The sequence below is a fragment of the Chelonia mydas genome, chromosome 4 (assembly GCF_015237465.2).
Source record: "Chelonia mydas isolate rCheMyd1 chromosome 4, rCheMyd1.pri.v2, whole genome shotgun sequence".
Classification (NCBI taxonomy): domain Eukaryota; kingdom Metazoa; phylum Chordata; order Testudines; family Cheloniidae; genus Chelonia; species Chelonia mydas.
Window position 1 is genome coordinate 106,243,752 of NC_057852.1, and position 105,191 is coordinate 106,348,942.

Genomic DNA, 105,191 nt, shown 5'->3' on the forward strand with positions numbered 1-105,191 from the left:
CCTGGAACCCCGACCTGGGGTATTCTATTTGCTACCCAAGATCCATAAACCTGGAAATCCTGGATGCCCCATCATCTCAGGCATTGGCACCCTGACAGCAGGATTGTCTGGCTCTGTAGATTCCCTCCTCAGGCCCTACGCTATCAGCACTCCCAGCTATCTTAGAGACACCACTGACTTCCTGAGGAAACTACAATCCATCAGTGATCTTCCTGAAAACACCATCCTCGCCACTATGGATGTAGAAGCCCTCTACACCAACATTCCACACAAAGATGGACTACAAGCCGTCAGGAACAGTATCCCCGATAATGTCATGGCAAACCTGGTGGCTGAACTTTGTGACTTTGTCCTCACCAGTAACTATTTCACATTTGGGGACAATGTATACCTTCAAATCAGCGCCACTGCTATGGGTACCCACATGGCCCCACAGTATGCCAACATTTTTATGGCTGACTTAGAACAATACTTCCTCAGCTCTCGTCCCCTAATGCCCCTACTCTACTTGCACTACATTGATGACATCTTCATCATCTGCACCCATGGAAAAGAAGCCCTTGAGGAATTCCACCATGATTTCAACAATTTCCATCCCACCATCAACCTCAGCCTGGACCAGTCCACACAAGAGATCCACTTCCTGGACACTACGGTGCTAATAAGCGATGGTCACATAAACACCACCCTATACCGCAAACCTACTGACCGCCATTACTACCTACATGCCTCCAAGCTTTCATCCAGACCACACCACACGATCCATTGTCTACAGCCAAACTCTACGATACAACGCATTTGCTCCAGCCCCTCAGACAGAGGCAAACACCTACAAGATCTCTATCAAGCATTCTTACAACTACAATACCCACCTGCTGAAGTGAAGAAACAGATTGACAGAGCCAGAAGAGTACCCAGAAGTCACCTACTACAGGACAGGCCCAACAAAGGAAATAACAGAACGCCACTAGCCATCACCTTCAGCCCCCAACTAAAACCTCTCCAACACATCATCAAGGATCTACAACCTATCCTGAAGGATGACCCAACACTCTCACAGATCATGGGAGACAGGCCAATCCTTGCGTACAGACAGAGCTTTGTAAATGTAAAGTGATTGGTATGCTTGGTCTGCCAGTAAAAAGTCCACAAACTCTCTTTAGAAGTTAAAAAATTATACATCCAATAAGGGTCCATTTAAAAAAAAAATCAAATACATATTGATAAGGTAGGAATGATAATTTCTAGAATCACTCATTGGCATTAGACATACCAACACAATCAAAGAAAAGCAATTTATAGAGAATAGTTGTACAAGTTTTATGGTATTTTTTTAATTTAAAAAAAAGTGTAGAACCAGAACACATGCATAAGAACTAACTTCCCCAATTCAAGTTACACAAATTCACTCACACAGTTTTATAGAATTATGTATTTAGCAGCACTGTTAATTCAAAGAGTTGAGCTGCAGTTACAGAACACAAAGGAGACCAACTAGTCAGCAACAGACAAACATTTTCAGATTTTAAACAGGTTTCTAGCTTTCACATTGAGCACCAAAACATTCCAATAAACATAAATTAGAAAAGGAGATAAATATGGCAAAATTGAAAGCATATATGGGACATACAAACACATCAGAATAGAAAAATATATTCTCTGTAATAATATAAATTTTCCATCATAAAATACACAGGGGAAAATGTTCAAGAATTGTCTCATGCACCACACCACAGGTTGCAATATATTTCTGTTGCAAAAAAGTAACACAGACATAGCTGGGGTCTAACAACCTTAATGGGTTGGTCAAGGGGTTTGTTTTAACAATTTTTGGGTTCCCAGTAACACAAGCAAGAATTACAAAAGCACAAGTCAAACTTCTGAAATGTGCACCAGCTAAACTTGGTAGCCAAATACCCAATGCATGTCTGCAAACCTGTGTGTTAGTCAAATACGTATGTAAACCTTGGCTTCAAGGGCACAGAGTGTTCGCACCCCTCAACTGGACATAAACATTAAGCACACATCTGAAAATCTGACCCCTATAACACGTTCTCCTCAGGCAGGTAAATTTATGGGCTACACAGATTGGTTATGTCCCTTTAAAACTCCAGCAGCCCTCTCCACCACCCCTTCCCCATACATATTCAATACTCCAGGAAAAAACTGTTGTGCTTGTTACAAACTAATTGTAACAGAACGAACATTCAGTAAACACACTCTGGAGCAAAGAAATGGTTTTGTCTGAAGCATTGTGTAGTATTCTACAACATCCACAACATTAATATAATATTTGGTACAGTACAAAGAAAAGTATCAATGATTTGAAGCTAGCTTTTAGTCTCTTTTTTTTTTTGTTGTTGTTATAGTGAAGGCACAAATATCAAGGATTAGGTCAAGAATCCAGGCTTGATTCATGTTCTTCTGTTTCATCTGCCAGCTCAGCAGAACCACCACACACACTACTGTGGTTAACTGCAGACAGATTCAGCTCTTCATGTTCACCACCCACAATCTGAGTTGTTTCTTCCTCCTCCTCCTCTTCCTCTGCCTCTCCATCATCTTCTACATCCATCTCAAACACTCTGACATGACGGAGATTCGAACTTAGCTATGGAAATATTTAGAAGTTTTCATTAATTTTTTTCTGTTTATTTTATTATTTGAAAATGTTGGCCAATGCCTTTAAAAACAGCACTTACCAAAACCCTGATTTTCTTTTAAATGGAGTGAAGTAAAGTAACTAGTTAGTGACAAACCTATTTCATTGCTACGGCTGATTTAGAATAAGGTAAATATGACTAAACTAACCTGTTCCAATCTATCTACACAGAAGGCAAGCAAATATTTAAGTTCTATTATTATAATTTTTTCGACTCTGGAGCGGAGATGCAAGTTGTCTCCTCCTTTCTTTCTAAGGATCTTGTAGAACACAGGATATAGAAAACATTTTTTTACAAAACAAATTAAGTGCCCTAAGAGTAACTGATGCAGAGTATCAATCTCTTCAGTCACTGCACCAGCAAACTAGTTCCCTTAATGATTTATATGCTAGACTGTAAACATGATAGTTACCACACAAGAAACTTTCCGAATGCCATTCACAGCAACATACTGAGCTTTCATATTCTCCAGTACTCTCCACTGACTTTCCAAAAAGATAGTACGTGTAGGAATATCATCAGATTGCTCATCCAGCCTACATTTGGTAAAAAAAAAAAATTCATTGTGTGTGTGTTTCTGTAAGCAGCAACTCTACCCCAGTAACCTCAGCCAAAAATGACAGAATTAAAATTTTACTGTACCACAGGCAACAGGCTTATAAACACTGTGATTCTCCTACTGCATATATTCTGTTACTGGACATATTTTTCTTTACAGTGTACTGAAAATCTCTCTTCTCACCCTGAAACCATTATGGCAATATAAATAAGCATAGGAAGGCATTGATCCTGCTCTTTCGTTCCAAAGATAAGTTAGTTCTGTTTTTTCAACAGACAGTGATAATACTCATAGGTACAACCACTGGGAGAATGAGGAAGAAATATTCCCTCAACTTCTTATTACCCTATCCCTCTCAGTGCAACTGCAGATCTTGTGCATTCACTCCTGTTCCTGAGTCTCTAGTACTCCTTTGAGTGGTGAGGCACAAATCCTCTTACACAGAAGCAAAGTTTCTACTTCCTCAGTACATTCTCAAAATTGGCTCTCCCATTTATTAAAAAAAGAGATGCAAAGTTTTATTATAAGAAATAGCATGCAATCTCAAATATGCACAAACATTAGATTTGGAAGTTGTAATCAATTGTAATCATCTCCCCTCAGAGGAAGAGAAAAAGTTATTTTTTTCCTCTTTAAAATACGTGTGTGTTAAGTGTATAACTGTACACAAATCAGATACTTGTATAATCCGCTTTTCGGCTCTTAATTTTCAGGGGGTCATGTTTTCATACCTTTTACTAGAATTCAAGCTGAATTCCCTTTCTTGGTCCTCGTCAACGTACACTGAAGATAAAGGCAACTGAGCCAAGATTCTCTCTTTGCCTTCTTGTTCCGCATTCTCCTTAAGAACCACGGTTATAGTTTCATCATCATAAAAATGTGCATCTATACAACTGTAGAAGCTATAGCAAAACAGATATGTTTATTTGTATTCCATCAAGTTTTACAAACAGTAAATGAAAAAGCTGAATGAATAAATACTGAAAGATCTTTAAGTAAGTTATCAGTATTTATGTTTCACATTTTAGATCCAAATTTCGCCTCAGCCCACAAATGAAGTGTTCTTAACCTGGTAATGGGCTAATGATCATAAAGGTCATAAAAATACACAGTCATGAACCTAAGCTTATAGAAAGCTTGGCAGTCCATAGTTTTTATGGCAATGCCATGTGCAGGTGATAGATGTTCAGGGCCAAAGTTTGTCTGATCCTTCACACAAAAAGGCAGGGAATGGGAATACTAAAAAACAGCAAGCAAGCCCCCAGGAAATATTTGGTATTGCTAAAACAGGTGTTGGCTGGTTAGCTCTGAAGACAGTCGTATCTAGCCCTCCTTTGCTAGAAGGAGAAGTTGGCCTGACATGGCTTTTCTGAGATGTGGAGAGCAGAGAAAAGGGAAATCCTGGAAGGAGAATTCCCCAAAGACACTGCATTGAGAAAATTATGGCCAACCATTACACACTTCATGCATATTATTATTTGTTAAGTTCTTATTTTGTGTCACTGTTTTTAAAGTGTCAGTATTCCATGTTTAGGCAAGAGCAGTTTCAGAACTAAACTAATTTTGTTTCCATCTAGCAAATTCTGACAGTTTCCTTGAACTTGAGTTCAAGTACAAAGTAAGCCACCTGCCCAAAATCCTGTAAGTTACTTCATGAAGATCTATGAGGGTGCAAGCAGGTGCCCAGGTCTGCCCACAAAGACCCTGATCCTGCAAGTTGCTCTAAGTGTAAACAGCTGAAAAAAATATTAAGTAGGATAAGCAAACCCTTGAAGGAATATAATCTGATAAATTATTAAAGACCCTGTTTCCCAGATATACTAACCTTGTATCTGAGCTTTCATTTATACTGTTGTTCAAGAAGTTTCCAAAATCAACAGCAAGTAGTCCATTAGCAGCAGACCTAAAAGGAGGGAGAAAACTAGCTGTGTTACTCGTCCTTGAAGTTCCACGCCAAAATACCAGAATCCAAAGATTTACACCAACTACTGGAACAGACTGCAGAGCCTATTTGGATGAGAACAGACAGGCAAGCTATATGTTGCTTCCACTCTGAAGGATGGGCTGTGGAAGAAGAAAAGCAAAAGACAATATGGATGAAAGGATTGAAGTTACAGAATTGTGTTGTAGACCTTGGCATCAGGCACTACTAACCACTGGCACAAAGAAATTAAGAGTATAACTGTCCGTATCACTGAGATCATCTTCCCATTTTTACAGACTGTGATAAGCTTTGTAATAAGTATACAAAGTCTATCACAAGGTTTGAGGTGTTGACCAAGGTGAATATTTATAAAGTAAGATGAAGAGCCCACTTAACATTACCATTACTGCTCACTGAAAGGAAGGGGCAGAGAATACTTGACACATTTCCTTTTCAATAAAGCATACAATCACAGAAGAGTAAAATAACTCAATCTAGCAATGAAGAGCAAGGTCCTAAGCCTGGAACTGGATCTAGATACATCTGGCTGCAAAATCAGGCCCCAAGAGCATACTTTTCCATTTCCAATCAATTTCTTACCTGGAAACATCCGTGTGCCGCCTCAAAATGTAAATTTTAGAAAGAGAACTTTCTAACATCGTGAAGAGAACATAATGTAAGTTGGAGGATTTGTCATTCCACCTAAAATAGAAAAAACAAAACAAAAAAGTTAGACCAAAACATAAAACATGGTAAATGAAATACAGTATGAAAAGCAGTATACTTACATAAAAGGTAATTTAAATAATCGAGGAGTAGAGTCCTCACTAAAACAGAAAACCAAAAAAAGTCAGAAGGTAACAATTACAATAATTCTATGCTCATGAACACTAAACATAATGTAGAAAAAAAAAATGTACCTTTTAGATCCTTTGTATAGAGGCATGCGAACTGCTTGATGTACTGATTTTCCAATCACATCCTGAAACACACCATGAAAACATTCCAAAATGCAGAAAAAATTATTCAGTTACACACACACCTCCCGACCTTTTTAAAAGTAATCACAACCTACCTGAAACAGACTGACTCAGCCCAGTTCCTTTTGAATAAATGTCCTTATCACAAAATCTCGTATCACTTGACACACTTTTAAAAAATTATTTATTTAAACCACGGTACTGTTTCTTGGAAAATAAAATGAATTAAATTTAAAAATGGATACTAGTTGTGTGTGTGTGAGAAGCAAAGAACTGAACAGGCAGGGAGATTTAACCACCTTCTCAGCCCCATGACAGGCTCAAGACACACTGGAAGGGGAAGCTGCATTACAGCCATCCATGTGGTACACTTTGTATATTAGTGGACTTCAGCCCTTAGGGCATGCAATGTGGCACCTTCAATGAGTACTAAATTCACTTTAAACAATTTAGAGTAATTAATGACAAGATCAAAAAACAGCAGCAACTGATGGCCCATAATGCACACAGTTTGTAACAAACAGGACTTACAGCTGGTTTTTGTAGACACTGATCAATAATACCCTCCATTCGTCTTTTGACAAAATGCAGTGATTTCTGAGGGTAATAGGGAAACAGCAGTGGACTTTCTGCAAACAAATAATTAGGGTTTTTACTGAAAAATACAGTTTCTGTAAAGATACAGTTAAATGAGTTTGCATTCTAGCAGAAGTGTGGGTCTGGATATAGAAATCAGAACTAGAGTCTTGTTTGCCCTTTGTAGCTCTCTTCCCCACCAACTAATTCCAATAGTATAAACAGGGGACTTGCATCCAGCCAACAGCTAGCAGTACATGTGTCATGAAGCATCCTGTTATACCAAAAATGTTTTTTTCCTCTTAGAGAATCTACTGTCTGGGCAAAATGGAAATATTTTCAGCTTGAATTTCCTTGCTTTGAGACATGATACATTTGATGCACAAACATTTAAGATTATTTGTTACTAATTATCTTCTGAAGTATATCTAATTCATTTCGCTACAAAGATTTTACTGGAAAAATAATAAATATATGCTAAGTTAGAAGGTAATATAAACTACCAAAAACTGGAAATATAGCATCAATCACAAAACCACTTATTATGTTCCTAGCTCCTTCAAGTTTACAGTTCTATGCAGATAACAAGGCAAGTGAATGCCTTAATACTTGCTGACTTGTGATACTAACAAGAAGCTGGTGTATACAATCATTCTCAAACTGTGCAGCGTTCTCTGCTGGTGGCAGAAAACTGGCTGGTTATACTGTGTTGGCTATTTCCAGCCACTAAATCAAATGGAAAGATACCTAAATTATATTACATAACTTTCCAGATATCTTTTGTCATATAAACAATTGCTGTAGTTGCCATAAGGATGCTACATGACTGTGAATAGGCAGAAAGGGTCTACAAGATAGTCTCTCTGTTATAATTTGGTCCATGCTATGGAAGAGTTTTAGACCACCAAGACAATCAAAAACAATTACTATGAGCATCAACTACTTGATGTCTAATTTACATGAGTGAGAGAAGAATATAAAAGGGAGAGGGATTCCATAATGCCTGAGGAAAAACAGTTTGCAAAACTGTGATCTTATTCTAGATTGAGCAGGGGCCTGTATGGAAACATCTTTATAGGGCAATGAGATCTGCAGGTTTGTTTCTACACCACTGATATTCTTCGCAACTGACACAGTATAATCTACTTGCACTCATGCCTACCCAGGTATGATTATCATCATCAAATCGGCACATGTATCTTTGATTGCACAGCATGCAATACCTTTAAGATGTGTGCTGTTTTGAAGGAAGTTAAACCACTGGTTTCCCTCTGTGTTAGGTGGGGATACAAGGTCGTCATCTTCATCTTTCAAGTACTGGAAGAAATGACAGATCCATGCAGTAAACATTTAAGAACAAGATACTTCTGACACATTCACTGAAGGACTGTGTGGGAGGAATGTGTGTCATAATATCTTCATTTAATTGGCCTTTTTAAAAAATAAATAACCCAGTTTTTGGGCCTTCTTCCCACATCTTTAGAAAATGTTTTATTGTCCATTCTAAATCAGATTATAACAGGTTACTCAAAATGCTGTGGAACTTCTTATCAGAGATAGTTATAAACCATTTCTCTTTGAAACTGCAATTTTAGATTCCAATACTAGTGCCCCACGATTTGAAGGACATCAAGCAAACAGATTTCAATTTCATTCCATCAACATTAGTTTCAACCATGTTCCACTTTTTTTTTTTTAAATACACCACACAAATGAAGGAAATAATTTATAACATATTAATCCAATTAATTTTCTTTTTAATTAATCTTTCCCTAATAATCAGGGAGATAAAATAGTATCCTCCACTCTTAACACCTGTGTGTGTGTTGAGCAGCAGGAAGGGAGTTAGAAGGACTGCTCTTTAGTAACTACATCATCTTAATACTCTAGCCCTTGCTCCCCTGTCCCTCTTTCCCCAGCTGGTGCTTGTCTCTCTTATCTCAATATACAGCCTGTTACTTTACCTGACCAACTCTCTCGACATTGAAGTATTTCCCTTTACGATTGTAGAGCTCTGGTGCCTGAACCAAATATAAAACAAATTTTAAACACAAAATACTGACTCGACAGTACTTAAGACAAGGGAAATTAGATGATTTTTCATAGTGAGACACTTTAAAAAAAAAACAAAAAACAATTTAGTTTAACCAGCCTTTCCAGTTCAGTTGTCTGAAGACAGAATTAGGGTGCATGCATAAAAGCACTCAGTAAACTGAAATACCTTACCTCATTGAAGTGTTCAGTAAGAAAATCAGCAACAAATGTGATATCTTTTTGAGTCATCTAATGGAAATAAAAAGGGGAAGACTATAAAATAACCATAATTCAAACAAATATAGAATGTAATAGGTTCCAAGGAGGCAGGTGACAAAAGCCTACAGGTAGATATAAAAAAAAAGGTGACCTTAACAGAGAGCTAAATGTTGGGAGAGAGAAATGGAAAATTACAAGAAGGTCATAAGAGCAACAAGAGGGCAAAGTGAAGGACTTTGCTTACCATTTCAGATGTCTACACACAAATGCGAAGAGTATTGGGAATAAACAGGAAGAACTGAAAGTCCTTTATTAAATTACTTAACTGGCATCACAGAGACTTGGTGGGATAAATCTCTTAACTACTGCATTGGCATAGAGGGGCATAGCTTGCTCAGGAAGGGCCCACAGAGGAACAAGGGAGATGTTGCACTGTACATCAAGAACACACACTTGTTATGAAGGTCCAGAGGACGAGAGAGGCAGACCAACTGAAAGCCTCTGAGTGAAGATAAAAAGGGAGGAAAAGAACAGAGACAATGTCATTACAGTGATCTATTACACACCAACAAATAAGGAAGTGGTGGTGGGTGAGGAATTTCTAAAAAAAACAAAAAAAACCCCACACAGAAATATCCAAACATAAGACATCATAGTAATAGGGGATTTCAACTACCCAGACATCTGCTGGACAAGTAATAAGACAAATCAAAGTGTCCAGTAAGTTCTTGGAATGTACTAGGGAAAACTTTTTCTTTCAGTAAGTGGAGGAAGTAACCAGCCCTTTTATACTTGATTCTGACTAACAAGGAGGAATTGGTTGCGAACCTGAAGGCACTTTGCGTGAAAGTGATCATGAAATGATAGATTTCATGATTCTAAGAAAAGGACGGAGCGAGCAGCAGAATAAGAAAAAAATTGACTTTAAAAACACAGATATTAACAAACTTGGAGATCTAGCAGATAAGGTCCTATAAGAAGAAAAATCAGAGGGAAAAAGAAGTTCAGGAGAGCTGGAAGTTGTCTCAAAGGGACAATATTAAAAGGTGCAACAGCAAACTATCCTGATGTGAAGTAAGAAGATACAAAGAATAGTAAGAAGCCAATATGGCTCCCTTGAGAGCTCTTTAATAACCTGTAAATCAAAAAGGAATCCTACAAAAAGTGGAAACATGGAAAAATTGCGAAGGATAAGTAAAAAAACCCAGCACAAATATGTAAGGACAAAATGAGTTGTACCTTGCGAGGGACATAAAAGGCAATCCAGAGACGTTCTATATGTACATTAGGAAGAAGAGGAAGGAAAGTTTATGTCCTCTACTTAGTGGGGAAGGATAGTTAATAATGGACATCATCAAGAAGACTGAGGTGTTTAATGCAAATTTTGCTTCAGTCTTCACTAAAAAGGTAAACTATGACCAGATACCTAAAACAAACAATATTAAACCAGGAGAAAAGAACACAAGCCAAAATAAGGAAAGAACAAGAATATTTAGATAAGTTAGATGTATTCAAGTCAGCAGGACCTGATGAAATGCACCTTAGGGTACTTAAGAAACTAGTTGAAAAAAAAAAAATATCACAGAACCATTCTCAATTATATTTGAGAACTCATGGAAGATGGGTGATGTCCCAGAGAACTGACGAAGGGCAAACATATCATTGTCTAAAGGGGAACAAAGAGAACCTGGGGAATTACAGACCAGTCAGCCTAACTTCAATATCTGGAAATATACTGGAACAAAATTATTAAAACAGTCAATTTGTAAGCACCTAGAGGATAATACGGTAATAAGTTATAGCATTCATGTATTTGTCAGGAACAAATCAAGCCAAACCAACCTAATTTCCTTCTTCGATTTTAGTAAGGCTTTGGACACAGTCCCACATGACATTCTCATAAACAAACCAGAAAAATGTGGTCCAGATGAAATTACTATAAGGTGGGTGTATAACTGTTTGAAAGACTAATCAAAGAGCAGTTATTAATGGTCAGCTATCTAATGGGGAGACATATTTAGTGGGGTACCATAATGATCTGTCCTGGGTCTGATACTTAAATAATGGCGTATGCTTATAGAATTTGCAAATGACACTAAGCTTGGAGGGATTGCAAGCACTTCAGAGGACAGGATTAGAATTCAAAACACTGATTAATTAAGAGAATTTATCTGAAATCAACAAGATGAAATTTAATAAAGACAAATGCAAAGTATTAGACTTAGGAAGGAAAAATCAAATGCCCAACCAGTTATTCCCCATTTTGTAGTTGTGCAACAGCACTGCTGAAAAGGATCTGCGTATTATACTGGATCACAGATTGAATGCGTCAACAATGTGATGTCCTTGCTAAAAAGGCAAATATTATATGGTATATTAACAGAATGTAATGCCGTATGTAATACACAGGAGGTAATTATCCTACTCTTCTCAGCACTGGTGAGGTCTCAGTTGGCGTACAGTGCCCAGTTCCGGGCGCCACTCTTTAAGAAAGATGTGAAGAAACTGAAGAAAGTTCAGATGACAGCTAAAAAATGATAAAAAGGTTTAGAAACAATGAGGAAAGGTTAAAAAAATTGGACGTGTTTAGTTTTGAGAAAAGAAGACTGAGGGGTGAAGCTTGTAACAGTCTTCAAATATGTTAAGGCTATCACAAAGAGGATGGTGTTCAATTGTTCTCCTGTGTACTGAAGGTAGGAAAAGAAATAATGGGCTTAATCTGCAGCAAGGGGGACTTAGGTTAGATATATTAGGAAAAAATTTAAATTATAAGTATAGTTAAACACTTGAACAGGCTTCCAAGGGAGGTTGTGGAATACTCATAAGTGGAGATTTTTAAAAACAGATTAGACAAACACCTGTCAGGGATGACCTGGATATACACCTCTCCTGCCTCAGTGAAGGAGGCTAAACTAGATGATCTCTCAAGGTCCCTTCCAGCCCTATTTCTATGATTTTATACAATACACCTTAATAGCAGCAAAGTAGCAATTTTGCTAGTTAAGAATACTGGGAAGCAACAATTTTCTTCAGAACAAATCAAACACAAAGCTTCACATTAGTAAAAGTTTAGATGGGCAGCAACTGCTTTCATATAGTGTCTAAAGGACTGCTGCAGAGAAGATCATGCAACAGCAGTGATATTAACTTAGACCCAAAGAAACAGAAGCAATGCTGACGGGGGGGGTGGAAGTAGACACCCCAGTCAGGGCCAAGGTGCCCACTGGAGAGGGGAGCAGAGAGTAAGGCTCCTTCAAGGAGGTGAAAAGATCCACTATACAGCCTACTCACTAAAATGGTCAACATATAGTTTACTCAATTTCAAAGAGAAAAGTGAGAATTTTTTCAGAAGAGTAATAGACATAAGGCTGACCACATTACAGCCGATAATGTGCAACTGAGGGCATTTCATGCCCTAACTATCCCAAAGGGCTAGCAGGACAGCATTATTCTTTAAATGCAATTTACTTCAAAGAAACAACCTTAAAAGGTTGGTTTTTGTTTCTAACTGCACCAAACCACTGGCTACCTTCAGAATTAGATTTAACATTGCAATATTATAAAAAGCATCTACTCGGAAGAAGTTACTACTACCTTGTTCAGCTCTGGAAGAACATGATCTTCTGACATCCTCAGCATGGCTGGGGGAAAATAAGAACAGCGAAAATGCTATTTTTCCAATACACTTAAAATTTTCCTAAGGTAAAATATTAAGATACAGATGACAGAGCAGGAAAGTTTACTCTTTAGATGCAATATTGACTAGCGCAGGGGACAAGGAATCAAGATTCTTAGGTTTTATTTATTAGTATGATTCAGTATTAATATAGGTTTTGAAATGAGGGGAGGGAATGATTCCTCAATTAAGTGACTGCTCTTCATTTAGATTGGCCAAGAGCTGCCACTGTTAATATATCAGAGCTAAACCATAGCCAAAGATTCCCCCCGCTCCCCCAATCACCTATATAAAGGAAAAAAAGTCACTTTAACTTGTATGAATTTCCAGGATGGCAATAAATAGAAAGTCATAACACCAGCTCCACAACTGGATTTAGTCAGTCAATCTATTTTTTGCCAACATTTCAGTATTTAAGTACAATACTGGCTCTTTTCATCATTTAATTTCTTTTTTAAAAAGCTATCAAGGAGCTTATCAAACTACATTTGTTAGAAGTCAATTCCACAGATTAACCTATAGGCAAATATTATTACACTAATTCTGATATTCTATGACAATTCCAAAGCAAATAATTAAAATATAAAGGAGATATGAAATACTTAGGATATAATTAAGCTTACCCACATACAACCATCGGAAAAATGCTTTGAAGTTTTTCATACTACTGTCTATAACTCTGTATAAAAAAAAAATGAAAATTGCTAAAAGACTTGATGTAAACAAAGGTCACAAGCTGCAAGTTTATGCAGAAGTTCTAACTGTATTATAGGTGGGGATGGCAGCAACGCCGTTTTGTTAAGTTGGCCTTTCGCTTCCCATTACAAGACTACTTTCGGTTGTTTATAACTTTGCCAAACTTTAACTCTTTGAGCTGAACTTTCCCATGCTAAATGTCTGCCTCAGGCTGAATTGTTTTGGAAAATTTCAGTCAAACTGGTTCAGTCATTTTGGAGAACGAGGCTAGTGAAAACTATGTTTCCCAGTTAAAAGATTCTGGTGACCTTTTCTTTGATACATTGTAGCACCCTCATGTTTTGGAGTAGGGACTTGAAATTTGGAAGGAGGGCAGAAACTTCTTTTGCTATCTGCATGAGAATTCACCCAGTATTTTGCCAAATTATAAGCCGGGGGGGGGCGGGGGGGAATCATGGCTCACAAATGCTCAGTACAGACTTGCTAGACCCTAACAGCTAAAATCTCTGTAGATTCCATCCTCACTGAGCATGCTCCATCCCCAAAAAACTCCTATAGGTGACAGGACGGTGCATGTACCATCCCCACAGAGCAGTGGAGCATGCTCCCTCCAGTCCAGGGCTATAGCGGTGAAGTTGGAGTTTTCTTGTAATTGCTGCTCCCCGCTGCTCTCTGAGCCAGGCACTGGAACTGAGAGCAGGGAAATCTCTCTCCTGTGCTCTCAAAAATCCCACTACTAACATCTACTGGAGGAGGAAGCCATTTGATTCAAATACTACTCCTGGGGGAATTCTGCACCCTGGTGTGTGTGAGCACAGAATTTACATCCACCACAAAGTCCTTTGCTTCCCTACAGAAAAATTATTTTCTGACAGGGAAGAGAAGGGAAGCTGCAAGAATGGTCACTCACCCCTCCTTAGCAGTGCAGGTATATTGTTTCAGGCACTCAGAGCAGCTGGTGAGGAGGTAAATCACCACAGGGCTGGGGACACCCCAGCTGGTGGCTCCTACCCTGAGCTGGGATCAGCTGCTAGTCCTGGCTGAGCTGGAGGCAGGGGGAGGACGGGACTTCCTCTTCCCCTGCAAGGAACGGCTGGGGCTGGGTCAGACCCACCCCCAGAAACCTCTCCCAGCTGCAGGAAGCTCAGCATCCTCCCTTGATTCCTACCCCCAACACTCTTCAGCCGCGGGGGGAGGGGTCACTGTATGAGAAGCTGCTCCCCCATCCACCCAACCCCCTGCATCTGGACCTCCCCATACTCAGACCCCCCCATCAACCCTCACCCAGTACACCCAGAACCCTCCCCCTGAGCCCCATCCACCTTCACCTGGAACCCCCTGCAGAGTCCTACTTCTCCTGCTCCTGGAACCCACCCCACAACGAGCCTCTGTGCATCCAGATCCCCCTACACCTGGACCCCAACAATAAGCTGTCTGCATCCAGATTGTCCCACACAGAACTCTCTCACCCCACACCTGGATCCCCCCACACTAAGCCTCTCCAAACTTGGATTCTGCCTGGTTGAGCCTGCCTGCCCCCTACCTTAGTGTGCCTGGCATGGAGGAGCAGAGCCCTGGGGTGTTTCTGGGGGCAGACCCAGCCCTTGCATTGTGTCAGGGTTGGGTGCAGCCTCACTGCCGAATCAGTGTCCCAGGAGGGGGCAGAGGAGGCTGCAAGGTGATCTCCCACCTCTGTGCAGCCAGTGGACTGTGCTTCCCACTGCCATGCTGGAGCCTCCACATTTATTTATTGTGCAAAATTCTGCAAGTTTTATTTGTCAATTTAAAAATATTGTGTACAGAATTTTAAAGTTTTTGGCGCAGAATGCCTGCAGGAGTAAGATGCAGAGGGGATAAAAGCCAGACAGGAGAGAGGGAAAGGAGTAGATTGGGACAAGGAGTTTGGTGAGACTACGTCTAGAGGGGAGAGAAACTGGGACTTGGAGGTGGGGAAAAACTGAGACTGGTTGGGTGGGGAGGCTGGGAGCCAAATTGCAGGGAAGGAACAAGACACAAATCAGATGAGGTGTTGCAGGGACTGGCTGGGCAAAAAGCCTGGGACAGTGAACCAGGGACAGAATGGGGGGCAGGAGACTGAGGAGGCAGACTGGGACCCAGTTGGAGGGCAGAAAGGGGGAGAGAGATTGAACAAGGGGCTAGGGTGAGGTAGAGAGGTACTGGCTGGGAAAGGAGACTGGCACTAGATGTGGGGAAGTGGAGAAACTGGTAGTCAGTGGAAGAATGGGATTCCAAAAGCAAGCCCAGAGGGGGAGCTTAGAATTGGTTGGGCAAGGAGATGGACTAGGATGAAAAGTCTGAGGAGTGGTGATTGGGAAGTAAAGAGAAAGGTAGTGGGACAAGGAGACAGGGTAGGGGACAGAAAGGACTGAGACAGGTTGGAGGGGATAGGGCAGAAGGGATCACAGCTGGGAGAACAGACAGAAGTGTCTAACCATTAGACAACACTCCCCTCCAGAGCTTGGAATGGAGCTCAGAATTCCTAAGTTTCACCATTCCTCTCATCAGTAAATATCTATGAAGCCCACTGGCAAAATGTGTGTCTCATCTTCTTGTAGTGCTGGTCCATACAGAGGGTAACAGCTTACTACTGCTGTTACTCCATTACCTCAAATGGCAGAGGATCTAAAGGTTCCAACTCTGCTGATGACCTATGTGAGTATCAAGATGATGCCACCTAATGGAATTTCTATTTTTTTTCAGTTTACTTTTCTAATAACCTAGGAAATTGCACATACATAAACTATGTGAAAGGAAAATTAAGATAGTTACTATATACTTAAGTTTAAAACTGCTCTGGTCATTGGAAATTACTCATTAAGAGAACTAATTTTGTTGAAATATGAACTGTGGACTAAACAATATCAAAAATTTTATATTACCCACAAATTTAGCTCGGTTAAAAGATTAATGTTAACCATTATTCAGGTTGCAAAGTCAAATGCATGTGCATTATGTGCATGTGCCTGTGCATTATGATACAGTCTCCAATTACATGATCACATGCTATTTTTCCCAAAGGACCCCAGTGTCTACAAAATTGGCACTCACAATGTAGAATAAAATGCCTTTATTTGTACCAGTTATATTTCTTCTTTTCCTAAGATCCATTTTGGTTGCCCTAGTCATCACTCCAATATCTCACTTGATCATTTCAGTTATGTTTTAAATAAAGGAGGTCATAGAACAGTTACTCCAGGGGATTATTCTAATATATAAAATGACATAGAAAAATCTTCAAACATTCATTTCAGCTATACGTTACATTTTTATATTTGAAAATTAGGGCTGTCGCGCAATTAAAACAATGAATCGCGCTGTTGAACAATAATAGAATACCATTTATTTAAATATTTTTGGATGTTTTCTACATTTTCAAATATATTTATTTCAATTACAACACAGAATACAAAGTGTATGGTGCTCACTTTATATTATGATTTTTTATTACCAATATTTGTATTGTAAAAATGATAAACAAAAGAAATAGTATTTTTCAATTCACCTCATACAAATACTGTAGTGCAATGCTTCTCAAGCTATCTGATGTGGGGGGACCAGCAATTTTTTTCCCAATGTGCGCGCAGGCTGGCAGCCGATGGCTCACGGACTGGCACCGGTCTGCGGACCACCACTTTGAGTAGCACTGCTGTAGTGCAATCTCTTTATCATTAAAGTTGAACTTACAAATGTAGAATTAAGTACAAAGTGACATTTCAAATAAGAAGCAGACAGCAGTATCTCCCATAAAATGTAAACAAACTTGTTTGTCTTAGAGATTGGCTGAACAAGAAGTAGGACTGAGTGGACTTGTAGGCTCTAAAGTTTTACATTGGTTTGTTTTTGAATGCAGTTTTTTTTGTACTTAATTCTACATTTGTAAGTTCAACTTTCATGATAAAGAGATTGCACTACAGTACTTGTATGAGGTGAATTGAAAAATACTATTTCTTTTGTTTATCATTTTTACAGTGCAAATATTTGTAAGAAAAAATAATAATATAAAGAGAGCACTGTACACTTTGTATTCTGTGCTGTAATAGAAATCAATATATTTGAAAATGTAGATAAACATCCAAAATATGTAATGAATTTCAATTGTTTAACAGTGCGATTAATCGCAATTAATTTTTTAAATCACGATTAATTTTTTTTGAGTTAATCACATGAGTTAACTGAGATTAAATCGACAGCCCTATTGAAAATAAAATTGTGTTGCAACTCTCCAAATAAATACTTACTGAAGAAGTTCATTTGCTTTCAAGATGAAGGAGCCCACAGCAGTAATAGCATCTGCAAAGAGAGCAACTATTTTTAGTTTTCACAATGAACATCAGCGTGATGAGTAGTAAGCCAATTACTGTACCTTCAATTCCTGCTGCGTCTAGTCCAAGAGACTCATATTTTTGTTTCCATGATGCCATTCCTTTCAGTTCACTCAAATGGTACAACAATGCCTCAGAGCCACTATTACAGAAAAGCATAATTTCTTAATCAAGTGGAGACTCGTTTAACTGACAAATATTTTATACATAATATCTTACTCTTATACAGCACTTTCTCATCCCTACTTCGTAAAGTTCTTTCAAATATATCATTATCCTCATTTTACAGAGAGCAAGCGTTCTGTCCAAAAGCATTACCTACTTTTTTTGAATCACAGTCCCAAGCCCCTAAACATTAGCTACAGCACATTTCCTGTACAGTGTTAGACTTTTCTAGCTCTAATCAGTTAAATAAATCAAGTATTTCTTCCCTTACAGTATTTTAGGGAGAAGAGAGTTAATATTCAAATTACATTTTATAGTCTTCTGATGTCACAAAATAATAACAGACTAAACTCTGCACGATCATGACAAGAAGTGGTTATGTTTTTGGTTGGGCTCAGTTTCTTTTAAACGAATGTTTACTAATAAATTTATCTCTGTAATTCATTAGGTGTTATATGACTTACCTCTGCAAGTGACTTATGACTAATTTTTGTATACTGGAGTACGAAGACTCTATGGACTGACCAAGCTTTTTTAAGCCCTGATAGAAAAGAGACATGCTTCATTACAGTATATTAATACGACACTTATGAAAGATACTGAAATAGACCATTTAAAGATAGTAAACATTACCATACCTTTACTGTTAGTTGGTTCATTAAAAGTGCTTGAAGTTCAAGGCTAAGTGACAAAAATTAAAATAAGTGTTCTTTCTTTAATCTGAATATGCATTTACAAGTTGAAACAGAAATATAAAAACCCAAGCAGCAACTACCTTGCTTTGCCCCACAACAGCAGCTGCATAAACTCATCCTGTACAGAAGTAGTTGTGTTCTTTTCCTGTTAACCAAAAATTACTGAAATAAACTGATGATTTTTATTTAATTACCAATTTACAACATTAGAATTGCAAACACCTCATTTAAAATACAGAGAAACAAAATACATCATTGAACACTGAAAATGCATTCTTGATCACTGGAAACTCAATGATTAAAATAGGAAAAAATATTCACTACTTTCACATTTATTCCATTAGTGATAAGAGTTTTGAACATTATTTTTATTAATTCAGAATGTATGTTACCAAACAATTTTTTAAATTTGTTTGTTAAATACTAGCAAGGATTACAAAATTTATGCCACTCCAACAGCACCTCATTGGTAGCTCCCTTGTACATATTCTACTATACTTTTTCCTACTTGACATAGAGCCAGTGAGATGAACCAAGCTGCAGGTGCTCCAGTTCAATAGTTATGATAATTGGAATCTGGGCTAGGAAATTATTTGCTTATAAAAAAGAAATTCAACTTTAGCCACTCACAAATTAAGAGTGTAAACGTACTGCTCAAGTTGTACACTTTCATGGACAGGCTGGTCAATCACTAACAGAAGTATACTCAGTGGGTTAGAAAACACAAATCTAATAAGAAGGCAATCAGCCAATAATTACATTAGTGGACAACCATCACTACTGTATGAACATGAATCCATTAAAATAATGAGATTGATGATGGTATACCAATTGACTGTTGTCAATGGACTAGAAAGTCACAGGATAAAACTACTGAACCCTCAAACAATGCTTTTTCAACTTCAAAGCACCTGACAAACATTAATTACTAATGGACTCCAGCTTGCCTCTGAATTTACAGAGACCATTATCCTGTGATAGCTGTTCATTACACAGGATATAGACAAACTGGAAAAAGAACAGGAGTATTTGTGGCACCTTTTGCGGATACAGACGAACACGGCTGCTACTCTGAGACAAATTGGAGAAAGTCCAGAGAAGAGCAACAAAAATGATTAAGGGTCTAGAAAACATGACGTTTGAGGGAAGACTGAAAACAATTGGGTTTGTTTAGTCTGGAAAAGAGAAGACTGAGAGGAGACATGATAACAGTTTTCAAGTACATAAAAAGTTGTTACAAGGAGGAGGGAGAAAAATTGTTCTTCTTAACACCTTGGAGGATAGGACAAGAAGCAATGGGCTTAAATTGCAGCAAGGGAGGTTTAGGTTAGACATTAGGAAAAAAATTCCTAACTGTCAGGATGGTTAAGCACTGGAATAAATTGCCTAGGGAGGTTGTGGAATCTCCATCATTGGAGATTTTTAAGAGCAGGTTAGACAAACACCTGTCAGAGATGGTCTAATACTAGGTCCTGCCAGGAGTCCAGGGGACTGGACTAGATGACTTCTCAAGGTCCCTTCCAGACCTATGATTCTATGAAAGAAACAGAACTGAGATATGAAATAATTTAATATAAATAAGAAAGCTATTCATTCTCTGCCTTCCCCAAATAAATTGCTTATACCACAATACCTGTACGAATTTGGTTAGACGTGAGTCCATCTGCATCAATATTTCTTCCCATGCTTCACACATACATGTCAATGATAACTTTATATACTGCAATGCAAACAGAAGTTAGTGCAGTGACTTTTTTAAAATTCAGACTAAACATACATATGTTCTCAGAGGACTCTTATCTTTACATTTCTAAAGCGGTGCTCTATATTAACTTAAAATCAACCTAAATCCCTAAGTGAGCAAGTGTTTTATACTAATAGGGTTACAAAATCCAATGCCTGTAATAACTGTGGAATTAAAAAAAAGTCATAACAAAAATGTACCTGTAGGAGAGTTGAAATATGAGTAAATTTCCTGGCCATTCGAGTTACCTCAGGTAAATAAACTGATAGCAGACTGGTGTCCAGCTGTAATATGCAAGATAAGCAACAGTTATAATCAGATGGATGGTCTTTTTATTTTTTGTAACAATAGCCTGGATCATGTTCATTAAGGCAAAAACCACAGTCACTAAAATAGGGAATATTAAAATATATTCCCTACTATAATAGGGAATAATGAAATTATTTAGTTGTTAGTTTGGCAGAAAGGAGACAGTACATAAAAAGCCTTTAGAATACAGCTACTGTTCAGAAAAATGCAAACACTTCAGAGCTTCATCACTGTCAATCACGTATTACAACAATTTGAGTCAAAATGGAGAAGCCAAAAAAACTAAATAATATTACATGAACTTTAGAGAAGGTGGGAATAAAAATATTTTTATCGTTATGTAAATAGAAATGAGGACAATATATTAGAATTGTTTCATATGAGTAGTAAAAATAAATTGTTAAAATATTTTAACAGAACGTTTAGAAAACACCACTATTTGTGTGTTTGCAGTCTGCATTTTACTCACCTGGAAATAGGTAATCTCCGGTACACTGTCTGGGGAAACTTGCACCTCTGTAATGACGGATAGTGATTTCAAATCACTAGAAAAGCATAATCCAAGGCAAGAACCTGCCACCTGAAAGAGTCCAATGTAAAGGGGTTAAAGTATCTCATTTTCTCAATAGCCCAATAGGTACAAGTACACTGATCTATTAACTGATGAACTAAACACATGCCCTTATTTCAAACAGAAACTGCATTCTATTTCTGTGTAAGTATCAACTGAAAAGAGAAACAAATGTCTCAGCTATTGAGGGCAAACAAAAATGTGTGCATACTGTTTTGTTTTGGATAATCAGTATTAGATTACAGAGTGGTAGCCATGTTAGACTGTATTAGCAAAAAGAACGAGGAGTACTTGTGGCACCTTAGAGACTAACGAATTTATTTGGGCATAAGCTTTCGTGGGCTAAAACCACAAAACCATTCATCAGATGCATGCAGCGGAAAATACAGAAAGAAGATATATAGATAGACACACACACACACACAAACCCACCATGAAAAAATGGGGGTTACCATACCAACACTAAGGAGACTAATCAATTAAGGTTTTAGAGTAGCAGCCATGTTAGTCTGTATCCACAAAAAGAACAGGAGTACTTGTGACACCTTCGAGACTAACAAATTTATTAGAGCATAAGCTTTCGTGGGCTACAACTGATGAAGTGGGCTATAGCCCACGAAAGCTTATGATCTAATAAATTTGTTAGTCTCGAAGGTACCACAAGTACTCCTGTTCTTTAATCAATTAAGGTGCACTTTGTTTCAAATGATACAGGATTTGAAGTTTTCCAGACAGAATACTAATTAAAAAACAAAATAAAAACCACACAACTATTCCTCTCTCTGGGTTTTAACCATAGTAATACTGAAGTGTTGAAGTTGCAATACTTTACACTCCCAAAGATGAACTAAAAACTGTGTTTAACTAACAAGGTGTATTTTAAGAGGAGAAATAACAAGGGAAGTTAAAAATAAAAACAAAACAAAAACACTTACCCCTGTTACTGTAGCAATCTTGTACATTCCATAAGCATAAACCTCAATGAATCCAGAACTGCCTCCAAGAACAAGGGCATTTAGCCTGATAATAAATAAGACTCAGAAATTACTCAGTGAGTTGTCCAAATGGGGGTGATGGGGAGAATCAATTTTTACTGGATTATGACAAACCTAGTCAGTAAATCACTAGTTGGCTATTTCTATTCCACATGAATACCTATTCTTAGGATTTAATATTTAAAAGTAATCAAAGACTGTAGTGTGAAGATTATCACCAATATATAGTCAACATTAAAACAAGACAAAAGTTTAACATACATTAAAATATTGTTTGAAGAGAGAAATTAACAGCTCTACAAAAAAGTTACTAGCACCAATGCTATTAGTATAGATATATTAGATATATGATGAAAGAAAATTTGATTTATACATACACCCTAACTAGCAATCTTCTTTCTAAAGAGTAGACAACAGCATATTTACTCTTTTAAATCTTCTCTTATATTCAGCTAATTTTACTCTAATATAACTCTGAATATATCACCAGCAGTCACACAGTGGCATTGCCCCACTCAATTTCAAATGCAATGAAAATTGAAAACAAATGTAGCACCTGAGAACAAGCATCAATGACAACAGCAACAGAAGAGGGAATCCCATCCAGTGAACAGGGCACTGGACTGGTCCTGAGAGAGTGGCATTTTGTTGCTGGCTGTAATGCTAACTTGCTGTGTAACCTTGGACAACTCACTTGATCTTTCTGTGCCTATGTTTCCTCTCCCATCCTTTGTCTGTCCATTTGTATTGTAAACTCTTTGGGGTAGGTGATCTATGATAGGGCTGAATCTGACCCTGTAATTTTAAATTGAATAAGCATTTACCATGTTTCCAAGTGGTTTCAGGCCCTGCTGAAGTAACAAACAAACCATTCCCTGCAAAATAGGTCAATACAGATCTTTTTTTCCAATTATATTAGAGGACGAGGAGGAAGCTGCAGTTAGCTATTTTTTAAGCTTTTATGGTGTGTTTGATAGCACATTTCTCTAATCTAAGAAGAGGACCTATCCAAGCTGCAAATGGGGGAGACAAAGGAAGGGAAAATGATTTTAAAGAATACCCATCACTTCCATTTGTTTTAAATAGGCTAGTTTTAAAGTGACTCTAATTATACTGCCAATGAGACAAAGGGTGGTTTTACAAAGAATTTGTATGCTTAATGCTTATAAACTACGTCAGGGGCTTTGGGGTTTTTTTGCTAGTGGATTCTTTGGAGGAATGGAGAATTAGCTGAACTATGACATCACAAAAAACTTAAACACAATCAGCTGAGAGATGAAGGGATTCTTTATCCGACTACAGAACGATTTAGTTTTGCTTAACATGTATTTAACTCAAGATTAAGACAATTTAAAAGAAAGCTCTCTGAAATATTCAACCAACTCTCCCTCTCTTTCAATTAAAGGGTAATAAAGTTCCCACTTCAGTTCTATATTCCTTCAAGAAGTCCTCCAGCAAAAAGAGAGAGACCTGAGTCCATTAAATCCTTCTTTACACTTTATAAAAGCCAAGAGATTTTCCTGCCACCCCTTTTGTAGGTCACCATTAAGAAAAAAAGTTACAATTTATTTTAAATCCAAACTTGCCGTTATTTTACGGATTTCAAAGAACAATACTTACCTTACATCACCCAAGAGCTTCATAATCTCATCTGATTTTTCTTCACTAAAAATATAAAAATGGTATGATTATGGTAACCCATAGGCAATCATAAGCATCATTATAAGAAGACATGAAGTCATCAATTCTTACCTGAAAATTTTTGCAGAGGTACTGTAGCTAAATTGAAGTCAAAATAAAGTTTGAGAAATAAGTGCCTTTAGTAAAGATGTCTTCTTATTTACTTCAGAACAGTTGTGTACTTTTAAACATAAAGAACCCATAAAATGACACCAAATGACAAATTAAAGATATTTAAGCTTTTTAATTTAACACCTACTTTTTGGGCAATGCAGGTAATTTAGGCAGGAGAAGATTTGACTCATCCTCAGCATTATAAAATGAAGTGAGAACACTGAAAAAAAAGGAATCATTAAGAATTTCTTTGCCTTTGCTGCCAGACTTTAAAAATCGTAAAAGATTTTTTTTAAAATTAAATGCTAGGTAGTAATTTAGACTTAACATATCATGTATGTTCAAAGAGTTACAAATCTCACAAGCATATCATTTGTTTTCTAAGTAAAGTCTTTTAAAAACACAATCACATCAATACAAGATGGCTAGTGAGCTCTCTTTTTGTTTTTATATCCTCTTCTTTTGGCTTAGTGTTTCCCACATAGAAAGGCGAAGAACAAGTTTATATTTGCTGGTTCAGTGGTTTGCTTCCCAAATCTTCCATTATTATTATTTGCATTACAACAGTGCGGGGTGGCCCTGATCGTGGAGCACAGGACCCCACTGTGCTAGACAATGTACAAACACCAAAAAAAAAAAAAAAAAAGATTTCCCCTGCCCTAAACAGCTTTAAATAATTCCTAGCATAAGTCTATGGGCCTGATCCAAAGCCCATTGAAGTCAACAGAAAGACTCGTCAGTCTAAAGCAAAGCCTTATTTACAACCTCATTTCAGGTTAACATATATCCACAAGTTCCAGTTAAGTGTCCAGCATATTACATGTTTATGCTGGAAGCATGAGGTTGCAATTAAAATTATGTAGAGATTACTGTAAGAGAGATTAAGGAAGCCCACAACATATTCTGCAGGAAATTACTTATGAAGATGCTGAGTGTGGAAACTGGCCACGAGGGCATTAGTCTACGGTTAAAAGATATCCCCTAGCTTAATATTTCCTTGCTGGTTCAGGGTTTGTGTTTATGGGGAGGGGGAAGAATGTCACACTTACCTAGCCTTAATCCCTTTTAAACAAAATTTTTGTTTATGGAATTTCTTGTTTTTTTAATACAGCCAATGTAGAGTGGTTTGTGAGGACACAGAAATGGGGGCGGGGATGCCCCCAACTTCCCCTATGGCATGTGGAACTATGGAGGGCACATATCAGATCTGTGCGAATGTCAGAGTGAACAGAAGCACAATTTATGATTAATGGCACACAACTTGCAAGACAATGGGGGTACTCTTATGTCCTGAGATACAAACATAATGAAGACAACACTTCCAATAGCTCTGGGTTTTCCATCAATGCATTAAAAATAAACAAAATCACTAAAATTCTTGAAAATGTGGATAAAAATAATATTTTAAATTTATCACCTTCCATTGTCCAGGTACAATGAAGCAGATTACAGCAATACATTTGATATTGGTAGAACACCGTTACGTAAACTGAGCAGCAATTATACAAGTCAATACTAGCTCATATATCTAAATAAATAAGCTATAATAAACTATAAATTAATAAATGGACGCACAAGATACTATTAAAAGTGTTCTTGTTCTTATAACTAGAAAACAAAAATATCAAACTTTTAGCACTAGAACTGCATTGTTATCAATAAATGTATGAAAAACCTACACTAGAAACAAAAAAAGGGGATTTTTTTTAAATGAAGTGGTGGGAAAAGTGACTGAGCTGTGTGACAGTTACTTTTTTTTTTTTTTTTGCTTAACTACTATATTCCACTATTTAACTGTAAAGTTTTTAGAGCTACCTGCTTTCTTCAGTTACTTCCATCCAATGCATGTAAGTAATAGGAGCATCCACTGAGAAAGAGTGTAAACTTTCAGGTTTTTCTACATCACACAGGATAACACGCTTGGTATCAGCTAGGCCAAAAGCCAAAACTAGAGAAGTAACAGAATAATGTTAAATAATAAACACACAAAACATTGCAGCTACTCAAACATATTACAAGTTAGGAAATGTAATGATTCTTCAGTCATTAAATCCAAATACTATATACAATTTGATCTTTTTCTATATATAGTACATTAATGTCACTTCTAATTTTAAACCATCTTACTAAAAAGCACACTTGAAGTCAACCTTTTTATTTTAAAATGGCATATTGGGTCACACCTGACAAAATGACCTGATCCTGCAAAGACTTACATATATGTTTAACCTAGGTCCATGCTTAGCTTTCTGTTACTCATGCGAGAAAACATAAGCTAAGCATGGACTAAAGTCTTAGCAAATTTGGTGCCAAAAATACATTTGAGACACACTGTTCAATTAGCAAGGATATTTTATTGCAATGTAACATAATGCTAAGATTCTCACAAGAACTTATCCCTACTTGATTAGAACACTGACACGATTATTCATTGGGCAACATTTGCATAAGAACTTACATGAGTATATTCATCTTTTTGAACTAATTCATTCCCAAAGAATGCCAGGTTACAATATAATTGGAGATTCTGCTCATTCATATGCAGATGGATGATTGACATGGAACATCTCTGCACTATTAACAGTTGAAAGTTGTGCCATGCAATTTGAAGAATAATATTCCCATAATTGCAATCAGATTTTAGATTTCACCTGTTACTTCAGTGCCACTATAATTTGGTCATTCTTTATACATCACATCACACATCAAAGGGGTACCTTTCACTATTATTTTAATAGCATTGCTACATAAAATTAAGCTACCCTTTTCTTAATATTTTGTACTGAGAATTTTCTTTTCGAGACAGGTGGTGCTGTGTTCACTAAAGGTATCTGCTGATTTCCAACACCATTTTTATTGCAGCACAAAACATCATATATTTAACATTACTTTTGCCATCTGGTCTCCAAGCAAGGGCTGTAACTTCTTTCCCTGTATTTTCATTTGGTGGCAAACTCCAAACTCGCTGAAAGTTTGCAAGTCGATGAAGTAAAACCTGAAAAGCAGATAGATTAAATGTAGGAAACTTGAACATCTTCTCCTTTAACAATATTTTGTAAGTCAGCCACTAAAGTATCACTCCTTTTTATTAGATTTAAGAAAATCCCACATCCTGAAAGTCAGATCTAGAACTATTTGTATCAAGAAAGCAGTCATTCTACATACACACACAGAGTTCTGGGGCATACTGTCTACTATGAAGCAATGAAAAGAGGTTTTAGGTTAAGACCTGAAGTTTACAATCAACCTGGCTAATCGGAATAATATGGTAGATAGCAACTGTATTGTGGAAGCACTGCAGTTGATCTTCCCATGCATAGCCAGATGCATCATGAGGAGACCAAAGTGCAGAGCAGTGGTTTTTAATCTTTTTTCATTTGCGGACACCCTAAAATATTACAAATGAAGGTGCAGACCTTTTGGAAATCTTAGGCATAGTATGCGGACCCCTATGGGTCTGTGGACCACAGGTTGAAAACCATTGGTGTAGACAGCAAAAAGAATGTGCTGTAGAGGGAGAGAGGGAAACAAGGAAAACAGGAACTGAGAGAGAGACCAGAAAAAGACATTAAAAAACCAATGCTCTCTAACAGAAGCAACCCCGCTACCCTGTCATCAGCGGACAGCACTGCCATAAGATCAGAAGCAATATGTGGCAAACTGGCAAGGGAAGCTCTGAATTACGTTACCTCAAGAAATAAACTGAGATCTATAACATGTTGTTCCAGGACATACAGTCTGCCTCTGCACCGCTAACCAGTTTTCGATGCTTCTATTGGTTTTAAAATTATTTTAAATATAAATTAATTTTTCTACACTTGTTAAATCACACACAAAAACATGCACTCTGCTGGGACACACAAAAAACCAGTATTCAGCTGGGAATTACCATTTACTTAGATTCTGTTTTTTTAACAAAGGATAAGAGTAAGGCAAAAATTCTCCTATCACAAAGTATATACTAAAACTATTATATTGTGGACAAAGGACTACATATGTAGCAAAAAACACAGAGAGACAATATACCCACTCCACCCCCACCAGCAACTATTGCTCTTTACTCCCAGGGATCTTAACCTGAACATTTTGAAGATGAGTACAGAATCTGATGGTGACAGGATAAACATTTAAATGATACACCTTTTCCAGAACACATCTGAAGAACATCAGGATTGTGAGAGAACATAAGACAGGAAAAAAATCAGCAAGCAATTTTTAAATACACTTTAGGAAAACAGGATGCTTCCCAAAGTCATCAGAGACTGAACATTTGAGATAGATTCAGATACAGCGTGTTCAGGCATTGTGCCAGATTCTTCATACCACTGTTCCACCAAATTCTGCCTTGCAACACATCAAGCAGCTACTGTAAACCTGGGTCTCTCCTGCACTGATGCTGGCAACTGTGCCATACAGCCAGCATGAAAGAACACAGTTCTTGGCTAAATTAGCAGTACAGCTAACAAAAATGCCTTGGAACTGCCAAGATAGTAAACCCAGGGCACTTACCAAGTCATTCTCATGTGAAGGGTTTAAAATAAAACAAAATACTCATAAAGACACATGCCACGCTAAGACTGGAGACAGCCAAGCACCACTATTCATGTGGCTGAAGAGGCCACAAGGAATAAGGAGGCATGTTTGGGGTATGTCAGTAATGGCCATTGAGGGTAACCAGTGCTAGCCCCCCTGGCACAGCACTGCCCAGCTGCCAAGGGGAAGACTAGAGTTCTTTCTCTCTGGAGTACCAGGTACGGGGCCCTGCCAGAGGCAGGGCACGGGACTGGATCCACGGGGCGGAGCCCTGTGTGGTGAGCCCTAAGGGAACTGCTCGTGGAGGGGGCAGGCAGCAGGCCCCTCGCTGCGAGCGGAGACGGGCTGTCAGCCAGCCAACCCCGCTCCCCCTAGCAGGAGAGATCACAACAGCCCTGTCTCCGGAGGCGGTTTCTCTACCCACCATTTCCAGCTCGCTGAGCCGGGCCCTCCAGCTGCTCCCCGTTACCCCCGGCCCCGCCTTACCTCCCCCACTTTGTTGGCAAGGGCGATGAGATCCCTCTTGGGAGACCAGGCCATGAAGATGATTTCCTGGGGAAGCTGCTTCTCCCCGACCTGCCGGAACGCCGGCATGGCGGGGGGCTCCTGCACCCGCAGGCACGGGGCTCTCGGCACAGCCTGCTCGGAAGCCCCCTCCTCTCACCGCCGCTCTCCGTCCCCCTGAAACCCGCCCCACTCCCCCGGCAGCCCCACTCCGCGCCCGGAGCCAGCAGGGACCCCGGCTTCACCGGGCGGCTGCCCACACAGCACAGCGAGAGCCCCCACGACAGGCAGCTCCGCCCCGGCGCTCCCGCCTTCCCAAGTTCCGGGCCGCCCTGCCCTCGTCACTGCGCGGCCGCCGGCTCCGCCTCCCCAGCCCGCCGTGCGGCGCTCAGGGGCCGCCTGTGCCGGGGAGCCAGGCTCCCGCCGGCGCCTCCCGCCTAGGCCTGCGCCGGGGGCCGCTCTCGGGCTGGGGCCCAACGCCCTCGCTGGCCCCAGCCCAGGCCCGAGCGGGTGGCTGGCCCTGGCCCTGGGGCGGGCCCCACTCGTGCTGCCAAGCGGGGACCCCTCCGCTGCCGCTCGGGCCGTAGAAAGCCCCTTATCTCGGGGAGGGCCTTGGGATAGCAGCCTAACGGGGGAATGTAAACCGGGTTAGGCAATTGCTGCAGCCGCCTGTGTGGACGCTCCTCCGTCGGTGTAAGTGGGTTTGAGTCAGCTGGGAAGAAGCAGAAGTGGAACAGAAGTAAGCCGCTCAAACCGCAACAGGAACATCCACACAGAAGTTTGTGCCAGTTTCACTGTATCCGTTTAAAAACCAATGCAGCTTTCCCCTATAGACAGCAAAAAATAGCCCAGGACACAAGAGTTTGCCCTCATTTTGCAGATTTCAGTGCAGTGAGACGAGAGAGCTGCTGCAGGCCAAGTTGCTTTTGATCAGTTTGGTCTCAGCAATATTTTTGGATTTTGAATCAGTGTCTCAGATCCCTATTCTGCAAGTACACATGCTTAACATTAATCATGAGAGTAGGCCCTTTGGCTTAAATGAGACTACTCGCTTAAAATAAAGCACTTGCTTAAATATTAGTGTAAGTGGGGGTGTAATTATCATTTCCTTTTGTGTGGGGTAGTTTGCTCCCGTGGTTTCACAGATTGGAGTTGTAGCTGTAATGCTAAATAGGAATGAGTATTTTCATTTCTGATCCTCCATTTTTTGTGGTAGAGAGATTGTATGCTGTTTGATGCTAGCAGACCAGGTGCCAGCTCATGCCAAACCCCCAGGCCTCACTGAACACTTACAGATGGATAGCTGGAAGCCAGGCTAATTCACTTGTATATTAGTATAGATCAAAGTGATTGTTAAATGTGTAAGAGTGTATTTGGTGCTTAAAGTTCATGAAAATTAATGGAATTTTACCAGTGGTGCAAGTAGAAATCATTTCTTGCTGGTACACTGTACTCACGGGAGGAACACAAAGTGGGGGTGGGCACATGACCTCCCCACGTGACTCCTCTGCCCCTCGCCCCGCAGCCTGGGGCCCCTGCAGTCTCCTCATGATGAATATCCATCCCAAATTACCAGGGGTTGGTGGGGGGGCTCTGTCCTGCCTTCCGCTGCTGTACAGAGAGACCCCAGGCAGGAGGACTCAGGAGATGCCACTGCGTGGAAGGGCTGGGGGTAGGGCTGAAGGCGGTACAGCCACGCTGGAGGTGCTGCCAGCATGGGGCTGCCCAGCGGCCCCACGTTCTGCTCCTTTAGCCACTGTGGTTCCCGGGAGATCAGGGCTCTCTGGAACCGCAGCGGCAAAAGGAGCACAAGAACATGGGGCCACCCAGGCAGTCCCACACCAGCAGCTCCACCAGCATGGCTGTATTGCCTCCAGCCCTACCCCCAGCCCTTCCATGCAGCTGCATCTCCTGAGTCCTCCTGCCTGGGGTCTGTACAGCAGCACGGTCAGAGGACAGGGCTGGGAGTGGTACAGCAGCTGCGCCGGAGGAGCTGCCGGTGTGGGGCTGCCCGGTGGCCACACGTTCTGCTCCTTTCCCCACTGTGGTTCCTGGGAGAGCACAGCTGTGCTGCCCCCAGCCCCTCCCCCTGCCCTTTCACTGAGATGTGTTTCCTCTGTCTGTACAGCAGCCCTGCCGGAGGGTGGAGCTGGGAGCAGTGCAGCTGTGCCGGAGGAGCTGCCGGTGTTCTACTCCTTTCCCCCACTGCAGTCCCCAGTGGGGAAAGGAGCAGACTTCTGGCAGCTCCTCTGATGCCTGTACCGTCCCCAGAACCACCCCAGCCCTGTCCTCCAGCGGGGATGCTGTACAGATGGAGGAGACGCAGCTCTGTGGAAGGGCAGAGGGTGGGTGTGACGTTCCCTTGGTGTTATCTGGACCAGTGATCTGCTAGGTCACTCGAATCCTCAACTCTAGGAGCCAGCCTTACCCTACTCTGCTGTGAGAACCCCCACTCCTGTTCACACATAACCTCTGGCATGAAAGCTGCTCCCAGCTACATGAGTGAGCACTTTTGGCCAGCTGCTGCTTGGATTGTGCAACTGAATGACACTAGCCAGTATCTCCAATCGCAGACACGACCCTAGGAACCTCTGTCTTGCAGTGTCCAGTTATTCCCGCTGGATGCAGCAAGCTTATATGAGTTCATCAATTTAACAAAGAAATTGATATGTACCAAGCTTGTTGTCCCAAGGGGAGTGTCTGACACACTTCAAACCAAACACACTGCTTCAGGTAGAATAAACAAACAAACAAATTTATTAACTACAAAAGATAGATTTTAAGTGATTATAAGTCAAAGCACAAGTCAGATTTGGTCAAATGAAATAAAAGCAAAATGCATTCTAAGCTGATCTTATCACTTTCAGTGCCCTTACAAACTTAGATGCTTCTCACCACAGGCTGGCTGGTTGCCCTTCAGCCAGGCTCTCCCCTTTGATCAGTGCTTCAGTTGTTTGGTGGTGGTGTCTGTAGATGGAGGTGGAAGAGAGAAGAAGAGTATGGCAAACGTCTCTCCCGTTTATCATATTCTTTCTTCCCTCTTGGCTTTGCCCCTCCCTTCAAGGTCAGGTGAGCATTACCTCATCGTAGTTCCAAACTGACCAAGGGAAGGGGGGTGACTCACTTGAGAGTCCAACAGATCCTTTGTTGCTGCCTAGGCCAGTGTCCTTTGTTCCTGTGAGGCTGGGCTGGGTTTGCCCCTTGCATGCCCGGATGAGGTGTGAACTGCCCCTCTGTTCCTGGACTTGTTTTAAGCCATGATGACACATTTTCAGCCTCGTAACTACATACATGAAATTACAACCTGTAACATTACCATAACAACAATGCTCAGTGCATTGTGAGCCTTCCGAAGACACCCGACATGACAAACTTTGCATTGGATACCACACAATTGTTATACCAATAAAATAAAAACCAGCAGGATCTTATTAAAGGGGATAAGGCAAAATGCCACGTTTATTTTGAATACAGAAAGAATCAGAGTAAGCAATCAGTTATAGCTATACCATCTCATTCACACACACATACACACACAAGTTCTGCAAAGTTGTTATAGTTATCAGCCTAGGAGTTGCTCGTGCCAAGTCACTGGCCAGGTGGCCTGGACATGAGGATGGAGCAGGGCCTTGTCAGATGTGCATCCGATGCTGCTGGGGGTTGGTTTGCAGAATCAGACCCAAGTCCTCAGTCTTCAGGGTCTGTTGTTATAGGGATTTATTCTCATACAAGTTTAAAGGGTTTGCTTCATCATGCTGTTTTTATGTTTGAAGTGATGATCAATCACTGTTCTCATGTTTGAGGTGATAGTCAATCATGCAGATGGCACAGCAATGACAAAATGACAGTATGTTGTTATCTTGTTCTTCAGCCCTCTTGTCCTTGGCACAGGTATGCCCTCTGGGTTATCAGGCTATCTCATCCACTGCTTTCTTTAGCCAGACGATTTTATTTTAAGGCTGGCACCTCAACCTTTAATCTTTCATTCCTCATTCAATCATACATATATGCATACAATCACACTCACACTCCAACGTATATCCTGTCACATCTGCATTTTATCATCTACCCATCCTTTAACATAACCATCCTAAAATCAGTGGGACATAGCAGACTTCAATAAGTCTATTCATCCCACTTATTATATCTAAAAGGAAACGAACAAGATAAGCATGCAAGAGTGAGGGGTTCACACATCTTATTCCAGAGTTCAGGAAAACAAAGTTGCACCAGCCATAAAGGCAGCTATTGTTACTTTTAGAACAATCTCTTAGTCTCTGGATGTGCTTCTACAATTAACACTGATCTTGTAAAACTGACAGGCAATTTCAATCAGCACAGACTCAGCAGGGTGGTTGAGAAACATATTCTTTCTAATGGTCAGGCAAATTCTGGGATCTGCTGTGGAGTCACTCTTTCTTACATTGCCCATATCAGAAATATACCAGTTATCAATCTAGTCCAACATAACCATGTCATAAGGATGAACATGGGGTTGCAGGGTGTTCCCCTGAAATACAGAGTGTCACAGCAGGGCTGGGGGCGGGCTTCTCCTTTGTCTTTCCAGTACGCTGTACCAGCTATAAATATCTTACTGGTATGGCCTATCGGACTGTACCACTGTACTTGCACCACTGAATGTTACATACATTATAACAGGACACAGATAAGTGAAAACAAGGTAATAGCAAACATTTACATTGTATATACTTCTGTAACTATATAACTCCTCAAATATCAGCTCCCATATGGTCTAGTGGTTAGGATTCCTGGTTTTCACCCAGGTGGCCCGGGTTCAACTCCCGGTATGGGAACAGTGAAATTTTGGGGGTTGGACTAGATGACCTCCTGAGGTCTCTTCCAACCCTAATCTTCTATGAAATGAGAAAGAATCCCTGTGTAATCTGACTGAAAAACTTTAGCAGAAAAGTACTAATTCTTGCACATTTGAATCCAGAGGCAACTCTCAATTTAGTCCTGAGTGGAGCAGGATCTGGTCCAAGAGGTAACTATAACAGGACTGCTTGGAAATAGTGACCATAATATAACAACATTTAACATTCCTGTGGTGAGAAGAACACCACAACAGCCCAGCACTGTGGCATTTAATTTCAGAAAGGGGAACTATGTAAAAACGAGGAGGTTAGTTAAACAGAAATTAAAAGGCACAGTGACTAGAGTGAAATCGCTGCAAGCTGCATAGACACTTTTCAAAGACACCATAATAGAGGCTCAACTTAAATGTATACCCAAAATTAAAAAACACAGTAAAAGAACTAAAAAAGAGCCACCGTGGATTAACAACCATGTAAAAGAAGCAGTGAGAGATAAAAAGGCATTTAAAAAGTGGAAGTCAAATCCTAGTGAGGTAAATATAAAGGAGCATAAACACTGCCAAATGAAGTATAAAAATGTAATAAGAAAAGCCAAAAAGGAGTTTGAAGAACAGTTAGCCAAAAACCCAAAAGGTAATAACAAAATGTTCTTTAAATACATGTGTCCATACAGGAATTATACATACTTTACAAAGCCATTACTATAGGTTCCTTGGTTCCCAGTCCATTAAATGTTGAAATGTTGGGATGTTGAAATGCCAATAGTTATCCTTGGGGACCCAGCCTACCCCTTGCTCCCATGGCTCATGAAGCCGTACACAGGCAGCCTGGACAGTAGTAAGAGGCAGTTCAACTATAGGCTGAGCAAGTGCAGAATGGTGGTAGAATGTGCCTTTGGACATTTAAAAGCTCGCTGGTGCTGTCTGCTGACAAAGTTAGACCTCAGCAAAACCAACATTCCCATTGTTATTGCTGCTTGCTGTGTGCTCCATAATCTCTGTGAGAGTAAGGGGGAGACGTTTATGGCGAGGTGGGAGGTTGAGGCAAATCGCCTGGTGGCCGATTTTGAGCAGCCAGACACCAGGGCGATTAGAAGAGCACAGCTAGGCATGCTGCGCATCAGAGAGGCTTTGAAAACCAGTTTCATGACAGTTTGTGTGTGTGACAGTTGTGTGTGTTTCTCCTTGCTGCAAACCCGCCCCCTTTTTTAATTTTAATTCCCTGTAAGCCAACCACCCTCCCCCGTTCGATCACAGCTGGCAAAGGAAATAAAGTCACTATTGTTTTGAAACCATGCATTCTTTCTTTATTAATTTTTTAAAAAGTGAGATAACTGACAAGGTACCCCAGGTGGGGTGGGGTGCAGGAGGAGGGAAGGGCAAGGCCACATTGCTTATTGTAGCCATACTACAAATCAAAGCTGTTTGAATGACAGCCTTCTGTTGCTTGGGCCATCCTCTGGAGTGGAGCGGCTGGGTGCCCGGAGCCTCCCCCCCACGTTCTTGGGCATCTGGGGGAGAAGGATATGGAACCTGGGGAGGAGGGCAGGCGGTTATACAATGGATGTAGTGGGGGTCTTGCTCTTCCTGGCTTTCCTGCAGCTCCAACAGATGCTTCATCATGTCTGTTTGCTCCCCCCATTAGCCTCAGCATCACCTCCTGCTCTTCACGCTCACTTAATGCTTGACCTCTGCCACTGAATGCCTCCATGCATTAAGCTGTGCCCTATCAGTGCAGGAGGAATGCATGAGCTCGGAAAACATGTCATCGTGAGTGCGTTTTTTCCCCACCTTCTAATCTTTGATAACCTCAGGGACGGAGATGATAGGGGGAGCATAGAAACATTTACACCTGGGAGGAGATAAAAAGGGAGAGTAAAATTTAAGATGATACATTTCTGAGAACAAAAGGGAGACTCTTTCACAGTGAATCAAGCAATTCACAGCACACAGCACATGTGCTTTATGTACAAGGTTGCATTTTGCCTTTTATATTGAGCACCTGCCAATATGGTGAAACATCACAAATGGCTGGGCAACAGAATTTGGTTTCCAGGCAGCCATGGGCAGCCTTTTGGTACTGGGGGTTGGCTTCTTCCACCTTCATAATATGTCGGAATGGTTTCAAACTGCAGCGCCATCCTTTCCCATAGCAAGCAATGCCGGTTGGGTTTCACATTTAAAAAGGAGGGCCTGCGGTTTTTGGGTGGATGTGCAGTACACACCTCCCCTCACAACACCACATGGCTATTGTCTGGGATGATCCCTTCATCCCTTCCCGGACCATGTGGCTATTCTCCAGGATGATCCCTTTTAGCCAAGCGCAAACAACCCAGCATTAACAGCGTCCTTTTACTGTTACCTTACAAAAATTCCCCTATTTCAACCAGGTGACCATGAATGATATCACTCTCCTGAGGCTAACACAGAAAGATACAGACCAAATGTTGCTTGAATGTGACCAAAACCCAGGACCATTCGCTGCCATGCTTTGTGCTGCAATGATTCCAGACTACTTGCTACTGGCTTGGCGTGGTAAAGTGTCCTACCGTGGAGGATGAAATAAGGCAGCCCTCCCCAGAAACCTTCTGCAAAGGCTTTCAGAGTACCTCCAGAAAAGCTTAATGGAGATGTCCCTGGAGGATTCCCGCCCCATCTCCAGACACGTTAACAGACTTTTCCAGTAGCTACACTGGCCGCGAATGCATCCCAATTCTTCAGGGCAAATCAAACATGAAACACTATTGCTTTTAAACCCTGTACTGTACTTACAAATGTACATTCACCAGAGCTGCCTTCTCCGGCTTCAGGGTTGAGGATCCTGCCTTGGGAGGTATTGGCTCCAGGGTGATGAAAAGGGTGATGAAAAGGTCCTGGCTGCCAGGGAGAATGGATTCACCGCTCACCTGCTGCGCATTCTGCTCCTCCTCTTCCTCATCCACAAAATCCTCCTCCCTGTTGCGTGAGACTCCCCCCTTGCAGATGTCCATGGACAGTGGTGGGGTAGTGGTAGGGTCCTCCTGGCTTTTCCTATGTACCTGGCTAGTGCATCGGAGTTCAAAGTTGGTCACATTGGAGCACTCTGGGATAGTTCCCAAAGGCCAATACCGTCGAATTGCATCTGCACTACCCCAAATTCGACCCAGCAAGGTCGATTTTAGCGCTATTCCCCTCGCCAGGGAGGAGTACAGAAGTCAATTTTCAGAGCCCTTTAGGTCGACGGAACAGGGTTGGTTGCGTAGACGCAGTCATTTTAAAAATCTACTTAACGCAGTTAAATTCAACCTAACCCCATAGCGTAGACGAGGGCTTAGTTGTTTATCAAACTACTTTTTCTTCCTGTCCCAGGATAATATTCTCCCTGTGTTCACATAGGTGAAGGAATTTGAGTGAGCGATAAACACTGTACTAGGAAAATTACTTTTTGATAACTCTCTCCTTTTAAGGTTTGAGCATTCAGAACAAGGTATTTGACTGCTTTATAAACTTTTAAAAAAAAAACCACCTTAAATTCAGCCTAGCACTCAACTTTGAACCTTACACTGCTGCAAAACAAAATTGGTGTGAATATCTGATATAATTAAACCTATGTATCAATAAAAAAAATAGTAGTGTAACACACAAACTGATGTTTTTCAATCAAGAAAGCGGAGTGAACCTGGATTGTAACCATGGGTGGTGGGTGAACCCCGGGCCCTACACCTCTCACCGGAACGCAGAGGCCCCCTCATGCAGCTGCTAGCCTCCCCCCTTCCCCGGCTGTCTGAGCACCCCAAGCCCCAGGCTGGTGGCACAGCCCCCCCACAGCCTCAGAGCACCAGGTGGGTGGGCAGGGAACACGGCCCTCCTCCCCCAGCCCGAGTTCTGGACGGTTGGGCGAGCAGCGCGCTTCCCCCATCCCCAGGCCCAGAGTGCCGGGTGGGTGGCATATACCTCCACCCCCAAAGCTCAGGCCAGCCCCCATTAGCCCCAGCCTGGGCCCTGGCCACAGGGGGGAATAGCCCTCTACAACACAGCGATGGGAAGCAGGAAGGGGTCGGGATGTGGAGCGTGGGCAGGGCTACACAAGGCTGTTTGGGGAGGATCAGCCTTCCCCGGCCTTTGATACCCACCACCAATGGTTGTAACCTCAGTCCTACACTTCAACATGCATGTCAATAGCTTATTTGCTCTACTGAAACAGCCTCTCACACTCAGGATTCTTCCTGACCTCAGAGATAAATTGCCAGTTTTAGGCAGATAATTTCATTACACTACTGTGTTGCCAATATAAATGCTTAGATGGATTTACACAATAAACATAATCAATTATTTAGATAATGGTATAGAGTACACTTATAAAGTATGAAGACAATACCAAGCTGGGAGGAATTGCAAGTGCTATGGAGGATGGGATTAAAATTAAAAATGATCTGGACAAACTGGAGGAATGGTCTGAAGTAAATAGGATGAAATTCAATCAGAACAAATGCAAAGTATTCCACTTAGGAAGGAACAATCAATTGCACACACAAAAAATGGGAAATGACTGTCTAGGAAGGAGTACTTCAGAAAGGGTAACGGGGGTTCAGAGTGGATCACAAGTTAAGTATGAATCAACAGTTTGTAACACTTTCCAAAAAAAAAAAAAAAAGCAAACATCATTCTGGGATGTTTTAGCAGGAGTGTTGTCAGCAAGACACAAGAAGTAATTCTTCCACTCTACTCCATGCTGATTAGGCCTCAACTCGAGTATTGTGTTCAGTTCTGGGCACCACATTTCAGGAAAGATGTGGACAAATGAAGAGAATCCAGAGAAGAACACCACAAATGATTAGAGGTCTAGAAAACATGACCTATGAGGGAAGAATGAAATAACTGGGTTTGTTTAGTCTGCAGAAGATAAGATTGAGAGGAGACGTAACAGTTTTCAAGTGCATAAAAGGTTGTTACAAGGAGGAGGGAGAAAAATTATTCTCCTTAAGTTCTGAGGATGGGACAAGAAGTAATGGGCTTAAATTGCAGCAAAGGTGGTTTAGGTTGGACACTAGGAAAAGGTGGTTTATCAGGGTGGTTAAGCACTGGAATAAATTGCCCAGGGAGGTTGTGGAATCTCCATCATTGGAGATTTTTAAGGGCAGGTTGGACAAACACCTGTCAGGGATGGTCTAGATCATAGAATCATAGAATATAAGGGTTGGAAGGGACCTCAGGAGGTCATCTAGTCCAACCCCCTGCTCAAAGCAGGACCGATCCCCGACTAAATCATCCCAGCCAGGGCTTTGTCAAGCCTGACTTTAAAAACTTCTAGGGAAGGAGATTCCACCACCTCCCAGGTAACGCATTCCAGTGTTTCACCACCCTCATAGTGAAAAAGTTTTTCCTAATATCCAACCTAAATCTCCCCCACTGCAACTTGAGACCATTACTCCTTGTTCTGTCATCTGCTACCACTGAGAACAGTCTAGATCTATCCTCTTTGGAACCCCCTTTCAGGTAGTTGAAAGCAGCTATCAAATCCCCCCTCATTCTTCTCTTCTGAAGACTAAACATCCCCAGTTCCCTCAGCCTCTCCTCATAACTCATGTATTCCAGTCCCCTAATCATTTTTGTTGCCCTCCGCTGGACTCTTTCCAATTTTTCCACATCCTTCTTGTAGTGTGGGGCCCAAAACTGGACACAGCTCTCCAGATGAGGCCTCACCAATGTCGAATAGAGGGGAATGATCACGTCCCTCGATCTGCTGGCAATGCCCCTACTTATGCATCCCCAAATGCCATTGGCCTTCTTGGCAACAAGGGCACACTGTTGACTCATATCCAACTTCTCGTCCACTGTAACCCCTAGGGTCCTTTTCTGCAGAACTGCTGCCGAGCCATTCAGTCCCTAGTCTGTAGCGGTGCATGGATTCTTCTGTCCTAAGTGCAGGACTCTGCACTTGTCCTTGTTGAACCTCATCAGATTTCTTTTGGCCCAATCCTCCAATTTGTCTAGGTCCCTCTGTATCCTATCCCTACTCTCCAGCGTATCTACCACTCCTCACAGTTTAGTGTCATCTGCAAACTTGCTGAGGGTGCAATCCACACCATCCTCTAGATCATTTATGAAGATATTGAACAAAACCGGCCCCAGGACCGACCCCTGGGGCACTCCACTTGATACCGGCTGCCAACTAGACATGGAGCCATTGATCACTACCCGTTGAGCCTGACAATCTAGCCACCTTATAGTCCATTCATCCAGCCCATACTTCTTTAACTTGCTGGCAAGAATACTGTGGGAGACTGTGTCAAAAGCTTTGCTAAAGTCAAGGAACAACAAGTCCACTGCTTTCCCTTCATCCACAGAGCCAATTATCTCATCAGAGAAGGCAATTAGATTAGTCAGGCATGACTTGCCCTTGGTGAATCCATGCTGACTGTTCCTGATCACTTTCCTCTCCTCTAAGTGCTTCAGAATTGATTCCTTGAGGACCTGCTCCATGATTTTTCCAGGGACTGAGGTGAGGCTGACTGGCCTGTAGTTCCCAGGATCCTCCTTCTTCTCTTTTTTAAAGATGGGCACTACATTAGCCTTTTTCCAGTCATCTGGGACCTCCCCCGATTGCCATGAGTTTTCAAAGATAATGGCCAATGGCTCTGCAATCACATCCGCCAACTCCTTTAGTACTCTCGGATGCAACGCATCCGGCCCCATGGACTTGTGCTCGACCAGCTTTTCTAAATAGTCCCGAATCACTTCTTTCTCCACAGAGGGCTGGTCACCTTCTCTCCCTGCTGTGCTGCTCAGTGCAGTAGTGTGTGAGCTGACCTTGTTCATGAAGACAGAGGCAAAAAAAGCATTGAGGATATTAGCTTTTTCCACATCCTCTGTCACTAGGTTGCCTCCCTCATTCAATAAGGGGCCCACACTTTCCTTGACTTTCTTCTTGTTGCTAGCATAGCTGAAGAAACCCTTCTTGTTACTCTTAACATCTCTTGCTAGCTGCAACTCCAGGTGTGATTTGGCCTTCCTGATTTCACTCCTGCATGCCCGAGCAATATTTTTATACTCCTCCCTGGTCATTTGTCCAATCTTCCACTTCTTGTAAGCTTCTTTTTTGTATTTAAGATCAGCAAGGATTTCACTGTTAAGCCAAGCTGGTCACCTGCCATATTTACTATTCTTTCTACACATCGGGATGGTTTGTCCCTGTAACCTCAGTAAGGATTCTTTAAAATACAGCCAGCTCTCCTGGACTCCTTTCCCCCTCTTGTTATTCTCCGAGGGGATCTTGCCCATCAGTTCCCTGAGGGAGTCAAAGTCTGCTTTTCTGAAGTCCAGGGTCTGTATTCTGCTGCTCTTCTTTCTTCCTTGTGTTAGGATCCTGAACTCGACCATTTCATGGTCACTGCCTCCCAGGTTCCCATCCACTTTTGCTTTCCCTACTAATTCTTCCCGGTTTGTGAGAAGCAGGTCAAGAAGAGCTCTGCCCCTAGTTGGTTCCTCCAGCACTTGCACCAGGAAATTGTCCCCTACATTTTCCAAAAACTTCCTGGATTGCCTGTGCACCGCTGTATTGCTCTCCCAGCAGATATCAGGGTGATTGAAGTCTCCCATGGAACCAGGGCCTGCGATCTAGTAACTTCTGCGAGTTGCCGGAAGAAAGCCTCGTCCACCTCATCCCCCTGGTCTGGTGGTCTATATCAGACTCCCACCACGACATCAGCCTTGTTGCTCACCCTTCTAAACTTAATCCAGAGACTCTCGGGTTTTTCTGCAGTTTCATACTTGAGCTCTGAGCAGTCATACTGCTCTCTTACATACAGTGCAACTAGATAATACTTAGTCCTGCCATGAGTGCACGGGACTGGACTAAATATCCTCTCGAGGTCCCTTCCAGTCCAACAATTCTATGATACTTTAAACTTTACAGATCAACTTGAAAAAGTAACCACCTTTCCAACCCCTCTACGCCCAATCATTTTCCACATCAGAAAATATCTGAATAAATAATGTTATTTGAAAACACAGAAACAGAGCAGACAATTCAGAACCCCATAATGATTTAGTACTTTTTAGTCCTGCAGAACCAACACAGCTCTGGGCAAGTAAAATTCATTTTTCTTCTTGTTTGCACATCAACAGATTTATTATAATTGCAGACCTTTAATACGGATTATGATGTGCAGAGGAGAGAAAAAGAGGAATCTGAAAGTTAATAATGGAGTCTGCAGTAACAGCAATTAGAGAACACCATCTTTTAAAACTATAAATTGAGCATATATGCTACGAAATTTAGTGAGCCTTAAAAAGTTACACAACTTATGACTGCGTTTTCTATATCCCTCTCATCTTCTCTTTCAATCACTGTGGTCAAGAAACAGAGCAAGATGACTGGGGTCTGAAATTAGCAGAGGAACTCCTGTTGCAAGATTTCGTAAACCTTTATTATCCTAATTATCCCTGCGGAAGATTTTGTTTTGCACACCTTAGCACAATGAAATTGTGTACTGGCAGATGGGAGAAGACAGACAGTGAAAAAATTGTCAATGACATCTTTGATATTTAATACTAAGTAGAAAATCAATTTCTTGAATCAAACAAGTACAGTTATAAAAAGAGTTTATTTCCACTGCATTTCTCATTTCATTTTCCTCTGAATTGGTTATATTCATGTCTAGCACAGCATCAAGAATAATTTGTATGAGTTTCCTTGAACTGCAGACTCATCACCACTAGTAAATGAGGTTACACATTTAAGTTTAGCGATTTTTAAAAATCCCTGATTTAAAAATATTATAACAAGGGGCACTTGTCTAGGAATTGTTTTGGGGAAGTTCTATAGCACAGGCTATAGTGGTCAGGCTAGAAGATCACAATGGTCCCTCACCTTAGAATCTATAAATCTATTGTTAAGTTTATCACTAAAATCCTAAAAATATTGTAACAGCTGGAGAAGAACATCCTCTGAATTTTTGTTGTCTACAATGTGTCCACTGTGGCTAAAATTTAAAAACTACATACATCTATAGTTATCTAGAAATTATAAAGCACTGGTCTCCATTACTGTAGGTGATACAATCAACATACCACTAGATAAATAACAAAAGGCTGACTTGATATCTCTTAGACAGATGGCCACAGTGGACAGTGTTGAGAGAGTGTAAGAGTTGGGTGAAAATGTTTGTAAAAAAGGACCAAAATGTATGTGTTATTGTATAAAGGTCAATACCAAGTTAACTGAAAGCTATTAAAATCCCTGTCCCTTTAACTTAAATCATCCTGTGTAATATTATTCCACTTTTTATTTTAGCACAGACATGGTTTACAGTGTATATACACTGATTTCTATTTTGCATTTGAAAACGTACACAAATTGAAAGAGCAGCTTGTATAGCAGTTTTGTCCTACTGCCAATTACAAGTAGTAATTTTTAATTCAACCAGATTTTATCTGAAAGATCATATTAAACATTTACAGAAAATGGAAGCAAAAGTTGGCTGTAAAGTCATTCACAGTTTTAGGTAACTGAAGATTAACAGGCAAGAGTGTTTTTGTTTTTCTTTTTCTTGTTCTTTATTTTTTTCCTTGAGAATGTAGCATGCTTCACATATGATCTTTTAACGATATCCATTTTTATTTTCTTGTTCTTTTTTAGCCTCTGATTTCTGTCAGCTCTGGAAAAAAAATAGATAGACAAACCCATTACTACATGCTATCAAAGTACAGGGAATTATACACTGTAGTATACAAATACATAAATACAAGTTAAAAGACTGGACTGTTCATGAGCAAAAACTCAGAAGTATTATCACAAAAACAGCTATTAAAAGGAACATTTTCTTTGAAATTGGATTTGTGAGAGTCTAATTAATCTCCCCAGGGATAAGTTTATCCACTTTAACTCGAACACTGACAAAGGATCACATTTATTTTGCATTATACATATATAAAATCTTTACTCAGTCGTATAATTTTAGATCCAAATGCTTATAAACATTTAAAAGTATATATATATATGATCACAGATCAAATATAAAACATGGCAATTGTTGACACTGCACGTTCAATACTGAACTTCTCTGCTCACTTTACTATTGAAAAAAGTGCACAATGTTTAACAAACATAATAATCTGCACAGAATACAGGAATGAAAACCTAAATAATTAACAAGTGGATTCTTTTCCATCTGTCATGGGCATCCAACATGCTATCAACTAAAAACTACACAATCTTTGTACTAACAATTACCTACATTTGCAGGTGTTTACATTAACTAGCAAAGGAAGCCCATGTTAATCCAACAATTCAATGCACTAGAAACATGTGGAGAATAATAATAAACAGTGGTCTGTAAGAACTACAGTATTTCAGTAAAATATAGGTCTTTGATCTCACCAAAACCTGCCGGCATGCAAAGTTTCATGGAAAAGCAAGGTCACACTTATTTTCATGTAGATTTTACTTCTTTGAGGAAAAATATTTTTGGAAAAAATTATGAATGAGGATTTCCCTACATTTTGGCTATATATTATCCATAATTAGAATGATTGGAAAACAGAGATGTTCGGCTAAGCCTTGCATTGCATTGCTATTAGATAGCAAATTACACCTGAGCTGATGTAGTATGGACACAAAATGCTAATATAGTTTTTGGACTGTATATACAGAGGCATCTACTCATAGAGCCACAATTTCTGCCATCTCACCTATAAAAAGGAAAGGTTAAAACACTACATCATCCACTAATAAGTGCACATGCCTTACTAAACTTCAGTAATTGCATGATCTTATTATGGTCACCTTGGTTGTTCTGCTTTGGACAAAAAATAATGGATTTAAACTCAAAAAACTAAAACCTTACAGTAATTGTGGTTCTTAGAGCAGGATCCATGTGGACAAAACATCTCTAGGTGAATATGAACCCCATGTACACAAAATCATTCTTTTGGCCAACTGATGACCATGGAATCATCCAGTGAGAGTCCCTCACCCAAATGCATAAAAGCAACACAGTCCCAACGGCTATTCAGTTCCTTCTTACCACCCATGACAGTAAGATGGAACACAAGTGTCCTTGTAGCTCTATCTCAGGGGTTCTCAAACTGGGGGTCAGGACCCCTCAGGGGGTCGCGAGCTGTCAGCCTCCACCCCAAACCCTGCTTTGACTCCAGCATTTATAATGGTGTTAAATATACAAAAACACGTTTTTTAATTTATAAGGGGGGGAGGGGGAGGGTCGTACTCAGAGGCTTGCTACGTGAAAGGGGTCACCAGTACAAAGAACCACCACTTGAGAACCACTTCTGTACCTTCTCTTATTGTTTAGTGTTAGTTCTACCTAGTGTTAGTTATTTAGTAGCTAGTTAAGCTTGTTGACAAATTAAAATCTTTCCCCCCCTTTTTAATAGTTACCTTGGTGCTAAGGCAATGACTATGACTGGGTCTAAGTTTCCAGACGTAGAAACTTGTCTGGTCTGTGAGGCCCTTCAATGATGGACATATTAAAGTGCCTTTATTACCTTAGAGAGGGGTATGTGCCTGGAATACGCTCAATATGCAGATCTTTTTTCAAAACACACCCACGAAAGGCCAGACACATCTATTTAAAATTGTTTTCATTAGAGTGCTTCAAGTGAGAGACTCTGAAGCTCTCTAGAAAGAAGCTCCTGTCTCTTTTAAGGTCACATCTACACGTTAGCTGGGGGTGCGAGTCCCAGCTTGAGGAGACATATGCTAACTCTGATCACGCTAGCGCACTAAAAATAAAATGAAGCTGTGGCACTGTGAGCAGCTAGATGTGCCAAGTACTTGCCTAGCATCTCCAATGGGCATATATTTTTAGCACACTAGCTCAATCAGAGTTAGTGCAAGTATGTCTCCTTGAGCTGGGAATTATACCCTCATGTTAAAGTGTAGACAGCTAAGTCTGACTCAGCCAATCATGGGTCTCCTAAGCTTCTTTAAAACCCAGCACTTTATCAAAACAGGCAGAGTCTCTCTCAAAGTCCCCACAAAAGTCAATTAGATTGAGTGAGGGGCTCAAGGACAGGGTGCATGTGCAGTCCCAATGGACACTGTTGGCCAAAATATGACCCCAAATCCATGAGGCAAACACTTGAAGTAGTCGTATCTCCTTTTTATAGATAAGGCTGAAACAGAGATTAAATGACTTGGCCAAAGTCACAAAGGATGCAGGCAGCAAACAGCATGTGAAATGAAAAAACTCTCAGAACTTCCTCAATTTATTCATTATCACAGACAATTTGAGGTTACTGAACAACTGTTTCCCTACTTCTATCAAATCATTTTCATGAAATAACAGTCACGTCCCACAATTGAGAGGTGCAGTGTCAAACTTACTTGCCAGCTCTTTCAGTCACAGAAAGATTAGGACAGGTGCTGCGTTTGTGACCTGCTCCACTACAAATAAAGCAGACAGCTTTAGCACTCTCACAAGTGTGACCTTGAAGAGCACAGCGATTGCAAGTGTTGCAGTGAATCCAAGCTGAAAAATAACAGGGATTTATGATCTTGAAAAGACTCACAAAAATATATTAAAATTGAAACATGATTCTAACATCAAGAAGTCTACAGATTGCTTGCAATTTAAAAAAGTATTTTAAGGTTTACGTTTAGTTTCTATTTCACCAGCCATTTTTTTGTTTTCACTAAATGTGCCGGGAGAAAAGAAAAAAGGATCTAGGGACTTCCCCATTAATTCATTGCTTTTCTTTTATTAAATCCAATAAATTGATAAAACTGTTCTGATGTAGTAGTACTAGATTGTACTACTAAGCTCATCACAGGGATGACAGTCTTAATCTTGGAAATATGATATAGTAGTTAAAGTAACCAAGAAGCTTTGGCTCTGAATTGATAAACTAATCCTATGTATGCACAGACAGCTCCAAATGAGAGTTGCTGAGCTGCTTTCATGTATCTGAAATGATAAAACACCTGGCAGGGAGAGGGGACTAGGTTAAGAACCATTTATATATGTTTATAGAATTCAGCTGAGAAATCTATTGTAGAATCATGAAAAAAATTCTTATATAAACAGGAATCAGACTAAGTTCTTCTATAACTAATACAGAAGGAATCTACTGTGCCTTGATTCAACAACAAAAATGTTTTCGCGCAGCTGAAATCCACTCAGACAAGCTGAATTTTGGGGGCTGTCTATGGAAGTTGGTTTTTTTGGTTTGGTATTTTTGCACGGAATCATTGTGTCTTTTATAGTTTACTATTTTCATTTCTAGTTTTTGTTTTGACTTCTTTGGACTATAACTTATATAGTAAATGTACTTGTATTACTTAGAAAAATATTTTCTGTACTTACAGGGCTTTACGCATTTTTTGCAAAGAAAGCAATGTTTCCATCGCCTTCCATCCTATGAAATAGATTTTGTAAGTAATTTGTTAATTTTAAACACAAATATTTTCAAACATTACTAATGAAAATGTACTATAATTTTAAACTGTACTGTACACCCAGTCTTCCTGGCATACATCACTGAAATATTTCAAAAATATGGCACGTGCATGTACATAGGTGGCATACACAGATACCCTGAAAACACAGATCCTGAGCATCCTTTGGCAGCTGTTAGCAGAACTGATGTGCCTTCAAGGGTAGCATATTTTTCCACCTTTCCAAACACAGGAAAAATGGTACATGGAAGCATGCTTTTGATGAATGGGGTCATGAGGGTGAAGGGCAAATATGTAAACTTCTGGTGTCCTTCTTCCAACCCAAAATCAATCAGAAAAAGGAGACAGAAAATCCCACAGGACCTGATCCATAGCCCAAATCAACAGAAAGCCTCCCATACTGAGCTCCCTGCCACGAAAGATATACTGTCAATATCAGGACGGGTTTATAACAAAAGTATGCAAATACATCACTTTACAAGTGCTAAAATTCCTTTCCAGAAAGAGGGACTTACTTTTGATGTACATGAATTGCAGATCTCACAGTGCTGGTTCCCTAAACTAACATATCGCTGACACACAGAGCAAAACCTGAAACAAGCAGTTACAAAAGTATTGGTCTGCTGTTTGCTCAGAGAACCTTATCAATGGATCAATTCAACAAAAAGTTGCATGAGGAATGCAAATTTAGTTTGGTAAATTTAAAATCTCACTACCAAGCTATGGAATAATCAATTTGTTTTTTGTTTTTTTTAAATACTGGCTGGAGTCACTTGCGCATACACTGTAAGCAAATCCTTTTATACTTTACCTGTAACCCTCTTCCACAGGAAGTACTATCATACTTGGGGAAATGTTGGTGAAAATACGAACAGGAGACTGTTTACGGCCCGTCTTTCCATGTTTATAAAGTGCATGATTATCATAGTCTACCTAGAAAATGAAGGCACAGGAAGAACAAATTAATTAAAAAAAACCTCTAAACTTCCTACCAAGTCTATGCTAAAAAGTGACAATGGCATTTAGCATGTTTATTCCCTTTCTACACCCTCCAAGAGGTTCATGTTTCTATGAGTTAGACTCCATCCCCAGTGCAAACAAAATAGCAAAATTAAATTATAAACTCTAGAGCAGATATTAGGTCATCATTATTAATTAGTGTGATTATACTACTGGGGGTGACTCAGGGTTCCTATCACTTAACCTAGTGCATCTTCCTTTTTTATTACACTTTTGCACTGGGTAAGGTTATTTTACAGTTGCTGCAGAGGAAAGAGATATATCTCCTTTGTTAAAATAATCCATTACTTAAATGAAAACTGCATCCAGTTTGCTCAGCCTGGCAGCATGAAAGTTCACAGGCTAAGAAGCATTTCTCATCCCACATAAAAAAGTTTTAATTACAATTACTATTTCTGAGCCTAGTGCTGGAAACTGGTACCTTGCGTAGAAACTGTCACCTTGGACACTATCAAAATTACAGAGGCAAAAATGTAAACCTGTTTCCAATATAAACATATACAACGTTTAAAAATATTCCCTTCTTTCCTCAGGCCATTGAACTGAAGTTAGGACAGGTTGGAAACTATTTACTATTGCTTGTCTTGGGCTCTCAGCAGTCAGTGTCAGAATTTCACAATAATAGACTGCAATCACGTATCAGACTTTCACAAGAGATGAAGCTCCGAATGAATTTTTCTATCTTAAAAACGTGCTGCATGGTTTATTTAAATAAGCATTTCCCCAAACCACCATGTCATAACTCAATGCAGAAGCAAACACCAGCCCTTGTTACTAGGAAACTGGCTTAATTGAATAAGTAAGGTGAGTTCTACCTTCCTAGCTGTAATTTTATGTATCAGTAGTGTGATATACTCAGATGATATAGTGATGAGTACAACAGAAACGTAATATTGTTAGGACACCTAAGTCATTTTACACAATGGTATAAAAAACGGATACGCATAGTTCACCAATTTTAGTACAGAATATAAAAACATTTGTTTCACAAGGAAAGACGTTTTAATATACTTCTAACAGACACCCATACAACACAATTGACCTCAAAGATACAAATCCTTTGATATAGTACAACACTCAAACAATTTTACAAATTACATCTATCCACTCATGGAGCCAAAACCATTTCATTGCTTTATCCCTGACGCTTCGAACAAGCATTTGCAAAAAGAATGTTTCCAGTGGTATAAAGATCCCATTTCTAGCCCTGATGGGTTGTGAGAAACAGACCTTCAGCTTTTCATTGGTCCAGCATTTAAAATTATAAAACTTCAGTGGCCCAATGGGTAAGAGAAATTCCACGTTTAGGAAAAGTAAACTGTTTGGGTTTTATTTATTTAAGAGAGCTGTTTGACTAACTCAAAGAGCTTGTCTACAAAGGGATATTCAGGGCAAGTCTACACTTAAAAGTGCTGCATTCATGCAGCTGCACTGATGGAGTTGAGCCACTGTAGACACCAAATAGTCTCGGGGAGGTGGATTAACTGTGCTGATGGGAAAGCTCTCTCCCACTGACTTAGTGAAGGGGTAAGCAAACTACAGCCTGGAGGCTACATCCGGCCCTCCAGACATTTTAATCTAGCCCTCGAGCTCCTGCTGGGGAGCAGGGTCCGGGGCTTGCCCCGCTCTGGCACTCCAGCCAGGGATCGGGGTCAGGGGTTTGCTCCGCTCCACAAGGCTCCTGGAAGTAGCAGCTTGTCCCCCGCTCTGGCTCCTAAACGTAGGGGCAGCCAGGGGGCTCCACACGCTGCTCCCGCCCCATGCATGGCTCCCGCAGCTCCTATTGGCTGGGAACCGCAGCCAATGGGCACTGCAGGGGCGGCACCTGCAGATGGGACAGCGCACAGAGCCGCTTGGCCATGCCTCCGCGAGGAGCCAGAGGGGGGACATGCCGCTGCTTCCAGGAGCTGCTTGAGGTAAGAGCTGCCCAGAGCCTGCACCCCTGCCCCAGCCTTGATCCCCCCTCACCCTCCAAACCCCTTGGTCCCAGCCTGGAGCACCCTCCTGCACCCCCAACCCCTCATCCCCAGCCCAACTCCAGAGCCCGCACGCCCAGCTGGACCCTACACCCCAACCCCCTGCCCCAGCCCGGAGTCCCCTCCCACACCCTGAACTCTTCATTTCTGGCTCCACACCAGCGCCTTCACCCCCTCCCACACCCCAATCCCCAATTTTGTGAACGTTTATGGCCCGCCATACAATTTACATACCTAGATGTGGCCCTTGGGCCAAAAAGTTTGCCCACCCCTTCACTAAGTCAACAGCACAGTTAATCCACCTCTCTGAGAAGCAGTAGCTATGTTGGCGGAAAAAGCTCTCCCACTGACACAACACTGTCTACACGGGGGGAGTCGTGTGTGTGTTAGGTTGGTATAACTATGTTGCTCAAGAGTGTGGATTTTTCCACACCCCCGAGTGACACAGTTATACTAATAGAGGTCTGTAGTGTAGATCAGACCATAGAAATATTAATCCAAATTAACTAAAGGTGGGAATTTAAAATGGAGTAGCTATACTGCATTAAATCCCTGTGCGGACACACTCATTCAGAATTAAAGCAGCCATATTCACTTTGGAAATTAAGTAAATTAAACCGAATTAAGGCCACTTTAATTCTAAATGAGAATGTCCACACAGAGGTTTAATGCAGTTTAACTAATCCACTTTAAATTCAGACCTTATGTTTGGTTTATGCTGAAAACTTACATCTCTCAAGGATCTGAAAAATCCACCTTTAAGAGACATAGCTGGGTTGATGGAAGAATTGTTCTGTTGACCTAGCTAACATTTCTTGGGGAGGTGGATTAACTACAGCGACAGGAGAACCTGGCCCATCACTGTAATGAGTGTCTACGCTGAAGTCCTGCAATGGTGCTGCTGTAGCATTTTAAATATAAACATACCCTTAGTTAATGATTAACTTTCCTGAATGACCCCATGTGGGCAAGCCCAAAGCTTTGTTATATTAAAAGCATCTCACGTGAGAAGGATTAGTGGATAGCGGGCTGCTGAAGTGTCAAAGGAGCTTGATGAAGGCATCACAGTGCTCCACAGTTTATCTGAGCGATCACCAATATAAGTGTGGCATATATGTATCAGGTTAAGAAATAACTTGACAGATGCTGTGGTGTTTGCTTTGCTGCACAGTAAGGCATGAAGTTGAAGACAAATTGCCTTTTGCACAGAAGTATTTTGATTATCTACAGTCCAGCCCATTTTAATTTCTAATATGTGTAGGGTAAATTAAGAGCATTAATTAGATTTGGTCATACCTGGTAATCCATCATACTGAAGCTTGGGAAAAACTCAAGAATGCGAGACTCAAAGAAGTATGGAAATATCCAAAAAATGGGTAACTCTTTGCTACTGTGATCTAATAATAAAAAGATTCAGATATATTTTTTGTTAAATAAGGAAAGCAGAATGAACTGCATGAAAATGTACTAATATTTATGCACCCAAAGCAGTTGTGTGTGTGAGAATAGCTCACACGGAACCAATTCCGTTAAGAGGGCAGAATGTTAGCCAGACCACTATGAGTAGTTAGCTTCCACCTGGACAACAACCAAGGACAGGTGTAAGTGACATTGGTTTAATGTTTTATCCACAAAACAAATATAGAAGAAATTAAAAAAAGAAAAGAAAATGAAACTTTGTATAAAGAAAGTGATTTGTTGCAATGTCAGGACATTAGTCAAGAGCACCTCAACCATTAGTTAAAACATACATTTAAATTTAGCATATTGGTCTTACATCTTTAGAAACTAGAATGAAAATTTGTGTGCATCAACTCAAGAGTCAGTTACCATTTTTAAAACAGTAGTTTATTATTACGGGGTGATGAAGTTATTAACTCCATCATCTTATTTGCTTGTAACACATACCTTCCTCTTGTCTCTCTCTCCATGTTGCAATCAGCTTTTTGAAACTAAAAGCCAAGGGCTCCACCAAACCTCCAAATGGGGGATCAGTCACCAATATGACTCCTTCACCTTTCTCTTGATGCAAGAATTTTCTACAGATTTCATGTGCAGCCTGCAGGAGATATAGGTTACTTTCCAGAAAATGAGCTCAAAAAGCTTAAGGACAGCATTGGGCATTATTAAAAAATGTGTTTTTTATAAGTGTGCAGTTTCCTTTTAGAAGTCTGAAAATGTGTATTGCATTTTAATTTTTTTTAGTGAATTTAGTGTTTGTAAAAACTGATAGATTGAAAACACTGAAAATGAGTCCTTTATATTTCATAGGCTAGATATAGTAAGGATAGCAATAGCTCAAGCTTCCTAACACTGCCCTTCTTATTGGGTCCTAACCCTGACCTGGAGAGATGGAGGCTGCTAGGAGCGCGAGAGAGTAGCTCAATCTCAATGCCAATTCAATATCTGCTCTTTTTCCTTGGCTGGCAATTAGTGCAAATTATGAATGCAGATGGAGAATAGCTACCCCACTAGGAATTAGGATAAATTCACCAGTTCATTCCATATCATTACCAGATCTATTACTTTTCAGAAACCAACATTCCATTTTGGAGCTGGATTTCCACTGATAGTAGAATACTAATCTAGATGTGAAAGGCTAACATCCTACACAATCATGTACTGTTCCTTCCCCTATGAACCATGTCCAACTCTGTCTGGTGGAGGGGGAGGGGGGGAAATCTTTATAATAACTTCTATTCATAAAAGTGCAGTGGTTCAATAGCCTCAAATAATTTATTATACTATTATGTATGCACTTCTATAGTGCCAATCATTTGAGACTTCCCATAAGTTAAAAAATTAAACTACAATGGGGTGTAACTATCCCTAATTCACTTTTTTTTCTTTTTCTTTTTTTTTTTTTAAAAGTGAGACACAGTAATACTTTAATAGAATGATAAAGGATTGGATTTGAACCAAGAAGGCAAGGAAAGTTTATTATGGGCCTGAAACCTCAAATAGCTAGTTTCACTCCTGAACGTTAGTTTTCTTTATTTTTTATTATTTTTGAGTCAACGTTAAAAGCTATGGTTTATGATGCAAAAATATGAATCCTAGGTGAAACCAAACTAAAGGGCACTGCTACAGATATATTATTATAAACTGGTATCTACAATAACAATGGCTCCAGAGGAGACTAACATTTATTGTGTAAAATTACTTGGATGAAGGTATTGTCAGAAACAATCTCAAATTTGTAGGTTATATTACAGTACGGTTCCACTCTGGAAAGTGACTATAAATATGGCATTGTGGGGTTGCATGTTTCTTTTCAATGATTTCCAGACCCAAAGTGCTCAGTATACCAGTAAAAAGATGTTTTTGCTAACTGTCAACACTACATATTTGTCCTCATTTCAGACAGTCAAGCTGAGATATTTCGATCTTGAACACTTGTAGTAAATCCTGCCCTCAGTGGACCAGTGTAACCCCACGGTCTTCAGTGGGACTTCAATAATAAATTCTACTAGTGATTCACAAGTGGGAAGCTTGTTCCCTCTTCACTGTGTTGGATCTGCAAGACTAACTGGAGTAAAAAGCAGTAGCCAGCAGATAGGATTCTGAAGACACAAAGGGAGTAATCTGCTGAGAAGGGTGGGGCCTTTTTTTTCTCCAAGTCACTTCTCAGAGTGGATCCTCACTTCAAGCTAGTACAAACAGAAAAATAAGATACAGCAGAACTTGATCACTGAGTACACCAGCTAACAGAGCGCCAACTACTAACGATCTGGGGTTGAGGAGGAAATTTTCCTGTGGATGGATTATTGTCCATTATAGGACTTCTGACACCCTCCTCTGAAGGATCTGGCTTTGGCCACTGTCAAGACAAGATACTGGACTGATGGGCCACCATTCTAATCCAGCATATTCCTAACTCTGTTCCATTCCTCTATATTGTCCATTTGAGATGCTTTCTTTCTTATATAAGAAAATAACTTGTACTGACAAACTCTCTCTCTTTAATACAAAATAACTAAAAAGTATTTAAAGTAAAAGGAACTAAAAATATTTAAGTAGCACTAGTTAAAATAGGCAGTAATGTCCTTGGATATAATGGTATAAGTTACTGAAGAAATTGACACTGCTATTCTTTGATCTAAAGTAGAGTTTGCTGGACATTACATTATGGTAACTATTTTATAATATGTTTGACCATATCAGTAATATGGACAAAGTTATACATGAACAACATACACAGCTTTGAGAAAACATTCAGGGAATTTGACTGGCCCTTACCTCTCCACCAAAGAAATAATGGTTAAACATATTATAGTGGCAGAAGTCTTCCTCTGTATAAAACTGTGAATACCTGTAAAATAAGTTTTGAATGTAATAGAAAACATAAATTCCTGTATGTTAGTAATAAGATTTAGGGTGAAAACTTGTGAGCACAGGGCCATGACTGCTTAATTACAAAATATCTTGACAGGCTGAGTGCAGAGGACAAGTACTTATATTGCCCAATCACTGAGCTAGTTGGAAAACAAGTATACCACATGGATCCTGGCTAGGGGAAAAAAAGAACAGATGGCAAAAATTAAAAATGAAATAAACCACACAGAAAAAATAGTTTGTGTATGTTCCCCATACAGACAGACACTTAACAAAACCTACCTGAAATCAATATCTAGCAGAAGGCTTTTAACACTGGACTCCTGTTCTCGTGATGCTTTTAATTGGATCAACTCATGAAGCCTGAGGTAATTAAAGCAAAGCAGTTTAACGTATCATATCATGAGTGCTTCAGAAAATAGTTAACTAGACAAGAATGACCAATAGTTTTCCAAAGAAAACAACTTATTTTTCAGATGAAATCACACTGAAATCTCCCAAATTCAAGTTATCAATCTTTCAGTTTCACTACTATTTAAAGTTAGAAAAAAACATCCCATTACCCGAAACACAATATTAGAGATTATAAAGCAGTGGAGATTGTTGAGCCCATCAGAATTCTCAATACCTTTTTTTTTTTTTTTTTTTAATAAAGAGAGGCTTCTTGCGTCAAGGAGAAACCCAGTGCACTTCAGTGCCAATACCATGGAAGACAGCAAAACTCTACTTTCTAATGAAAGAAGACTGTTGGTACTTCACTATAATATTTATAAGGCCTTCCCTTCCTGTATCTTCATAAGATCTTCATGAGCTGCTTTGGCAATACCAAGTACCTCAAACCAGAGCTCATGAAGGCACTTTAATGTCACATACAGAGGGAGAGAACCCTTCTGCTAGATACTGAATCACGTAAGAAAAAGGACTAAGCAAATTAGGTCTCGTCTATACTACAAAATTAGGTCGATTTTATAGAAGTCAATTTTTAGAAACCAATTTTATTCAGTTGACTGCGTATGTCCATACTAAGCGCATTAAGTTGGCAGAGTGCGTCCTCACTACCGTGGCTAGCATCAACTTACAGAGCGGTGCACTTTGGGTAGCTATCCCACAGTCTCCACTGCCCATTGGAATTCTGGGGTAAGCTCCCAATGCCTGATGGGGCAAAAACATCGTCGCGGGTGGTTTGGGGTACATTTCGTCAGGCCCCTCTCCCTCCTTCACTCCCTCCGTGAAAGCAACGGCAGACAATCCATTCGTGCCTTTTTTCCTGGGTTACCCGTGAAGACGCCATACCATGGCAAACATGGAGCCCACTCAGCTCACCGTCACCGTACGTCTCCTGGGTACTGCTGGCAGGTACTGCATTGCTACACAGCAGCAGCTCCTTGCCTTCGCAGCAGACGGTGCAGCAGGACTGATAGCCATCGTACATCTCCTGGGTGCTCCTGGCAGACCTCGGTGAGGTCGATCAGGGGCGCCTGGACAGACATGGCTATCCTCCTCTTAGAGCACTGAATGGGAGCCAGAGACTCCAGGTCATTCTCTTCTTTAAGTTTCGTCTCATGGAGATTCAGTCCTGCCTGGAATATCATGTGAGCTGGAGGCCTCTCCCTCAGGCTGCTCTCCCAGCCAGCAGCACCGCGCGGTCGCACCTACCCCAGCCTACCCCTTGCTCCCATGGCTCATGAAGCCTGGACAGTAGTAAGAGGCAGTTCAACTATAGGCTGAGCAAGTGCAGAATGGTGGTAGAATGTGCCTTTGGACATTTAAAAGCTCACTGGTGCTGTTTGCTGACTAGGTCAGACCTCAGCGCAACCAACATTCCCATTGTTATTGCTGCTTGCTGTGTGCTCCATAATATCTGTGAGAGTAAGGGGGAAACGTTTATGGCAGAGTGGGAGGTTGAGGCGAATTGCCTGTCGTCCAATTTTGAGCAGCCAGACACCAGGGCGATTAGAAGAGCACAGCAAGGCGCGCTGCTGCGCATCAGAGAGGCTTTGAAAACCAGTTTCATGACTGGTCAGGCTTCGGTGTGACAGTTGTGTGTGTTTCTCCTTGCTGCAAACTCACCCCCTTTGTTGATTTTAATTCCCTGTAAGCCAACCACCCTCCCCACCTCGAAATAAAGTAATTATTGTTTTGAAACCATGTATTCTTTCTTTATTAATTAAAAAAAAATATGAGATAACGGACAAGGTAGCCTTGGTGGGATGGGAGAGGAGGGAAGGACAAGGCCACATTGCTTATTGTAGCCATACTAAAAATCAAACTGTTTGAATGACAGCCTTCTGTTGCTTGGGCCATCCTCTGGAGTGGAGTGGCTGGGTGCCCGGAGCCTCCCTCCCCCCAGTTCTTGGGCGTCTGGGTGAGGCGGCTATGGAACACGGGGAGGAGGGTAGGTGGTTATACAGTGGATGCAGCGGGGGTCTGTGCTCTTGTACACTTTCCTGCAACTCCAACAGATGCTTCATCGTGTCCGTTTGCTCCCCCATTAGCCTCAGCATCGCGTCCTGCCTCTGCTCTTCGTGCTCACTTAATTCTTTCCTGGCCTCTGCCACCGAATGCCTCCATGCATTAAGGTGTGCCCTATCAGTGCGGGAGGACTGCATGAGCTCGGAGTCATCGTGAGTGTGGTTTTTTTGCCTTCTAATCTGTGATAACCTCAGGGACGGAGACGATAGGGGGAGCGTAGAAACATTCTACACTCTACAGTTCTGGGGGGACTGCATGGTCACCTGTGCTGCTGAGTTCGCCACGCTGACCAAACAGGAAATGAAATTCAAAAGTTTCTGGGGGTTCTCCTGTGTACCTGCTAGTGCACCAGAGTTCAAAGTACTGTCCAGAGCAGTCACAATGGAGCACTCTGGGATAGCTCCTGGAGGCCAATACCATCGATTTGCGTCCGCACTACCCCAAATTCGACCCAGCAAGGTCGATTTTAGCGCTACTCCCCGCATCGGGGAGGAGTTCAGAAGTCAATTTTAAGAGCCCTTTAGGTCGACGGAACGGGGTTGGTTGTGTGGACGCAGTCATTTTTAAAATCGACCTAACGCAGCTAAATTCGACCTAACCCTGTAGTGTAGACCAGGGCTTAGTAACAAGAATTTCTTGCAAGACATATTGATGCTCACTAACATACCTTGGTGTGCCAACACAAAGCACTCTTTTGAATCCTAGAGCAATAATAAGGTCCAGCAGAAACTGACAGCTTCTATCTGCAAACAAATACTGTGCATTTGTCTTCTTATTCTTCAGTGGACACAAAAGTTGACTGGGCCTTTGTAAATGGGCAATGGAGAGATCACTAAGTATTTGATGGCCAGAGTGTTTTCCCCACTCTATTGGCAATAGCAACTGCTGGCATTCTTGACAAAATTTCCTTTTTGATAATGGCAATAGACCAAACTGTTTATACCTTCAAATACAAGATAAAATGAGGAACCAATTTTAGAAAACAAACCATTGAATGAAGGTATGAAATTAGTCCAAGTATTTTATAAAAGTTTAAACAATACAGTAGCACTATTTCAAAGGTACTGAACCTCAATCAATTAATGGTTAGGAAAAAAAAGTGTTCAACAGCATGCTTGGGAAAAGCCTTACTTGACAAGAAAAGGGTGTAGCATGGGGGCTAAGTGTGTTGTGAATCTCAACAGAGATTGGTATACATAGAGAAGAGCCTATTCCTGCTACCAGCTAATGAGCTACTCCTTTAACTTAAGTGGTAGAAGCCTGTTTCTTTGGTGCTAAAGGTTCAAATGACTGTAGTAACTGAAAATATTGGGCCCCCTCCAGACTTCTAGCAGCAACACGGTCAGCAATACCCTTGGACTGGGGCAAAAACTTCTTCTACAAACTCTGGAGTAGGATGATAGCAAGACCTTTATGAAATATTCAGTAGTGTACATTTCTTTTGTGCTATCCAGCTCACTTAGTCGCGTAATTGGCTTTCATTTTTATATTATTTTCCAACTGCATTCACTACTTGATTTGAACTCCTACTACTGCTGACCTACATTATTTTTATTACCTTAGCGCCCACAATGTGCTAGGCACTGTCCACTCATACAAAGATACAGTCCCTGCCCTGAAGAGATCACAATTTAAGGAAACTTTTCATGTAATTTTATCTTCATAGTTGATTGGTTCTTATTTTCCCAAATCTTGTCTGTAATTTTTCATATTTTTAATTAGCATAATGGAGGGATGATCAGTACATATGATGTACCTAAACTATCTACATGCTCATATTTAGTAATGAAAATGCACATAGTAACAATACCTTTCCATGTTCTGTCTGTGTGACAAAGAGGGTTGACAACTTCTATTAACTCCTTCTCGTGCTGAAAGTCTAGCTTCTGACACCTGTAGATATAGAAAATGTAAACAAAGATGTGAACCTAACTATGCTATATGAAAAGTTCACACTTCTCTGTTGAAAAAAAAAGTATGGATTCCCAGAAGACCTAACATTTCTATTTCAGCATCTGACTATCCCTGCAAAAGATCCTACTACTCAGAAGAATTCCCACAATCCCTGCAGAGATCATGGCAGCATTCAACATACTGGGAAGGTGATTCCCTGAAAGAATTCAAACAGCCTATGAAAGGATAAATTCCCTTCTTCTCATCCTTCTACAATAATAAAACCAGGAGTGGGAAATCAAAAATGTTCTGTTGCAGTGGAGTGAGAGAAGGATTTACCCACTGCTAAAGGATGCCACAGTCTTAAATGAGATCCTAATCCCTGTAAGGAGTATAAACCTGGTCCTGCCACCGAGGACAATGAGAATTTTACCATTAGCTTCAATAGATGGAGGATCAAGGCCTTGTAGCTGGCCTGAAGGTATGATTGGCCCTCCCCAAGTATTTTAAAAATATTTATTTTATTCCTATAAGAAATTCACACTTCCTGTCAGATTTTATTTAACCTTTTTAATGCAGCTGCAAAACATCTACAAAGAAGCGACAAAACTAGTTTATTTAAAGGACACAATGGAAGGCTGTGAAGTTTAATGGACTGGGAACCAACGAACCTAAAGTACGTATAATTCCTGTATGGACACGTCTATCCACTGGCAACACCACTTCACTCCACACAATCCAGCGAATAGCCATCTCACACAGTTTTCAAGTTAGACAACTTTTCATCACTTCCAAACAGCTGGGTTTGAACAGCAGACCAAATGGTGAAAGGCTTAAGAATCGGATTGATAAACATCCATGCTAATATCATCCCCCAAGAAGTGAGTTTTAAGATCCAATTTGAATCATGCAGACATGTTGACAATAGTATTGGAGAAAGAGATAAGTTACACATTCATGAATGTGAAGAAATGATAACACCAAGCCCAGTGGGAAGATACTGTGGCAAGCTATTCCCTCCGAGCTCCACCAATGCTCATCAATCCTGAGTTAACATTATTTTTAAATTGTCTGAGCAAAGACATACAAATCAGGAAAGGGTGCAAGGAACTGTATTGTGTTATGTAATATTCACATAGAGTGACATTTAACCTCAGCTGTACTTCCTTTGAAAGCAAATCCTATTTGAAACTGGATCTCCAGAGCTGCAGGGATATTTCACCATTTAGCCCATTCTCTTTGTCCAACCGCTGGAACTTTAGAAATAGTAAATATTATTGCTTCTCAGATAAAAGAAATCTTCAGTTCAAATATAAATATATACACACACACAGGAAAAAAAAAACATTAGCCATATCTTAAATAGTATTTTCTTACCTTTTCATTTTCCCATTGAAAAAAATTGCAGTCTTTCCTATCTCTACATGCTGAACAAGCATAAAATCTTCTTCCCTCTTCTTTTCCTTGGCTAATCTTTACAAACAGTAGAGTAGGACCTAAAGAAGAAATGTGCTGAGATCAGTACCTTTAAAAGAAAAAAATGCAATTTTTCCATTTGCTACAACACTAGTTATAAGGGATTACAGAATTAGATCTGAGATATATTTATGGCCATCCCTCCCCGACCCTGCCTACGTCCCCTCTGCTACAACTCGCCCCCATTCTCTCCAGCCCCTTCCCGTCCCGAGTTCCCTCCGCCCATCAGTCTCCGCTTGCCTCTGCTCCCCTCCAACCAGCCCCCATTGTCCTCAGCCCCACCTTTCCTTCCCCTCCCCTGACATCCCTCCCTCCGCTCCCCTCCCGGGATCCGTCCCACTGGCCGGGCTCAGGACAGCGCTACCCCCCGACTCACCGTGCGGGCAGCAAGGAGCGGGCCGGCCGGCCTCCTGCCCCAGCACCACCGCCACCCCCGAGCCCCGCAGAGCCCTCTCGCTTCCGGCCGCCGCATCCCCCATATCAACTCCTAAACCCCGCTCCGCGGAAGCTGCCATGCCACCGTCCCGGCAGCCTTAGCGCCCCCCGCCAGTATCGGGTGGTGATGATTCCTGCGGGCGAGAGAACACATGCAAACCCCTCCCTGCGTGCGCCGGCTGCAGCGCCACCCCGTGGCCGGAGGAGCGCCCGCCCCAGGTGAGTAGCACCTGGGATTTGCAGCCCTCGTTAAATCACAAAAATTAAACGTTTTCCTCACTTCTGTCCCTTCCCTCGCCCCCATCCGCACAGAGAGCTGCGGCTGCACCTGCCCAGCCCAGGCCCCATTTTGAAATTTTATTCTCGCACATCTTTTAAAAACATGATCTCCTTGCTGGAGGTGGGGAGAGCTGAAGGAGTCCCACGAGCTCTGGGTTTTCTTGTTCTGCAGGAGCTGGTTATTGTTTGGTTATTGTTAAGGAAAAGTTAGCACATGTGACTCCATGTTGGTTTGGGGCCCACCATTGTCCAAAAACAAGCACATCATGCTCCGGGAGGCGTGTTCCTTAGCTACTGCATTCCTGTGAAAATCCTCCTCCTTGTCTCCAGCCTGCCTTGACTCCCAGTATCTGTTCTTTGTCACTCCCTAAACTCCCTATCTCCTGGCCTTTGATGTGAGGCCTCCCATCCTGATAATAAAAGTTACTGATGCATGGCTTTAGGACCATGCTGTGTAATTAACATACTAGTTTAGCACGAGGAATGCACCAAGCAGGGATAGGTAGTAGATAAGAAAAGGGTTTGTTTACTAGCTAAGGTTTCCGATGCACGAGGGCAACATGCTTTGCTAAAAAGTATATAACCTTTGTATAATCTGTATTCGGGGTCCCCTCCTGGCTAGCAGGGGGGCACCACGCTCGAGCGTAATAAACTTAGTGTCTTTTGGGAACTCTGCAGTTGTGGACTTTATGTGCCTCAGCCTAGATTCAAACTGTGCGTGACCTATCAGGTATAATTCGCAGCATTTGTGTGCGTGTCCTACCAAGTGTAATTTGTAGCATTTGTGTGCGTGTCCTATCAGGTATAATTCGCAGCATTTGTGTGCGTGTCCTACCAAGTGTAATTTGTAGCATTTGTGTGCGTGTCCTATCAGGTATAATTCGCAGCATTTGTGTGCGTGTCCTACCAAGTGTAATTTGTAGCATTTGTGTGCGTGTCCTACCAGGTATAATTCGCAGCAGTTGTGTGCGTGTCCTCTCAGGTATAATTCGTAACATTCTCACAACTCTCATCATTTGCCACACTCAAAACAGGCTTTTCAGATGTGGGTGTAATGCAGGGGAAGTCTACTCCTTAGACTGCAACAGGAACCATTTGAACTGGAACTGTATTTTAGTAGGTTTTATCTGATTTTTCTGTATCACTGCTCTTGGAGTGCGACATCCATATTTTCATGTGTTTATACTTTAAAAAGTTACCTTTTAAATTGACATTTTTCATACACATTGACTTACACAGACAGAAAGGGTGGTTCTGCACAGGTAGGCCTCACTGTGGGCCTACTCTGAAATTTGACTTCAGCACAGGAAAGTTTACGTGTGCAGCTGATCCCTTTGCACAAGCATTGTTTTCCAATTTCAGTCACAAACAAGTTTTTACTGCTGTGGATGCCTATTTCACCTACAGAATCAATACAGCTGAGAGTGGATGAACTGCATTCTATTCCTTCTCAATCAAAATTCTTAGTGAGTGCTCATTTATACAACCCCACTGAATATAGGGGAGTTGCACAGATGTCACATAGAGCAGAATTTAGCCTGCACAACCTTTGTTACAAGTCATAGATATGATAAGAAAACCCAGCTGGTGTCTCAGGTGCCAGGTGGAGGTTATTCACTGTCAGATAAATATAGAAATCAGCTACCACAGAATGCCCTTCTGACTTTGACAGTTGCTTCTTTAAGTAGTACTGGTTCTGAAACTAGGGGTTGAAAAGCATATCTCCCTGTGGTAAAAGTGCAGTCCTTGTGACTCCATAGGACTTCTGCTCCTTCTCAAATGTTACATACATATACACACACACACCCCAGAAATTTAAAACAAGGCATCACCCTCCACTAAAATAGCAAAGAAAAAAGGGATGTGGAAAATCCTACTCTCTTCCTTGGTACTTAAGGATATGTCTACACAGCAAAGAAAAACCTGCAGCTGGCCCATGCCAACGGATTCAGGCTCATGGGACTCAGGCTTTGGGCTGAAATCCAGACTATAGGACCCTGCAGGGCCTGAGAGCCCGGAAGTCTACATAGCAATGAAACAGCCCCACCGCCCTGGCCCTGCAAGCCTGAGAGTCAACTGGTGAGGCCAGCCATGGGTTTTTCTTTGCTGTGTAGACAAGTAAGTGTGCCAAGTACATGCTATCTTGGACAACATATGGGCACAGAACACAAAGGGAAACGAGCAGGTAAAAATAAAATACCATGTTTTTAAGGTTTCAGAGTGGTAGCCGTGTTAGTCTGTATCAGCAAGAAGAACGAGGAGTACTTGTGGCACCTTAGAGACTACAAATTTATTTGAGCATAAGCTTTCATGGGCTAAAATCCACTTCATGAGATGCATGCAGCGGACAATACAGTTGGAAGATGTGTGTGTGTATATGTGTCTGTGTGTATATATATATATACACACATACATACACACACACACACACACAAACAGAGAACATGAAAAAACGGGATTACCATAACAACTTTAACAAGACTAATCAATTAAGGTGGGCTATAATAGCGTGTGTGTGTGTGTATATATAAAAAAATCTTCCTACTGTATTTTCCACTGCATGCATCTGATGAAGTGGGTTTTAGCCCATGAAAGCTTATGTCCAAATAAATTTGTTAGTCTCTAAGGTGCCACAAGTACTCCTCATGTTTTTAAGAGTATCTAACTATAGATCATTAGGTAGAGTCAAGCTGCCTGCACTTGTTAGTTTCACAAGCATATTATTCACGGTATTTATAAATTCAGCCAAGAGGAATTCCTGTTTGCTCCTTGCTATTCATTGGCAGGAGACAAGTTGTAACAGAGCAGCAGCACATACGTTTATATTGTGTAAGGGAAAAAGACAAACTGCAGAGTATTATTATTTTAATAATTTGTGGAATGATTATAGAAATGGCAGTATTCAGGACTCACTGTTTTCTTCTGTTGTTGGTGCTTGTTAATTTAGATAGGTAAAGAATAGCTAAATAATGTAACCATTTTCAGAATACCTATTCTTGTTTCAGTCTCATCATAGATGAATGGCTTCAATGCCACATGGCTGCCTGAACAGCTTCTTCACAGCGGGTACTTGAGTCTCAACAGAATGTTAAGTAGGCAAAAATAAAGTTAGTATCCAAGATATCCAACTGCTTATTAGAAACGTGTAAGTTTGTTAGTATAGTACTAATGGCATTGCAAGTGTTTTTTGTTGTACTCTTTCCCATTATATGTAATATTGAAAAAACTTATCATAATGTTCTACATCATGTACATTTTATCTTGTAGAAAGTGATTTGGATGCAGACTTTACAAAAGATTAAGTTAAGGTCCTCTTCCTGCTTAAGAAATAAAAACACTTTAGGCAAAAACTGTCCATTTCAGACTGACATTTATTGTTGCAAGTAGGCATGCCCAATACCTTAAATATACTCTTTAAATTTAAGAAATTGTTCAGCTAAAAACTGAAGCCATAGAACCTTATAAAGGTGGCTGCCTCAATCATATTTTAAACACCACAGTCCCAGTAAATTCTACATTTAAGGCTTAGACATTTTAGTAAATCAAGGGAATTCTTGACATGCTACAATATGTACATCAACCCAAAATTATATAAAACAGTATACAAGGATTTTGTTTTTGGGATTAATAGTATTGCTTGGAATTATAAAATACAGCAATGTCTGAAATACTTAAACTGTAGGTTTCCTAAAAGCAACAATATTTGTAACAAAGGTTTTTCCCCCACCCCAGGTCCTAACCTTCCAGGACATCACTGAAGTAAAAATAATTTACCATATCACATAAGCCACAGATGTGAAAGATGAGTCTATATTTTAAACTGGGTAGCTTCAACATAAAAACAAATAAGTGGCAGGCAAACATGGGGTTGCAAGGAGTCCAATGACAGTGTTGCTGTACTCTACACATTGCAATCTATTTTCTGCCTTTGCTGGTCCACATTAAATAATGGAGAGCGTTTAAACTGAAATGTTGCAAGTGGGATGGCTCAACAACCAACACTCCAGTGTTTTCATCAATCAACAATGGCAGGGAACTACTTTGGTGTCAGTTAATATACTCCATTGAATTGTCATACATAGCGTTAGCAATCAACCCATCAATTCTAAACAAAACTATGCAGTATTTTGTTGTCATGATGGAACTATAGAATGCTACCTATGGAGTAAATATAGTACAGACAATTTTCCATAAGTTATTTAAATATACAAGTGATCCTTAAAAGGCTAAAGACCAAATTTCACCCAACAATACATGTACATAACTCCCACTGAGGCCAAATGAAGTTGTGTACACATATGAGGGCAAAAATTTGCCCTAATTCTGATTAAACTAAGATGTGCTTTTTTGGTCCCCAACTCAAAAACCTTTGGAGTATTTTTCAAGTTTCAAAAATTGCAACTAATGCACTTTTTTAAATGCATGACCATTTTATTTGAATATTTTCCAACTCACTAGGCTATGAAAACCCATGGAATAACTTATGACATCTGTAAGCAGTAACACTGAATAGCATTTTACAATCAAAGAAAGAGAACATGCTGTGCTTCATTTCTAAAGCATATATAAAAAGGATCAGTTTATAATTGTATGTGCTCACATTTATATCCAACAATAAGCATTTTTTCTATGTTGTATTCAAAAGTAGTCTCAGCATATGTAAACTGTAAGTTTTCCCTTTAGTATGAATTCAGCCTATAAAAATACAGTATAGACAAATTCCTCTCATTCCCTGACATAAGGATTCACAATTTTGACACAAAAATTGTAAACTTTGATTACATTCAAAATACAATGCTTAAATCTTTACATTTTCAAGTTAAGTTTTGAGGTTTTGGCAGTCAGAGCCCTCGGTATATAGCAGAATTACATTATTGCAGAGCCTTTTGTGTAAAGTAGCTTACTAAATTACAGTCATTTACTTTCCTCTTATGTTGCTACCAGGAGGAAAAGAAAGGCTTCCTGCTATGAAAGGTCTGTGTGAATGCATTACTCAGATGAACAATTCGGCCCTGACTTCCAGTACTACTTCGCTCCACAACCACGCGTGGCATCTGAACTAGCTGAATTGGACTTCTTCCATCTTTTAATGCCTGAGTGAGATTTAGTATCTGCAGAAATAAAATAAAACAAAGTAAGTGGTACCTAATGAAAATTTGATTGTTCAACCTGTTTAGATGCTGCTCTTAAAAAAACAACCAACCAATCCCATAGGGTTCTGGTAATTCTATTTTTCAGGTTTCAGAGTAACAGCCGTGTTAGTCTGTATTCGCAAAAAGAAAAGGAGTACTTGTAGTATTGTTTCATGGTCTCTGTGTATATAATGTCTTCTGCAGTTTCCACAGTATGCATCCGATGAAGTGAGCTGTAGCTCACGAAAGCTTATGCTCAAATAAATTGGTTAGTCTCTAAGGTGCCACAAGTACTCCTTTTCTATTTTCTCAGTTATCTTTCTCCTAAAGAATCACATTGTTTTTTAAACTGCAAGTAAAACAACATAAGATATTACTGGGCAGCTGAACGTTCCACTAATCTTTTCTCTTGAGAGCATACACACCAAACCCTGCCTTAAATACCTCTTGTGAAGCAAGTTCTTTCTGAACTACTGGAATAGGTTACAAATGCAGAAATGCTTTCAGGTCTACATAGTCTAGCACATCTCCAAAGAAACCCATATATTAAAACACAGGAGGGCCATCAACATTTTCTTAGCCTAGAAGTCTGCCAGCTAAGATTTTAGCTATGAAATGACTGTCTCATATCACAAGAGAATGATTACAGGCTACCTTAAAAACCCATCTAAAATGCAGTTATCCTAGTTATTCTCTCATGTCTTTCATGAACCCTGGGGACCTTTGAAACAGAATATTTTTTTTCTATTTTACGTTACAAGATGGAAAGTTTTAGGGCATCCAGACTATGCTGAACTTTAGTGATGCTATTATAGCCTTTACACAGGTAAGCGTCTAAGCTTTTAGTTACATGGATCCCTGAACGATGCATGGCTTAAAGGAAGAGAACGTCTCTTTATGCAGCAAGTAATGGCTAGACCTACTCGGTTTGTGCTGAATCCAATGACTCTTGTGAGTTAACAGACATTTTGGTGTAATTCTTGAAATATCTTCAGAAAATTGTTTAGAATACAAAAGGGTCTAAGAATTCTTAAGGGAATATGGTATTGACCAGTAAAATCTTAGCTGGATCTCTATTATTTTAAAAAAGGCTTTTCTAAACTAGAATTTGTCTTGATTCTAAATTAAAGGTTTTGCAGAGTTCTTTTGTTAAATAATCAATTTTCAATGACAAGTTACCGGCGTGTCATGAGAAGGTTACTCACTTGAATCAGTTTGGTGCTTGATGAATACTTCCCAGCGATAAAACTCTGTGAAGAAGGGGATGTGACTTTTATATGTCCACACACCAAACTTCTTTCACAAGTTCTTTCAGAAACCAGGCCTAACAGTTCATTTTGACAAATATGCTTTTACTGGCTTTTTTGCCAGAAGAGCTACTTAATTTACCAGAACCATATTTGACTCAGCGAGCAGGAAAGCAGTATCAATGCCATGGACTTCTGTGAAAAGGGGTCAGATTAACCCTGTACAATGCCACTGTAAAACTGAACATGCATAACTTCTGCATTGTTCAGACAGATCATGAGCTCAAGGAAATCAAATTCATAGAGTTTAAGGCCAGAAGGGACCACTAGATCATCCCATCTGACCTCCTATATATCACAGGCCCTTAAATTTCACCCAGCTATCCCTGTATTGAGCCTCATAACTGGTTTTTGGCTAAAGCATCTCTTTCAGAAAGGCATCCAAGTCTTGATTTAACAACATCAAGGGATAGAGAATCTATCATTTCCCTTGGTAGTTTGTTCCAGTGATTAAATCATTCTCACTGTTCAGAGCGTATAACCTATTTCTAATTTGAAAATGTCTGGCTTCAGCTTCCAGTCATTGGTTCTTATTATGCCCTTCTTTGCTAGATTTAGGGGCCCTTTCTCTTCTCCCTGTGAAGGTACTTATACACTAATAGTCATCTCAATCTTCTTTTTGATAAAGAGTTCAATCTGTTTAGTTTAAGACTCTCACTACAAGGCAGTTTTCTCCAGTTTCAATCATTTTTATGGCATTTTGCTGTACCTTCTCCAGTTTTTCAACATTCTTTTAAAAATGCTGAACACAGAATTGAACAGAGTACTCCATTATGTCTCACCAATTCCTTATGTAGAGGTAAAACTCACTTCCCTACCTCCAAGGATTGCATTAGCCCTTTTTGCAATAGCATTGCATGGGAGCGCATGTTCAGTTGTTTGTCCACTATGACCCCTAAATCCTTTCCAGAGTCATTGCTTTCCAGGATACAGCCCCCCTTTCTGTAGATTTGGCCTGCATTCCTCATTCCTATAACTTTGCATTTGGCTGTATTAAAATCATTTTGTTTGACTGGGCCCACTTTACCAAGCAATCAAGATGGTTCTGCATTACCGGCCTTTTCTACCAGTCTGTGTGCCATCCATAAATTTGAATCAGCAGTGTTTTTATATTTACTTTCAGATCACTGACAAAAATGTTGACTAACATGAGGCCTAATACTGATCCCTGTGGAACCCCTCAAAAAGTACCTCCATTCAATGATGATTCCCCAATGACAACTACTTGAGATCCGTCAGTGAGCCAGTTCTAAATCCATTCAATGTGTGCTCTAGGTTTTATAGTGCCCCTTTTAAATAAAATGTTATACAGTACTAAGTCAAATGCGTCACAAAAGTCAAAGGTAACTGTATAGATGCAACATACTTAACCCGCAAACTTGTAAATCTCCTAAAAAAGAATCAAATCACCTTTCTTGACAAGACATACTTTCTGTCAAAGCAAATCTTATGTTCAAGTCATACATTAATTAGCACACAGACTAGCATAGCACTTCAACTTAAAATAGTAACTTCAGTGGGAGATCTATTGGCTTACAAAGTTTTGACTGGATAGCTAATATAAAATGTAATATTCTAAAGTTATGGTGGCAGAGACTTCGGTCTCCAGGAGGGTTACTTGTATATTAAAAATAAACACCAAAGCGATCCGACCAACTAAAGATTGATGCAAAATGAGAACCACCCGTTTGTTACATGCTAGAGAAGCCAGCTAAAAAAGAAGGTTGTCTAGTACTCCAGCGCAAGACCGGTGGAAAGAAATTATCCTTTTGATATTTCATTCAATAATTCTGGGAAGCAGGTTTATCTATGTTTGCATAAACTGCTAAACTACTCAAACTGGAATAATTCACTGCTTAAACATCATACTAAAAAGTATGCATTTTGATCAGAATTCAGTCTCAATAAAACCATTACATAGAATTCTATACTTTATGATTAAGTGCATTTCAGTTAAACTGCAATTCAATTTGTAAATCCCAAGGTGTAAGCATGTGGTACAACGAATGATTTGTAAGGAGTTCCTGTTGCTTTGTCACACACTTATGTGCTAGGTTTCACAAAACTGTCTTTCAAGAAATAAACATACAGTTAAGGTCAGGTGTTGTTTCCTCAGCATTCACATTTATCTCAAGTTAACTGCTAGTTTAATTCAGCTTCTCAATTGCTGATTTAGCTGTATGCTGGTTTCTCTAAATACAGTTTATTAATCAAAGTTTTTCACTATATTTTGTTGAAAGTTCATAAAACCCTTTTACTAAGCTTTGATTTTGAATTATTATAGAGTTTGTTAGAGATCCTAAATTAATAGCATCAGAAATGGAATTTCTTTAGCTGTAAAACACAGACAGAAAGACCAACATCAATATAAGCTTCCCTGCTGCCTCCTTTCTATCCTAATGCATGAGAACAACCTCTAGGAATGAAACATTAAGTTCAGTCTTCATGGCCATTTGGCTAGATTTTTCAGAGATATTAATCACCATAACTCCCTTTCAATTTAACAGCAGTTAGTTTCAGGTATATCTGAAAAATCAGGCAACTATTAAGAAATACAGCAACTATTTAAATATCTTACTAAGTGGTAAAATTTTTTAAATGGGTCATGATAAGGAATTTAAAAATCAGCCATACCTGTCCCCTCATCACTGACATTTGGTTTTCAAAAGTAGCCTTGTCAAATCCTTTATCGGTCTTTATTCAAAATAAAAACAGAGCAGTTATTTTCAAAACATTTTACCATTCTTAAAACCAGATGTATTTGGAAACACAATCTTATTCTAAGAATTTAACTGACCTTTTGTAAAATTTTAAAGTTTATGATTGAGACAAACCATAACTAGGAAGGAAATTCCAAGTACAAAAGCAATTATAAAATTAAGTATAGTAGCTGTGTAAGATGACAGATTGGACTTGGACACTGTCAACATCAAAGTGAATTAGAAGTAATTTCAGATACTACACCTGTCCCCAGTTCTCTCTTTTTGTAGTTTTGAAACTGCATTTTAAAATGTCTCTCACCTATTACTGTGTGAAAGAACCACACAGGGTGACCAATATAAGGGAAACCGGGAAGCAGACTATAAAATAGAGAGCTATAAACTGCGCGAAGTAACTGAAAAAAGATTCTTTATTGTCTTTCAGTTTTAATTAATTAGGTATTACCTATAACAGTAAAAAGTTTCAGATACTGTATAAGTGGAATATTTCTGTTGACAGTACCCTTTAAGACATAAGAGGAACAGCATGAGCAGTAACTGTGCAAGCTTAAAATCCCCTTTTCACAAATGTTACTCAACCCCAATGTGCAGAAACTACCTATATGGGAAAAAGGACAGGTCTGTCTCCAGATTCATTAAATCCTTCACATTTCTGCTGTGACTAACAATGGGTGCTAGTTAGTGCCAATTTTGATTGTGGTATTTTAATCATTTTAAGTCAGACAAATACAAAATTACATTAATGAATGTGTTTCAGGACTCTACTTTTCCAATCAGAATTGCATTTTTAGAAATGCAAGTTGTGCACCCTCCCCCCTTCCTCACTATGGTCATCTGGAGCATTCAGCATGATAAATGTTCATATTTTACAAGATTAGAATTTGTATAAGTCCCCTTTACTAAGATTACAGTTGTGTTCAGTGCTTTAATAGACAGAGTAAAAGGAGGTGTGTGTGTATTCACAACTATATAGTTTGAATATCTTAAAATGAAACTGACAAAACCTCTGTCTGGAAGCCCATTCATTAATGGAATGACACAGGTTTTAATATCGCTTTGAAGGCACATGTAAAATGAAATATTTTAAATATGTACCAGCTGGACTAATACCTGATATTACAGTAAGTGAAGCTTTTTCCCCAGGTTATTACTGTTTATTTCAAGTGCATTGAAATTGAGATTGCCAGGCATCTTAAGTGACAAATATATTTAAATGCATGTTTTAGTTATTAGTTTAGTGTTTTTTAATTGATTATATAAAATTTAAGTGTAACAAAGGAGGCTATTACCCATCAGTAAAGTTGATTACCAACAATTTCAAATCTTTCATGCACAATACAAGGCCATACATATACAAAGGGGGATGTATGACTACTATGTCAGCCTATGTACCCCTTTTGCCATCCTAACATTAGTGGTAAAGCATAAGTAGTATCACATATTGTGAAATAATTAAGTAAAGTAATACAAGTTTCTAAGTTAACTTTTAACAATTAAGTTTTCCTTCCACATATACTACTCAACTAACTATCCCTTCTCAATTAAAAATTAATTCTGATTCACCTTGAACAGTTCATAAAGATCTTCACAAAGATCCTGTACAAAGTTCATGTCAGAAATACGAGGGAGAATCAAATCTCTGGTCTCTTGGGAAAAAGGAACTTTTGCTTGAGAAAGCCAAGCCCAATGAAATGGATCTAATGGGAAAAACAGTTCAATTTCTTGATTAATTAACAGGTAGAAGTTAGAATCAAATGATCTGCTTTGGGCAGAAATCTTAGGAAATAACTTGCTATTCAGTATCAAAACATGAAACCATTTGTCAGTCAGCAGTTACCAAAGGTTATTTACATATATAATATTCCCAAATTTGTTTGTCACTATTACATTCACTGTGTTTGCCTGTAATTACAAATTAAATTTGATTGCTGTAAAGGCTCTAGTTTTTAAGAGACTACAGAAGACATTTTAAAAGGTAATTAGGGTCACAACAAATATTTACTAGAACAAATAAAAATTAAAAAGGTTAATTGTTCCAAAATAAAAGTCCCTACTTTCCCTATCTCCCCATCAGTTATATAGTTTGTCTTGGAGTGTCTTGTATTTGATCAAATAAAACTACTTCCAGATAGTTGATTTGATTTAAAAATATAATCTATAATTTTTAAGTAAAGATCAATCTTAACTTACTAAGACATTTTCTTAAAAATAGCTTGAAAAATAAAAATTATTAACTATAACAAGGGTCTTTTCTCAATCCTATAATCTGTGAAAGAACGTAAGATGAAGTTTATGTACATTATATAATGCTTTTTAGTTAGAGAAAAGCAGCTCTGCATCCCAGAGCTAAGGCTTTTGAACCACACTGAGATAGATATTTTATTTTTAGAAGTAGAATTGCATCAATCTTGTCCAATTTAAAGAAGTTTATATGCTGAGATTAATAAAATTTATACCGAACAGAAAAATAGTAATGCTCTTTAATTTTAGTATCACAATACAGTGGATTCCACTTATTAACAACATCTCAGTTCTCAGCAAAAAATTACATTAACTGGAAGTTGCCCATAAGCAGAAGGCAGGTTTGCAGGGCTGCAGCTAGGGAAGGAAGCACTGGAACATACCTTCCCTGGCTGCAGACCCACAAGCCAGCCTGCAGCCAGTGCCTGGCACATTCCTTCCCTGGCTGAAGCCCTGCAAGCCTGCCTGTGGTCAGGGCCTGGCACATCCCAGTGTTTCCTTCCTTGGCTGCAGCCTCACAAGTCTGCCTGCCTTTCTTCCAAAAAGTGTTAATAAGCAGCATGCCCCAGGCCAATAGCCAAATCCCATTAGGGATCAACTCTCAGCAAAATGTTGCTCTTAACCAAAACTTAAGATTGGTATTGGTATTAACCAGCATCCACTGTACTTAAGTTTGCTGTCCCAGGTAAAGGTTACCTTAACCTCCGTACAACAGAATAAGGCTAAAGTTATATGTCACTTTGTATTTGTCTACTAATTTCAATAAACATTACAAAAGGATGAAGAATAGCTTGTTTTGTAATAGGAAGAAATAGGACCATTCCCATTTATAGAAATAATCTGGGAATTTTAGCACTCAAGAGAAATTCTATCATAGCAAGCAGAAAGTGCACATGAAAGATGCATCCCTAAATCCCTTCCAACCCCACATATCTAAGTAGGTATTCATATCAATGCATCCTATTAGTCACCATCCATTACTGGTGGGGTGAAAAACCAGCTAGTGAGTGACTATGAAGCACAAACACATTCCAAAAACAGTAAAAAGCCACTCAGTATTTGCTTATTTTCTTGAGGGAAAAAAATACACCATTATTCAATAAAAACAAAAGTTAATATGGTGAAAATATTGTAAGTATTCTCAAATACCACCTGAAGACAATTATTCCCTCAAATTGAAGATTAAAGAACTCAATACTCACATGCTCGCCACTCGTCAGGATGTTTAAAGGGAAAAGCTAAACCATTATCAATTGCAGCAATTTTAATAACAGGTTCTTTACTAGTAGTCCATTGGATATCCTAGGATAAGAACATTTTCAAGTTACTAGTAATTGAAATATCGATAAGATATACACAAAATTAAGTATACAGTAAACTGCATTATTATTTTTTTAATATAGCGGGTTTAGCAACACCACAAGTGCTTTAGACTGAACAAAAAAAATAAAATAAAATGAAGGCATTAAGTGGGAGTACTCAAAACGAAGGCCAAAAGTCAGGTGCATAAGGTTTGGATCCATTTATTCGCTTCTGTAAACAGTATAAATGACCAAAAGCAGCTACATCAAGACAGCCTGAAGATCTAATTTAAATCAACAAAACCAAGATTAAGTATTAGATGAACAGAGCATATCAATAAAGTAGCTAAGATACTGCATTTATGTGCAAGCAGACAGCTTTATTGTTAAAGCACATGTGCTACAAAATGTTGCTTCTACTTGTTTAGTTTAGTTAAATATGAAGTTCATTAATGGTTTTATCCAGGTCACTCTGTAATTTAATTTGACCAGAAGGATATAGCCACATATTTCACCAGGAGTACTCTATCACATTCCTAGTTAAGGCACACTGTGCATCAGCATTCCAGCTACACTGTTCAAATTTTATGAGTCAACTGACTAGTTTTGAAAAAAAAATTCTTCTTACCTTATCTGAAAGATCAATATCATCAGCTTGCTTTTCATACCTGACTAACCAGTTATCATTGCCCCTGTCTTCAAAAAGGAAAACAAAAGTTGTTGTGGGGACGTGCAAGTCTTTTACAATTAGCTGATCTTAAAATAATGTTGTAAAACAATTTGTTTCTATCATAAACTGAAGATATTTATTAGAAGGACAAGGGAAAATATTCACAAAAATATTTTTCCATCAAAATACACGTGTTTTAGAGTTTGTGAAAAAAACTAGTATTAGATTAACTGGAAAGATGTAAATTTTTCATGTTATTAATTCAAATTTTGTGTAGAGTCATGCACTAGTAGTTCAGCTTCCCTTACTGGCTGAGCAAACATGTAATATCAGGAACGTCAGCAGAATTCATTTTAACCTGTTTTCCCAGAATAAGTTGGCTATGTTGTGTATGTTCTCGCCAATCAAGTCGGGGGAGGAGGAGGACGGAAGTGTCAGTAGCAGCAGCAGAAATTTGGCTCTGGGCTGCTGGTGGGGAAAGGGCAAGGCCCTCCTCCAAGATTATCCATGTTTTAACAAATTTAGCTAAGCACACAAAGGGGAAAGGTCTACTTCTGAGGGAATTCTGCGCCACTGCACAAGCACAGAATTAACGTCCCTTCCAGATTCCTCCCCCCCGAATATCAATCCTCAATTGATTCTGATGGGGAGGCAAAGGAAGCTGCAATTACACCTTTCGCCCACCCAGGGCTGATGTGGTGCTAAAGAGAGGGCAGCTGGCTCATGGGCCGGAGCAGCCAGCCACAGAGAGGGGGATGTCAGAGACTGTCTTCCTCACAGCACTCTGCCCACAGGGCCAGGTGGAGGCAGCACAGGACATGGTGGGGATGACAGAGCAGGTCACACAGCGCTGCTGGGGGGGACACACAAACTGGGGTGGGGGTACAGGAGCTAGTGGGGTGACAACATTGAGCCAGGGGATGAACATTGAGCCAGGGGGTGCAGGGCCATCTGGGGACAGGGGGAGTGGGAGTGGCTGAGTGGGGCTTCAGTGATACATATGGACAAGGGCAGAGGTGCATGACTGAATGGGAGAGGCTGGGGTCAACCACGGTCTGCTCGGAGGAGGCTCCCCAAATCCCTTCCATCGCCACCCCCCCACCCAAAAAGCCCAAAACAAAAACACAACCCTCCAGGTTCGCTCCCAGACCCCTTCCCAGCAATTACTTCCTTCTCCCCTTGGTTCTTCCATTGGCCCTGACTCCCCGAAGCTTTGCACCGCTTCTGAGGGGTGCAGGAAATACATTTATTTATTGTAGTTTAAATGAATTATTACTCAAAGTTCTGTATTAATATAACTAATAAGGAATCTATTTGTCAAAAAACATTTCCTGAGTCTTTTTTGCTGACATGTAACAAAACAGACAACAAGTATGTCTGTATTTTGAAATGTTACCAAAATAATTGAAACTGGCATGATTATATTGTATTTTGACAAATAAAATATGCACAATTTTACAATATTGTGCACAGAATTTTTAATTTGTTGGTGTACAATTTCACCAGGAGTAAAGGTCTACCCAAAGATGCTGAGACGAGGGGAATAGAAGACAATCTTCATTCCTAAGAGGATATTCTCTACCAGAAAAACACAATGGTATGTTGTAAATTCTTTAACAGGGTCTGCTGGGTAGAAGGGGATTTTGTGGGGACAGAGGGGTGGTGTATTTAGATTCTTCATAGATTTGGATAAGCATCCAAACTTTGAACATTTTACTGTTCCACTATTGCTAGTTTTGTACATAATTTGGTTGTGTGGATGCTGCTTTACATGTTTGGTTTTTAACTTATTCTCTTAAAGTAATATGGCGCAGATCATGAAAAATCTGTAAAAGTCTGGAGACACTGAGATCAAGCTTGGAAACTGGCTGCCAAACCGTAACACTGACCAGAAAGCACAATGATATCATTATCATCGTACTTTCTTCCTTCAGGGAGTTTAAAGTGATATGCATCCTCAACAGGCTTTCCTTGAGATATCCTCAACCGGCTTTCCTGCTACATTCCTAATTGCGCAGGGTAGGTGGGGAGAGGAAGGAAAGAGGAAATTGCAGTGGTAGGACCTGTAGAAGAGCAAAAGAAGGAACCCACTACTGGCAAAGCAGTGGAGGAAATGTCCATACCAACTACCTTCACACTCATGAGGAAACTGGGCACCTACATAGCCAGCAACAGAACATCAGCCTCCAGCTACAGAAAAGGAAGTTTGGCCAGCATGAGATGCTGAGGGCCAAAGTTCACATTTCTCCTCCAGGGCTTGCTCATGCTGAATAGGACTAGTTCTGAAGTGATATGCAACTGGGCTGCCATCTTCTTCCACTCAGCAGAAAGATCTGGCAGCAGATATTGCTCCTCTTCCTAGTTAAGTGGTCTTGAAACCCCAGTGTGTCCCTCACAGCTTGGCTACGATATGGAAAGTGGAAGGTAAAAGCACATATCCTGGGAGACTTCCCTCTGCTAGTAATGGAAGAGGGACCGGAGAGCAAATATCCCCAACTCACATCAAAAGGCTAATCGCTGGCTGGGGTTGTGTGCTTGATTTGCTACATATTGCTCTAGCCCTCAGTGTGCCTTACAAAAGCCAAAAACTGCTTAAATGGCTGCTATGATACTTGATACATTTCAAAGACAAAACTTTTGTAGCTTCAATGGATTTCACAAGTTCATCTGCAAAGGAGTTTCAGATTTGTGAAAAGTATGTGAAATGCATTAGAAGAATGTTACTTTCACTCAGCACTATTTTCTGACTCGAATGAGCAAGCAGATATAAACTGGGGGACAGTATGTTAGATACCTGTGTTTCTGATGACATAATCTAAAACAACCAATCTCTCAAACTGTGACTGAAATTGTTTCCTAGTATTCTCAGGTAAAGGATCAGTTTCAAATTTCCTGAGCCAGTACTCAGCTTCTTTATATCCTTCAACGAACAGCTGGAAGGAGCCAACCTGCAATTTTAAGAACCTGCATTTAGAAAATGTAATCAAATAGGTGAAGTTTAAAAGTTAACTGAAAGAACTGAACACAAAGAGTTCTGAACACAAAGTGTTTGACAGTACTACTCAGAGTAAGCTACATGAAATATTAAGTCTACAAAATAATCCCCTGCTTCCAATTTCTAGATAACCACATTTTATAAGTTGAAATACAACTGAACTATTTCCAATTTCAGAGTTCTTTATGATTAGAGTACTACACCAGAACAGCATTCTAGTCTTAGTTTGCATATAAGTAGTATGTCAGAAAAGAATAGTTTAATGTTCAAAAACAAAACATAGCAATCATATTGATACATGATATAAATTTACTGAAAGAAAAGCAGCAACTAAAAAGTTTTACTACTGTCATAATTTGAAAGCAGTTCAATCCAATCAAACTGGAACTACTTCAGGAGCCATACAAGAGATGGCAAAAGGAAAACAGAAATGTTTCACAGCAGTCGTGAAGTAACTGGAAGCAACAGAGGTTGACTAAAGTGACTGTATGCGTACACCCTGATTTCTAGACCAGTCCTCATTTTTCATGTGGATCTTGGTATCTCAGAACTTCTTTTGGGATCCCTGAAATGTCCCAGCTCTTCTATTTCACCAGTCAAAACATCTGTTTTCTACATCTGTTCAATAATTTGCTCTATATTTACTAGGCACAAAACAGTCCAATGGACTGAATGTTCACAGTCATGAACAGCCTTTGGGGCAACAAGAAAATCAGACTACGCACTACTAAAGCTGCTGTTCTGCTCAAAGTGAACATCAGTGACGCTTGGTTCAGTGTTTCATAATAAGCTCATCCAGAACATTAAGTTACTAGAGAAAATCCTCCATTCTCACAAATATGCAACTTTCATGTCTGAGTCAGAGAACTGGCAGCAACAATACTAGCACACTTTTTAAAAATAAGAGAACTTCTGTATGACTTTCATGACCCCAAAAATCATTTCCACAATAGTATCTGAGGAAGAAGAAAACTGTGTGAAAGAGGACTGCATGTGAGAGAGGGCACACAGCAAAGAAAGAACACTCAGGAGGAAAGAGAGGCTGTGCTTGTGTTCAGAACAAAAGGCTGCATGTTGCTATGCATCTATGTAAGTAGACAGAGACTTTCTGGGAAATGCATGCCTAACAAGTGTCATATGGAGTGCTGTTGTGGGTAGCCTGCACGTGTCAGCAGATAACGGGGGAACCCGCATGTGTGCATTTGCTTGATTTTCAAGAGAACATGGTTGTGAGATTTTGGGGATGCAAGAAGAGCATGTCTATGATTTTATGGGTGATGAAGTCGTATATGAGGCTTTGATCAGGGAGACAGGAGAGTCAATAACATAAAATGAAGGTGGGCATTATGTACAAATGGGGAAACCAAGAGAGGAAAGGAACGACAGACTAAGTGAGAATGACTGAAAACATTGGGCAGTTGGATGAGAAAACACCACAAAAAAGATGGAGGGGAAGAGAGAGAACAATTATTATACAATATAGAAAAGATACTGACGGGAAAATAGACTGCAAGGCAGGAAAAAATACCTAGAAGAAGAAAGGAAAGATGTAAAGAACAAATACAGTGTGGAGACAGTAAATTTTAGAATGCTCTTGGTAGAAAGTGTAGATGCAAAATGATGCAGTAAAGTCACCAGATTTTAAAATATGTTTAAATAAAGGGATAATATCTGATATGCTTTGTGGACAGAAATTTGTTTAAAGCTAGCCAAGGCTGGCAGTCTTTTTGTTGAATAGGGGCATGTCTACACAGCAATGTAAACCTAGGGTTAGTGGGACTCAAATCAGCTGATTAGTGTCAGGGAACCCTGGGCTTGAGCATCTACACTGTATTTTAACCCTAGACTAAGAATTTTCTGACCTGTGCTTGAACTCAGGGCCCTGGCATCCACACTGCAGTGCACCCAAGTCAAAGTAAATATATCCCGAAGTGCCTTGCGCCCCCACTCCCCCATGTTGGGACTCTAGCCCTAGGAATGTGGTGCACTGTGGGAAACTCTACTGCCCACCCTGTTTCCTAACTGTGGCGGTGCTTCTGATGGGACTCCCATAAGGAGTACGTAATCTACATAATTAGCTCCTTTGGTGGCTTAGTATAATGACTACAGTTTGAGAAGGCTTTATACTGAACTGCTGCCTCATCTGAACTGGGCTCTCTACCTCTAGGCTGAGTCACATTGCCAGGAAAATGCCCACGTGCACCAGTTTGGAGGATAATTAGGATGTTGGTCTCCAGGACTATCAAACAACTAAAATAAAACTTTGCAATTCTTAATTTTTACAATTGGATGTTCAATGAAGGTGTTTTCATTTGGTTTTTTTTTTGTATTTGTTTGTCTGTTTGGAAGTTTGACAAAAAATGTAGATGCCAGAGGAAAAACACAAACACCCTCCCCACCCAACCTGGCTGCTGCCAGCTGCAGAATGGTGAAGTGCATATCCAGGGCTTGGGGTACAGTGTGCTTCATCATCCCCTGGGGATCTCTTATCCCTACCCCCGCTGCACCCTGGGAGACAGGGATAATGGATCCCCCAGATGCTACAGGCAAATTTTGGGACTGGCTCCCACTCACTGCCCTCACAATGGATGCTGCCAAGATGCCTCTGCATATGCAGCTCCAGGGAATAGCAGCCCCAGGTGTCTGGGAGCAAGGGCCAGAGAACGGAGCAGGGACTAAGCAGCTGCCCTGCAGGGAGTGGGAGTGGCAGAACTCCTGGCTTAGCACTTCCAGGGGAGGGATGATGCCCAAACATCCTGGCAGCCAGGAGCTGCCTCCCACTGTCAGCTTTGCTCCCTGTGCTGGGCAAGTTCTGCGCAAAAGCAAAGAGGAACCAGAGCCACTGCCAAGGGAGGCTGCAGAGAAGTTTTGAGTCTGGCACCCACTTGCCACTGAGAGAGTGCGCATTGCACATGCAGCACCAGGGAGGGCACTGGGGGGGAGGGAGGGGGCAGAGTTGAGTGTGAACCGCAGGCAGGGGGAGCGTCGGGCTCCCAGATCAGCACAGCCAGGGAGGGATGACCCCAAATATCCTGGTGACCAGGAACAGCCTCCCACCTGCCAGCTTTGCTCCCTGCTCCAGGCAAGCTCCAGGCAGCAGTGAGGAGATGGAACAGGAAGAGGGGAGTGCATTTAGCCAGGTGGTAATGTCGCTTCTGGCCACTGCGCTGGCTGCCTGCAGTGCTGCTTCTCTGCAGCCAGGAATTCAGATACATCTGGAGGACTTCCAGGACCCGAGTCAAGCTGGAGCCACATGCACCCAGCAAAATAATATGGCTCGGACCCTACATCCCAGTTTAACATGGGCTCAGACCCTCCAGAATCCTGCGACCTTGGTCCAAGCCCTAGGTTAGCTCAATTAATGCGTGGACACAACGGGGTTTTGGCTTGAGCCGGGGTTCACACTGCTGTGTAGACATAGCTGGTATTAGTTTAGGGTTTCTTCTCCTGTGACTGAAGCTACCCATGAATGTCCTCTTTTTGATTCAGCAAAGTATATATCCTGTATAGACAAGGCATTAACAAAATACTACAATGTAAAGCTTCTCAGAAGAACTTACCTTAGGAGGTAGTCCAATTCGATGAAATTTTTTACCAACTTTTGGCACTTTTTCTAAAGCATATTTTTTCCCTCTTGATTTTGCACGATCTATTGCACTGTAGTTAAAGGTTTCACTGACAAGCCAGACAACCTTAAAAATATCCAAGTTAAAACATGGCTCAAAGTTGCTTATCATTTCAATTACATATTGACAATAAGATTTCTAACCATCATAAAGATGCCAGGTAAATAGCAATATTTAAAAACACAAGCAAATTCAATGCAAAAAAAGCTGCACACATGCAACATTGCAGATGGCAGAAAATTTAAATGTACACATAGGTCTGGAAATTCTAGACAACAGTCCTTAGAACTGGCCCCCTATTTTAATATACAGTGCTTTGTATTATCACTATATTGAAAGAACTACATTAAAAGAATGCTAAGATTGCAAAGTCAAGCACTCAGAAGTTAGGAAATAATGAATTAAAGTTGCCCAACCTTAATGTATATACAAAAGGGGGCCAAATTATGTTTGTCTAACATGATCATTTACTATTTTTCCGCCCTTGACCTCTGCTTTATTCAGTGAATATGTAATTATTGAATATTTTTTAAACCTCTCATTCAGTCTCTCCCCCCCAGGTCTTATTTATGCTCACCATCCAAACTCTGTACTGAATACAAAATTATTAGTTTCCTCATGGTCATTTCTATGGTGCTCTCACGAATGTCTGAGTGCTTCACAAACATTAATGACTTTATCTGTATAATTGTGCTATGAAAGTAGGTGGTATTATCCCCATTTTATGGCTGGGGAATGTAGACCTGGAAAGATTAATGTCAAAATTGTGCAAAGTGTCTAGACACCTAAGCGCTGAATTTTCAGAGGATTTGGTATTTTTAATAAAAAACTTTATACATTCAAAGCACAGCTCCAACTGACTTCAGTTGCAGTTCTGACAATTCAGCACTTCTTGTAATTTGGCCCTGAGTGTCTCACATTGAGCACCAAGCAAATGCACACACAAATAGTGACCAAATAGGTATTCAATTTCCTTAACCACGACAACATCCTTTCTTTTCTTGCAGCCCCCTACCTCATTCACTATTCACCACACTTACACCTTCTGCAACACACAAGAGGTTCTACAGACAACATCCTACTTCGCTACACAGTCCTGATATATGCATACAGCACTATCCATCCTAGGCACTGAATTAGGGAGTGGTTTTGAAGAAAAAAAATAGTATGATTGCACATATAAAGACAGTCTCATAATGCATATGCAAAAAGGCATGAATTAAAGCTGCAAGAACAATTTCCTAACTTCTGAGTGCTTGAATATACAACTTTGAAATAACTTCAAAGCAGCGTTTTTAATGCAATTTCCTAGGGTTGTTTTTTTTTTTTTAAATTAAAAAAAATCCCATCCTGTAAAACCATAATGATCCCCCACATTGGTCATCAGCAGGATTTGGAGCTTTATATCCACAGTGCAGACCTCATCATATGAGCTAGGGGACAGCAGATAGCACTAGTAAGCATTATTTCCTATGTGGACCAACCACTGGAGAGGGATGAGACATGCATTTTTCTGATGGGTTTAACAGCTATTTGCTGAAGGCAGAGAAATGTGGGTTCCCTTCACCAGGACTCCTAGGTTCCATTACAGGCTCTGGAGAGGAGCATGCTATAGTGATTAGACACAATTTTACCACTGGACCCCTGCTTGCCCCTCCCTCCACTTGGCTTCTATTCAGCCCTCTCACACTGGCTCATGCAATGCACATTGAATTGTTTTTCTCCAATATTAGTTTCTCTCTCTCAAGTTGGGGATAAAAATACTCAGTTTGATTCTACATTGCAATATCATATCCTTGTTTATTCTGCACACTTAAGTTGTAGTGTACTAAGAAAGAACTCTTTTACCTTAGTTTTAGGTACCACTCCTAATCCTAGTTTGGTGTCCACAAGACAGGCACCAGTTTCAGAAAGGTATCCCTGATTAGGAACAAGGCACCCTCTGCCAAAGCAGCAAGGACAACAGATCTTGTGAAAGTATTTGGTCCATTTTGGATTCAGATGACCATAAGGCTCTTCAGATTTTGGTTTGAACACTCCAATAGTTTTCTAAGAAAAAAAATCCAAAGTTAAGTAACACATAATAATTTGAAGTGTAAGAATTAGTCACAACAGTTTTTACTGAGAAATTCACAACTTGCATTTTAAGATTTATAGACTTGGAAAACAGTTTGCCATCGTTGATGATATTCTGCTTTGTACTTGTTCATTTTGGTCTAAACAAGGAGTTGAATAGGAACTCTAAAATGGTAATGTCAATTCACAAGTTTATAAAATGAAATGCTTGTCTAAAATGTACCATTCAAAATAAAACTTTTGTTCACAGATATTTTAAGATAGACATCTTTAGTGTTTGGGTTTTATTTATATTAAAAGGGATATGGTCAATCTTAAATTTTAAAAATTAGTTAAAAGTAGTAATCAGATTTTCTAATTTAAGATGTTTTTTCTCCCACAATACTTGTGAAAGACGCACAGAAACACAACTATACTGAAGAAAGTGACACTCACATAAAAAACTGAAGTTAAACTAGAAAATATTTTTCTTTCCTCTAATCAAATTTTAGGTGTTTTTAGTGACAGTATATAAAAAAGTAATATTTTTTTTAGTTTGTTTGCATCTATAGGGGCTGTATTGTCTTGTACAGCTGCTTCAGACTTAGTTTCTCATAGCAGACAATGCCTCAAACCATCAAGTCATTTACCTTAAAGGGAAACAATGAGCTTGAAATTGTCCTTATTGTTAAAAGTAAGCTTAGGGTTTACTTTTAAGTTTCTGTTAGAAATGTCCATCTGACTAATTTTGTCTCCAAACTCAGTTTCAGGTAAATCAGTATGCTGACTACAATAAGGTTCAAGTAGGGATCATGTCTTCATTCTCTCTATACCAGTGGTCCCCAAACTTTTCAGGGTCAGGCCTCTCCCCCCCCCCCCGCCCCCCACCTACCCAGAGCTAGGTCAGAGAGCAGGGCAGTGGCTCCTGGGGGAAGGGGGGGAGCAAGGGGGACAGAGGTAAGGGGACCAAGGCTGGGGCTGAAGATGGGGACAGGTCTGGGGACAGGAGTAGAGCTGGGGCCCTGGCCAGGGGACGAGGCTGGCAGCTGTGGCCTCAGCCAGAGCAGAGCGGGGCTGGGTGGCACTCCCTCCCCACCCCCATAGGGGATGGCCCAGGCCCTGCCGCACCCTCCTCAATATTCCTCTGTCCCCCCCCCCCCCCCCCCAGGGGAATGCATCCATTGAAGTGAGCTGTAGCTCAAATAAATTTGTTAGTCTCTAAGGTGCCACAAGTACTCCTTTTCTTTTTGCGGATACAGACTAACACAGCTGCTACTGAAACCTTTTTAGATAAGAGTTAAGCTCATTTACCTACTCCACTTGACTCAACCATTTGTGTTTTTGTTTGTCACTTGTAATCCTTTAAAGCCATCTCATTCTTATGCAGATGTGCTAATGAAACAGCCCATATTACCATGGACAATATAACACTAAATCCCCACAGTATAGCATTTTTTTTTAAAAAATCGAACAGTTGAGTTTTGTTTTCTTTTTTAACAGCTGCACATAGCCTTGCCCAAAAATCATTAACACAAAAATTCCCTTTGGAAGGATATTTATCTATAAAATAAATGATAGATCTGACAGTCAGAAATATATGGTGATTTCCATTTTTATTGACATTTTCAATCCTTTAACTCAGTAGTCCCCGAACTTTTTAAGGTGCATCATCTTACCTCTAACGTAATTCCCCCGCCCAATCCCCGAGTCACAATTGGGAGCCAGGGCTGGAAGCAGGGCCACGGTTGGGGTCAGAGCTGTGGTTGGAGCTGGGCCATGGCCGGGAGCAAAAGATGCGGCTGGGGGCAGGGCCGGGCCGCAGCCAGGAGCCACAGCTGGGGGCAGGGCTGGGTGGTGCTCTCTCCGTGCCACCCACTGGGGCTGGCCGGGTCCTGCCACACACCCCCGAACATTCCTCCATGCCCTCCAGAACTTGGGTGTGGCGCCCCAATTTGGGGATCGCTGCTTTAACTCATCATATATTGATATTCATAAGCAGTTCTTTCTAAGTGTCAAATAACCGCTGTAAAGTTAATATTAAAGCAAACAATTTAAAATTTCTAATCTATCATCTTTTTATGAATGATTTAATAAAATAGTTTACATTACTATCTTTAAAAAGACAGAACAACAAAAATAAAGGGGAATTGCTTGACTAGAGAACTGAACATTTCTAGTTCTAAATAAATAATGCCACAGTCCAAACAATTTTAATTATGATTTGCATTAGCTAATTCAGATGCAAAAAGAGCAAAACAATGACTGACAAGCCATAGGGCAATATACAAAATAATCAAACAGTAATGGAACCATATGAAATCAGACTTCACATTTTAATTCTATATACTCATGGACAACAGCAGTGCACTGACTGCTAACCTGATAGTGTATAGATCAGTCAAAGCTTCCCATAAAATGTTTCCTATAATAGATCATTCTTGCCCGAACAATTTTGAAGGGCTTAGTGTATTTACATAATGAAGATATCCTGACTAGCAAGCATTCATCATGAATCCCAATACAAATTTTAATCACATTTTTACCATTTCTGTATGTAGAAAAATACCATTTAAATTTTACTTCTGTGCTTTTTTTTCTGTTTATTGTAAAGGAATTCCATAAATTAAGCAGTCATTAGTAAATAAGTATTCTCAGAATTTTAATGTTAAAATGATCAATATCTATAAAAGGTGATTCATGAAAAATCAAATTGCAAAGCTGAAAGGAACAGGTCGGTTCAACTAGCCATGTCACACATATTCATTAAAACACTCAGAAAGGTTCTGCCTGCACTTGAATTTTAAACTACTTTTATAACCAATTAGTGACACCGTTTGCTCAAAACAAAGTCAGTGGCCATAAACGATAAGTTTAATACACAGTGAACATGGTACAGCATTTCACTCCATCAAAATTCTACTCTGGTGCATGGTTTTCTCCCTGAAAGAGTTTCAACCCACCATTTCTTTGTATCATTTTTATTTCTCCAATCCCCCTTCCTCCTATTACAGAGGATATCCAAAATGCACTTCCCTCACAAGCAGCTGATGCCACTTTGTGCAAGCCCTCTAGGCACATACATTCTATTGGGGTAGTAGTGACAGTTGCCCACATTTTCCCAGAATGGCAAGGAGATGCTAGATGAAGACACATAAATATGGGTCAGCTCTAGTTGCAAGGCAGAAAGCTGCAGAGTAAACAACTCAAACCACATTTGTTGTGAGTCAGTCAGATGAGCATGTCACAACCATGTTTTTGTATCCAGTTTAACATTTAGCATGGATGGAGCCAAGACAACTTAATACCCTTGAACTGAAATGGGTAGTACTGCTTGAACACAGATGTTTGTGCACTTTCTAGGAACAGAGGACCATCACTTGCTTTAATTGCGCATGCTTTACTAGGTAAATGCTTTTTACTGTACTTGTACAATACTGAAATATTTATTTTGCAATCACTAGAGGAATGTTTCTATTTAAAACAACTATATATTGCTTTGCTTTTTTAGTTCCATAACATTTTGAATACTGGATTTATTGAGTTTATTTTGTTAAGTCACAAGTCCAAAGTCAGAGGCTTGGAGGAAATACTGACAGGTAGTTTAGTTGCTGCTACCAAAGCAATCAAAGCACAATACATTTATTTGAAGAGTCTACAATACTAGTGACTTCTTCATTTCCCAGTGATGAGTTGGTAGATACAGTAGTATATGCAGCCTGCTAACCCTATAATCAGTCTCGTCCCTCCTTGAATTACACTTTTAACCTACCAAGGAAGCAATCAATACATGTGCCACACTAAAGGAGTCCCACCCATTCCACCAGTTGACTGGACCATGATGTATTTTCTCTGTATTGTCAAATCTAGATTATCCAATCCCAGATATGGCCTCTAAAGTTTGACTGAAGCACTGATCTTGCTGAGCTCTACAGGTTCAAAACTGCTGGGCAGCATAATTGTGCAGAGGCTTTTAATGAAGAGGAGTTACAGAGCCACACAGCTCGATGTTTAAGGAAGTCTCCATAGCAGGATTTGAAGTCTACACAAGTCTCCTGATTGACTCCACAAGTTACCTAATGGTTTTGTGTACCCTATACACTTCCAAGACTTCAGGACAGTTAGTCCTTGGAGCAACGATAATATCGTCTATGTTCTGTAAAATGCAACGCACATTAGGATTGGGGGTGAGGGGGCTTAATAAAATATTTTAAACTGCAGCTCAATTACTTTTACAATATTATATTTGAATTTAGATTTCATTAGCCTTTTTTTAATTTAGTTTCCTTTACCACTGATAGGCAGGGATGGTGTCCCTACCTCTGTTTGCCAGAAGATGAAAATGGGCAACAGAGACTGTATCACTTGATGATTACGTGTTCTGTTCATTCCCTCTGGGGCACCTGGCATTGGCCACGGTCGGAAGACAGGATACTGGGCTAGATGGACCTCTAATCCGACCCTGTATGGGCCGTTCTTATGTTCATTACCCAGAGGTATTTTAATACACAATGAACTAAGAGCATGATGGTAGTTTATTGTTTCACTTCTGTTGGCATCAAATAAAAGAGCTAAGGAGAGGGAGGTAAAAATCCACACGTTCAGTTTACCTATATTCTGGGAAAACAGGTTATCAAGACAATGATACAATCACAGGGATGTTAAATACTGTAAAACACAGAGTGAAGAAACAAAATACTCTGACTACCTATTTCCCAACACAAGGGAGAGAGGACTTGTTTTCCCTACCCACAGGGGAATGGGAGAAAACACATCAGAAAACTGGTTTGGTGTGAGATGATGCAACACTGAAATGTCAAGCTGAAAAAGGATTTAAAAGCCAGCTTAAAAGAAAGGGGCTTGGACGGTAGAGATGTAAATTTAACCGGTTAACCAATAAGCACACGGCCGGGGTGGCGAAGGCGGGGGACAGGAGGCAGCCAGGACCCCAGGTGTGCAGGGGAGGAAACAAGGGGAGGAGAGAGGAGGCAGCAGAACCCTGCGTAAAATGTGGGTGGGCTGCAGCACCCCCGCACCCCTAGTTCCCAGTTAAACCGACTGAATTTCAATAGATTAAACTATTACTTTTTTAACCCTCTATTTACATCCCTATTGGATGGTTGACAAAGTAGTGTCTGTGGGGTCCAAGAAGCACAGCAACCTATCCTGAAGGACGACCCATCACTCTCACAGATCTTGGGAGACAGGCCAGTCCTTGCTTACAGACAGCCCCCCAACCTGAAACCAACACTCACCAGCAACCACACACCACACAACAGAACCACTAACCCAGGAACCTATCCTTGCAACAAAGCCCGTTGCCAACTATGTCCACATATCTATTCAGGGGACACCATCATAGGGCCTAATCACATCAGCCACACTATCAGAGGCTCATTCACCTGCACATCTACCAATGTGATATATGCCACCATGTGCCAGCAATGCCCCTCTGCCATGTACATTGGTCAGACTGGACAGTCTCTACGTAAAAGAATAAATGGACACAAATCAGACGTCAAGAATTAGAACATTCAAAGACCAGTCAGAGAACACTTCAATCTCTCTGGTCACTCGATTACAGACCTAAAAGTTGCAATTCTTCAACAAAAAAACTTCAAAAACAGACTCCAACAAGAGACTGCTGAATTGAAATTAATTTGCAAACTGGATACAATTAACTTAGGTTTGAATAGAGACTGGGAGTTGATGGGTCATTACACAAACTAAAACTATTTCCCCATGTTTATTCCCCACCCCCCACCCCCACTGTTCCTCAGACGTTCTCGTCAACTGCTGGAAATGGCCCACCTTGATTATCACTACAAAAGGTCCCCCTCCGTCCCCCCCCCGGCTCTCCTGCTGGTAATAGCTCATCTTAAGTGATCACTCTCGTTACAGTGTGTACACCCATTGTTTCCTGTTCTCTGTATATATAAATCTCTCCACTGTATTTTCCACTGAATGCATCTGATGAAGTGAGCTGTAGCTCACAAAAGCTTATGCTCAAATAAATTTGTTAGTCTCTAAGGTGCCACAAGTACTCCTTTTCTTTTTGAGAATACAGACTAACACGGCTGCTATTCTGAAACCAGCAACAGAAATGATGGACCTGGACAGAACCCTGAACTGACAAGCACAGAGACTGCTGGGAGAACGAGGCAAAGCTGTAAATCAAATGTAATAAATCTTCTTGTGACCCCTTAGCCAATACTTTCATATTCTGAAATAAAGCTATTGCCTACCTACCAATATTTTTACAAATATTTAGTCCAAGCATATTTGAATATTTTATGACAGTTTCCTCCAAATATATCAAAGTGTGATGAAATGACTCATTTTGAGAACAATAACTGTCAGGCACACAGGAAGGAACGAAAACTGAACTCTGACCTTAAATGATGCTGAGCGGAAATATAAGTAACTGCTTCAGCACTAAGAAACAAACAGGAAAATAAAGGACTCCTCCCAAAAAAGTGCCACAAAGAAGATTGCCAAGGATATCATAGGCATTGGGACAGTCAGAGACTTGAGGGTGTTAGGCATTGTTACATATATATAGGACTGCCAGAATTCATGGGTGTTTTAATGCGTCATGATTTCAACAGAGAATATCAGTTTATGGTGCCATAGCACTGACTGGCCCCAATCATGGATCAGGGTCCAACTGTGCTAGGTGCTATATAAATAAAACAAAAAAAACAGCCCCTGATCTGAAGAGCTGACTTGGATTAGGATTTCTATTAGGATTGTGAGTCTTAGCTCCTTCCTATGAATGTGATGGAACTCCCCTCACAAGGTGTGTGGGGTTATGTTTTTTAACTTTTGAAGGCAGAGGGGTAGAGCACGAGCTAGGCTTTCTAGTGACTGTAGCACACCGCTCCAACAAGTACTGTGTTCCGTAAGTTCTAGTCTCTCAATTCAACTGCAGGAAGTGACATATCACAGAAATACAAGGTTGGGGAGGCAATATCGTTATTGGATCAACTTCTGTTGGTGAGAAAGAGAAGCTTTTGAGCTTACACAAAACTCTTCTTCAGACCTAAAAGAACTCTGTGTAAGTTCAAAAGCTTGTCTCTCTAACTAACAGAAGTTGGTCCAATAAAGATATTACCTCACCCGCCTTGTATCTCTAATATCCTGGGATAAGCAAAGCTACAACACCACTGCATACATCACAGAAAGAAAAGCCAATTCAAGATAATTAGAATAAGAGTACACTAGAAAAAGATGCATCCAAAACCAGCAACCTCCAATCTCCGAGGAAAGATGGGTGGGCAAGCAAGAATCCTGCAAGTTGGTCTTTTCATAGGAGCAAAATTAGTAAATATTTCCCCTTCTCTAATGAGATCATCTGTGCATGATGACCTCTCCAAAATCCAAAAAAAAATTAATAGCTGTTCCAAGGATATAGAAGTAAAAAGCGCCACCATGCAGTAGCAACAAGGCAGCTGTGTATAAATAAGGAGTGAATATTTGGCATGTAAGAAGACAGGTACTTCCACTAAGGCACAATACTCAGCCTGCAGAATGATTCTCCCCACCCCTGCCCAAAAACTCCCCCCCAAAAAACTATCTATGCAAACCCAACTGAAGATAAAAGCCATCCAAAATAACTGTTTTGATTCAAGACCAGCCAAATCACAGCAATTTGAAATACAATCAGACAGCTAGTTAAGGCATGGTTAACAGGACTGCCCAGCAGACTGGTGTCAGAAGTTGGATGGATTTTCTAAATGCATCAGTCCACACCAAGCTCTTTTCTAGAAAAGTTCTTATACCACCCTCTTCACCACAGTAACTGAATACCTTCTAGAAGTTCAATAAGTGACATGACTAACATCTGTCATGTGTGGTCCATTCTCTCATCCTCCCCTCCGCACTGGAGGTTGGTGGGGGACATGTGTGCAGAGTGGTTTTTGTTTTAGTAGGTCTTTAAAAAAATATGCACACACTGCTAGCTGTTTATATTCGATAACATGAGGTTGAAAAAATGCACATTTCACTAGGAATGGAAGATGGTGACATTTGTGATGGTCCTTAATTCCTGGGGGAATTCCTTCCAGTCTCAGACCAACCTCTGAGGCAGCTATGTCTCCTGCATTAATGAACTTTACTTACCCTTGTGGTGGGAAGTTCCACTGTGGCTGAGAAGTGGAGTTGTCAACCACTGTCCTCATCCTGGAGGCGATCTTTTAGAAATCTTGAGCCCAGGCCATCGAGCACCTTGAAGATGAGGACAGACACCCCAGATAGAAACCCAAAAGCCTTTTATCAAACAAGTGGAGAAAGACTTCAGTGCGATGGGCATGTGGCAATGGGAAAAATGTTGTCAGGTTTATAAACTCTTTAAGGTGGAACTCTGGTAACATCTTAGAGAGGAATTTAGAACGAGTCTGCAGCACCACCTTATCCTCATAAAATCTGGAATGAGCTGGGTTGGTCAAGACAGCTTGAAGAGTTCACTCACCCTGTAACCTGTAATCACTGTCATCACGTAAGTGACCTTCCATGTAAGAAACTTAAGATCACAGGAAATGAGTGCTTCAAAAGGAGGTTGCATCCACTTTTTCATAACCACATTAATATCCCAGACACAGGGATTTTTAATGAAGTTTTTTAAAACGGTCAATCCCCATACAAACCTGATAACAAGGATCATTCTTTTAGGGATACAGGACAACCATCTGGAAGGTTGACTGAAAACCTAATGCTGTCCCTACACTGTACAGTGCTCAAGATCCAAATGCCAAAGGTGACCATAGGTATTCAAGACTAACAGGCCCCTAGTCTGCATCTAACTGGGAGGTCTTTGCAGACTACTGGTAAAGGCTGGCCAGCTAAGCATGTAGAACCTTCCAAAAACCCTCTGCTTTTTGGTGCTTGCTGAAACATCCCTTTGGCTTTTGGAAGTGCTGAGGACTTCAGATAGAGGTGATTAAGTTCCCTCAAAGCCAGCTGGCGATGTGAAGTCAAATTACAAATCAGAGCCTCTCTTTTTAGTACACATTAGGGGTTAGAACCAGTCACAAGAATGGAATGAGACCCTTGGATAACATTTTCAAAAGCACTTAAAGTCACTCAGAAGCCTAAATCCTACTTCCCTGTCTCAGATCACCATGTACACGTCACTCTCCTGAGTACTAACTTCTCATGTTTGCTTACAACATGCCTGCTAATACATCTCAGAATGATGTTATGATGTTAGCTTTTTTTGCAACAGTGTTACACTGTTGACTCACATCTAGCTTGTGATACCTGGGGGTTATAGTGTTTCTTTCCACAGTACTCCTTTCAATCCAGTCATTTCCCATTTTGTATCTGTGCGATTGATTGTTTCTTCCTAAATCGAGTATTTTGCATTTGTTCTGATTGAATTTCACCCTATTTACTTCAGACCATTTCTCCAGTTTGTCCAGATCATTTTAATTTAACAAGAGATGCAAAGCTGAAGCTGAAATTTAAGAAGCAGAAGAGACTCAAAACGTGAGCAGGGGAACAGAAAAATCCTTATTAACAGATATTTAAAAGAGAAATTTTAAAGACCTCTGCAAAACTATTTGAAATAGTGTGCTATCAAAAGCTTCAAAACATTCAAGTTTTTGAAGTTTATGGTGTCCTTTTAAGATAGAAAGTAAAGAATATCAAAAATTTTACACAAGGTAAGAAGAATCCTTGACTTGTTTTCAAACAGTAACAGAGATCCCATTCCCCATATATTTTGATTAAGCATCAGCCATTCAAAAGTGCCTGAATAAATTCCACTACACAGGAATAAGAATTATTTTCAGATTATCTTGTTTTGCAAGCTACCTGATCAAACTGATTTTCACAGCCGTGCTATTAACGCATCAAAATAAATTAAACTAACATGGCACCATTTATTTAAGGGAGACAGTTCTTTGGTTACCAGTTAGAGAATGCCAGTTTCTTCCACCTTTTCAAATAAAATAAGTTGTGTTTACTATGTCTGATTAGTCAATAATGCACTCACCCCCTTTGGATCCTTGACAAAATAGCTCCCACTAGATCCTTGGGAAATTCGTTCTGGAAAGACTCTACACTCGATAGCTTGTTCTGTTCTCAGCACAATTTCTGCAAATTCTGGATCATCCAAAAATAAGTTCATCTCTGCAGTACTTCCCGCGTTTCCTAAAAAACAAAAAGTTATTCCTCTAAATGTTATTGAACTATATTAGACATGGTTCACACAAATAAATGGCGAGTAGGAAAAAATTATATCAGTTCTTCCTCCTTTAGTTAGAAAACGGCACTAGCATTCACTGGAGACCAAGGGTGAAATGCTGGCCTCCCTGATGTCAGTTGAGTTTTGCTATTGGTTTCACCAAGACTAGGATTTCACCAAGTGCCAACAAAGTATTTATTGTTTTAAAAAGTTAAGCATTAAGCCTAGTTTGTGTCAACTTATCTGAGTTCAATATCGTAAAAATGTTTGTCATCAACTTTAATACAGAATAAATAAAAGGGAATATGAATAAACATTAAATTTAAACATGTAAACAACTCATGTTTCTTTTGTTCTTATAGTCTTGTTTCCAAAGGAGGGAAGTTCAAATGAGTGGACTAAAAAGCTTTTATTGATCTTTTTTACTAATATCTGTCCACATATGTAAGTTGGCCCTGTAAAGAAAGCTAGATGAGTAAAGCATTTCAAGCAGCACTGAATATTCAAGGATATAGTCCATATAACAGCTTTGCTTAATGTACTTGTTTTTTACATTTTCAAATCCTCTGCCACAAACTAAAGTATGATAATATTGTTCACTAGCCATCCATTAAGCAGATCATTTGCAACTAGCATTAACATCCAGTTTAAGTTCTGAAATGCTTGTTAACATTCAAACTTCAAAGCATTCTAATTAACTGATCACCAGAGGGTTTTTTGCATACCAATGAACATAGAAATTACAGCTCTGTACAAGTGTGAAAAAAAAAATCGAAGTACTATGAAAACAGTTTCCATGACTTCGCACTTCTATTGCAATTGATACATTTTGAAATCTGTTTTTATCAAAAGCTTTGAAATCTGAAGTATCTGACAAGTTCTCCACAATTTTTTTTTTAAATTTTTGGTTAGGACTATATTTTACATACGCAAAGTTCTTATAGCTAGAGAAAATATTTTAGGGATTCTAATGCAAAAGTTAAGGCTGGTCTATCCATGGAGTTATACAAGCTGTTCCTGAATAACTCCATATGTGGACACTTATCCAGAATAAGAGTGCCTTGTTCCTGTTAAGTGTGTTAAGCTCCACTAACTGCCTGACATGAGGGAAGGGGAAACAAGCTCAAGGACACTTTAAACATCTCTACCTGGAGTGAAAGGGGAGGGGGCAAGGACCCAGAAAACTTGATGTACCAGGGCCCCAAATTTCTCGCAACAGGCCTGAGTGTAGACAGGCCATTATTCAAAAAAAGGTAACAGCTTTGTCTTTCTTCCTTGTCTCCCACATACCTTACTCTTCTCCTCCCTCTTTTTGTCTCACCACTATCTTCTGATTCTCATCCTTAATTCTTTTCCCATGGGAGAACGTCACACCATTCAGCTCACTGGTTCACAGATGTATAAAAGACATGTTGATATTACTGAAGTCAGAGTTAAAGTTTTGCATTATAATATAATTACAAAGAATGTGGTGTGTATATTATGTTACTGTACATATTAAATACAAAATTTTAGTCCTTATCGTCAAAGCATTCAATGGCATGTGACCAGAATATCTAGATTCCGCAAGATCACAGAAAGCTCCAGGATGAGGACAGTGCTCAGCAACTCCACTGCTCAGGCATTCACAATTCTCCTGGGGGAAGGAGGGGAAATGACACAGAATGAATGACATTTGACAGATGTTAGTCATGTCACTTTTGTGCTAATGGAAGTTGATCAGATACTGTAGTGATGAAGGTGGCATGAGACATCATACATGTTTAAAGTGTATGGGACCTTTATAGAAGGTCAGAGTGTCAGTGAAAATGGTGTGAATATGATGTTTGGGGGCTAAAGTATGCCAGAGGATACCTTTATGGGACATTTTTTGCTTTTAAGGGTTTGTGGATGGGGTTACCCTTAAGCAATGCTAACTTTTCTTAACCAATTTTTTGTCTTTGGGGGGATACACTATCGTCAACCATTTTTGATGTAGTCCCCAATGCTGCAATCAATCCTGAGCAGGCAGATCCCCTTTCACCTCAGCTTCACTTCAGTGGGGCTCTACGCTGGAACAAGGGTCCACCCACATCTAACTACAGAATCAGATCACTAAACAGCTTAAAATTCAAATGAGTCTAGATAGTATAACTCACGTCTTCTGAGCACCTTCAGCTTTTACGTATAGCAACTTCACTTGCTTAAGCTTTGTCTAGACTTGGGTTTAAGCGTGCAATATTAAAACATGGTAGCTAACATAAAACATTTTAAAGGAGTAAGACAGAAAGCAGCAAATACTTTAATACATGCTAAACTGACTGAGTTAAATCCGGGGCTCCCCCTATTCTATTCTTTATAGAATATACACTGTGCTCACCACCATAATATCTGAGCTCTTTCCGTAGTGCATTAAGCAACATGACTATCATCTCTCATATACTGTTCTCTCAGACCCCCCCCCAGTGATAAAAATGTATGCAGTTGAGAGTTGTTGTGACGCTCTGTACCTTAAAATAGCATCCTGGAACCTCCATATTTACCACGGTCATATGATTATGATATGTTTTGTACAATGAGTGCCTTGTGAAGTATCATTTTAAAATGATCTGTCCTAATCTGTTGAATTTTACTATCATTGTATGTGAAGTTATGAAGTATTGCTATAGGTTTGTTAATGAAATGTTGTGTGAAGTTGGGAATGCTCACAGCTAGCCTTTCAGTGGGGACAAAGGAGTAACTGACAAGATGGAGTTACATCAGGACCAGCCACACATGTGTTGATTGCCCATCAGGAAGAATCCACTATCCCAGAGCCTTAGAGAGGGCATGTATGCAATGAGGTCTAACTAAACCCGACCTCACAGCAAGGATCTTTCTAGTAGCTAGAAAAAGGTATAAAAGAGGGACAGTGAAATCATCACTTGGCCTCTCTCCATCCCCCATTTCAAAACCTGGAAGACTGTTAGGAAGATAAAACTTTGAACTGGGGAAACTGGTCCCAGGTTGGGAAGGGGATCCACCCTGTGTAAACTGGGGTGAGAGACTGTTTGATTCAAACCTTACTTAGGCCTGGTCTATAGTGGGGGGAAGGGTGGGGGATGCGAGGTAAGTCGGTCTAAGTTACGCAACTTCAGCTACAAAAATAGCATAGCTGAAGTCGATGTACTTAGAGCTACTTACCGGGGGGTGTCTTCACCGCGGTAGGTCGACTGCTGCCGCTCCCGTTGACTCTGCGTACTCTTCTTGCTCCGGTGGAGTACCGGAGTCAACGGGAGAGCGCTCCGCGGTCGAAGCGATAAATCGACCCCCGCTGGATCGATCGCTCGGGAGGTAAGGGTAGACATGCCCTCAGACTGTAGAATTTAGACTGCAAGATTATTATTTCTTATGTAACCAACTTTGATCTCTATGCTTGCTACTTATAATCACTTAAAAATCTGTTTTATATTTTATCTAAAACAGTGTTGTTTTTGTTGAAGTACTTGGGAAATCTCAGCTCAGGTTAACAAGGGTTGTTGCATACCCACTACCCTTTGCAGAAGTGGCAAACTAATTAATGATCTTGCACTGTCCAACTCTTGCACAGCATAAGACGGTATATTGCTGGGGTGACTGGCTGGTGCCGATCTCTATATAATTTGTGACTGACTCATGCAATTTATCTGGGTGTGGGGCTCCACGTGCTGATGGCTGAGTGATCACAGCACCTGGAAGGGTTGGCGGCCTGTCACGGGCATCGCACTGAGAGAGACAGCCCAAGTTGGAGAGTTAAGGTGCACAGCAGTCCCACAGTTCCATGTTGTACCCTATGAATCCTGTCAGTTGTGTTCTGGAATTTTTTATACATATATAGCAATGTGGGTGTACATATTTGATAAGGCAAAGTCAAAGAAATGCTCCTTGCACTTTAGTGTGAATGGTGGGGAGGTTTATTATGGTCCCTAGTTCCTGAGAGAGTTAATTTCTGACTAGTGCACAGACAAGCTTTACTATTATTGCAGAAAGTTCTATCATACCAAAGAAGCAAAGTTGTTGACAGTCTTCATTCTGGAGCTATAACACAACCAATTTAGCACATATTTAAAGGCAACATGCTTTATGTACTGTACACCATACTTTTAAAACATGTTATGTCAGAACATATGAGCGAATACATTTTAACATAGCTTCTTTAAATCTTAGGCCTGGTCTACAGTTAAAAGTTTTGCCAGAATAGTTATGGCAGTTAGAAATAAGAAAAAAAAATCCCATCATTCCCCCTCTCCCCTCCAGAAAACTGACATAGCTATGAATGAATAGCCAGAATGAAGATGCAGTTGTGCAAGGTAACATTACTTTTTTGATGATATAGTTTATTTCATTTGAGAAACTATTATAAAATAAACTGGAAAAAGGATTATTTTACAGCTTTAAGCTGCATCTCAACTAGCAAAGTTTGCTGGTAATAGTTATATTAATAAACCTTTTCTAGTGCAGGCAAAGCAGTTTAGACAAGGCCATAGGTTTACACTCCTTTACTGACCTGGAGAGGCTTGAAGAGAGGTATAAAGTCATAAGAAAGACAACTAACAATTTGTTAGTTATTACTTTCTTGCTACAACCCTCTTTTTGGCACTTTTGCATTTAGAATTTCACCGACTGACTCACTTTAAAATTTGGACACTTTTCCCTTGAATACTGGGTTTCAAAGACAAGAAAGCAGTTATTAAAAGTCAATTTCATATTGCCAGAAATGTACACACCTGACACACTAATACAAAGCTCCCCAGTCCTATAATAGGTCATAAAAGCAAGCACTGGATCACTTTTCACAGAATGGAAAGTGAATAAATATTATTCACAAGAAAAGGAAATTGGACAGTCTTTGAACAAGCAAGTCTGAAGGAGAAAAATGAGAAAGCTTTGCAAGTTGTCAGGAATGATAGACTGTTCCAAACACTAGATGCAGCATGACTACAGGTGTGAAGCCAGAACTTGAAAAAGATGACAAGAGCTGTTAAGTAAGAACTGAGGGCAAGTCTACACATAAAACGCTGCAGCTATGCCACTGTAGCACTTCAGTGAAGAGGCTACCTACGCTGTCCACGTAGGTACTCTGCCTTCCTGAGAGGCAAATTCTCCTACTGACTTAGCGCTGTCCACACCAGGGGTGAGGTCGATTTAACTGTGTAGCTTAGGGATGTGGATTTTTCATACCCTGAGCAACATAGGTATACCAACCTAATTTCCTAGCGTAGACCTGACCTGAGAGGAAAACAGGAAGCAAGAATACACAGACTGGATATATAGAGGCAAGTGACCTCACAGAGGGTCTTGCATATAGAGACAAGAAGTTTGATTTTTAAGTTAATTTACAGTAGCAGCGTTCCTTAAAGCACTGTTTTTAGAGGATGGTGGTCCCAAAAAATGATTACATTGCAATATACTCTCCCACCGTTCTAGACTAACAGTGACTGAAAGTAGTTTTTACATAACAACTGACCCACACATTACATGATACAAATTGGTGGTCTCCTGAGATGGATCCTTGCTGGCATTTTCAAAGAAGTATTGGGTATGCAGACTCAATTACCTCTGTAGATGAAAGAGTATCCTTACAAACAAACTAGCAGGGAAGGGGCTGTCACTGTCTATACTGTAGCCATTCCCTGAGCAAACAGGCCTTCAGTTAGGCAGCTCTTGCAAGCAGCAAAAATAGCTTTACAATGATCTCATACTACACCCCAACCCCTCCCCTTCCTCTTCAGGTAAGCTCTCTCAAATCGAACAACAATTACAACTTTGATCTTGTTCCAGTAACAGCGCCTGTTTTGTTCCGGGCTCACTTCTTTTAAAAAGTTATTTAAACTAAGTAAGTCGTATTCCAGAACGTGCAAGCAAGAGGAAGGAAGGTAAACCCTCGTTTTACACGGTGTGGGGGCAGGCTGTATGTGTGTATATATAGGAAGACTGTGAGGTACCAGCCCCCCTTTAGGTTTCCTACCCTAACAAGCCAGCAGCACCTCGGAAAGAAAAGAGAAAGTGAACTGGATAAACGCTGAGTCAAGGGATCAACAAACCAAAGTCAAGGCATGAATGGAGAGGGGTGGTGGTGAGGAATCCCCGCGTTCCCCCGGGGGGTGGGACAAAGAGTAGAAGCCAAGGGGAGCGCTGTGGAAATTGCGGGAGGGGAGGCAGTCCCACCGGTAGACCAGCTGTCCCAATTTTATAGGGACAGTCTTGATATGTGGGGCTTTGTCTTATGTAGGCACCTATTACCCCTCACCCCGTCCGGATTTTTCTCCAGGGTGGGTAGTGTGTGTGTGGACAGGGCTCCGCTGTACCTGCAGCAATGCGAGTCTCCCTGTCCCAGGAGGCACCGGCGCTCCGGCTCCGGCGGGTGGCAGATGCTCCTAGCAGCGGCTCTTCCTCACCATCACCCTCAGGGTCCGTGTCTATGTCCCCATCCTCCTCCTCCAGCCCCGAGGCCCCGCCAAGCCTCACGGCCCCGCCGGGAGCTGCCTTCACTCCGTGGAGCCCCCGCGCGGGGGGGCTGTCCTGCAGCGTCGGCTCCGAGAGCAGCAACAGCCGCTCGTCCGGCTCTTCAGGGCCCGGCTCCGCCATTAGCGTCTGCGGCGGGCTGGGTAAGATCCTGCGAGCCGCCAGGCGGGCTCACACGCTACCGGGGGGACGCATTGCGCAGCCAGCAGCCGAGAGTCGGACAAACAAGCTCTGCGGCGCCACCTCTCAGCAGCCCTCACTGCACATGCGCATCGTGGCCGAGGAACGTAGAATACCTCGCCACCCCCTAAAGGACCAGCTACAGGAGCAAATGGTACAGCAGGGAAAGACTCGGCCGCTGAGCCCTTCCACCCTTGTCCCCTTAGCCTACTTAGGGAGAGACACTCTTCCAACACCCGCCCCCGGCGCACGCACTTCAACAGGGAGACCTGCACTCCCAAGGGAGGGTGACCAGATGTCCCGATTTCATAGAGACAGTCCAGATTGTTGGGGCTTTTTCTCATATAGGTACTTATCACTCTCCACGTCCTGTCCCGAGTTTTCACACTTGCTATCTGGTCATCCTGTCCCTAGGGGCCTGCACAAACACACAGGCACAGAGCCAAGCCTCACAGGCTTCTCTGCTCTATTCTCTGTTGGGAAGCTTGAGTTGACAATATCTTTCTTTACACATTTATCATTTTTTATTCTCTTGCTTTGAAAGTGAATTTTGGGGCCAAGGCACCAGCTCCAGTAACGCCCCCACCCCACACATGTACATTCAGGACGATTGAGGCAATCTACAGGCCTGGGCTGGCTGCATTTCATGAAATTTATACCATATATGAAATTGCTACAGCACAGGACCTCTTGCTGCAAAATGACACCCTAGAATCTAAGTTGAATACATAAATTGATTGTAACTGATATTATTGTCAGATATCAATTTGCAAACAGTCTTGAGACAATACAATACAATACGTGTGAACTTTTCCCTTAATCTACATGGATTAATTCTGAAACCAAAATATGGCAGTATCACACACACTTATTTGATTGGTTTCAGAGTAGCAGCTGTATTAGTCAGTATTTGCAAAAAGAAAAGGAGTACTTGTGGCACCTTAGAGACTAACAAATTTATTTGAGCATAAGCTTTCGTGAGCTACAGCTCACTTCATCAGATGCATCTCTTATTTGATTGCTGACCATTTTAACAGAACCATTCCACTATTTTGTTTTATTCCTGAATCCCAAACTGTTCTCTCCTCATTAGCACATCATGAGCAAGTCAATTCTCTGTTCAACTAAAAAGAAGGCTATGCATGGTGGGAAATTAGTCATTTTATGAAATTGTAAGGGTCCTTCAATGTGCTACTTGAAAAACCTAAATAAAGTTACTTTTTTCAGTGACTGATAAAATAACCAATCAAATACCTGACTGGTCTGTTTTATCACAGCTTAACTGCGGGACATGGACTTTGGAGCCGCCTCATGTATCATTTGCTTATATAGCTATTAATATCTGTAATCTCATAGAATCTCTTCATATTTGCATTTCTCTTTTCATTTGTTTCTTCTGAAGATGAGCAGAATGGACCAAGTTTATCCCTAGTGTAAACCCAAACAAATTGGCCCTTTATGCCCAGTAAACAATTGCATGGAGACAAAAGATATGGGAACTGATTTTACAGTGTTGAATATTATATGGTCATCAATCCCTGTGCATAGTGGGTGTAAAAAGCTACCAAACCATAATGGCAGAAAATTCTACACCCACTCTGCACACTGAATAATCAGGTCCCGTGCATCTCCACATAGGTGAGTTAGCTGCTACTGTTTTGTGGCTATTTCAATACTGTCCTATAGCATTGGTGAGACAGAACCTCCTCTAGAAGATTCCAACAAGTTTGGGATTTTTTTCTGCCAATAATGGAGGATAGACTGAACAAGAAACATGTTTATATTTCCCTCTCCTATCCCATTTTTGTATACTGGAGTGGAAATGTTAACACTGTTTGGATCTTCTGCTCATGTAATGGGAGTTCTGTGATTTGCTCAAACACTCCTAACCCAAACAGCATTCACGATAGCTCACTCACTGACTCATGATACAGATCTCAAACAGGAAAATGCCCATAATAATAAATTATTAAATATATAACATACATTATTTACAAACTATTCATATTGAATTCAAATTATTAGCTCATGTTTCTGGATTAACAATGGTCTTTTTAAAAATGCTGAAAGATCTGGATTATTTCAGTTTTTTCATATCTTTTTCATCGATTTGAACATGAATCTAATCCTTTAGTGTATCTCACTTTGTAGATATTTATAATGTACCTCTTACAGTGGTGTCTGAACCCTATAACAAAGAAAATATAAAAAGAGGCTAAGTACAAATAGAAGTAAACCCCCATGGTAGCTCGCTCACATTCAGTGTGTTTTTAGCTTTAGGTGGGCGCCCTCTTGTGATACTTTCAAATAAAGAACAAAATAAATAATGTCCCTTGTATGAAAACAAGATTAATTCAGTGCATCATCACATTCCAGGTGCAACACAAAATATTTTAATTTCTAAGGGAAAAATCTTTTAGAATGGCTCTTCTATGTTCAAACAGGCTGAATAACAATCTATTAACAGGTTTCAGAGTAGCAGTCGTGTTAGTCTGTATCCGCAAAAAGAAAAGGAGTACTTGTGGCACCTTAGAGACTAAATGCATCCGATGAAGTGAGCTGTAGCTCATGAAAGCTTATGCTCAAATAAATTGATTAGTCTCTAAAGTGCCACAAGTAATCTATTAACAGTAAAGTGTGAGCCAACAATTATTCAAATAAGTTTAACATTAACAACTTGTGAGGCTTGTTGATGATGTAATCAAGTTGATTAAAGCTATGTTCAGTAGGGTCAGTGAGGTCACTATGTATGTTTCCCATTTTATTTAACCATCTAAACATAAAACTGAAGTGGAAGAACCAGATAAGACTCCAAAAGTAAGTTGTAAGGGGCCAGTTATATTTGCTCAAAACTAAACATCAGAAGTATGAACTCAGGGACCTATCCGAAAAGCTTACTTTAAAAAAAGTCTCAGTCAGTCCTTTATTTCTTATGTATAAAAATAAACAACCAAACATTCTAAACTAGAAAAGATTCTGTGGAGACAGAATACATTGCTCCTAAAATTCCAGTTCTACTAATTCCTCTCTTTTAGTCCTTCCAACCTCAGCCTGACAGAATGAATTATTCAGGCACTCCTCCTGCTTATAAAATGCAGTCAAGAAACAAAAACACCTCTAACAGAATTCCACGTCAAATATTCAAAACAGTAAAGAATTGACAAGCAATCCACAGCTTGAAATATTTTCATACTAAATTGTTATTTCAAATAGTTAACCATTTTTTAAAAAAAGTATCTGCTTGAGCGTCAAACTGAAAAATGGCTAAATCTGATTAATAAGCTTCACTGTGACTAAACTGACCAGTTAGGGAAGTGATACTAAACACCTAAACAAAACTGGGCTGAATAAAAGTTACTCTAGCAGTTTTAACCTAATTTCTGCTTGCTTCTTCAACCTAAACATTGCTTCAATGCATTGTTTGTGTCTAGTTTTAGATTTAAATTTACTTTGCAGACAAGATATACCATATAATAATGAACCACTCAGGAGAATGTAAAAACGTGGTTGCTTAAATAAGGTGGTCTTTTAATACAGATGCCAGAGAAATTTATTAAAAAGCTAAAAGGAAGACCTATAAAGGAGTAAATACTTATAGGACATTAAATATATTGTATCAGTTATTTAATAAAACAAATACATTTTAATTCAATACTTGAAATACTTAAAAATTTACGTTTAATGTATTAAGAAGTCTTGTGTAGTCCAAATATAAAACTGTCTACAAGGTACCCACAGATGAAATCAGAGTGTAAAAATCTATTTTGTTGCCGTCTGGTGTTTCATAATAAAAAATTTAAAGCAACACACAGAAGTATGCAAAACGCAATCTTTTGTGTATAATCTGTGGCCCCAATCCTGCTAATACTTACACACATGCCTAACTTCCAAGTATGTGAGCAATCCCACAAATTTCAACTCATAAGTAAAGATAAGCATATGCTGTTGTTGCTGGATCAAAGCCTTTGTACATACTTTACACATCTAAAGTATTTCAGGTGGGCTCATAGAACTGTAGAGGTGCGGCTGTTTCTAGTTCTGGGTGTTTTTAAAGTGCATTAAGAAGAGGTTTCAATAAAATAATTTAATACTGTAAATTGCTTGGCAATGTCTTGAAATGGGAGTTCTGGGCCTGGTCTGCACTTAAAAGTTTTGCTGGCATAGTTATGTCTGGGGGCTGGGCAGGCAGGGAATCACAAACTATACCAGCAAAAACACTCTTTTGCCAGCATAAACTAAGAAGGTTTGCTGGTATAGCTGTTCCAGTATAACCCTTTCAAGCATAGGCAAAGCCTTAATGAATGTGGGATCTTCTAGCAGAGGTTTTGAGTGAAATCATGCTGTTTCAAGTGATTTAATTACTTAAATATAAGGCTCCTGTGTAAGGATTTGAGATAGCTAGGCAGCTTTCTCCATGAACGAAACCAGTTTAGTTTTCTGTTTAAAAAAAAACAAAACAAAAACCAACTAAATATTTATTTTATTCTCCATTAAGTCTTTCTGTCTCAAGGACATAACTGACTTTGGAAATGCTGTAGAAAGGCACTAGCAGTGAATGTGGTGAAACGGGTACAAACTTCCACAGGGGTTCAATAACCCAATTATGACTTGTCTACACACAAAAGGTGTACTGCATTAATTATACCAGTATAGCTAAAGCTGCAAAACATCCTTATTACAGATGTAATTATACCAGTATAAAGATGCTTATAGTGGTTCAGTTTATTCCCGTTCCCTTACGGGAACAGCTACATTAGTATAAGGCACCTTGATAACTGTGTCCACACTAAGGGTTGTACTAGTGTAACTATTTTAGTAAACAAGCACATCTCTAACCACAATAATTATAATGGTGGAAGAACTGCATACAGCTGCCTGACATGCATGCTTTTAACTTTAAGAAATCCTCTTAACCACAAAGGGGGACTAATCATAAACTTTAAGTTAAGCACCTATGGAAGTGTGAGCAGCCTCAAGACCTAGGTTTATTTCTAATCCCTGCAGGAATACAGTATCCTGTTTTTCCTCCTTTGTACAGAAAAAGGGTTTTTCAAAATTACCAAAACCTTTCACCTCTCTAATATGTTCAGGCCTGGGTAGGCTTTAACAAAACGGCAATTCCACAGTACACTCCAGGACAGCTCAGCGCGCCCCTGCCATTCAAGCCTAAACTAAGCCCACATCCTAAGGGCGCTGCCTGAGTTATTCGCAGGCTGGTTGGGC

The 105,191-nt window shown here is 40.3% G+C and overlaps 3 protein-coding genes and 1 non-coding gene across 13 annotated transcripts; 1 reads left to right on the top strand and 3 right to left on the bottom strand.

Moving 5' to 3' along the window:
* Nucleotides 1–1,312: 1,312 nt before the first annotated feature.
* On the bottom strand, nt 1,313–29,358 carry ANAPC4 (anaphase promoting complex subunit 4). Of its 4 annotated transcripts, XM_043544565.1 has the most exons (29): nt 28,963–29,127; nt 28,021–28,422; nt 26,833–26,938; nt 25,759–25,891; nt 24,089–24,163; nt 23,902–23,928; nt 23,770–23,814; nt 22,090–22,174; nt 21,053–21,163; nt 20,475–20,558; nt 20,164–20,250; nt 18,611–18,675; nt 18,474–18,516; nt 18,300–18,376; nt 17,712–17,812; nt 17,587–17,638; nt 13,255–13,310; nt 12,550–12,596; nt 8,929–8,985; nt 8,667–8,723; nt 7,926–8,019; nt 6,658–6,755; nt 6,067–6,128; nt 5,935–5,973; nt 5,747–5,848; nt 5,048–5,125; nt 3,954–4,124; nt 3,076–3,199; nt 1,313–2,611 (listed from the first exon to the last, which is right to left on the bottom strand). In XM_043544565.1, the coding sequence occupies exons 2-29, from the start codon at nt 28,108–28,110 to the stop codon at nt 2,396–2,398; spliced, it is 2,382 nt and encodes a 793-aa protein (XP_043400500.1). In that variant the 5' UTR covers nt 28,111–28,422; nt 28,963–29,127; the 3' UTR covers nt 1,313–2,395. The 4 variants fall into 4 exon arrangements, with proteins under 4 accessions (XP_043400500.1, XP_007058162.2, XP_043400502.1 ...); XM_007058100.4 differs by lacking the exon at nt 28,021–28,422 and having other exon boundaries at nt 28,963–29,358; XM_043544567.1 differs by lacking the exons at nt 3,076–3,199; nt 28,021–28,422 and having other exon boundaries at nt 28,963–29,245.
* Nucleotides 29,359–33,722: 4,364 nt separating this feature from the next.
* TRNAE-UUC lies at nt 33,723–33,794 on the top strand. Its single transcript has one exon. It is a non-coding gene; the product is annotated as a tRNA-Glu (tRNA).
* Nucleotides 33,795–42,380: 8,586 nt separating this feature from the next.
* ZCCHC4 (zinc finger CCHC-type containing 4) lies at nt 42,381–61,142 on the bottom strand. 5 transcript variants are annotated; one of them, XM_037897972.2, is made up of 13 exons: nt 60,759–61,051; nt 60,284–60,402; nt 58,824–58,906; nt 57,681–57,956; nt 54,824–54,904; nt 54,446–54,518; nt 52,115–52,265; nt 51,503–51,603; nt 48,022–48,143; nt 47,726–47,801; nt 47,119–47,170; nt 46,140–46,284; nt 42,381–43,452 (listed from the first exon to the last, which is right to left on the bottom strand). In XM_037897972.2, exons 1-13 carry the CDS (start codon nt 60,895–60,897, stop codon nt 43,311–43,313), a joined length of 1,560 nt encoding a protein of 519 aa, XP_037753900.1. In that variant the 5' UTR covers nt 60,898–61,051; the 3' UTR covers nt 42,381–43,310. The 5 variants fall into 5 exon arrangements, 4 of the variants coding, with proteins under 4 accessions (XP_037753900.1, XP_037753903.1, XP_037753902.1 ...); XM_037897975.1 differs by having other exon boundaries at nt 60,284–60,431; nt 60,759–60,899; XM_037897974.2 differs by lacking the exon at nt 57,681–57,956 and having other exon boundaries at nt 60,759–61,142.
* A 3,307-nt stretch (nt 61,143–64,449) lies between these two features.
* PI4K2B (phosphatidylinositol 4-kinase type 2 beta) lies at nt 64,450–100,273 on the bottom strand. Of its 3 annotated transcripts, XM_043544569.1 has the most exons (12): nt 99,632–99,739; nt 94,617–94,711; nt 93,135–93,292; nt 82,937–83,137; nt 81,023–81,154; nt 77,262–77,415; nt 74,426–74,493; nt 73,699–73,798; nt 71,819–71,952; nt 70,170–70,229; nt 67,434–67,478; nt 64,450–66,207 (listed from the first exon to the last, which is right to left on the bottom strand). In XM_043544569.1, exons 3-12 carry the CDS (start codon nt 93,267–93,269, stop codon nt 66,034–66,036), a joined length of 1,203 nt encoding a protein of 400 aa, XP_043400504.1. In that variant the 5' UTR covers nt 93,270–93,292; nt 94,617–94,711; nt 99,632–99,739; the 3' UTR covers nt 64,450–66,033. The 3 variants fall into 3 exon arrangements, with proteins under 3 accessions (XP_043400504.1, XP_043400503.1, XP_007058163.2); XM_043544568.1 differs by lacking the exon at nt 94,617–94,711 and having other exon boundaries at nt 99,632–100,132; XM_007058101.4 differs by lacking the exons at nt 67,434–67,478; nt 94,617–94,711 and having other exon boundaries at nt 99,632–100,273.
* Nucleotides 100,274–105,191: the final 4,918 nt, after the last annotated feature.

Coding starts and splice junctions, on each gene's coding strand:
- PI4K2B (XM_043544568.1), bottom strand. CDS start 99,911: ATGGCGGAGCCGGGCCCTGAAGAGCCGGACGAGCGGCTGTTGCTGCTC. Junction 70,230..71,818: donor ATCTTTATGAACTGTTCAAG/GTGAATCAGAAT, acceptor TTTTGAATAAAG/ACCGATAAAGGATTTGACAA. Junction 67,479..70,169: donor TGTCAGTGATGAGGGGACAG/GTATGGCTGATT, acceptor CCTTCTTCACAG/AGTTTTATCGCTGGGAAGTA.
- ZCCHC4 (XM_037897972.2), bottom strand. CDS start 60,897: ATGGCAGCTTCCGCGGAGCGGGGTTTAGGAGTTGATATGGGGGATGCG. Junction 57,957..58,823: donor CACAGACAGAACATGGAAAG/GTATTGTTACTA, acceptor TTGTATTTGAAG/GTATAAACAGTTTGGTCTAT. Junction 51,604..52,114: donor GAGAGAGAGACAAGAGGAAG/GTATGTGTTACA, acceptor TTTTATTATTAG/ATCACAGTAGCAAAGAGTTA.
- ANAPC4 (XM_007058100.4), bottom strand. CDS start 29,070: ATGCCGGCGTTCCGGCAGGTCGGGGAGAAGCAGCTTCCCCAGGAAATC. Junction 5,849..5,934: donor TTATTTAAATTACCTTTTAT/GTAAGTATACTG, acceptor TTTCTATTTTAG/GTGGAATGACAAATCCTCCA. Junction 2,612..3,075: donor TTCGGAAAGTTTCTTGTGTG/GTAACTATCATG, acceptor ATATTTCCATAG/CTAAGTTCGAATCTCCGTCA.